The following is a 111,706-nucleotide window of genomic DNA, read 5'->3' as shown; positions in this document are numbered from 1 at the left end:
TTGGCTCCTCGATGTGGTAATTACCGCTGTGAATCATCAAGATTCACGGCGGAGGTCATAAAGGACTTTAGCCATGACCCTGGGTGGAGACTCTCTGGAGAGAATGTGATTCATTCAGCTGATTGGTTGCACAGCTGCAGAGGCCACAACATGATCCTTCGGGGCAACTGGAGGTGCAAGTTAATAAACATTCGCTTGGAGTGTCGCTTGTTTTCCTTTTCGATTTAAAAAAAGGGTGTTTTTAAAAAAAATTTTTTTTTACAAGAATGCAGAATTTTTCAAAGAAGATGCTAAAACGAGGCTGAGACAGCTATCAGCCATAATATTCCACCTCAAATTAATAAAGGAAAATCCAGTTTCCCTTTTGGGTGGGATTTAGGACGCTTTATCGCAGTCCACCACCAGGGGGCAACAGCGAAAATCTTTCAAGCATTTTTCTTTTTAGAGGTAAAAAAAATGACTTTCTTTCTCATTTACATAGTATTCAATATATATGTTCACATTTGTGGGCCTCCGTCTGCTCTATATTACATTATTTAGGCTTCTGTCTAAGTTTTTAAGTTGGGGGGGAAATTTCCCCCACACAAAAAACGAATATGGAATAAATTTAGTGTAGGGAAACTAAAATTCATCTTTTTATATCAGCCTAGATTAGAGCTGGGAATTAAATTTCTTTTTTAGCTATGCTATTGCCTCAACTCTCGCAGCAGGAGGGCAGCTGTGAGACCGGTAAAAACACATGTGGCCATAAAAGATGTCCTTGGGTGACTGAGGGATAGTAAAAAAAAAAAGAAAAAGCCGCAGACAGCACAAATCACCACGGCCTTGCCTTTTTGCCGCCCACGTGCCCCTTTGGGTCAATGTGAGTGGCAGTTCGCGAACATGTTGGAGGCCGTACATGAAGCCGAAGGTCTCCGAAGCCTCGGCTTCACACAACAGACTGACCACAACAGCGGTAGACAAAGTCCTGGTGTTTACGGAATTCATGGGCGAGGCTGCGGCGGCAAAGGGGAGGAGGAGAGAGAGGACAAGGAGGGGGAAAATGTGGTTCTCAGATTCCACTGCAGATGGGAAAACATGACCAGAGAAAATGGAACCATATCGGAGCCCACAGGAATTCAAGACTCGGGGGTTAAAACGCACCACTATCATCCTGGTGAGAGCATTTAGTTGTAGCTTATGTAAGAAAGGAGAAATAGCACAAGGTGGAAAATTCACACAATGCGTCATCTGATGTACTGGAGTGTCCGCAGCCAAGAGAAGAGAAAATGTGTTTAGGTGTAAAGAACCAGGCAGAAGCTAGGAAAGTGTGCCAACCTGTCACACTTGGACCTGCAGTGACAAGGAGACTACAAGCAAGCGCTGGGCAAGTTGCCACTGAAGCTCTCAGTGTCATAACGAATAAATCACGACGCCGAGCGTCGCCGTGGCGCCGGTCCGATGCACTCGGCGGCGCTCGGCGAACGCAAAATGTCGCTTTTTGAAAAGTCGCCGCTTCTGTTTCTGCCCTCAAAGACGCATCAGAGCCGGCGTGTTTGGCGCTCACGTGGCGCCGCACGCTGATGGGGCAAAAGGGCAAAAGGGCAAAAGGGTGCCCCGGCCGTCAGCAGGCGGAGGTGATAATGAATCAGCACCGGTGTTTCTGCTGCTTGTCTCAGCTAATAAACTATTAACGGGGAGTGTCAAATTCTATTTTGGAGTGCTGAAAACAAGTCATCATCTTAATGTGACTGGGTTTCACAGGGCTGTCTGGGCTGTGCTTTTGGTGCTGTAACACTTCACTGTGTGGCTCATTGATAAATGCCCCACACTCGCCGCTGCGTCCAAGGATTAGCAGCACAATGCATTCGTCAACAGTGTAAAATGAGCAGCAGCGCCCTGCAGCAGACACAAAACACAATCACAGAGTGATGATTTAATTAAAAACTAGATGTTCCCTCCTCAAAAGAGATCTGTCTTGATGCCGATATAGGAAGGTGCTCGCAGCGGCACGTGTGAAAACAACGTCCGAGACATGGAGGCGGAATGGAAAATGCAGACGGATTCATCATTGCTTTGTCAAAACATGACAGCGTGTGACGTTCCCTGCAGATACGACGGAGGAAGCTGCCGCTTCATTTATGGTCTCGAGCTCGTTCCCGTCGTGGTTCCCTCAAATGGAAACACCGATGAACGCAGCTACCCTGCTGCTCGCAAAACTCTTTTCATTACACACTCCCGAGGCTTTTAACTTTCAGTTTGGTTTTGTGAGCCTCCTTAATTCAAAGAACGTTCTGCTGAGCTGTGATCCTTAAGTGTCAGGTGGAATTTTGCCGCTGCTGCACTTGCAGACATATGGAACATTAGCATCGCGGTGTCCTTCCACTGGGAATATTTAAACCAGTCTCCTGCTGCTCTGCGCCGCACAAATGGGTGTTCAACCTACACAGTTCTGGAAATGCTCTGACAGTGCTGCGTACTGCAGAAGCATCCTCAGTTTTTGGCTAATGACAGTGTTGCTAATCACAGCCCAACATTAGACCTAGTCTCTCAGACACCTTTACTGAGTTCGCTGGATAAAACATGCCTGGGTTGAAATCACTGACCTTTGTGCAACTGCAATTCCATGAGGTGATTGGCTCTACTTTGCTGTGCTTTCATACCACACATCCATCTCCCTAAAAAGTGTCGACAGTGCAATAAGCCGGCCTCTCACCACACTCCCTACAATGCCCATTTGCTTACCGGTGAAAGGCCAAAACAACACACCCTTGACATTTTCGAGCGCCACCTCATAAAATCCACAAATTCTAAGTATTTATGATTGGAATCCTGGAAAAAAGTAATTCCTGGCAACAGTCTGACCTGCTGACCAAGGAAAAACAAGCAATACGCCCAACCATTCGAGGAGTGATGTCACACGGAGGTAGTTCCTCACACTGGTTCTTTCCATCTGTGTTGGCTGTGTATAAATCTCAATGAAAATGTCACTTTTGATACATTAAAACCTGACAGTATAACGGCAGACCTGTGCATGCTTGTTGTTAATGTTCTTAAAGTCAACATATCCTGTGTTGATGGTGGTAGGAGAGAAACAACCCCAGAAGAATGGCAGCCATTGTTTTAGGCGCCAGGAATCAATAGTTTTTGTATTAACAACTAAATGGTCCGTTTGTGTGGAGTCCAACTAAGCAGATTTATGGAGTCTGGTAGCTTGATGGGTCTGAGTCAGCAAAATCACGGGAGACAGTCTGCATAACCTAACGATACAAGGCTCTTTTAAACAAGACAACCGCTGCTCTGTGCACAGATTTTCACAAATGACTTGAATCTAATGAGAATCGCTAAACTCTGGAGAGGAAAATGTTGCTTAAAGTAATAGCTTTCGGTGCTGCTGAGACCGATGCTAATTTTAGCAATGCCTCCTCCAACAATGTGGAGTTAGTCATGACTGCAGTGATTACATGTTGCTAAGGCCTGCCGACCACCAGCCAACCATCAGAATGGATTAAATATAAAATGTTGTTGCTCTTTCTCCTGCTGTTTTTTTTTTTTTTTTTTCAAAAATCAACTTAGCGTCCAGTATTTCTCATGGATAACTGACCATATCGAACGTCAATGTGGTCTGCTGTCAACTCTAGTGTACCGGTAGTCCCTGACTGGGCAAAGTGGACCAGAGAAAGATACACATTACAGGAAGCCACACAATCGGAATGGTTTTTAACCAGGTTGCTGGTAAAGATTAATCCACGAGAGAGGAAGTTTCCATCCACGTCTGTTCAGACTGGTGATAAGTGACGACTGATACAGACCTTTGCAACCATAACCTTCACCTGAAGTGCAACACCTCCATTCTCAATATGTGTGCTATCCCTGTATTAGTCGATCTGACACTAATTCTTTTACTTTAATTTAATTTGGAAACCTTAAAGCTGACAGTCCAAATGCAGCTTTCGCTCCTTAAGTCACCCAAGTGTCAAAATGTAACATTAGATGTTGGCCAGTGCTCTCTTTACACCGCGCCTCTACCTTTTGTACACAACGCAGTGCTTCGTAATCAAGCCTATGCATCCGTGTGACGCGGGCAGCTGGACTGAGGTGATATTAGTATGCCCCTGGTGTGGTTCGGTGACTGAAGCTGAAGCTCTTAGGCTCTCGCTTCCCCTCACTGCGCAGGGAGGAATTTTATGTGACAGAGGGTGGAATGAAATGTCCGGAGCCTCTCCAACAAACATAGATTGGCTTTGTGGCTTTGGCTGTTTAGGAAGAGGGCACAGGGAAAGTGCACGTCCTTGCAAGTCAGTGGAACGGAGGCTTGTTTTTGGGATGCAAATGCAATCTGATTCATGCCAGGCCAAATCTGCCCACAGGTGGACTATAAAATCAGGGTCGATCTGAAATGAAATCACCACGATTCTGCATCTAATCCCCGACAGTGAGGATGAACATGCACAGCTGGTGCTGTTATCTGACAGGCAGCGAGACAATCAGGTTTGGCATTGGGATTGTTGTACCTGAACCCTTCACCGTGACAGATGCTGCAATTAGCGATAGCGCCGGCTGCCAAGTGCTGACGCGGCTTTGTGTCAAACATCCATCTGCACCCCAGTTTTAGCTTGTTTGCGGTTGAAAGGATTAGTTCATGTTGATATCTCATTTCCAACAGAAACAAATCAGACACTGATCAGTTCAGCCTGACACCGGTACTCCGCAGTATTAGAAAATCTGCTTCGTAGCGGCTAATCAAAGATGAAAGAAGTCTTCGAACATAAAGAAGAGCAAACTGAGCTGTATCTTTAAGCTGCTACCAGTTTGGGACTGCTTGTTATTTCCCCTTTACACCTGCCTGCACACATTAGCAATCATTATACATAGCTGGGCAAACGACGGCAGAAATAACAGCTAAGTGATCGACATTGCAAACAGGAGCATGTGGGAAACCACATTAATTGATGAGTGAGCAGCACATCCGGTGTCACATCATGGAGCCAAACTTGGTCTCAAGTGACTCAGTAAAGATATTAACTCAGTGTTCAAAAACATAAACCATTATCAGCTATTATCAACTATTAATCATTTAATTTCTAGCAAATTTCATCTATCATGTTGGATATTTGCAACAAATCACAATGCTTACTGCATTTATTCCCTTATTTCTACAAGAAGACTGGATTCATGGAAGAAATCCCATTGAATCTGTTCTGTTAAAGGCTGCACACTCCTTTCGGTGCAGACTTATTTAGCCCTCTAAGAAGGTACCGAATACATCCTGATTTAAGAAGTGATCGGATGAATGAAATCAAAATATTTTCTTCGCAGGAGTGTAATTTTACTTGAATTTCAGGGTCAGTGCGCAGGAAAACGCCATGGAACAATCCGGCCATTGTGTCCCACACAGCTCGCTTTTCAGCCTGGTATCTGGATTCTGAATACATTCCCAAAGCGGTGGGAAAAAACCTCAGCACCAATTCACCACACAGTGGCAGATCTTTCTTTCCACCTGTGTTCTTCTCGATCCTTTTAATAGGGAATTTACTGGCTGCCAAGCCTAGATCGGAACCCCGGCAAGATAACAGGTAATGTAATCCACCTTGACATTTTCTCTGTGAAATGTAATCTGTGGAGTTTAAGCCACATTTCTTCAGACACACACTCTCCGCCAATCGTGTTTTTCACCTCTATGTAGCGATTTAACTCTGAGACTGACAAGTGGGGTAAACGCTGGGGCAAAGGACAAGCAGGCATTATAGAAGTGCAGCTTTGGAAACCACAGCTACACCACGTCAGGCCCAGATTTCTCAGGCTTTTCACCTCATTTATACCTGATAGGTTCTGATATTCTGGTGGAAAGATGAGATGCCGCAGATGCTAACCCAGTCGACCTTTTTGTTTTCACCCAGACGCATTTTCAAGATTAGAAAGTACTGTTGGATTGGGCTTTAGAGAGCCTGTTGAGAATTTACTGCAAGACAAGAAAGCTGCCAAGCTTTTTTGTGGGGGTTGGGGGCACTGGAGCAGCATCCATCCCTTGAAGAGTCCATACAGGACCCGAGACCTTTGTTTCCATTTAAAAGATGGGCTGCAAGCAGTAGCCATGCCATCACTGGTCTTCATAAACCCATGCCTGTCATTTGTTTTAATGTCTTTTCCCCCCTTCACTTTATTTTACTTTGCCTCTCCCATTTTGTCTCATTTCATTCCCCATTTCTTTAAAAATCCCCTTTCAGGATGATGATTTCTCGTGGATCGACCCAAACTGATACCATTCAGCGATCCATCAGGGACATCTGCAAACAACCAATCATTCTGCAGTAATTGCCTTTTATTTAACATTTACGTCTCCACAAAGCTCAGCACACGCTCAAATATTGACACCCCAACTCAAGTCAAACTTCAGTCAGAAACTATCTTACACATCACTGAGGTGTGATTGGGGACGTGGCGGGCTTGAGCAGCCAGGTTTTAACTCAAACTTGGACTAGTTAATTTTCCTTTGATGTGCTTTGACATGCAGCACAAGGTGCTTTGAAGTTCATCCTCATTCACAATTAACCATTTTGCAATTGCAATTGCAAATGGGCGATTGTGAATCCCGCACATATCCCATCAATGGAGGAAAATTCGACCAACAGTCACAATGCTCCATTTGCTCCCAGCACCAACAGCCCTTTTTCCAGTGAAATGATACGCCCGCTTGTCCAAGCTTACCTGGACGAGTTGAAAAGCGTTAAGTTAGAAACAATAGAATTGTGGTCAGTTGAGAAGGCGGTACAGGCCATTGTCTCGCAATCTAGTATGGAAATAAGGAATTTATCCACCAAAATGTTAATTGAAAAATGTACTCAAAACACTGATGGCAGGCGTGAAGATGGTCCCTTGGCTCCTATGGACAAGGTTGATGATTACTTGGCGAGTATCACAGAAATTGGCATCAAAAACATAACTCGGATCTTGGAAGACCTGGTAAATGAATTTAGTCCCATCAACGAGAATGAGGACATTTCCGATGACGAGTATAGGCAGATCTTACGTACCGTCATCCAAGACACAATGGAATCTGCTTCTGACATAGTAAGGATCATAATGGGATGCGTTCCGACAAGGCGGAGGAAGCTTGACAAAAAGTCTTGGATAAAAGTGAGAAGAAGGTCCACAGTGTTCTTCTTCTGCAGATTTGCCAAGGAGTTTGTCATTTGCTTGGTGGCAAAGCTGAAAAAGCAACATTTGTTCTGTTCGCCAGATGATTCAGATGCATCTATTATGGTGCTACTTGACAAGGTGGACTGGCTGATGGAAAAGCTGCTTCCGAAAATGGAGGACAAGCAGACTGAAGGCACGGTTGAGTGCCATTTCACACAAATTGCTAAGGAGATTGAACAGGAGCAGCTCAATGTGTTTAACAAGCAGCTGGCTTATTCCCTGGTCCTCTATCTAAAGCCTAGCCCAAATTTAGGCATGAGGTTCAGGCGGCAGGTTCAGGATGAGGCCGACGCCCTTATAGACGAGTTGTTTACATGGTTGCATCAGCAGGCAGCACAACACGAGATGAAGACGGACCTCACCAGCGCAGCCATGAAAAAGATTGAGAAAGTCACTGAAAATCTTTTGGCACTCGCTGATGGCCTAGAAGAAAAAGACAGTTCGAGCGTTGCTTCCACGCCGTCCCTTGACGAGGATTTTGAGGAATCCCAATCCATGCCAGATTACTGGAAATATACTTTCCAAGTTTGTCGATTTATGGTAGTGAAGCTGGTCAATGCATTTGTGAACCCTTGTGCAATTCACATATATTGGTACAATGTCAATTCCATTGTGGGGACATTGACCGAACGGCTGTTCTCAGAGATCAGAGACTGTGAAATTGTTGGCGAGGTAAATGATAGCAATGCTGAGGCCCTGTTTAAGGAGATGAAAAAGGATTTATCGGGGGAGGGGAAGTGCTCGTGTTGGGTTCAAATGGCTCTTTTATGTAATGATCCATATTTTTTCGAGTATGCAGTTGACATGCTGAAAAAGCATCTGGTGTCACCTCAAAAAAGCCTCTGTATTTTCACATTCTTAAAAAGACTTTACAGGCGGCCGCTGGATACATCTCTTTTAGGGCCGGGTCAGGAAAGAGCTTTGTTGTGGCGAAAATTGGATATCCCTGATCTTTGAAATTTTGACTTCAACCCAGAAGGTTCAAACTCAAAACTTTAATAGCAAAAAGATTAGAAAGCTGCTGAGCCTTATGCAGCGCCTCGTGCATGTGGAGTGCCTCAAGGCCCTATAATTGGCCCTCTTGTCTTCTCACTGTGCTTAGTTGATCTACAAACAGTCCTCTGAGTACATTGCTTTCCTAATGTGGTACTAAATAGGGAAAAGCATACAATGTGGACCTTCTGTCTGTATAGCGGTAATCAAGAAAGGGATCATTTCTCTGCACTCCAAAAATAAAAACACTGAGATTGTTCTGTTTGGGCCTCATGATATCTCCGAAGACTGTGCTGATTTGGGTCCTTCGAGTCAAGATACTGCTTTTTAATGAGTGCCAAAAGAAAATAGAAGATGACCCCAGTTTCTGAGTCATTTCGCTGGCTGCCAGTTTGTTCTTGGACTGATTCGAAAATTCCTCCCTTGGTTGTTGTCTTCACATCATGGCTTTGCTCCCTTCGCTCTCAGGTTAATTCCATTAGTCATTATTTCCTTTTATTCTTTAAGTCTTTATTTTCTTTTTTCTATTTTTTTTAAAATATGTTTTAATTATCTCTGCCAAGGAGGTCATGTGACAGCCAGTGTTTGTCTGCCTGACCTAAATAACTCAACATGTTATGAATGGAGATTTTCAGGAAATGATAAGTGGCCGAGGAAAAGCTTAAATTTTAGTGGTTTTCTGGATTCTGAAGGGACTTGCAAGGTCAAAGCCCCCAATGCACGAAATTGAATGAAAACATTTTTTCCACTGTTTAAATAGCAGTTTACAGGGTGTATCAATTTATTACTTGTCTCCTTCCTCACTGTCCACAGTGGAGGTTTGACTGCGCATCCGTCCACCCATCCATCCCTGTCCATCAATGCATCAGCCATTCAACCAATAGGGGAAATGAGGTAATAATTTGATTGTCATATTACTTGATGCATTTGATTTGCTATATAAAGATGTAGTGGCAGCCAGCTGCGGGAGAATTTTTAAATGAATTTTAATAATGAATTTTATAATGAAGCAATTTTTATGTTTATCTTTTTTTTTAAAGCTCAGTTGACCACTGGAGCCAACATACGGCAATATTGTTCCTGTTTTTAAAGCCCAATCCGCACGTCTTATATTCAGAATGGTATAAAATATGAAAAGCACTCCAAATCTGTAGCGTGGGAGGCAAAATGAGGAGAGGTTGAAGAAGGCACCGCTGTAAAATGCGTGTACAACAGTGAATAGATTTGAACACAGTGGGACTGATGAATTGTGCAGCTCTCCTGCATTCTAAGAAATCTAAGTTAATAAAATAAATGCCATTGAAATATGCAGAATATTGTTTTCATCTTTCTGTATTCAGAGTGAGCGGATTATATGTTTTTTTGTAGACATGAATGGGGAAAGACCTTGTGAATATGATTATTTAAAGCTAAGCGCCGTTTGAATACCACTGCAGCTCGTTCTGATGAAGTCTTTTACATCCGAAGCAGCTGGGTCGCACAAGATATTCGCACAGTTTTTGCTCCTATTTTTTTGGTTTATTTTTGATTTTTCATGTTATATGAATCCAAGTTTCCTTCTACTCGCCTCGGCATGCACATATTTCATTCATTTCAACCCCAAAAACACTGACATTATCTATTTATGAAGGCAAACACCATCAGAAATGAAGTGAGACCTATCTGCCTGCACCAAGCCGATGACCTCCAACAGTGTTTAAACCTGAAACTAAAGTAAATAAACGACAGATTTGGTGTACATAATTGCACCCCCTGATGTGCTTAATGATCCATAATATGTACATTTTCTCATCATTTCCTGCTGCGTTATAACATCTCGTTTCCGCTTGGTTTCGCGCCCCCGAGAGCTACGGCGAGGCTCTCACCGCCTCAAAGGCTGCCTTCATTTTGTGGTTGATGAAGCTGTCAAAGATTTAGCATCTGGTCGAAACGATGAGACGAGACAAGAGTGGCGATGACTCGCTTCATTCACTCTCAAGTGGAGAATTTAGGATGAAGATGAACGTGTGACAACAAAGGTGGTCGACCTATTCTCCTGGGATTAAATAATACATTTTTGGTCACATCCATGGATAAAGTGGCTTTAAATTGGAAGCAATGTCCATTTTTAGTTTTGAACTGGGATATATATAACCGGTTGGATTAAACTGGAATAATGCTTGGTGGCATATTGCCAAGTTTGTGTGTTCCAGATATTTGTGTTCCAGATTAGCAACAAACATCAATGCTGATTCAAATGCTGTCAACAATTTTGTGGAAAGCCAATCGTCTTTCTGTCTGAAGAGTCGACTTTTACCTCTCAATACACCTTAACATTTGGCAAATGTATGTCGAAATCGACACTTTGGGCCCTATAAAAGGATTATCCCCACGAAACTCTTATCATGAACTCCACGTAGGCTGCAGAACAAACTCAAAGCAGCAGAAAGTGGAGACGGCCTGTGCTGTATGTGTAAAGTAGGTCAGCAGATATGAAAACTTGAAGCTGAGAAGGATGGTTGGTGTAAAGTGATGAATAGGAGGGAGTTCAGCACACTATGAGTCATCATGGGTGGTGGGATGGTTGGCAAACAGCTTTCCAATGTCAATAATGAAGGAGGGAGACGTCACCAGGCAATCTGTGAAGTCGAAGCGGCTCCCAAATACAAAATAGCAAAAATTCCGCATGCTCTCAACTTCAGAGAAGTAGGAGGTATGCAAGGAGCTAATGAGAGAACTGCTGCTTAATTTCTGCTTATTTCTGCTCCACCCTCTGAAAGCAACAGAGGCAAGGAGAAGGAAAGCATCTGGCTCAAAACTCCCCCGTCTTGTGGTTAGGGTGCAACACTTGCTTTCCCTGTAAATAGCCCACCAGGGTTGTGCCGAGCGTCTTCCTTAATGAGCATCTGCACACGTCTGATGGCAACATTGTAATGCATTATTCTGTTCGACTGAGAAACAACAAACAATGTGAGGTGGTGGGGGTGTCCAGGACATGCAATCAGGCTCTGCAAATGCAGAAAATGAATAAAACATAAGCAGGCGTGGAGGAATTTGCATTGTCAAATCGCTTTATGGACTTATTTACAGAAAAACTGGCATCTGACATGGCACGTTTGTTGATTTAAAGCACCAGTAGTTGATTTTTGCTCTCCTTCTGTTCTCCTGCAGGCCTTCAAATGCATGGATTTGGAAATATCAAATGTTGTGATTTTCTTTGGTAATAACAGAAATATGTCGCTACCAAATGTCATTTGAAGGCTAGATTAAAAGGAATGTTGCAATCTAACTATGGAAGTAAAGCTCCAGCTGCATATAGGAAGCAGAGTAGCGACAGGAAAAAAACAACTTCCCTGAATAATTAGAGTAAGTCATGGAAATGAAGTTTAAAATTTATGGCCATAAATTGATTTTTAATGGTTTCATCAATGGCCGTAGGTGAATTTATACCTTTTATGAGTTTTATCATCCTTCATGAAGTTTTATATATAAAGAATAAAGTTTTATCAGTCATTTGTCAGTTGTGTGTGCAATATAGGCAGTGATCAGATTTGCAGTTTAATATCCTCTGTCCTGATAAATATTAAAGGGAAACACTAAGAACCGTGATGACACAAACTCATTAGCATAGCCCAAGGGTGCGTTCCTCCCTGTCCAGTTCTATAAAAGCTCAATGAGTCTATCTGTAATTTTCCTCCAGGTCCGTAAAACCTTTAAGAGGTTTGCTTTTCCACTCAGCGAGCTTGCACCTTGGTGACAGGCCTGCCCAGAATTTACATCCACGTGGGCCTCCTTGGTTTTCATATTACAACATCAGGAATTCCTGCAGCCTTGTCACACACTGCTCTGACTGTTTCCAGCGGGCATTCAGACTCACAGACAAGCCTATATTTAGCCACGTTTACGTGCTGTTGGAAAACACTGAAAATAGTTTGGAAGGAGACGTTAGTGTAATGTTGCCCTGCGGGGGTCCATCGGGCTGGAGAATATTAAAAACTGTGAAAACACAGCACTTCATCAAATTGAAGCAATCTTGGCAGGTCATTGTGGATCTCAATGCGTACTTGCGTGTCTGCTAAGGTCCATATATATTTGGTTGTTTTCATTTGAATTTTCACCCAAAGGTTTGTCCTTGTACTTTGCTAGGTGGATCATAACAGCCTGCATTGCAAATCAAACAGAAAGCCCCCTTACTAATACTGTAGCCAATGAAGTGTCTGTCCAACCGGACCAGCTCTAAAGACCCTTGCCTGTGTGGATGCCCTTAAGATATAATATCGGGTATGAGGTGGGCGTCAGTAGTACATACAGTATAGGAAACAAAGACTGTCAGTCACGAACAAAAGTTTGGATCTGCGAATCAGTGTGAAACAGGCAGACGAACCCCAGTCTGGTCTACATCCTCACAAATACACACACAAACACATCCTTGTACTTCTATCTTTGTGAGGACTTTAAAAAACATTTCATTCAGTTTCTAACCCTAATCACCCCAACTAACCCTCTAACCTTGATCTTAAGCCTAACCTAAACCTAAACCCATGTCCTCATGACCCAAAAATGTTCTGACTTTGCTGGTAGAATGCAAATATTGGTACTCAATATGTAATGAGTACAAGAACACACACACACACACACACACACAAACGTGGGTTTGTACGTATTTTTCCATTTCCTGTCAACAACCCTGTCATGCACATGGTGCAAGTGTTTCCTGGCAGCTAATTATCAGTTGTTTACTTGACATTCTGGTCACTTTTGTTAAACTCCATGTTCAGCCTTCTGTAATTTGCAAGTACTATGTATAATTATATGTTCCTTCCTGTTTGTGAAGGTTTCATTTGATTATATTATATATTTTTTATAGCGCGTGCGCACACACACACACACACACACACACACACACACACACACACACACACACACACACACACACACGCGCACACACACACACACACACAGTGCACAGCAATGACGCATGAGTCACTCCTTCAAACATTTGTGAATCGACAAAACAACCCTGAAAACCCAATTCACAGTTGCTCTGAAAACTTCTCCTGGAGGACTTAAATAAATAAACAAAACCAGCCATACCAAAAGCATCAGGTTAACTATTATATAGATTTATTTTATGTGTGGATGCAGCTTTTTGGGGGGTTCCGTTCAAACATTGTGCAATACCGTTGCACAAACAAAGAGGAGACATGCAATAAAATCAAAATCACACTGCAGAGGCACTTGCCATTTATGTCTGGGGGGAGTTCAGAAGATTACTGGGAGCTGAGGTAATAATGTGGCATCGGCCAAAAAGAGAAAACGCCTCTTTTGTGATCACATCAACACTATATTTAGACTGCGTTCCATGTTGTCACTCTGGAAGTTCCCATTTCACCCCCTGGAACATAGATAGAGAATATGAAGGCCATATTTTCCAAGAGTGGACAGAGAAATATAATCAGCCCATCCATGTGGGCAATTTTATTTCCATTTTAGTCTACTGACCCACGTCCGACTAGAGAACCTCTTCCAGTCTAATCAAAGAGCAGGACTGCAATCAAGACCAAGACCTGAACAGCAACCTTTAGTCATCAAGACTAAATACCAATTCTGCCTAAGAACTGTTTTTTCCTTGTGTGGAGAGTTGGGCCAAGGTGGAAATGATGCTGTGCAAGGATATTAAAGTTGAAACGTTCATTAGGGCACCGGCTGCAGAGTGGCACAGCGGTCTGAGCTCCAGCATGTGACCCTTGTGTGGAAGGGTGTTGGAGGACAACTGCTAATATCTGGCCAGCTGGAACAAGCTCCCAGAGCATTCTTGGCTCGTTCGCCGCACCGCTGAGAACGAAGGCAGCGCTGTGATTGCCTCCCTCCCCCTCGACCGCCCCTTTCTCTTTGTCCTTGTACCTCCATCTGAAATCACTGATCCCGCCGAGTGCCGAGATGCTGATTATTAAAGCCCCAATTACCCTGATGTGCCTTTTCGTGTTTGTACATTGTTGAGTGGCAGTGGCGCCCAGGGAGGACACACCGGCCCACAGCGGAGGTGACTTTCACTGCAGATGACAAGGACGGGTCAGGACTGGCGCTGGAAATATCACGCGTATGAATATAAATAAAATATTTACTCTGCCACTGCTGGCAAACCTGCACAAGTCATTCTTGTTGCCCCTTTGCATTAAAGTGAACATGGATTCTTGTAACAGGTGACAAAACCTCTTCAACGGACATTGAGAATAAACTCTAAAACATAGAGGAATAAAAGAATTCAAAGTTGAATCCAAATTGTTTTAATTTGTAGGACTGTCTTATTTACATTAACAAATGTTTTTTCAATTTTTTTAACCATCTTTTGCTGCGCAACAAAGTAAAAGACTTCCCCCCCTTATTGATTCCTCTTTATATATTAGTTAAAGCCCATCTGGGCACTAATATCGTCTTTACTCATTATTCACCTCTCAGTTTGAAACTCGGCATTCAAACGATGTTTTTGATTTAATGTGAGCCACTGCGGAAAGATTCACCCCGTGTCACCGCTCAGCGTGACCTTTCAGAATTTTCCTGCCAGTAATAGCCCCACAGGCACTCGGCTGGTGCAGCGTCTCGCATTCCCCTGTGGCAGAAAATGAAACACACACATGCAAAATATATATTTATTTATGGCTGAACTCTCAGTATTCAAGCAGCAGAGTTTGAAGATTTCTGTTTAAAGGAGAAGTATGTAAGAAATATAGCAGAAGTTATTATAAATATTCTCTGGGTCATGAAATCAGTAGTGTTTCTGCATCCTGGTTGTCAGTTACTGCTGAGCTTCTGCTGGGAAGGTTTCTAATCCCACATGTCTGACGTTACAAAACCTAAATAGTGTGAGAAGAATTATTGTTGTTATTACTATTATCGTTTCAATGCTATAGTAAGTATAGTAAGTAGATTTAGAATGTTTAATCAAAAAGAATGTATGAGTGTTTGACTCAAGTATTGTAGCTGTTATGTTCCCAGCACTGGGAGGTATCATGTTCAAGGACACGAGGAAGTCGTAGAGATAGGAGGAGAAGGAATCATGAAGTTGTTTTGATACCAATGTTGTGTGAACCAAATAAAACAGGAGAGCGAGCAGCAGACTGACGGAGTTGAGAGAGGAAGCTTGAACTGCTCGTCGGCTCTCCCTTGCAAGGCCTCCGGTTGTCTGTGTGGTTGATCTGAGCCTAGTAAACGAACAGCGCGGGTGACCAAACATCACCCTCACAATAGCCTCATTATAATTCTCAACATCCTCCTGACAAAGTCAAAAACTAAAGGATCAGAGCAGGAGATGCCTTAGAAAGATAGAGGTGGAAAAGAATTCGAAGACTGGAAGTTGCTCCTTTTCTCCAGAACAGGTAAGATTCTGCTAAGTTTGGCTAACTTAATTGTAATTAATGTAGGCACAGACGTTTCAAAAATTCTCTACAGCTGGATAACATAGAACAGTATATAGTACACTAGTGGGTGCTGGTGGGTCACCGAATTGACTAGATTAGAAATTGAGGAATAAAAATGGCGACTCATCATTGCTAACATTAGCAATGTATTAGCAGAACCTCTTTCTCTGGCATAAAGCTGAGATGCTATGGAGTTCCAATATTAGCGCGGCTATTATAGCAACATGAAACATGATTGAGGCAGCACATTCCTCAAATGTAGTCGTTCTTGCGGGATCCGGTGACCTTTCTGGCAACATTGGCAGCACACTGCAGCATTTGAATTGCAATTGCAGCATTTGGCCACAGGCATATATGCTGCTCCATTAACACCACCTGTGCATCAACTCAAATGTTATAAACTCAAAGTATTTTTGGGCAGTAAAGTGCATGTATTTCGATTTGTTAAAAGTCCACATATATGGTGCACCCTCTTTAAACTGTCCATTGATTTTCTGTTCCAAGTTCACCCCGATGATGTCATCTCTGAAACCATCTCAGCAGGCAATCTATAAAATTGATTTGGAATTTCCACCACAGGTCACAATTTCAATCAAGTAGTTCATGTGCTCCTGAGGTGAAGCGGTTTTACTCTGGGTTCTAAAGCCAATGATTTGCTTCTAGGGTTGTTAAAAAAGACTGACAATTCATTTTTTTTGGTAGCTGGAGGTGCTGTCCAGCATACAGCTACGCGGTGCCTCCCAGAGGGATGCAACCTGTAATGCTTCTATCCAACCTTACGGGCCGAAAAACAATCATCTGCGAATTGAAGGTCCCCGCTTCTAATAATAGCACCTGTCTCTGTGTGGTTGGGCCATTGGAGTGGTGGCCATGTTGGAGAGGTTTTTACGGGAATTCTTTCTCATCCCGGCAGAGAAAAGGTACCGTTCGGCTGCTCCAAGATCAGCCGAAGTCTGAAGTTACAGAGAAGAAAAACAAGCTGTGCTATTAACAACAATCACAGGGAGATCGAATATTCAACAGCGACGGGAGGAAGAAGCGAAGACAAAACACTGACGCATCCAAAGTTCTGACCTTATTTTCTTAAGCTCGTGTTGTTGGAAATGGAGAATCCCCACTGTGGAGTCATCCAAGAGCCTGGAAGCCTGAAGTCTTCATTGTGGGGTGGGGGGTGGGGGGTGTCTGCTGAGGCCTTAAGTTTATGAATACAAGGAAAATTTGACCTATTACCTCTAAACTTCCTCTACATTTGAAAAATGTGGCTAGGCCAAAGTGATCTGCAAAGCTGCCTGGCTATGTGGAGAATAGAGCATCAAGTGATTGAAGAACATGTTTTTCCTGGTCAAAAGAAGTGGGGGTTAAAATATAGCAGCCCTCAGCAGAACGGTGCCATCCGTGAAGGCCCAGCAGAACCCTTTAATTTAAATTCCACAGATTTGGTCCCTCCAGCAGAGCCTCCCCAGACATAGCGGCTTCCTCCTCTGCTCATTCCTCTCCTTCCCAGCGTGGCTTTAGTAGGACACTTCGAAGAGCACCACCACAAATGAATGCCTGGTGGAAAAACTTTGAGGTGACGGGCCTACGAGACAGGACCCATAATCTCCTGTATTTATAGCATCACTCTCTATAGACTCTATAGATTCCCAAGATCATGTCTTTGATTTATTAGTGAATTTCATACGTCACAGCAGATCTGAAGGGTCGGAAATTGAGGAGTAGCCTTTGTTTGCATCGATCTGAACTAATAAAAGTAACCGTTGCGACTTTTGTCTCCTCCATCAGGGCTTGGCAGCGACGTGATGAAAAACAAGCAGCGGGGGAGATCGCATCATGAGCTCACGCCAGAAAAATAAGCACGCCCACCTTTCTGCTTCAGCCGAGAGAATAACACTTCCTTCTCTCACTTTATTAAAGGTGTGTGTTGAATATTGTGAAGTGAAATACTCTTTCAGTCTTTCCCCACCAGCACAATGAAGGAGAAATCCTCACCAGCTAAGTCCTCATTTACCTACAGGGAGCAAATGAAATCTTCATCCTGGTTCCGGCGCCGCCGCTCCGAGAATGCAATAAAACGCGTCTCAGAGGGAGATTTGAGGCTGAACCATTCAAATGAAAATATGGGGAGTCTTTCTGGCGCTGTGGCACTTTGCCCCTTGTGGTGGCTACGACAGGCAGAGAACGAGGAGACTGAACCTCTGGGCAGCTGAAAGGGGAGAGGAAAAAACACCACTCTAATGTAATTAAAGCTGCGTTGTTAATTAAAGAATTGAGTCCAATCAAAGTTAGTTTGACTGATGATAGCGCTCAGAGATCAGCACGCTTATGTGAGACGTTTAGCTATAAATGGATAGGGCAAACAAAGGGGATTATCCCCACTTAGGGATGTAACATGGTGAATATTCATAAGGTTGCAAGTGTAACAGAATGTAGCACTTTATCAGCTACATGCAGATACTTACCTGGGGCTTTACGGCTTATTTTGAGCCCTTTTTTCCTGCAGAATTTTTTATATAAATTACAAGGGTTCTCCTTGATGGCGAATAAACTGCGATCTGCCTCCGACCTGCCCTGACGTCGTTCCTGTGAGGGTTGTACCAAAATGGAACCACATTTTCTTTTAAAACTTTGATATAAACAAGCGTTCTGGTCCACATTGTGTTCTTTCCTCAAACCACTTCCAGAATCCGATCCAGCAGCTTTGGTTTCACAAATGTGCTGTTTCCTCCACGACGAGATCGTTCAAACGGAAAAAAAATCTACTAAAAAGTGGCAAACATAGAGGAAATTGTTGACGATCAGTCATGCACCGCAGAAGCCACTGATCCTACGCGATGATGGCATTCATACAGGGAGAAGCTATGAAGCTCAAGGGCAGATGCTCCCCTTTTTAATCAGAAAAACACTTTTTTGGCCACTTAAATTAGCTAGCCTCATATTTCTGAATTTTCCATCTGAAACATCAGACTGTTTATGATCCATCTTCCTTCCTTTGATGTATTTTAACTATTGTTTTCTGTGCAACCAGTGAAGAAAAGTTCCAATTCCCCCTTTTATTTTATTTTAACTGTTTGCAACTCTGAATGGAATGATGCATTGAACTTATGGGGCTCATGGTGTCAATATTAAGGCCCATCACAGTTATGGGCTTGAATTAAATGATAGTTTGTGTTGCGAATTCTGGCAGTTACGTTGCCTGAGGCTCTACATTCAATTCCTCTAATAACTCTCCTCTAAAAGTTATGTTTTTACAAGGATCCTCATTCCACTTCCCTTTGAATATAAACCACTGTCTGGCAGCCATGTTCTTAACTACAAGCTGGTGCTATCAAAGATTTAATTTGGTTGCACTAAAGTTGTGTGGATGAATGAGATTTCAGATAAAAACACCAACCTTCTATGAAAATTACCGACGGTAAATTTAAGCTTTCAATTAACGGTTAGAGGAAGCTAATTGCATTAGCAACAGGCAGACATCACGAGGGAAATGACGCTTCATGCCTGATCTTTCCTGAATGAGGCTTCTCTCTTCCACTGACTGAAATATACAGCCTATCGATTAAACGCAAAGTCAGATGAGCACGATCTTATCTGGTGTTGAAATCTTGCGCGCTGCCAGTTTCTCTGTGTACCCTTGCTCCTCTGGTGGATTAGCACTGTCTCATTTCTACTAATTCCTGGTATCTACATTACTGAAGCAACCTCTGATAGCTCCTGAATACAGCTTCAGCCCAAACAGAGGTGGTTGCGAAAGCACAGTTCATCACAGTTCATTTGAATAATAGCTATCCGAGTAATAACCTCACAGCGTCAGACGCGCCGACAAACGGATTTAATGTGCATGCAACCCAATTACCCTCACGTGGAAAACACAGAGGTAACCCACCCCGTCTGTGTTTGCTGCACACAGAGCTGAGAACGCTCTGAACTTTATGGGTCGGTGTCTCAAACAGCAGGCATCATCCCACTGGTTCCCCGATGAAAGCAGCTCGGACCGGCCATTATCCCCCAGTAAAGCCTTTGGCTATGCTAAATGGTGGCCGAAGCCCAGGGGGCTGTGATAAGACCTGAGGGTGGATTTGGCTCACAAAGCTGTAAATCTTTTTTACATGCCCCGCTCTGGCTCCGGCTGGAGACGGCCGCTGTCACAGCTAATTGGTGGAAAGGACTCTCAGCTCAAAGCTATGAAAAGAAAATGAGTGTTGAAATCTGATTGCTGCACCTACACTTAGAGGAAAATTACAAAGTGCGAAACTAGGACTGAGAGATGAAGAAAGGGTAATAACCAATGAAGAATTACACAGAATGCTGCAACATCAGACAGGAGATAAGGACTGAATTAGGTGCGCAGGTGCTATCTTAGCTTAGATGATTAGAAATTAGTTCTCTGTTCCAAGAAAGAAAAGATAAGGGATAAAAGAATATATATTGTTTTCAGATTGAGAAGGCAGACCAATACTTAAAAGTAATGGAAGGGAATTCCCCCATCTAAAGACAGCCCCTCCAGTCTCTTCTAAACTAACACATAAAGGCTAATGACGCACAATTTAGTCTCAATATAACAATTTGATTGTTCCATCATCCTATAGCAGGATATCGCTGCCAGCTTTTAAGCTAGGCTAATTAACTGGGTAACTTTGCCCTTCTATTATACCTCTATACAATTGAAAGAAGGCAATTTCAACTATGTGTCAGTCAGCTGTGAGGGCTGCTGCTGCTGCTGCCATGAGGGCTGCCATAACACTGTCCAAATGAGTGTGAAACACATCATTCTCAAGGGGGAGAGTGTGTGTAAAGCATCATTCTGAAGTTAGCCGCCTGCCTTGGAGATTCAGAAACTCCAATTTCAGCCCAGACAGGACTGAAATAAGCCATTTTGTGCTGGAAAAAGGTCATTTGTGGAGATGTGAAAGCCAAGTAAGTTTCTGCTTCTCTTGTTATGCATTAGTGCTAAAGGGTAGAAGTATTTCTCTTCTCTTATCGCCATCTTGGGGATGAATGTGTGTCTCTTACCTCTTGAGTTCTGTCTGAATTTGGCAGTATGATGTGGTCTCCACATTGTAAATGAATGGGATAATGGAGGACGGGCTGCCCTGATGGCAGCGCGGCATTGGCTGGCACCTGGATGGAGCAGCTGTCTCAATGTCTATGACTGACAGATTGCAGCTTGGGGACCCAGACAAACGTTCCCGGAGCCGGAGCAGACAGCGACCTGGATGTCAGCCATTCAATTCATCTCCAGCAGAATCAGCCACACAGCCGATCCGAGGCAGCCTCTACTCTGTTTACTCACCCTCCTATCTTCTCCAGAGCAGAAGCGCAGAACCCAGTTTGACAATATCCCCTATTTTCATTTCTAGCATATGGAAAAAATTCTTATTTAACTCAAGTACTGAATTATGCACAAACCTGAATGTAACCCTTAATTAATAAATCAACCTGCGAGAGGCCCCTTCTGTCAAATCCAGTAGATGTGTTTTGGTCACATGATCTGCTTGTCTTTTACACAAACAGCAGGTTGATTTTGGCTCATGTGCTGTGATGAATGGCTCCATTTATATACTTCTAATAATAAGAGATACTGTATATTGTACAGTGTTGAGAAATAGAGGATTTTAGGGGGGGATTTGATGGTTTTCTGCATTCATTTGTTATAAAATGTGATAGGTTCTCACCTTTGACCTGAATTCATAGATGAATTGACTTCCTGTTTCAAAAACCAGTTTACGAGTGAGATCAGGGAAAAAGTGACAAAGATGAAGAGCCGATGAGAGAGCTAAAAGAACCACGAGAGGAAAACATGAAGCTGTGGAGATCAGCCAACATCTACGAAGAGGAGAGCACACCAGCTTTAAAAAAAGAGGTCTGACAAAGACAAATGGCTCAGTGTGGCCCTCGGGAGGCAGCAGATGAGGACTGTTGCTCATGCCGACGCTCCGAACCTGGCGAGCAGCACAAAGGCTGAACTGGAGGAGACAAGCAGGAAAAAAGATGATCTTGAAGAAGATCATGTCAAAGAGCCGGAAGGGAATGTTTGGGGGAGGAAGCTGCTGGAGCAGCAGAAAAGATTCAGTCAAAGGGTGAGATGGAGAGAAGAGCAGATGAAGCTCCAGCTCTCAGTGAACAAAGAGACTTTCTGAAGAGTTGGCAAAGATCAACCAAGAGCTTGCCAACCGAGAGGAGGTCAGGAGGATGTGGCTGGAGAGACCGGAGCCTGGAGAAGACAATGATGAGATACGTCCGTCAACAGTGGGAAGAGCGAACACAGCAGTGGAACCAGCTGGAGGAGATGCTGGAGGAGAAGATGAAGAGCAAGCAGAGCGGGCCAACAAACAGGAGATCCAGCATCTCAAAGAAGAGACCCTTAAACTTCAGGATCACAATAATGACAAGGAAATGAAAAAGCAGTTGTTCTCCATATTTAAGAAGTGAAAACCCTCCAAGCATCCACCTCCTCAACCCTGTCCTCAATCCAGGCACTTGATTAAATTAATATTAATGTTCTGTGGTTTGAAAACTCTCTCTACCAATTACCTTTTATGTTTAGTTTCTTGTAATGAAATTACCTTATTTCCCCCACCTTATTTTGATTAATACAAAGGTGATTTATCTATACTGGACATCCTGCATTTAGACCTAACACAACAGTAATTAATGTAATTGCTTCAAAGTCAGTGCGAGTTTCAAATTGGCAGGTAAAAGATGAAACACACGGAAGCATCTACTTCCAGCACAAATCCCTGAGTTCAGGGTGAACAGAGGTGCGATAGGAAGCAAACATCCTAATAATCAGGGAGGAGCATCCCTTCAAAATAATAGCAGTCAAGTTGAAGTAAAAGGTAAGCAAATCAAAAATCACTTCTTCGCAAATCGAGTCAAGTACAGTGCAACAAAACTACACTACTTCCTGCTTTCACACTTCATTAAACTGAATTTAAAATGTCCGATTCTGGTGCTAAAATTGTTTCAAATAGAAAGTCTTGGCATGGAGTGATGGACCGGCTGTTTAAAGTTAAGTTAGAAGCTAAGCTAACTAGCTAAGCTAAGCTAGTGGTGCTCTGCTTTTTAATTGTAGTTTTCATTCATTCATTTACTTACTTCATGTGCTTTAAGTACATGTACCAAAAAGCATAATTATATTTAAGATACATCACTATAGATTATATGACAGCTCGACAAGTGTCTAGATGCATGAATATTTAAAAAAAAATCAATTTTGTTCAGATTTAAAACGGCAACAACAGATTTAAAACTGATTTCCCTCAGTTTAAGGGAGAGAAAAAAATGCTTTTCTGTCTTAGAACCCAAACTCAACCAATTTTCTGCTCAGCTGTGCAGGATCGTCTCGGCACCTTTTCTCTCTTAACTCCTCATTTGGATATAATAACTCGCTGTGCTTCATGAGTACAGACACCATAATGGAAACTACGCCTCATTCTCAATCTGGATATTATATTTTCTTTGAGAAATTCATGGTCTTTATGACCTCATATTCTTTGAACATCTCTTGTGGTCGCAGCAGCAAAGAAATCCAATTTCGGTCCCTCACACAGACTGAGGGAGGGTGATGGGGGATTGGGGGGGGGGGGGGTGTTAATGAAATGGCTGCTGTTAGCGACCAAGCTAAGGTGTCTCTGCCTGCTTTAGCTCATGGACTCATCCTGTTAAAACCTTCACGATGGACTTTATGTAATTTAAGGTGCAAATGTTTTTTTTTATATATACTAAACCAATTTTCTCATTCTGATGCACGTCTGGAACAATAAAGAGTCTTGCAGCTGTGAAATCAATCAGTTAATCACGCCTATTTGTATGGAAATAGGTATTGATCGGCCGATGCGCCGTAGCGGCATCGATTTACACCACTGGAAACATTCCTCATCGACTCTAATTCTGAGGAAAACAAGAATCATCTGAAAAAAAGAGGCGAATGTGCCATCAAACCTATTCATGTGGCGCAGCGGAAATGTGAAATTAAGTAGAAAAGAAACACAACATGGGTGAGGCCTGGAATGAGCTGAATGAAATAATTCTGCTCCTGAACACAGCAGCAGGAGAACTCTTCTCTACAGACTCTTCCACGTGACCTTCCTCACTGAAAGCGTTTCAGAAAACTCCTCCTCAAAAGCCTGAGATTTGACTGACAGGCTCCTTCATAATGACTTATTTATTTGGACGACTGTGCCATTGGGATTTCTAATTAAGGCCACACTGATTGCAAATGGGAGCAGCTGAAACGTACCTGCCTCGCGCCTCGCTTTATTAAATCCCTTAATTCTCACAGACTGGCGAGCTCTGTGCCCTGGCTGAAAATGCCCGAAGAAAAGCTGCCTCCTTTATGAGAATGCACGGATTTCCTCATTGTGCACCTCGGCAATATCGCACAAATGGACAGTTAGTGGCTATAAAACCTGCAATATTGCCCAAAAAGGATACGCGGCATCATTAAATAGTGCACACGCAGTCAGTTTTCTTCATCTCTCAAGCTTCCACATGAGACTAAATCAAGATTTCATACAAGAATGTTGCCAATTAAGCTGTTTGTGCTTGTAAAAGCCACACTTGGATGGATAAATAAAGAAACAAGCCTACGATGTTTTTGGTCTCCAAGCTTTTCTTCAACACAAATCCTCACTTTCATACAGACCTGCACAATAAGGGTGCAAATCTTCCCATTTTAGGGCGCCAACGTGGAAACGCCGAATGCCTGTGTCCGTTGTCCCATGCTGTGTTCCTCCACATTGTGCTGCGCAGCTGCGGGGGTGGGGGGGTGGGGGGGGCACAAGCCTTTCTGGGAAATAAGTGTGCTCTTATGGAAAATGGGTGATGACAACGAAGTGCAAGTTGATGTACGACGCTCTTTCCAGCGGGATTCGGCTCATTTGGCCTTCTCCCGAGACGAGACCTTTTGGCAAAGAGAAAGAAAAACACACAAAAAAAAGCAGACGATCACAACTCCCCCCTCCCCGCAACCCTCATACCCACAAATCAAATGTGTATTTCAAGGCAGAAACAATTCTGGTTCTTCTCCAACGACTCTTTGCGCTCAGCTTAGTCAACGCATAACATGGTTTATTTATTCCCTTGAGTGCTGTAACAGAATGATTGAATTATTATTTTTTATTTTTTTTCATTCGCAGCGTTTGATGTTTATGGAGCGGCCTCTGGAGCGGGCAGAGGTATGACGAGCACGATGGAGGGTGGCAGCTTCGATCCAAGTCCCCAGTTTGTGAAAAGTGCCGATGCAGCACTTTTCTCAACGGAGACGCGTACTGTTTTTTTTTTTTTTTAATGTTAGGCAAGAACAGGCAAGAACATCCTCCCCCTTTGGAACAGATAAAGTCATCTGTAGTCAAAGAAACTTTATTAACCACTTATGGTCAAGATAGACAAAACAATCCATCAAACCAGAACAGAGAAAATGGTCAAATGAGTTCTGCGAAGGGATGTTTTTTCCTTCCAGGGGGACTTTTTCCCACTCAAATTGGCCTCCTGGCTTGAGGAAAAAATGTTACCAATTGTCACAATGTGTTTCAAGGAGGGGTTAATATGAAATAGTTGTCAGCTCAACAACACGGAAACTGTTGTATCGGAGAGTTTATGCAGGTTAAATTAGAGCAATAAACTAAATTGCCAGGAAAAAGCTTGTCTGGGGTGTCGTGGGGTCGTGCTGTGTCATGGCTCCGCTCTTGGGGTGGGGATAGATGAGTTGCCTCATGGGAGTTGAATCACGATCTCGCTGCATTTTCCCTCCCAGTTCAAAATGAGCTCCGTTATTGCAAACGTGCCCCGTTAAATGGAAACCGTGAATGACTCAAGCATGAGGTCAGTTTCACCCTTTACTTTGAAATTCACCCATATGATTTTATCATAACCCCCCCCCCCACGCACCCACACCACCACCGCCACCACCGCCGCCACGCAGACTAAACAGGCACGTCTAAAAGCTATTATATCTAATCTCATATGACTTTCCTTCTGGGGGCTTTGGAGTGTTTCATACTCTCCCCATTATGCAGAACCTGCTAAGCCCTTTCGCAACAGGAGGACTTTGAAGGTTCTCCCCAGAAGAGTTCTGCTCCTGTGACATAAATCAGACCGGGCAGTTCGCGCCTCTCGGCCCCGGTGAGAGGTTACGTCTGGGCGTGGATGTTCTGAACATGGGTCAGTCTAATTTAGGGACTATTTCTACAATTCCAAGTCATTCTTATTCTATTTTATCATTAAACTAATATGGATCTTAAGGGGCTTTGGAGATTGTGATTTGCACTTAAATATTTGCACATTAATGCCATTTCTTGTGATGAAAACAACATTTGAGCGCCAACAGATCACATTATTCCCTCCTAAAGCACGTGACGGAATGCCGGAAGGCATTTTCCGGAGCTCCGGAGCATCCACAGAGGAATAACAAAGAGCAGCAGCCAGTTTTCCTTTTTTATCTGAGGGGTATTTTTCCCACTTATTTCCTCTGGGTTTTGTTGTGGGTCACCTCTGACAGCAGGAAGTGACAAACACACGCTCCGAATGACCTATGACACTGGCAGCCAGCCGCACCTCACCGCCGCCGGCGTCACCCAGAAGACCCAGAAGAGCGCCACGATCCATTTCGATCGAGATATCCTCAGGCGAGACACAAAGACCTGACATTGTGAGATGATGGGCTAGCTGTTTATACCGTTAGGCTGATGGAGCTCCAGCGGCAGTAATGAATATTGGACGCGTGTGGAGAACAGCAACATTATGGGGCCCGCTATGGTTCTGGTGTCGCTCAAACGCGATAGCAGACTGTGTCTTTCCCAGATGAGCGCGCTCCGGCTAACTGAAATGAGCCGCCAGGTTCCTCTTCCTGCAGCTGCTAAATCATCCAAACACATCACGATGAATCAGCTCAACGTCTCATGGGGGGGAAGGGGTTGGTGTTCCTTCGCTACAGACACGCCGACAGATAAACGCACTCCGTGCTCTGTTCCAGGCTTTGGTCTGGTCTCATTTCAATCGTTGCTATTTAGCTTTGACCCAAACTGATTAAAATGGAGCAAAAGCAACCTTAAAAACACAGACATAACCATAAATCTTCCTCTGTGTAATGGAACCAGTCAGTCTGCAGCTCCCTCAACAGCTTCTGCCCCCTCCCCCAAATGCTCCTCACCCTTTGAGCAGCCCCTACACACACCCGGAGAAATGAGCATTGCTGCAATTCAATATGATCTCAGGCATTAATGAGTTTAGGTATTCTGTATTTGTTTTAGTAGCTACTTGAGAGTGAGTTGGTGTGGAGTTTAAAGGTTTTGCTGGAAAACAAAAAGGTCTATTTTCATATTTAAAAATGCAGCCACGTATTGTTTTGTTTGAGCATTTATGAGTGTTATTGCCTTTTTTTATGAGTCCACGACGGCTTGTTTTTTTCTCTAACAGCTCCACAACTTTCTGTTTTGTCCTCTGTTTTAGTTTGAAGCAGCATTTGCACTCGGAGAAAAGCAACAGCTCATCTGGGAAAACCAAATTAAAAGAAACTTCAGGACTTCCTCTCTTTCTTCATAAGAACAAAGAGCAAATGCATTTCATGCATTTTGAGGTATTAAAACATGAATGCGAAGCGTGAAATAAGTGCAAATGCTCTCCGATTTTACGAAAAGGAGCTCTAATGATGGAGTTCAGGGACTATAGAAACAGGTGGAAAAAAGGCTTAATGGTCATTGCCTTCAGCATTGGTGATGATGATGATGATGATGACAAAGGAGCTTTTTCTGGGTTATTAGCCGATGATAAATACAGCACATAGTTCATAGGATTTACCAAAAACTTACAACTTATTTATCTGGTAGTTCTGACAAATGTCTTAAACAAAGATAGAATTGTCTCCATCTTTGAGGCCTTGTGATTTTATTCACAATTTGAGACCTGCTGTTTTAGAGATGGACAAAAAAGGTTTTCTTTGTAAAATCCAGCGATTTCAGGCTGCAGGCCGCAGACGGAGGAGCATTTTCAAGGGAAGCTTCACATTGAGCTTGAAAGCTTGTGGACAATGCTTTCAAAAAAGAGAAGCAACAGAAGCTGAGTCATTTTCCACAGTTGAGGTCTGTCACTATAAAGGCACTTTTAGAAAAAAAACATTTGCATGTTAGACTATAGCAGCTTCATGTACTTTATGCAATATATGAGATGGTGGAAGAAAAACAGGGGAAACGGACATCATAAAGTTCACTCTCATAGCCCCAAAATAGAAAAAAATAAAAATAAAAGAGAGACATTTTATGGTATAAATATCCATGTTAAATACGTGTTTTTCATTCATTTATTTGTTTAGCTTACAGAGAGGTATTTCTTTCTGTTTGCACAGAGATGAGGGAAACACTGCTACCTCGCTTCCGCCCCTTTATGTTCCCTTTTAACCCCGAGAGAGAGAGGAAGAGAGGGAGAGAGAGAGGGGGAGAGAGAGGGAGGGAGAGAGACTGCCTCACACCGGCGATGAGAGAAAGAAGCTGTCAGCGCAGTCTCCACAACTCCTTCACATGTCTCCAGCAGTGGAATAAAACATTCGGATTTAAGCCTGTGATCATCTCGGAATGGAAATACGGACTCGGACATTGACAAGTTGTCTGGTCCAAAGGTTCGAGTGAGCAGCTGCGCGCCTCGGGGCGAGAACTCATGGTAGGTTTGGGATTTTATTCACGCTAAAAATAATATATATACGTATATAATATATATATATTTGCACGTCTTGCAATTTCCGTGTCTGCATTTATTGCCGCCGCCGTCGTTGAAGTTCCAGGTCCTCCTGCTTCAGAAACCCAAAAGTTTGTTTGCGCCCTGAAACGAAAGCGGAGACGTCGCCGATATAACGAGCTCCATTCAGCGGCTCGGCGCCCGCTGTCCGCCCGGAGAATGAATCGGCTCACTATCTCAACTCATGAGTTGCCTCAGTTTTTATAAAAGAGCTGCTGTTTTGTGGAGGCTTGGAAAAATAACCGTGTGATCAATCGGCTTCTGTTGGATAACGTCACACCTCTGAGCGGCCGTGGGTGAGACGCGTTGTTCGGCCGTAAGAACCAAAACAAAGAGGCTCGCTGCTGACCAATGAGAGCGGAGGGAACCCCCCGGGGGAGGCTGAGCGGTCATCTCTTCCCTTTGTCCTACCTGAGGCACCGAACGGACCCTCGGGAATGTTGGACTGCCGTGCGTAACGGAGAGAAGAGAGGCGGACTGCGCTTTGGTGACCGTTCCCCAAGTGTTCGCGTATCCCCCATCTAATGTTCCCTTTAACGCACCCGAAGACACACTGTCGTGTCACAGCGATCCAGATTCACACGTGGGCTGATGCCTGTGCTTTAATGGGTAAGACACACACCCCAGGGCGCATCGCTCTAACCACCCACCACTTCCGCGCACTACTTCATGTTGAGCGCGTTTGCGCGGAGTTGGACGTCTTTTAATCAGCCGAGCTCTTAAAGAAAAACAACGCGAGGACGTCAGTGGAGAGAGAAAGGGGGAATAATGAAATACACAGATGCTGATCATCATTGGACAAACTTTGTTAAGGCTCGTGTGTGACTCTACATTTTACTGTTATTCCAGTGCGTCTGCATAAACCGCAACACGGGTCTATTTTCAAGCAGCTAACAAAGACAACAGCATATTCTGTGTGTTTTCTGCACAGCTGAAAATGAAATAAAGGCATGGAGGCTCCTCCATGTTGGCATTCTATATAAACTAACATCAAATGGAGTATTTTATATGCAGTCAAACATCTTTTTTTCTGACTAACTGACTACTTTAACTGAAAGGTCAGTTTTTTTTCCTACGTCCAACTGTCCAAGAGAAAAGGTTAAAATAGCTCCTCAATGAAACCTTTCCAAAGAGCTAATATCAAGGTGTGCATCCTGTCGGCAGAGTGCTTTTACAAGGTGACGCAGCGTGGCAGGGAGGTGGCCAACGCAAGCGTGGGGGAAATTCTGTGCCTGGCTGGAACATACGATTATAGCGTGAGTAGGATGGATGGTTAGAATGATTTAAAAAGCCTCAACAGGGTGCCCGTGGCCCCTAGCAGGCACTCTGTTTCGTTGGCGCTCGTTTCATCTCCTAGTTTGGCGTTGCGACTAACACGGTTTGATGAATTGCTGTTCCCGATGAGCTGGGGTGTAATATTTCTGGCTGATTGTTGTTGATCCCACTGTAGCATTAGCCACTCTCTCTGTTGCGGGTTGTTTAAGTATTCATCTGAAAGGACTTAAAGTGCATAAACAATAAATCATGCTGCCACAAGCTATCTAATCTGCATGTGAAAGAGGGCCTCTGCGCACAGAAGTAACAATGAATGAACTTATTTGCATCGCTTATGACAACAAAGATGTTGGGGAGTTTCTTCAATGGCGTGTTAGCGTATGCAGCTCGAGGATCTTCAGCCCTTTCATCAGATATTCGGCAACAGTGCGTCCCTGTCGGCTGGACTGCAATAAACGGGAGAGGGAACCTCTGTTGTGGAGCTCTTTGGTGATTTCTCAAGGGAAACCAATTGAAATGGCTGAGAGGATCTCATTGGAGCTCGATTTGAGCGTCCTTTTTAAAGGCACTTCATCATGCAAACTGCAGTGTTTGGCAGAGAAAATGCACCAGAGTCTTGCCCTTTTCAGTCTCATAGATTTAAGGTCATCAGATGCCGGCAGTGATAAACACACCCTGTTTAGTGAAGAGTGCAACCCTGAAGATTAAATTGAGGCTTCCTCCAAACAGTTTGTCTCTACAAGCATCTTTTTTCTTTCTTTGCACTCTGAATCATGCGTGGCAGAGCAGCGTTTACTAGCTCAGGCGCTCGGTAAATTTACGTGCGTGGTTTTATCGAGCCGTGCTTAAAATTAGAGTTTTGGCATCCCGCCGGAATTCATTTCTCGTCCCAGTTAACTGAAAAAAAACTGAAAACGTGGTCCTCATCAGCACTGGGTGGCGACATGCGTCTTGAGTCCAAATGAAATATTCCCTGTGAATTCTCGGCGCTGTCCCGCATCTCGCTGGCCAAAATGGAGACTGGCGTGCCTGTGAATCAAACATCCAAAAAGAGATAGTTGTTGGTAAATTCTGCGGAAAGTAGGAGGTCGTAAACCATCAGTGCTCAATTCATCCGACTGAACTAGCTCAGACGATGATTGTTCGGAATGGGCCGACCTGCTGCCAACTTCTTTTTACTCCAGTTTGTCTTTTGTTCAAACGCACGCTTGTCTGGGTCATTTTGCCCCGGAGAGGGGAAGACGGACGGCCCCTTTGCGCCAGCGCCTGGTCTGAAAAACTTCTGACCGCTCCTTTAGATACCGCCGTTCCTCCATTTTTCCAGCGGCTCGCAGATTTCTGGCGCCGCTCTGATAACTGTGACACCTTTTCTCCCCCTCGCTGGGACACATCAGATTTTTGCCAGCTCAGAGCCTGAAGCAGCTCTCTGTGTTTCCCAAACGGAGCGTTTGACCTTTATTTTAAGGGTTTTTTGATTTGCTGCAGGAAGCTCGTGTCGAGTGGGCATCAGGGGCTGCTGTGCACAGCTCGATGGGCTTCCTAAGGGGCACCAACTGCCTAAGAGTAAGAAGCTGGTAGGAGAAACTGAGAATTAACATGTCATCTAAAATGTTGCACTTTGAATGAATGAATAATTTTAAGAAACAACTATTTGTTATTAATGTTTTTTTTTAGATAATTACCATATTCAATGCTGCACAGTGAGAGGCTTGATTAATGGACAAATCCAGCTCATTAGCATGCAGTCCCAGTTCAACGTCAACAAAAACAAACTGTCAGATGTCGTTTTGCTCGGTGCGCGTGGAAAAGTTAGCAGTCCTCGGCTATTCAGCAGTCTATCAAAAGGCGTCGGCTCTTTAAGATGCCATCTTTAGCTGCACGGCTGTCACCACCTGCTCTTTGATGCATTAATGTTTCATCGGCTGTTTTTCTGAGCTTGCAGGTTCAGCTTCTTTTTTTTTCTTCACTCTATCCCGCTACTTTCCAGCTGCGCGTAAATGCGAGCGGAGGTCTTTAAAAACGCTGCACGCAGGGGCCAAGTGATGGATGGATCCTCCAATGAAGTCCGGTGTTCTTGTCTTCTTGGGACCGAATTTATGGGTTTGCGGGAGAGCAACAACACCAGAAGGAAGGTGTTGTTACCCATTTGTTACCCAGATTGACGGGTTTCCTCTGATTTGGCTAACAAGCTGTCAAACATTAATCTATATTAGCTCTTAAATGGTTTCTGCAGACATGTTTTTTTCTCCCCGTCTTATGAGCTTTATAAAAAGGAGCTGGGGAGCAGCTTGCCTGCTTTCTTGTTTTATAGTTACGCTCATTGCTGCCGAGTTTAACTCCAGTTAACTCGTTATCCTGAAGTACTAGGGGCGTTCACAAGTCAGACGCCTCTCTTTTAAAAGTGTCCCCAAGACAAATATGCTGCAGCAGCTCCCACCTGGAACCCAGCATGCCGGAACGGATGATGCAGGATGGTCATTTACATATGTGTCACCAGCATAAGGTTGCATACTAATGTGGACATGATGCTGGAACATCGTTTTACACCGGGTTGGGGGGTTTGGAGGCCGCCTCTAATATTAATGATGCGTATGAAACTGCTGGCTTTTGTTTTCCTCAACATCTGTCTGCGGTCGTGCTCTGGAAATGGATGAAATGAAAATTCCCCCACATCTATGAATGATATCACTTGTGCATGAAACACTGTGTGGTCACAATTGAAATCTTTGTTTCTTCCCTTATCACCATCAAATATGCTGCCACTGATCTCACTCAGGCCTTGTCTGTGACCTGTTGCTATTGTGATGCCAGTAGATTATCACTAAGTGTTACTGGGCACGTCTCATCAGCGCGTGTGTACAGGGAGCGGAATGATGTACAGCAAAAAGTTCTTTATTTACTCAGGACTGTTAACGGCAACAACTTTTGAAATCATTCCTGTTTACTCAATTTTTCCGTGTGAAGCAGCTGGATTTATGTCTTAGTGCTGATTGGAAATTCAGCAGTGGACCTTGGTTGACCAAAGTCAGCTTCTCCTCCATTTCAGACCAGTAAACTCCAAAGCTTCCTGCCGTTTCCCTGCACGTCAGGTCCAGTTCAAAAGGTTAACATTGAGCTCCATTTACCAGACAGCCTCGAAATGTCCTGCAGGGGTGCCAGACGCACCGGAGGGGCTGCCGGAAGACGCGCCCTCCGACCCGGCTCGGTTATTTTCCTCGCTGCGGCCATCAGTTTGTGGGATTATCCCTGCCAGGTTAATTTGGAGCTGGAGTTTCGTATCTGTGCCGGCAGCTGCTGCCAGGATGAATCAGAGGAGCTTTTACACTCGGTCAGAAGCGTTGCTGTAGCTGTTGCAACTCTCTCCCTGTTTCCATTTATCAGGACATGGCCAGGCAGGTCGAGGTGTGATTAAACCCCGTTTTTTTTGCCCTCCTCACCCTCCTCTTCCAGAGCGCACCAAAGAGGACCCATGCATTATCCTGATTTATGCTAAACCTCACACACGCTGCAGCTTCGGCGAACACGTTGCCTCCCTCGGAATATAAGATGCCATCCAATTAAAGCTCCATATTTAACGGAGGCCTCTTTCTGCTCACCCTTAATTTGGAGCGTTAACCTGCTGGGCTATCTGTTAAGCCGGAAGAGTTTGTCCAAGCCTTCATTATCTATGGCTTGCATGCATAATGCAGCAACGTGCACCGTCTTATAAGTGTCAAACCGTCAGGTCAAGTTAATATTATGGATCCAGTGGGATACCCTCACGGAGCCTCCCTAAAACTCCCAATCCGTGCCCACTCCTAAACGGCAGCTCATTTAGGCTGCAAACTGAGCTATATCCTCGGTTTTTGTTAATTCACACATTTTTCTTGGCAGCCAGAGGCTAACGCTCAATCCGTGCACATATCTGGCAGAATCCTTGATTCACTGGGAGATAAAACTCAGACTGATAACGAGGTGTGAAACGCTGCAGTACAGGATTAGTCCATGTCTCCCCGAGAACCTAAAGAAAACAAGGAATTATATGATGAAACTGGAAGCTGCTTGGAAAATAGCGCCAGTGGGATTCTCCGCAAGAAGAGCTAATTTGAAGTGACAGACTTTCCCGAGTGAGTATTCTCAGGATGAAGATGGTACCTTCCTGGGCACCTTAAATGATATAAAAAAGCAGATTTATCTTCTTTTTTAACCCAAAATACTGTATCCTCCAGACAGTTTTCCCTCTAGATTTCCATGCTGATCCTAAAAGATCATTCAGATCGTACCCTTGACGTCGGTAAGGTTCTGTGCTTTTATAAACCTGTGTAAAACATCAAAAGACTAAGGTGTTCAGGAGAATTGGATGATTTGATAGTAAGATTTTGAATCTTTGCACGTTCCTCCGCTCACTTTTCTCTCTGTTCTCCACCGTTTCAGTCGTTTTCGGGCTTGTTTTTGTCTCTGTGTAACACGTTTAACCAGCGGCCGTTGTGTCCACGCATAAAGGGATCAATAAAAGCAATCAGAATGACTCAACAGAGAGGAACATGTGCCCATTTCTACCTCTTTGATCACTCCCTGGTGGAGGACTATTTAGAGTTTGCAAACTGTGGTTGGTTTCTTCTTTGATAGCTGCCTGTCGTTTATGAAGAAACGTCTGTGTCCATCTTGAATCATTATCGGCTTTCTGGACCACCGCAGGGAAGATGTCATATATGGATCGCAGCTTTGTAGTGACAGAAATCGTCTGCCAAATAGCCTGGATAAAAGTTGCTGTTCTCGACCTTCACCGTCTCCAGTGTCCGAGTTGCTTCGCATGACGTTTTGTAAAGGAGCTGCGGCGGCTTCTTGCTAGTTTTTCCTTGATCTTTCTTTGGTACAGTTCATCTGTGACTATTTAAAATATGGAGGGCATCAGTTTTGGGTTGTTATTGACGGTTTTTTTTGTTGCTCTGATCGAATACCTCAACTTCTACTAATTAGCTTAGCTCATGTGGCCATAATAAATGATTACCGTTAGGATGCTTTCATCTGAAGTCTTTCCATAAACTTTCCAACAAATTCTAGTTTTAAAATTAAACATCTACTGCAGGGTGCGCCGCCAAAACCACATTCATTTTCTTCTCTGGGAATATTTGAAGCGTGAAAGTAAAACGTTAGATTTACCACGAGCCATCTGTGTGTAGCTCAGGAGAAGGTACCTGTTGGTATGGCAACAGGAAAACAAGACAAAAAGACCTACGCTACCAACAATCCTAACGTGTTCAAAGCTAAATGGAGGCGATCCAGCACCAGTAAGACTTCCAATTTGTCGGGTAAGAAAAGGACGGCCATTTAAAAAAATAATCTGCAGGTAATAGAATTAAAGAGAGTTTCTTGGCAGCTGTTCAACAACCTGACATGATGCCAGACTGTCAAATGTATAATTTACATTTGTCCTTCAAATACGAACGTGTAGAAAACCAGAACCAGAACATTGCTGGAAGGAGTCCAGTAAAATCTGATTTCAGAGCCTTTTATGCTCCGCTGTGGGTTCACTGGCATTCCACTGGAAACTGTAAACACTCCCATTGGATTAATTACCAACCGTTTCCCCCCAGGTCTGTCCGGCTTCTGCAAAAAAAGGAAGATTAACAGTTCTGAACTTTGGTCCGCATGTAGGGAACCCGCCTGTCAGCTCGTGTAAAAAGAATGAGAGGGTGAGCGGGAGCGGGAGCAGGTGCCGGGGGAGCGGTGAACACATGAAAAGGTGACCTTCGGAAGAGCGAGGTCAGGGGAAGTAAATGGAAGTGGCATCGCACTCGCCTTTTAGCTGCGGTCGTTCCTGCTTGGAAAGCAATTCTGTTACTGGCGAGGGTGAAAAATGGTGTCGATCGTCATCGCTGCTGACATCATTGTCCTTTTAAAAATGCCAAAAGGCTAAATGTGGAAAATTAATCTGCAATGAGGAGATTATTGTCAGAAGGGGGAAACGAATATCTGACAGTAGCTGGACAAAAAAACAGAGACACTCAGAATTAATGGCATTTACCAGGATCTAAAGTTTGACGCCGGAGCAGCTCAGAGCTGAAGCAAGTTCTCGCTTTCGAATAATTCGCTGGAGTTTAGAGGGCGAACCTGCTGAAATCTGTCTCCTTCAGAAGTTTCAAATCTGCCCACGACTCAGTCCCTCATCAGGGATGGTTCCCCATTATTGGTTTTTGTCCTAACGCGCGCTCTTTTGTGAGCAGAATCAATCATTTAAACGGTCGGCGTTGTGTTTTTTTTCCCTTTCCCCCGCAGTTTTTCTAGTTTTTAATAATCATCAGCGGCAGCGGAGGGACGCTCCCGCTGAAATTAAAAAGATGAATAAAAGATAAGTGCGAGGAAAGTGCTGAACCGGGACTCTGCGGGGACTCCTGAATGAGCACGAGTTATGAATCCGGGGCAGGGGCCACGCTTTTTTCTTCTCCAAAGCCCGTTTGGCCCTTTCACCCAGAGGTTCCTCAGTTGGGGTCATGGTCAGGTCCCTCCTGGGGGGGAGGGGGAGACTGTGGAGATTAGATTCTGATCAACTGTGTGTGATCTGTGGGAATGTGACGGCTGACTTCTCCCCTGGGTAATCGGGGCTAATACGATGAGAGAGTCTTTGAGCCGCTGTGAATACTGACCTTCTCTTCCTCGCTCGCGCTACATGGCCATGATGTAAATAATTAGATTGGGCCCCAAAGGAAGGAAGCGACATATTTCACAGGTCACGGGGCTCTCTCTCCCCGGCTCTGTTATCTATGGGCTTTTTGGCATATTGTAGGCGTGCAGCCAAGTGCAATCCTAGTTCCAGATTCTTTTCTGGTACTCCCTAGATATTGTAAGGATTAATTTCATGCATCGCCGGCGTGCTTTGGCTCTCACTTCATTTGCGACCACAAATGATGCTTTACCCCTAAATTAATCTTGACGATTTAAATGGCTAAACCACATTTACGGGTTGATGCTTTTAGTTTCTAAGATGTTGGCTACTGTGCTGTGACTGTTTCGCAGCTGTTTTTTTTTCAGATGTCCCTACACAGAGGCCATTTCTTGATTAAACAGTCGGACAGCGGACGTTCTGCTTGATTCTATTTTCATCTCCACTATTCGCCGTAACTCCCAAATTGAATCACAAAGCATCTCCGACTGCGGATAAATGCCGACTCATCTTAAATGAAGGAATCGTTTTTCACAGGCCGATAAAACAAGCAGCAACTGCTACCGACTCGCATCCGACTCCTCCGCGCCTACGAGCCCAGTGACAAGTTTGTGCTGGATATCATATCGCAGCGCCTGATTTATAGCGACGGGATGAGGATGGACTGTCAGTAGATACTCGAGCTGAATACAAGCAGCGCCAATGAAGTGGCTGAAAGTGACCTTAAGAATATTCACCCACAAACACACAGAAGCAAAAGGCAACATCAAATTTGAGTTGTGCAAAGAATGAATACTGCTTATACACAAAACTTATAATGGCAAATCTGTAAAAATCTGGTAAAAAAAATGTGGAATTGCTGCCTGGATTGTGGACAGTCATTTTTTCCCTTTTCCAAACACATTTAAAAACCTCTTTTGTGGCATTTAATGGCGAGAAATCACACGATAGGATTGAATATCAAAGCCCGCGGTCGCTGCCAGGAGACAAAATTCATTTCTAGCCCACTCTTGCACAGATATAGTTAATAAGTAGATGTAAAAATTTTAATTTAAGTTTTTAGGATAACACAAATACTGAAACTTGCACCAGGTTTGTCCATTCTGGGCTACTGTAAAAAGCACGTTAGCCTTATGTGGCTCGTGTCAGTAATTTGATAAATAAAACTACCATTTGATTTAATCACCTAAGACTTCATTTAAACTTTATTAAGACATGGTCTTAATAATTTTTGTCTGCTTTGCTGAAATGTAAATACTTGTAATTATATGTAAGTAGGACACTCATTTGCAGCGTACGGGGAAAATCCCTCAGTCTTGATATAAAGGAGCCACTGTCATCATCTGAGGCTCCACCACACTTGTTGTGACCGTAAACTGAACTTTAACTTTTTTTTTGTGCAGCCTGGTGGAAAATAAGGCTCTGCCACAGCTCTGGCGCATCCTCTGACCACCGCTGTCACGCTCTTGTACAGCTACAGCGTTTCCTGTGTTTTTGATGGACGTGGACCAAAATCCACTTCCCATTCCTTGGAAATTTGAAAAAGAAGCAGATGGTTTCCTTACATGCGAGTGCGTCTATTCTTCTCCCATTTTGCCGTTAGCTCCTTGGTGGTTTCGGTAGAAAAAGCTATAAAAAGAAACTACTGGAGTCTGCAGACAGGACTGGCATCCTGCTGAAGCCATTAGCAGTTTATGCACTTCTCTGGAGTCTAGTTTGTTTGCGTTGGACGTTCTGTAACTGAAATGGAAATAATTTGATCGTCCCGTTGGACGAGCTTGTCCAGGAGTCCTTTATCCTGACAGATGGACAGTTAAACCAGACTGTGAGTTGGACCCCGTTTAATTATTCTGTCTGTGGTGCTTTAGTTTATCCTGCTCACCTTCCTTCTACGAAAGGTAAATATTGTCGTTCTTCATCACGTGGTGGGAAATGCGCGACTTACCCTCAGATTGTTCTTGCAGGGGAGCAGAAACCAGCGGAGAATTCTACTTTTGACTGTGGAGTGACAGTAAAAAGGCTTTCCACGGCCACTCCGTCAGTTATTGATGAGCATCTGTTTGGGGTCTTTTATCATTGTCTTTTTGATATAATAAACCTCTCTGGCTGATCTATTTTTCAGTGATACTGCACACTCGGTCATTTTAGCCCGCTCTGTTTGATTCCCCTCCATCGTTCATATCTGGCGTGTGCCGATTTAAACCTTTTAGAGTGTTTTTCATCTCCGCTTTACTAATGGATCCAACATATTTGGGATTATCATCCTGTTGTGCGCGCTACCAGAAGTTTGACCAGTCGCTCCATTAATCATGAAAAGATGCCGTGATAAGTGCGTCGACCTCTGTTGTCCTCCGAGAACAGACAAATACGCCCAGGCAAATTGCGAACTGCAGTTTCCTGCTTCGGTTTTCAAAGAAAGAATAAAAGAGAAACATTTATAACTCACATTACTGTTCTGCAGAGACTATGGGGACTTTGAATCCTCTTCAGATGATGGTGATAGCATCACACCGTGGCTCTGAGGAGGTCTGCTGGGGCTTCTTTGGCAATTTCCTTTAATATGCAGCAGTGAGTTATCTGTCCTTTGAAAGACTGGCAGCTTTGAATCAAAAGAATATAAAAAGGGCATTTCATGGGTCTATTAAGAGGTCATGCAATTAATTTTCCACCAAAAAAGCAGAGAACAACGAAGAAGTAGGACAGCGTTCTCTGTGCACCGCAGAGCCCGCTTCCTCTGCCAGGTACAGTGATCGTTTATCACTCTGGTATGAGAACGCATGATTACTGGGGCTGCAACATGGCGTGTTTTTGTCATTTCTTTTGTCTGAGACCACAAGATATGCCCGTAATTAAGGGCCAGTGCCCTAAATACAATCATTTATGCCCTGGAAAGCTGCAGTCGCATTTGGTCGCATCAGAAAGGCGACAAGAACATTACAAAAATGCGCAGTCCTGCTACGTGAAACATTTAATGCCTTATTATCATTGTCTTCCCAAGCGCCCATCACCAGAAAATGCACATCATTAACAATACTTGAACAACACTGGTGCATTTGGAACGTCAGTGGGCGAAGTATGGCACTGTCACCTCTCAGGTGGGCAGAGAAAGACATGGAGAACTGTAGAATTGCACCTGATTTGTCTGTTTGAGAGAGGCCTCTCTGCCACTACCTCATTTAAGACGACTGCATCAGCATACAGATCATCAGCGTCTTTGCAGCTAATTATGGTTTTCAATGTGAGTTGTCTGTGCAGTTAATGAGTTTGAACTTATCACACAGGTGACGCATTTGGGCTCAGACAAGTTAATGCTGCCCTATTAAATACTTTAGTGTGAAACTGCTTCTAACAACTGATGGTAAATAATGTAGTTAGGGATAATAGATCAGTGCAACCTGTTCTGACCCCCCCACTCGACAGATTTTGAAGCGTTCTGTAAAAGGGATCGTTTCGGATTAAAATGCGAGAGATGCACCGAAAGCGTTGTTTTGTGACTTTTGTGGCAGGTTGTGCTGTGAGGACTCATGACTCCATGATGGGGGGGTGGTCAGGGAGCGATTTTTCTGGGGGAAAAAGCTGAGATCGAGAAGTTTTGCGGTGACGAAAAGTAGTCACTCACAAAAAGGAGAAATGTAAACACCAGGAACGTCTTGGAGATGGTGGTGGTTCATTCACTTTGTCCCAGTGTCCATAGCTCCAAGACATTTGTCACACAACAAAAGTTGCTCATCTCATGGGTCATCAGAGTGCAGCTCTGCTTTGGACACGCCGCCTAGTGGCCAAAGAGGGAACTTCACACAAACCCCACATTTGGGAAGTGTTGGCTGAAATTGACGGCGGTGTGATCTAGTTGGCAACATTCTTGATTTTAGCAACAGTCTGTTGGCAACTGTGCTGAGAAGCAGAGGGTTCTCGGTTCAAGCCCCGGTGCGGACAAAAACATGGAAGGTTCTGGTTGTACGGGACGGTGCCAAACCCGCAAATGCTCATATAGGGCCATGTAATGAACTGGCAACTCATCCAGGGGTGGACCTGCCTTCGCCCATTGTGACCCCAAAAGGGAAAAAGCAGTTAAGAAGACAAAACGTTTACATTTTTTTTTAGTCCTACATATTTGATGCTGTGATTGTGCACGGTGTCGTTCGTGTGACCTTTAGCAGGGGCCAGATCGTATCACTAGTAGAGAGAACCTCAGCAGGCTTTATCATCATGCCTGATGGCTTCTTGATTCTACCAAACAGGAATGCAAGTTTACCTGCAATCCTAATGGGTAAGGGCCTTAAACAAGTGAGCTGTGATGTTCCCACTGAAAAATAAATAATGAACGCTCACTTTTATTGCACATTTATCAGCCGAAAAAGGTAACCGATGCAACCTCGCGTCCTTTTTGTCCTCCCTCGACACATAAATCTCTTTTGTGTTAAACGGTCTCATAATGTTTGATGGACAGGAGCAACGTGTTTGCCTTATGAATCCAGCACATTTGTCAAGCTGCTGGAGCGAGCTGACGTATTAGTGGAGACGCAGGTTCCCCCGGAGTGGAAATGTTGTCGGTTTCTTTTCATTTCGCCCTTTCAATCTTTCAAACTCTCCCCATTTTTGCCTTCTTCACACATCTTCGTTTGCACAAGAGCGATGTTGATTCAAGCCTCGATGAGGGATCTTTTAGGCACAACTAACACCTTGGCTCATCAATATTAAAATAGCTGCTGGTACAATCGTGGAAATACCAAAGGACCGTTCCATTAATTACACGACCCTAATTTGTACTACAAACAGTCCTTTCGGGAGTGAAGTAGCCAACAATTACCAGCTAATTTGGGCACTTTTTGCAGGTCTTTACTAATTTTCCATCATTTTCCACCCGTCCAGTACCTTTAGATCTAGTATTGTTGTAAAGTAAAGCATCCCAGCTCATCAAATTTATATTCATTTGACATCAGATGAAACCGTTAAACTAACACCTATAAAGAGTCTCCAGAGCTCCCTCACAATATTTAATCAGCTTGTTGGTGGCTGGTATTATACAGCCAGCAGCTTACAAAGGGCCTTTGCAGCGACTCCTACATGCTCCTGACTGTGTATTTCCAACCCAAAGGAGTTGTATTTGATTAGACACGCATTTGCACTACAATTCTGGTAAATGTGGGTCAGAATACACCCTTTACCATCTTCAGAGGGGGTGGAGCAGAATCATAATTCACCCTTGATGCCCTTGGAAAGTCCGCAAGGCAAAAATAAAACACTTTGTCATCACGAAACAGCCCAGATACCTGCATAACGGTGGATCTTGGCGGTTAGCGTGTTGCTAAGGGATATGTTTACGGGTTCAATTTCTGTACACAACACATCTGCCTGTGCTTTAAACCTCTTGTTCGGAGTCTTTCATCTAGCAGTGCCCCGATTTTCCTTCCATGGCTGCAAAAGTGGCATTTTAAAAGTGGAACTTGTTATTCCTCCACCTGCCCTCTGGAGAGCCTGTAGCTTTGGAGGAAGGCCCAGCCGGGGTAAATGACGATTGCTTAAGCAGGTAGGAAGACGTTATCTGGCTGTCTTCTTATCAGCTCTGCTGCAGTTTCTACAGACATAGAGGGTGTGAGGTAGGGAGCAGACACTATTAGTTGCTGGGAGTAGCGCCAATGACTCACTTCCACCAGACTCCTTATCTCCTGCTGTATGCGGGCTGCTGCGTGCTGCAGGTGGAACACGAGCACCATGGTGGTGTTCATGCATTTTCAATGGCGATGTGTTGAAACATTACCAGGGAGCATCACCTACATTCCCACCTATTACCTGAAGAGCGTCCGAGACCCAAATAGCCGTTAACTTCCTGTCTTTTCGTTGCATTTTAGTTACCCTAATCTTGTTGTCTGCTGCAGGAGCATTATCATCGAAGGTCCCCAGGGTCCCTCACCCCCTCACACATCGGTCCTCCTTTTATCCGTAGGGCACCGTTGATGCGAGGAATACCATTTTCTAATAAGATAATCCCTTCGCTGGACCAGGCTGAGTATCTCTTATATTCTTGTCTCCCTCGGGAGAGTCTGACACACAGCCTAACAGCGTCTGGATTTAACTCGTGCTTATCGTTCCCTCCATACGGTGACTCCAATATGATGCATAGGAAGGGCTGGACTATGACATCAGTGTGTCTGTCAGACAGACAGTTTCAACATGAAGTGGAAAATTAGTTTATCCCTTTAATTCAATATTAGTCAGGCAAAGTTTGACCTTCAAGAAATTGTGACACTAAAGTTAGTGGCTATTTGAAGGACACAGTTTCGCTTCCTGATGTGACTCATTACTCAAGTGGATTCGTGTCACCGTTTATGAATCTTCATTCCATTTTTCGGGGAATTAATCAATCGGCTTTGATTCCAGGGACCTTCTTTCATCGCTGCCGTGCAATGATTTCGTCACAGATTTCTGGTGAATACTGGCAATTTGAGTCATTTCCCAGCTTTAAGCGTGCACAGTGACGCATGTATGAATGCAAGTCAGCTCTTACGAAATATGCGAGAAGCAGGAAAATGCATGTGGCAACAACAGCTGAACGTATTTACCGTCTTTCTAATTTGACCAGGCAGCTGCCGGTGGACGACGGGATGTCAGCCGCTCCCTACCGCTCAGGATGGATGTATTCTTCAGGCCGTTCCTCTGTCCCCAACATTCCCATCTGACTGGCTACCACTCAGGAGTCCTCCCTGTTCCCGAGCTGTGACACCTAGGACCTGAGGCGGTTGACACCATGACGCAAATGGACTACAAGTACAGCCTGCTGGGCTCCATGGCGGATGACTACCGCAAAAGGCCCCTGCTTCTGCAGGTGGATGACACCCCCATGAACCTGTTTGCGGTCCTGGAAGTGAAACGGGAGCCTCCGCAGCGCTGGGGCGCCCTGTCAGGCTTCCGCAGGATCCGGATCTACAGCTTCCTGTTCGGGCTGGCCGTCATGTTTTTTATCACGGCTTCTTACATTCTGACAGGAGACAAGAAGGGCCTCCTCCTCACCCCGTCGCCGTACCACTTCAGCGTCCTGGTCAGCCCGGGACCTTTGACCTTCAACCTGTCCGTGGTAAAGGACGACGCTCATATCAGAGAGGTGGTCAGGTCCATCGCATCAAAGGTGGAGCTTGGCAGCAGCCGACACCTTCCGGACCTCAAAGCGCTGGTGAACAGCGAGCCACATGTGAGTAGCAAAACACAGCATCCTGCCCGCTTCTCTTTGATCTTCAGCCCGGGCGGTAGGTTTTCAGACGGTTCTGTGTTCGGGAAATATTCAAAAAAATGTTCAAATTTAGTGAAAGGCTCAGCGTTTTTAGAAAATCACTCAGTTGGTAGCATTTAAATGAAAGTGTACATTGTGATGATATCATAAAAGAAGCATTGACACAGGTGTTGTGTTTGTGTCTAAACCGGTGCAAACCAGACCTGATCTCATTTACTGACAATCACAGACCTGTTTTGTGTGGGAATTCCAATTAAAATGGGAATGTGCGCCTTTTTGATGTCTCCATGTGGAGGAGTTCAGTGTCACTGCCTGATTTAATTTTTAATGATAAAACCGCCCTGAAAACCTTGTATTACACGCTAGATAAATGCATGCATTGCTCATTTACCCCCCTCCCATGAGGGCTTTAAGTCTCAAAGTCATCCAACACGTGGGCCCGCTGCCTTCCTCCTGGTGTCCATCTCACCTCAACACCTCTGCGCTTCAATTAATGGCTAATCCTAATGATAAAGGCTTGTGTCGGGGCTATTTGCAACATAACTAAATTCTTATTGAACCAGCTAATGAATTGGAGAACGTGGCCGCGGGACGATCGATGCAACGTCTGCGGATGGATCCGGCATTAATTATCCTTAGATTAGCTCTTTTTACAGGCAGCCGGTTAAAGGCTGCACTTCTCAACGCTCCATTTTGACTCTTTTTTTCCGCTTCAACGTGTCCCGGTCAGTCTGAACTCTCAATTTTATATTCAAACGTGTGAATATGGAATTTATCGGTTGTGTTTCCAGGTTCAGGTTAAAGATTTGGAAATCTTGTGATCAGAATCAAACTCGCCAGGCTCTATCTGCTCAGTGGTCAACCCCCCACCCCCCGTGTCTGCATAAATACATACTAAATATTAATACCTCAGGCATGTTTGGGTTTATTTGAGCTGGATTCTGACAGGAATGTTATTTATGCTCCCTGCAGCCTGTTTGCATTACTTCTCTGCATATTTTTGGGCTCACACACATTTGTTTTCTTTGTCTTTTAGTTGTTTTCCGTCATCCCACGCAAATTCCTGACCGGCATCAAGAACCCCTGCTGGTACGAGGAATACTCTGGGAACGTCTCTTCAGATCCCTACAGGACAAACTTGTACGCACATTACTCGAAGCGCTTCCGCACGGTGTTCCAGCATCTGAGGAGCACTTTTCGAGAACACTTGATCCACCGAGATGGAAAAGCATACCGCATGCGGTGCCTTCCGTATTTTTATATCATCGGTCAACCAAAGTGTGGCACGACGGACCTGTACGACAGACTGAGGCTGCACCCTGATGTTAAATTCACCACTTTCAAAGAGCCACACTGGTGGACACGCAAGAGGTTTGGTGAGTAAAGAAAACAGTCATTTGCAGTTTTGGAAGCCTAAAGAGGAACATTTGTCATTTAAAACATGAGTCACAATCTAGTTTTGCTGTCCTCACACCTCCGTCTTTAAACACCGACGCTGGAGCTAGCATAGCGACGGGGCTCATTAGCAGTTTGGCGGAGTGATGTCAGCCGAGCTTCGCTCCGCTGTGATCCGTGACACAGATTCATCACGTGGCAGCAGCCACTTGAAAAGAGCGCGCGCCATCTGAAGCTTCCCCATGCGCTTTGAACCCACAGGCGTGGGTGTTTCCTGTACTCGAGTAGGAAATGTTAATGTTGCATTCGTCCCTCGTGACAAGTCCCCCCCCCCCGTGCACTCCTGCTTCCCTTTTTTTGCTCCGCTTTACAGCTCCGTTCCTCAAATCAACACAATGTTAAATTGTTAGAAAACAAACTACAAACTGATTTTTAGGAGCATGTTTATGGTTTTTCTGATGAAGTGTACAGAATAGTTGGGCATTTTTGTTTAAACTGGGTCAGATTTGATCACTGTCTCAGTTCATCCTGGAGAAAAACCTGGATAATTGCAGACATCTGCGGTGTTCCACCATCAACTCCCAACACTCTGCAGATGGACTAAAATCCTGCACGAGATGTGCGACAAACTGGTGTTTTCGCAGCACTTACCTAATTTATAATCCTTTATGACATTAAAAACATCAACTCTCAAAAATAGCCCACATGTAGACTGTAAACTAAATATTCAAGAAGCTGTTTTTCCAAATTTGTCCTTTGGTTTTGCTCCCAAATGAAGGCACATCAACATTCGTAGCACCTTCTTCTTTTGTTTTCCTTCTGAGCGAAGCAACCATTAAGACTCATGAATAATGGAAACTCTTCGGCAGCTCAAGTGGGAGCGCGAGTCTGCGTGTGTGTCTCATTAATGCACATCTGCGTTTGTGGAGACGACAGCGGGGGAAAGATCCGCCGTGATTCGGCCGCCATTGCCAAACCAGAGATAGATTAGACTGCGATTTTACGCCAGTAATCTCATAACTCTTCACCAGCAGATGCGCGGTTATCTCATTGGAGCAGCGAACCGTTGAGAAATGTCCATTTTTGACTCTGGATGGGTTCTGTTCTTCTCACTGATGATGGAGACATCCTGTTTTGCTCCAGGCAATGTGTCTAAAAATTACTAAATGAGCTTAATGACTTTACATGGAGTTTTGGCGGAACACTTGTCGAGGGAAGCGAATCCAAGGTTGCAGGGTGTTTTTTTTTTTGAGCGAGCTAATTTGTTTCACCTTTCCTGCTTCCTTTATTTTTTCATTTGGCCTCTTGCTCTGCCCTTTCTGGTCCACTTTAGTTTCCCCACAAAAAAATGGTTAAAAAGAGGCATTTTTGTGTTTTTGTCTCCGTTTATTCTTTATTCAGGGACGCAGGTAGCTTGTAAATAAGAGAAAAAGGTTATTCTGTGTTCAACAACCCATCAGAAGGATCTGACCAGTGCCAATGTCCTCATACGTAGCTGGATTTGGGTCATGAACTGAGGGCCGGGGTCAGGAACTGAGTGGAAATATTCCAACAAATATCGGCAGATCCATAGTGGCTCCTTCCATTAAATCAACATGCTGGAGGGGTATAACCGTCTCCTCCCTCTGCACCAGGTATTATCCGTCTGAGCGAGGGCTTTCACGATCGATACCCGGTGGAAGACTACCTGGATTTGTTCGATCAGGCCGCCTACCAGATCCAGGGCAACCTTAGCGCCAACGTCAGCGCCAGCCCGAGCCAGCCTAACGTCATCATAGGTAAGTGAACTCAGCACCGCCTGATGGGGTCATTTCCGGTCATGCCTCCCACCGTGCCGCATCGCTTCAAATTCAAAGAAATTGTTTGGACGGATCTTGTGGTTTTGTTTCCTGCTTTACGTAATCTCCGCTGGCTTTAGGCCTCTTCCTGCTGCAGGCATCTGCGCTACGATCTCTCAAACGTCACCACCGGTAGTAGGTGGCCGCTTTTAGCTGAAGAGCAGCGCCTCCGACTCCCATGAATGATTGATTTTGCATAAAGGGCATTGACTTGGCGATAAAAAGAGATTGCGGCAGCTTAATAACTGCAGACAGTCACATAGGCACTTCACTGGAGTGCTATCCAAACAAACAACCCCCCCCCAAAACAACTGTTGTTCTTTTCATGCCAAGAGAGCAACACTCTGCCCGGCAGGGTGGGGACGTCTCACCGGCTGTCCTTGATGTGCATATCCTGCTCCCAGCATCTTTATTTCCTTTTGGTTTTTTATCTTCTGTGGCTTCCCAAATGCAAGCTGAGAGAATAGACTGCAAAGAAAACCCGATTCAGGCGTTCAACAAAAGGCTTTTCATGCCGGACCGAGTTGTTGCATTGAGTGCAGCTTAGCGTGCCGCCCTGTTTTGTTTCCCCTCTTTAAATAAATGCACTAATCCTTGTAAGAGCTGGCGAGCGTGCCAAGAAGCTGCTCAGTATTCAGACCTTGCCCCGAGAGAACCCAGCAAGGTGCAGGTCTCTGGCCAGGATGTCGCCTTTTCTGCCTCTCCTCAGCCCTCGGGCCAACGCCGGAGGCCCGCCGGCCTGGCTCGCCCATTTGTTTGCCTTAATTCAGCCTCTCCACACGGAACACAACAAACACGGACCGATGGAAACAGAGACCCTTCAGGAAAGTCAAGCACCGTGAGTTCTGTTGCCATCACAGCACAGGTCCTGGTTATCATCCATGTCTCAGCGGAACGGAGGAGGATAAGACTGACTGTCTGTTCCCCTCAATTCACTCCCCAGATAAGATAATGAAGGCACACGCAGCCTAGAATATCATCCCTGACCACACTCCCAATCATTTTCTGCTCGCAGAAATGTCATCCTCCCACTTCTTGCGTGCGCCACACTAACAATTGTGCTCACAGCTGGAGACATAATTAATCTTGTTTTTGTAGACTTTGCAATGCGGCAGTCACCATGTATGCACTAGTTGAGACAAACGGGATACACGTTGGGAAACATATGTTTACGATGTTTGAAAAGGGAAGGAAATTAAAATAAATCCCAGCCTGCATTTGCATTTTTCCCATGTAGAAATATATTTTCCAGCCCCTAGTAGATGACACCTATGGTATGGAATATCACAGATTTCTCGTTATGTCTATAAATAATTGAATTCATCAATAATTTAAATATGCATGTTTTCCATTGCAGAATGATAAATATAATATAATTGATATTTACTCTGAAAAAAATTTGTTTTATATAATAGAAAATACTCTATAATAAAACTAACTGAATGCTTTCAGACTTCTTACTTATAGACTCTGAAGCGACCTCTAGTGGTGGAAAATTCAAACGAGTTAAATTCAGTAATCAAAACTGTATTTTTACGACTACATGATCATATTTTAAAAAAAGTAAAAATAGAAATAGTTTTATGTGTTATTTCTAATTATCATTAATGATGGATTTTGACAACAAATAATTGACAAATTCTTAATAAATCCAGTGAAAAATGTCATATTTCTGACTTTGTAGTAATTCTATTTACAAGCACAAAAAAAGCACAAAAAACAGTTGTAGGTATTGGCTTTGTAAATTTTCCACTACACAACTTTGGTAAAATCTCTTTGTGTCTTGTTTTGGATGATTTCAAATGGTGTCGGCTTGTTGATGTCAGATGTGCTGACTGTGGGAACATACAGGTTCTCCAACGAGCCCTTAATATATATATATATATATATTTTTTTTTCTGAGGCGTCTTCGCTAATTCAGAAATCCAAGTCCACCACGTGTCTTTTAGATCCCATCCCAACACACCTGTTGAAGGATGTTTTACCATTGATAGGCAGTTCTATCCTGGACCAGATCAATGGTTCTTTAGTGACAGGTTATGTACCCCGGTCCTACAAGGTGGCACTGATTAAGCCGTTGCTTAAAAAACCATCACTGGATCCTGATGTGTTAGCAAACTAAAGGCCAATATCCAACCTTCCTTTTATCACTAAAGTTCTTGAGAAGGTGGTGGTGACTCAGTTACTGGAGCACCTGCAGAGGAACAGCCTGTTTGAGATGTTTCAGTCAGGCTTTAGAGCTCATCACAGCACAGAAACAGCACTTCTTAAAGTTACTAATGATCTTCTCATAGCTTCAGATCATGGACTGGTCTCTATGCTGGTTCTGCTGGACCTCAGTGCTGCTTTTGATCCAGTTGATCACAGCATCCTGTTACATAGATTGGAACATGTGATTGGCATTAAAGGGACAGCACTAGACTGGTTTAGATCATATTTATCTGATAGATACCAGTTTGCTCATGTCCATGGTGTTCCCTCCTCATATAGTAGGGTTAGCCATGGAGTCCCTCAAGGTTCTGTACTTGGACCAATCCTCTTCACCTTGTACATGCTTCCCTTAGGGAACATTATTCGGCAGCATGGGATAAATTTTCATTGGTATGCTGATGACACTCAGCTTTATTTATCCATGAAACCAGAGGAGACAGAGAAGTTAGTGAAGCTCCAGACCTGTCTTAAAGACATAAAGTCCTGGATGTCTTCAAATTTCCTCCTCCTTAACCCAGGAAAAACTGAGGTCATGGTGTTTGGTCCTGAACCTCTCAGGGATAGATTAGATCACATGATCACTCTAGATGGTATCTCATTAACATCTAGTCTCTCTATGAAGAATCTAGGAGTAGCTTTTGATCAAAATCTCTCCTTCAACTCACACATTACATTAGTCTCTAGAAGTGCCTTTTTTCACCTGAGGAACATCCCAAAGCTCAGGAAACTACTGACGCGGCATGATGCTGAAAAGTTAGTCCATGCATTTGTTACTTCCAGGCTGGACTATTGTAATTCTTTATTATCAGGGTGTCCAAACAACTCTTTAAGAAGCCTCCAGCTGATCCAAAATGCTGCAGCCAGAGTTCTGACAGGTATTAAAGAGATCACATAACTCCTGTATTGGCGTCTCTTCATTGGCTGCCCGTTAAATTTAGAATAATTTTTTAAACCCTTCTTTTGACCTACAAGGTCCTCAGAGGCCTAGCTCCATCCTACCTGGAGGAGCTAGTGACACCTTACCAGCCCAATAGACAGCTCCGCTCTCAGAATGCTGGTCTACTTGTGGTTCCCAGAGTCTCTAGAGGTAGAATGGGGGGCCGAGCATTTCCCTCCCCCCTTCTGTATTCATTTACAGGTATCGCCGCCTTCAGAGCTGTATACTGACCTCCGACCCCGCTGACCCACTCAACCAGCAGCTTATTCAATTCATTTTAATTCAATATAATGCATTTTTGTATGTATTTCTATGCTCTATGCTCTATGCTCTATACTCCTCTCCTCTCCTCTCCTCTCCTCTCCTCTCCTCTCCTCTCCTCTCTCTCTACCCAGTCGGCCATCAGCAGGAGGGTCCCTCTAAACGAGCCCGGCCCTGCTCAAGGTTTCTTCCTGTTAAAGGGGAGTTTTTCCTTCCCACTGTTGCTTGTCTGGGGTCAGGCCCTGGGATTCTGGAAAGCGCCTTGAAACAGTTTTGATTGTAAAAGACGCTGTATAAATAAAGATTGATTGATTGATTGTTGCAGGGGAAGCCAGTGCCTCCACCATGTGGGACAACAATGCCTGGGTGTACTTTTATGACAACACCACAGAGGGAGAGCCTCCATTCCTCATCCAGGACTTTGTGCACGCCCTGCAGCCCCATGCCCGCTTCATCGTCATGCTCAGGGACCCTGTGGAAAGGTGGGGGGATCCATCGCTGTGATGCGATTGACTTTAACTTTATTCTTCAGATGAGGTTCCTGGGATTACTTTATCGGAGAATCTCTCTTTTCTTAAGAGACAGTGTCGACCTTTGAAAGGGTTTCCCATATTGGCATATGGGTAATTCACTTCCATGAAAATGGATCCATTGGACCCTGGAAGTGTCTCCGGCCTTACCGGTGGTACATTAGATCAGCATAATTCCCCACTTCCATCTGGGAAGGACAACTAATTCGGTGTGACTTGTCTCCGTTTTAATTAACATAGTGTTTGATAAACTTTTGAAAAGGTGCAAGTTCACAGACTCCTTCCATTTCATTGAATAAACATGAATTTTATTGGCTCCTGTCCTGTTTTCTGCTTTATAAAACCCATCTAGTGATGGTTTCAAGTTTGTCCGGTGATTTCTTGCAGGCTCTACTCCGACTACCTTTACTTTGGAATCTCAAATAAGTCCGCGGAGGATTTCCACGAGAAGGTGTCCGAGTCGCTGCAGCTGTTCGAGGGGTGCCTTACGGAGTACACGATGCGCTCCTGTGTGTACAACACCACTGTCAACAACGCCATGCCGGTGAGCGAACCCTCTTCTGCACTGGGTTACAAGCTGCTGGATCTGCTCTAAACCAGCGGTATCGAACCAGCAAACGCACCAGGATCCGATTCCTCTTATTACGCCGCTCTGCACATTTGCTACGATCTGACTTCCTGTTAGCACATTCACGCTCTGCCTCAGGTTTTATCCTGACAGCATCCCTTTCTTTGTTTCTTTCTTTCTTCTGTGTCCTCCAGGTCAGGTTGCAGGTGGGCTTGTACATCGTGTACCTGATGGACTGGCTGAGCGTGGTCAGCAGGGAGCAGCTTCTGGTCCTGAGGCTGGAAGACCATGCCACGAACAGGAAATACACCATGCACAGGGTCTTCGATTTCCTCGACCTCGGTGAGAAGCGACACATCTCGAAGCTCGGCCCAGCTCAGAATTATTCCCCCGGGTGGGTTCTGATCAATACACAGCAGATGACCAAAGACAACTGCGGCATTGTAATAAGGAACATCACACGCCGTAAATGATCCAGCTGTTATCACACAGTGAGAGGATTAAAATCAGCACCCTGATATAGAATTTAAGAATAAATGGGCACTTCCTGTTGCTCTGGTTTAATTTCTACAGCTGTCGATAGCTAAAAATGTGGACTAGAAAAGATAATTGAACCTTCAGCAAATGTGAAAAGGCTCTTTTTCAGTCAAGGTTCCAAGAAATTGTTGCATCACAACCGTCTGCTGAGAAACCCTCATTAACTTCTACTGTAGCGTTCCACCCTGTGGTTTAATGACTCCAAACCTGAGACTCCCTGGAAGAGCTGCCAGCCTCAGTTTAGGTGCAATTGCCTCCCACCGTGTCGCAGCTTCTGCCCAAAGCATTTTCAGCATCTTTTCTGCTGTTTACAGTATATATATATAAATATAGCTAAACAGCAGAAAAGATGCTGAAAATCAAGCATGCTATATATATATATATTTATTTTTCCAAAACTAACAATGCGTCCTCGTCTTCCAGAGCCTCCGACAAAAGAAATTGAGGCAGAAATCACAGAAAGTCCAGCGTCAAACACCAGGAGGCCGGCAGACAAAAACCTGGGTCCCATGCTTCCCATCACTAAGGAGATCCTTGGAGATTTCTACAGGCCTTTCAATATAAAGCTGGCAAAAGTGCTGCGAAATGACTCTTTCATCTGGGACAATAACTCCAAACTCCAAAAGCCGCCGCCTCCTCCTTTTTTATCCAGTACAGAAAACCACTGATGTCTCAGCCAGTGAGTTTCATCTCTTACAAGTGCCCATGAAAATCAATGATTCTTTATTTATTTTTTAATTTATAAATGCAGATATGAATCAACAGTACAGAATAGCACAACAGAGCGTGTGTGTTTGTGTGTGTGTGTGTGTGAGTAAATGAGAGCGTGAAATGTTGGAAGTATGTATTTTTTTAATCACCGGATGATGTACAAAATTAAATAGTGAAATCTACGACATACAAGCAAAATTGTGTGTTGGTTTTTTTATTTAATAGATTGAAAATATTTGATGGATGACAATGTTTTGCACAAGGCACAATTAGAATACATCCATGTCCAGTTTATTTTAACGCAACTCAACTAGCAACACTCCCATCTGCTGGGCATATTATGTAACTGCAGACTGAAATTAGCCTTAATTGTGTTTGAGACAAAAAACGAATAAAGTCGCATTAATTCTGTCTTGACTTGCATCGACAGAACTGATATATGATTATAATGAAGGAGGATGGAAATATCAAGGACAGTGCACCATTCTTGGCTACAAATGTAATAAATCTACAATCTATTTTATAGTGTCCTACGCCAAAAAACATGGTCACGAACCTGTAGACAATCACAACTTTGTGATATTGTTAATTAAAACTCGAGCTTTAAGGCTTGTAATAAATCTTTCGCGTTTTTAAAGTAATTCAAGACTCAAAGTCAAACCAAGAGTCAACTGCTGCCTTGAATACACGTGCAAGTGCACTATGCCAACGCCAGAGGGCGCACTTAAATTAGACATGCAGTTTGATTTAACGGTGTGTCATGCAGACAGGGAAAAATGTAACGCAAAGTCAAATCAGATTTAAAAAAATAGCCTTACCTTTTGAGCATTGATAAGCACAGAGCAAATAAAAGCGTTAGCATTTCTTTCCAGCCTCCACATAAATGGAAACTGACCCAAATACCAGTGAAAAACCTCCTCTCCTGGTTATGAGAAGAAATTCAGATCTCACACTCAATCTGTCAGTGGAAAGAAACGTTTTGCACCAGCGAAAACTTCCAACAAACTATCCAAACTTTTTAAAAATATTGACAAAGTTTACATTACTGTAAAACCACATTTATTCAAGCAGTTTCTGCACAAACCAGGGTAAAGATAGTACTAAATGTGCAATCAGTAGACAGATGTTTGTTTTCCCCGATGTAATCAAGTGTAGCAGCTGCTTGCACAAGAAAATCTGATAATTACTTTTTTAATTCATCCAGTTTCTAATGTTAGGAGAGTAATGAGAAGAAGAAAAACCAAAAACAACCCAGCACACAGCACTGTAGCTAAAGCGAATTAGCACAATAATAAACACGGTTCAGAATCACCCACAATCAGCCAAATAACAGCCAATTAAAGCAGAGCACCGGATGACCTCTGACATCACAGAAATGTGGTCGCAACAAAAAGTAAAAACAATTCCTGTGGTTGGTAGATCAGAATAAACTCATTAATTAGCAGGAAGGAACTCATGAAAGGGGTTTTGCAGCAAATTTAAAACGAATTCTTCCTGGTTTGGTGATCGTGCGTATCTGTGCATCATATACACAAATCCAATATTACCCGTCAACATAAATCAAGTTTTAAAAAAAAGTGGTCTGAAATCTTTCAGAGAATGAATTATATAACATAGAATAAATACAGAACAACCATTTTCTGTTTGTTTGAGGTTCCTCTGCACAAAACGTGGCGAAAAGCTGAACGTACCAAATAAGCTGCGCAGATGCTGCGAACGAGACTAAAAGAGAAACGCCGACAAACTTGTAAATATTTGCGTTTGGCTCGTTCTCGCCACAGATGCAGACCTTGTGTGAAGGTGCCAGAGCAGCTCCGAATGTCTCTGCAGGTGCATCCATGCCGTCATCCGCGGCCTGGTCACCGTTTTTTAATGCCTTTAATTATGAAATGTCTCTCTTAAAACCGGTTCTGCTGATGCAGATATTAGCACGGTCGCCACAGCACGGTTTCATTACTGGATCATCCTCTTAAATTGTGCTTTGGTGGATGTGTTATCGACGCCACGGCAGATTCCCAACTCCCTTATTTGACCCTGAGAGGCGGAAGCACCGCTGTGGCCGCCATATCTGGGCCGTATATTCCCCTAAACAATGAATAAAAGAGCCTCTCTGTTGTCCTCATTGCTAGTGGGTCCTTGTTCCTTGAAGGTCTGACGGATGAGCCTCTGCATAGAAAGCAGGGCGCCGTTTCTGGGCTCCACAGCAGGATGTTGGACGTGGCTGTGAAAAACTTTATCCCCAGGTCCATTTCTCCCCTGTCAACACAGATGAGCATTTCAGCTGAGCCGCAGCAGAGGAGCCTCCCTCAGCAGCGTCTCCGCCGCCGCTTTTCGCTCCTCATCAAGTCTCTCCCTACATTTCTGTCCCCCTCCTGCCCTCCTCACCCATCGGGGCGCCAGGCGCTTCGCGGGAAGGGGAGTTGTTAATTAAGTCGCTAACTTTCCAGCCTCCGAGCGCCACAGTCGACGTTTAAAAGGAAGCGCCGTCAAGGGCCTCCAGCAAAGTGATGATTGCTGTTTGTTCTCCTCCGACGCAGCCGCTGGTCTCAATGACGGCGGGTGATTCATGGAAGGTTTCTCCAGATAAGAATGATAGACGCCAAAAGAAGTTTATGCAACAAACATTTGTTATCCATCATGGTGACTGAGCGCGCCGATACGCTGCCAGTCGCATTTTAAGCGGCCGCCTTGCCCAGAGAGGAACGCGGGGAAGCAGAGCTTTAGGAAGCCCCTTATCTCCACGACGGGAATCCATTATAGACAATGACCACCGGAGTGATTATTGTCTTTGGTCTCGCTGTCATCGATCAGGGAGCAGAGGATATTAAAGTGAAGAGCGCGCCAAGTGGGCGCTCCTCTGCCAACATTTGTAGGATATTAAGGCTGCAGAACCACACATATGTTTGTGATATACGCAGTTATGCCGTTTTATCTCTTTGAACACGTATTGTTAAAGGAAAAATACTCCCTGGCTGAGCGAGAGATTACCAATCGCACAGCTGTTTTATTCACTTTGGCAGCTCAGGACTATTTTAATGATGGAGACCAGAGACATGTGGCCACTTTTAATTAAATGTTGCCATTAAAAAGCCTGCAGACGCTCGTTGGCAGCGAACGTCTCACGACCTCCGCTGGAGTTGACCTCCTGGGAATGAGGTCGGACCTAGCTCCGTTGTCCTCCGCAGAATTTGGGACACAGCCGGGCTGAAATTACAAACGTTAGCTGTGTTTTGACGGCTAAGAGTGGGAAAATCAGTTTGGGGTGGAAGGATTCGCACCGGATTAGAGCGGAGACGGCAACAGCGGCGCTGAGCTGGGATGAAGCCGTGGCGCCATTGTGATTGTTTTGAAAAGCGTTTCTTTTTATTAAGACACAATTCCAAAGCCAATACTTAACGAGCCATGACAAACACGGACTCAAAGGCTAATTATTTGGCTGGAACGCCCGACGACAGCGTCCGCTCGATGAAAGTTAGGAAGCAGATGTTTTTCCCTCCCGTCCCCTGTTGCCCGTGTGGTCGTGCCTCTGTCCAACATGGTCCGGTGGATCCAGAGCTGCATCAGCTCTTCTCTTCGGGCTCCAGCCAAGCTTTCTTTTTCTCTCCTCTTTTCTAGGTTTTACCAGCAGGGACGACGCAGAATCCTAATGAGGGCGCATCAGCGTCTGGGTGGACGCTCGTCTTGATCGCCATGACAGTCCTTGTCCAGCTGTGTTGTCAATATTGCGAATTTAACACAAAATGATGATGTCATTAAAGGAATTCGTTGGCGCCAAAACCTCCCGACTTCAACCAGCGTGTCAGAGAGAGGTTAGAATTCAAACCCTTTGAGTAGTTGCAGTCAGGCTCCTCTCGCCCTAAATTCAAACATCTGGCCTGTCTCGGAGAAATCCAGCTGGATTCCATCCCAGCTGCAGTGGATGTAGACAAGGAATCTGAAATACAGGCGTTCAGGAAGGGAGCGCTTTCTTGCAGGAAGCTGAGGGCGGCTGTTGAAACGCATCGGGATGCGGGCCACCGAGCAATAAAACTGCCATCGTTACCACTGATGAAGAGATAAAGAGATTTTCCTCGCCCGGATGAGGCGATTGCATCCAAGCGGGAGCAGCAAATGTATATGATGACAAATTTAAACATTTCCCATTTGAAAAACTGGCAGCAGGATGTGATGCAGAGGGGCAGCAGGAGGCAAACATCTGATTTTACGAAGCAAATCTGGAAAATGGTGCAAAATAATTGTTCCCGCGGCATCCATACATCCACATGTCCCTCGTCCTACCAATCCTGCCTGTGTCTGAGATGGCTCCAGATGTTTAATTGCACACACCCTCAGGTCTAAAGCTTGGATTCTGCTGTCCGAAAATGTGAAAATCGCACCTCTGTGTGGGTTTATAAGGCAACATATAGCCAAACCTGTCATGAAACCTTATCACTCCCAAACCGGCTCCATATAGACACCATCTGAATTCACTGGCACAACTGATCCTCCCCTCTGGGTTTGTTTTTCTTCTCTTCCGACCGAACCGCGCGCAAGTACACAACACGTCGCCTCTCGGGAAGTCTAAGATATTGGAGATAAAGAGATGAGACGTGGCTGTCAAGCCATGAAATAAAAAATCTATTTTCAGCAGACAGGCGGTGTACATTGCTGACGTCAGTCGGCGGCGACCCCGATATCACCCTCCTCCGTAACACACACACCGTAAACACGCTGTACGCAGGCTGCACGAGATGAGCGCAAAGTATGCCTGCGTGCTTCCCATTTCTTCCCATCCACGACGAGAATGAGGAATTTTCTTAACTACAGCTCTAGAAATAGTGTCATGATGTTCCAAACATCTCTAACTAAAGGGCCCTCTCAGTGACCTCCACGCATCAAAGTGCGGGGGCTCGTTCTGTCTCCTGAACGCCCACATTTGGAGCATCTTTGTAATTATGCATGACGGTGACGCCTGTGCGGATGCTAACAGGGACATTACAGGCCGGATCCCAGTAGCCCGAAGGCTGTTATGCACCTCTGCGGTCCAAATGAGACCAACCTCCACTGGGGCTATTATTTTAAGCTAGTGATCTGTTAGCATCCCAGGTCAAACTACCAGCAGAGGGCCTCATGGCAGGAATGAAAAGCTAAAGCTACCGATTATTCCTCTTTCCGTGGATAAGTGATGGTGTGTGTCAGCTGGTTTGCGTTGAAATTTTGGATTTCCTGCCTGGATGAGGGTTGGGTGGCTTCGCCGTGAAACCCAGAAACCAGATGCTGAAATAACAGTACAGGTAAGCGGCACGAACGGTGACATAACCGACTTCAAATGTCATAATCATTCAGACGCTGCACCTCTGTGATGTAGATCTGAGAGGCTGTGCTGTCGGTCCTGTTATTCAGAGAAACCTTGCAGACAACACCACCTTTAAATTAAGATGATTTGTGCCTCACAAGCTTTGAGGTGAAATGGGACTAGCCTCTTGGCTGCTCCCTCTCTTTCCTCCCAGACAGATCAGGGATTCATTACCGGGTGTATCCTGGATGAGCCGTGTGGAAACTGGCGAAAGACTGTGGCAGCCAAACACGGAACCTTCCAGCCTCTTCAGGAAACCAACGAACTCCAGATCCTGTAATTAGCCGGCAGCGTCCACCTTCGTCCGCCACCATTCACAAGCTCTGTATTAAAAGCCTTCCATTAAAGAAAGACAAAAGCCAAAGAAGCGGGATGTTCAGTGACACAGACCTCATGTTTATGAAATATTGGAAGTCGTAATTAGCATCCAGGCGGACAGGAATTCCTGTTTTTAAACTGTTTATAGTCAAAGCAGTTTTGTTATGACTATAACTTGGCCAGAGATTAGAGAAAAGAGTAGAAATTAGATGTTGCAAATTGTCTTTTTTTTTCTTTTCCTTCACATGTCTGGAATCTCCAACACAGCTGCATTTAAATTCATGAAAACAATGGCTTAAAAAGAGTGAACAGGCTGCACTCCATCTTGTCTTGAATGGTAAAATATGGATTTGATCCGGACTGCGTCAGCGTCTGTAACAAAGACAGGAGAGGAGGAAGAGCTGCAGCGGCGGCAGTCAGCCGTGACGTGATGAAGAGCGACGCGCGAGGCATCGATCCATCACTGTGTTGGAACATGCCCGTAAGTTTTTCCGGGCAGATCTGAGACTGTGAATTATGGGGTCCCAACAGGTCTGGGCTGCGTGAGGCGGGACGCTGCAACAACTTACTTATTAAAGTCATTAAAGGATGCAAACAAAAGGTCCAACACTTACTTTGGCTGTTTTTATCAATAAGATTCACACATGATGTGTAAAAACCCTGAAATGCTGTTATAAAATGTTTGTATGGGGGAAAATTATCAGTATTTTCTCAAAATATTTGACTTGATGTTGTCTTAAATTCCTCAAATCCAGACCCCAAATGCTTCATTTCATACTGTTTTTCCTCATTGGAATCCCATTTTCCCACAGATCCAATAGAAAAGCTTTGATGCGGCGTGTCAAATCTCATTAATTAACAATTAAAATAATAAAATCAATTAACAAGGAGAACATTGGGAATGTAGAAGTCAGCATGTTGTTAACCATGACTCGTTTTCCCCTGTTTGTGTTTGACTAGCGACGGTTAAATCAGTCTGTGTCAAGCGCGGTGGGAGGAGATGTTGATGAAAGAAGATCCTGAATGAGTCCATTTCCCAGAGAGCTTTCAGTCCATCTGCCCACAATAGTAAAATCCTCCGGTCTGTTGTGTCAGCGCCCTGGACGGGTCCAGCTCTAAACAAAACAGAGCATCTGAAATAGATGACTGTCCCGTCTGCCTGCCTGCTTTCCTTCCTTCCTTGCTTCCTTCTTTCTCCCTCGCTCTTTATTTTCACTCTGCCTCGCTGCATTTTTCCCGGGCTGAGGCGCCCATGGACCCTCTGGCTCCTCTGCCTCTGCTTTCGTCAGTGTCTTGGAGCACTCTGAGGACTTTGTGAACTCTCTGTGTGGGAAGGCGAGAGGAAGGGGAGTAGTTGATGGGACGCAGCCCCGCAGCAGCAGCAGGCTCCTCTGGAGACGCCGTCGGGACTCTCAGCTGGAGATAACCCCCCCCTTCCCCGGGGTCATGACAACACAGCAGCGCAGCTTCCTAATCCGCCTGGCACTGCTGGGACTCCTCGTGGGGCTTGCAGAGCTGAATGCCGGTGAGGATGAGGATTATTACATGCAGGAGCTGTTGACAAGAGATCTGTATAACCAGGTGCAAATCCAGGAGACGCCTGTGGCCTCGATTCCCGCCAAGAAAGCACCCAAGGAAAAAAACCAAGGTACAAAAAGACTTTTTAAAAAGTTCTATTCTGTCATCTATCAATGCATCTTGAGCCAGCAATATTAAGAAATATGCTGATGGAATGTGCCACCACTTAATCCGGGATTATTTGTTGGCTTTTTTGAGTTCTACAGTTTGGGTTTTTTTGGTGAATGTGTGTGAATTAAGAAAGAAAGAAAGAAAAACAGCCCTAATTTGAAATGATTTGGAAATATTGCTTAAAGAATTCAGTGTCCGTACGGCATGTGGGTGTTTACTGGGCTGAGTTTAAGTTGTGAATCCTTTGCACAAACGAGAACCACACATCTGTAAAAGCCCGCAGGCGCGTTTGGGTTTGAGGGACGCTAACGTGCTGAGGGGGCTGGTTTTGGTTTGTAATGTAGAGCAGCTGAGTTGACAGTGATGTCATCTTTCTGGCATCCGGAGTCGTGCCCCTCTGCAGAGATACCTGTTGCAGGTGGGAGAGCAGGCAGGCGAGGCGGTGTGTGCAGCAAACTGGGTGCAGAATGGACTCTGACCTCTGTCCCGGTTCACCGAAAAAGAGCTTTTTTGATATTTCGTGCATTGCTGGGCAGCAATGCTGCGCAGGAAACGGCAAAAAGGAGGATGAAATATCAAATATTTGAGCCTCACACGTTGGAGTAAACAATTTCTGGCTGTAAAGTTTGTCTCAACTTTCAAAAGTGTTTCAAAGCGACGTTTTTTGCATTTCCTTCTTTTGCTCTGAACGAGAAATCAATCACTCCAAAGTAAAACCACAACAAGACGTCTGCGTCTCCGTGTGAAAAGTGATGCACTCTCTGTCCAAACACAGATATTCTGACCGCGAACGCAACTAAAGACCTTTGGCACGCGATGTTTACGGCACAATTACTATTTAAAACACCCTGATGGGACCAATATACTGCAAATCTGGGAGGCTTCTCTCACAAGCTGGACCACATATGCAGTTCAGAGCACCGTGGTGGATTTAACGCGATCAGGATAAAGAGTTTCAGATGTGAGAAGGATTGTTGTGATGTGGGGGCCTGACCGGACACTCCAGAATCAAATGAAATCTTCACTGTCATGTGACTCCCCCGCCCACCACATCGGCGCCCTTGCTGAGCACCTAGGTCAACGATGCCAAACCATAAACGCATCAAAGGTACCGAAGAAATAAAAGTGGAAAGTGACAAAACAGGAGTTGTGGAAGAAAGATTTCATACAGTTGCAGGAGGAATTCCAGCGAATCCAGCCAAGGTTTTATTCTTGTGTCAACAGTGTCGTTTTTTCCTCCTCCCAGCGTTTCAGGCCTCGTCGGGCCTGCTCCTGTCTTAACATCACTCTCGTCCTCAGTGAAAACGTCCGGCAAAAAGGCCGAGAAGAACAAGAAGACCGCCGGGACGACCCCGAACAGCATCTCAGACGGAGAAGGCCAGTACAGGCCTGTGGCAGAAGGTGAGCGTGCAGCAAAGTTTACTGAACTGTCTGCTGATGAATTATGTGATATAGATTTATCCCCCCCTCCCGACGGAACATCTGGCCTCACAAGTGGAGCGCCGCCATTGTAGCAACGATAGCCTCCGTTCCTGCGCAGCCATTGTGTTTGGTTTCCATGGATCGCGGCGTATTTGCGGAACGGGAGCCGCGGCGCCGTGGCGGCCTTCCTGTCATGTTGATGACAGATTAAACTTAAGAGGCTTTAAACACGCAGATGTTGCCTTTAATAGACTTATTCACGCTGTCGGGCCGCTGCAACAGTGTTGAAAGACGCGACGGATCCGTTGTGTTTGGTTGAGGCGGCTGAGAGGATCAGAGCAGGAGGCTGCCGTTTCTTTTTCATATGGTGCTTGGGAATGGGAGCAGAAAGTTGGACTTTTCCTGTGTGATGGAAAGTGGGAGCTCCAAGCAGAGGCACCTGGCAGCCACACAGTCCAAATCTGGAAGGCTCCAGCTCCCCAAATCATCTTTTAACAGTTTAAATCATGAATCACGCCAGTCTGTTTTCCAAATGTAACCCAGGGATGCTGGTAGCAGCTGATTTTTCATGCCTGCCTCGACTGGTTTTACAGTAAAAGAGGGAATTTTTTTCATATCAAGAGCAACTTTCTCCCATATTTTTTACTAATCTATCGCCTGGAACAGAGGTGAAACGCGAGTGTTTGCCACATTCACATACCTGAACAACTGGGAATCCATTGAAACAATCAGAGTTTGATTCGACAGATGTTTTAACAGCCCATTCATTGTTCCGCCGTCCCTGCTCGGTTATTGCTGTTTCTGACCCGCACGCTCGAGCCACGGCTCGGTTTGGCGTGGATGAGATGAAAGAAAGCAGTGATTGTATCCCAACGTGCATCAGGATAGAGTGATCTAGGTCAACAGCAAAAGCAACTTTACGCAGCATCAATTACTCACAATCTATCCGTTTACACGTGCACAGTCACCGTGGGGACAGAAATCTCTGAGGAATAAACGTACATTTCCAGCCTAAACATAATGTGCCATTACAAGAGACATGACCGTATTCCTGGAGCGGGCGCACGTCCTAGTTTGGGTTATTGTAATGGTGAACATGGGCTTTTTCACCCATTCCATTGTGCATCGCTGCCATTTAATAAAGGGACTAATAAAGGGAATATTTTTGTGATAGCAGAGTAAGTTTGGAGCTCTGGCAAGATGGTGACCAGGACAGCATGAAATGAGGTCTTGACTGTCTCTTTTATCATCATATCACAGAACCAGATGCTGTCTTCCTGTGTGGCTCCTCTTTCAAAGGGCTGCATGCAGATGGGGAAAGCGGTTCAGGGCTTTGCAGCATGGCAGGCACCCATCTATTTTCCCTCTCTTCCAACCTTGAACTTTTGGGCCACCTCTAGGGCGAGGTTGTCCCTAATATGTTGTTATTGTGTCAGTCAGCAGGCCTGCGGACTTATCATACGCGTCGGATTCCGTGCTTTTAAATGCAGGGTCACGAGTGGGAACTCTTGGAGTTATTGTGAAAGCTGAGTTGCCTCCAGCTTTCTTTTATGCTTCAGTTTTATAGCAGAAACTTGGGCTCAAGTTAATTAGCTTTGCACAAAATGTACCTCTTTCCATGGATCCGCGTCTTTGTTTCCAACATCTATGAAAGCTTGAGATTGATAGCCTGAGAGTGTCCATGACAACATTTAAGATAGAAAAACAGATCGGCACAAACATAACTGTGTATCCAGGCTTCCAAAATCATCAAATCCTTTTGACAGTGCCACCCGTGGGTGTTTCGATCATATTTTCAAAGCAGTTTGGATCATTGCCGTGTCCAACGCGTGCCTAATCCAGACATTCCACAGCTGACGATGTCTCCAACCACCCGGATCCGACCGCAGTAACTCTCAGCACAGGTGATGTTGTGCATATCGGCTTTATGTGGATGGAGAGCGTCCACTAACGTTTTTAACATCTCCCAGCCTGAAGAGCAGCCAGAGGGCCTTGAACATGGCTGCCAGAGCTTTGCTGTGCCAGCAAGTGGGTGTTCCTGGATGGAACGCTGAAACATTTCATGTTCCTGTTGATGACGGCTGATTTCTATCATTATCCCGCTGCTTTGGCAGAGCTAGAAGACCTTAACACCTGAGATTTTTCTCCTACTTTTTGGAGACGCCAGTCAAGGAAGCCCTGAAAATACAAGGAGAGCCGGCTCACATCCTCCGTTGTTGACTCTTCTTCGGCTCCTCTTCACCTCATATCTTCCCGCGACCACAGGGGAGACACCTTTGATGTTTGGTTAACTAATATCTTCTTATTTATAATATAAGTTTTGCAAAACTTTTTTTCCCATCATCCTGAAGTGATCTGATTTCCCAGCGGCAGCCGCACGTGCTGAGTAACGCAGTGATCAGAAAGCACAACGTGCCTGCAGGAGGACATCGAGGTCAGGTGTTGCGTAACAGCAGAGGGCTAAAGAAGCTCCTTATATGATGGGGAAACTCTCTTCAGTGTGTGGCTAAAACAAAGAAAAACATGGGACAAAATGTAACTACAAATGTTCACATTCGCCTGTTATTGCAATCATCCACTATTTAGTCATGTAGAGGAGAATTTGATGGCTATTTTCAGTGTTTTACTAAAAAATTTACAGCATAAAGGTCATTAATAGAACACTTGCAGCACATTAAACATATTTTGGCTTAAGATGTCAGATTTTCCTCATTATGATACAAAGAAGCACTAAAAGAAAAGCTAACATTAGCTCCAATCCTTGCTCATTGCTCTTCTTGGATGGACCAAATTAGCAGCGAGATCCTAATAATAGGTCTTACCAGGCACAGACAAGTACAGATGATGTGTTATTTTCTTCACACTTTCCCTTTCTGTGCAAATCTGCCTGTTATTGTTAAATCTGGCTCTTAAGGAATGTGGGCGTTAAAAAAAACCTGCAGCGCGTCTAGTGCCATGCACTACACTCTCATCACAGGCCAATTTATCATTCTCGTCACCTAGAATGTCCTCCCATGGGATTGGAAACGATGAAGATTGATGATTTTCAGCTTCACGCTTCAACTACGAAGCGCTACGGCCTTGGAGCACACAGGGGTCGCCTAAACATCCAGGTAAGAGAGGAGCACGAAGCTTGCCGGATTTTCGTCTTGTTGAATAAATGCAGCATGTAATAACAATCCATCGTGGCAGGGGGCGCTATTTCTACCGTAATAATTTCACCGTTTATCCTACTCTTTAAATAAATAATGTTATTTTGTCCCTTAATCTAATAATTAAAGCCTTAATTAGCTCCTTTTTTGCTGCTACCTTCCCAGAACAGATGTTTTGGATGGCATTAAAGGTCATTTATCAGCAGCTTTTCCAGTTAAGCTGCTTTAAAACTGGAAAAATCCTTATTTCCTTCTTTAGTCGTGATGGATCTTGGTTATTATTGCACAAAATAGATTACAGAAGGTTGGAGGATATTCTAGTAAGAATGTCTTTAATACAATATAGGCCGTGTGTAAGATCTGGCAACGGTTTGTTTTCAAGAGTGTCAACAAAATACTGCAAAAATGATCGATCGTAGCCGAGCAGTAATGCTAACAAAGACTTAAGTACGTTCCTTCAGCATTCCTGCACCTGTAGAGGGGAACTGTGTCAACGTTTATAGACTCATCTTAAGCCTTAGTGAACAATAACTGTTTCTGTTTCAGCGTAGTTTAATAACCGCGCAGTAACGTTTCTGCCGCTCCACCAAACCCAACAAAGAGACTGAAGGAAAGTGACTCCCTGTTAGGTCAAATTGGGGATCGGAATCTGACAGTGACCTTTATTGTCTTTTTTTTTAGGTTCTGTGATTGTTCAAGTAGCCAGGAATGCTGCATGTGGCTCTTGAATGGCACACTATTTATTGTCATTAATAAAAGCACCCACAGTATCTTGTCTTCCAATGAGCAGCCTGATTAAATCTCAAACAGATGGATTTTTTTTGCAGCAGCAACAGTCGACGTCAAAAAAATTTCCAGGAAAAGGCTGAACGGCTGCTTTTCATAAGTCGAACTGGTAATGTTGCTGTAGCTATGTTGCCAGTGTGCAAACAGCCCATTTCACCACTGTGTCCTATTTTGCCAATCCTTCCCACTGTAAAAAGTCCATTTTTTTTTACTGTGTCCCACTGTAAGAAGTAGCTAATTAATTTTGATCTCTCTAAATGTGTAAAAAAGGCTACCATAAATGTACGGTAGATTTTAAGCGATAACATGTCAGATGTGTGGGCTGTTCCACATGGACTTCTGGAATAGGAATCTGATCTTGGCCCACAGGCTGGCCTCTATGAAGATGACCTCTATGATGGGGCCTGGTGTGCCGGGAGAGATGACCCACTGCAGTGGTTTGAGGTGGATGCCAGGAGGCTGACAAAGTTTACTGGGGTCATCACACAAGGCAGGAGCTCCCTCTGGTCGTGAGTAGAGCCTCTGCAGACACGCACGCAGAGATTGTGGCGGCTGGGGATTTTCTTCTGCGTGCTGATGTGAACCGATAAAGACGAAGGATTTGGGCTCCAGCGTCCAGAGTGACCTCCCGCTGAGCTCTTTGCAATGCTAGAAATAATCAAAAGAAGAGGCAACTAATTCAATATCTGCTGTTGGTTAAAAAAAATTAGCAAAGAATAGGGAGAATATGAAAAATATATTGAATAATCCCCATAATGTCACAATGGACAGGCCAGAAAATGACCTATAAATCCAATTAGGACTAATAAATATCAAATCTTTGCCTTTATCTAATCTTTATTCCATGTTTCAATCAGATATTCAATTAAATTAACATTGGATACTTGTGTCCAAGATAATGGGGCAGAAAACATTTAATTTGAAACGTGTTTGAGAGGTGTAGAAAAGTCAAATGTTTATTTTTGTGCGTGCAATAACTTTAGAATAAGAGCTGCTGTGTTTTTGTTCACTCGGGAGTTAAGTAAGACGTTTCTTACTTTAATAAGTCTTTTTCCCATCTCTTATTTGCTGGATTAAGGGTTTATGAATCCGACTGATCGGACGGTGGCCTCATTCTTTCATCTCTCCTCAAAGGTCACTAGATTTTAAAAATAACCGCGGAGAGCTAAGCCTGGCTTTGCCGTTAACTCTTCAGGCTCCTTTTAATCAGTTCACAATGTAAAAATCCAATTTTAAGCCTGTTTTGATCAATATACCACACTTTATAGCCCCTATCCAGCCCAGAAGAGCATGGAGGTGATTACTGAGTTGAAAAAAAGTCTAAATATTCCACTGACAACGATGCCCAGTCGGAGCATTATGATATTAACAATTCTCTACGCAGCAAAAAAGCATTTTCTCCCCTAAAGTGTGACCTTTATACTTCCTAACTGTCGAGGGTAAATACTTCCTGCTTTTTATTACTATATCAGACTTTGTTTAGATTTTTTTTCTAGACATCCAGAACACTCCGAGAACACCAAAGCAGCCGGTTGCCTGGGAAAGAATATCTGCACAATTAGCTTAGCGGGGCGTGTAACTGTCTGCAGAGCCTGATCGCTGGCTTCTGTCTGTAACAGCATTTTAATTAACAGAACTGGGAATTCTCTCCACGCCGGACCAGCACGGCGCTGCACTGATGTCTTCATCCAGACACATGGAAATCACTGCTACCCTACATACTGCACGTACTGGTGCAACGGGACACGCAGCCATCGCTTGGTTCCCAAAATATTACCAGCGGGAGCATAGAATAGAATCGGGAGCCCCGATTTTGGGTTTTCTGTTGTCAGACATTTTAGTTTATCAGTAGCTGCTTCAAAAGACGACCCTGTGGCAAGAATCTTTCATCAACTAGAGCTTAAATCTCCGACTTCATCCCAAATGCCAACTAAAATGTCAGGAAGGGGAGGGGCGTATTGACTTACTTGGCACCAGGGTTTGGTCGTACGGTGATTGAATTTAACTTTTATTGTTGCACAGAAGTGCTGCAAGATGCATTTACTTGTCAAAATTGGACGGTTATTCAGACTTTCTGCTGAGCTAGGCTAACTGCTAAAGCTAGTTGTATTTAAAAAGGCATAAATCCTGATTAAAAAGCACCAAAGTACAGGAAAGAAATCAGAGAATCGGGATGTTTAGCAAGCAAGCTTCAGGTGACGCATGAAATGCTCCTTTTTTCTCTCACATAAGCTGATCAGCCGCTTTGCCACAATCTAGTCAGAGCCTCATTTGCATTCAATTAGGCCTGAGTGAGGATTTCCTTTCATCCCCCATTTGCCTCCGTCTCTGATGTGGTTTGCAGGAGCGACTGGGTGACCTCGTACAAGGTCATGGTGAGCAACGACAGTCACACCTGGGTGACCATAAGGAACGGCTCAGAGGACGTGGTGAGGAAACAGTCTGCATTCAAGCCACAATCTCCTGACGCACGGCTGTTAATAAATCAATCACCAGCTCACGCTTTGCTCAGTTGTCTGTAATCTTTCTTTTCACGGAATGACTGCAACCAGATGGAAACACAAATTCCTTCTCGGGACTTATTACTGGAGACGATTCGCACATCTGTTTTTTACCTTCTTCTTGAGCGTAATGAGCCGAGCGGCAACAGTAAATACTGATGATCCGCGGGAGGCCCCATTCTCATAGTTGCGCCTCTTTTGTGCTGGAGCACCTAAAGTAATTGAGCAGACAGAAGCCTCCTAACAAAGAGGTGCAGCAGCAGCAGATCAGGGATGCAGTCAGCAAGAGAACATCATTGTTAATGATCCTTCTATCGATGCACGTGCGGATCATTTCAATACCTCCCTTCTTTCATGAATATCATGTTCTGGTTGCTGCCTTCGGGGGTTTTACATCCCCTCTAATGAAGTTTTGGTGTAACTGTACTCTCGGCTGGAGGGTGATGTCATCCATCTGGGATCTAACACCCCTCCAGTAATTTAGTCAACACGGCTTTCCCTCTCACCCCCACGCCCACCTTTTATCCGCCAAGCTGCACAGTTATTTGTTTAGCTATAATCCACTGGCACAGATGGGCACCGAAGTCCACCAACAGGTGTGTGAATTCAAAACTGCAGCCCTGAGCTTTAGATTGACATTTATAGCGTTAGTTGCTGCGATATTCCCAGAATCTCCTGTCACCATCTTGGTTGAATGTGCTCGCCTCAGTAGATCTTCAGGGGCAACCAGGAGAAGGAAATTCCGGTGCGGAACATCCTCCCGACGCCGATGGTTGCCCGGTACATTCGCGTCAGCCCTCAGTCTTGGTTTAGCAGTGGCAACATCTGCATGAGGGTGGAGATCCTGGGCTGCCCTTTACCAGGTGAGGGATCTGCTGGGACAAATTCTGTCTGGCCAGGCTTGAACAGTTTTTATCTTCTAGGTTCACGCTTCTAGATCATCCGTCTGTCTGAAAAGCGAGACTGTTTTGCCTAATTAATGTAATTGTCCAGCACTGTGAATACAATGTGGTGAAAGGGTCGGATCAAAGGCAGTTCTGGACGTGGAGACAAAGAATCTGTTTGATTTTAAATGCAGGTGTCTAATGTAGCTGTGTCTCATTACAGAAGACGAACCTTTCCTTCACTTTGGTCACCATGACATCACCATTATATCACAATGACCCTGATTTCCTTTGTTTTGTGCCCAATAGATCCAAATAATTATTATCGCAGACGCAATGAAGTTATAACAACCGACAAGTTGGACTTCAAACACCACAGCTACAAAGACATGAGGCAGGTGAGTTACAGTCCGTCCTGACCCGGTACGACCGGAGTGGCGGCGTGCTAATGCAGAATAAACGCCAAAGACGAAGCCATGTCCTTTGCAAGAGCAAAGTCTGCGAGTGTAAAGAGCACCGAGCAGCGCCAGCCGCATGAAAATGCGTAAAGCATCTCCTGGGTCGTGCCATTACTTATTCATATAGTTGTCATGAACAAAAGTCTTGGTGTTCTGAGAAGGAAGGCATCTGTATTTGTCACCGCTGTGACTGAGCAGACATGAAGGCACTGGCGCCGTGAATCTGAATTTCTACGGCCTGCTTCTCTTGGCCATAGTATTAAATACAGGTGTCTATAGCAACTGTACAGTTATACGTTTGTAGCCAGACAGCCCGAGATGCTATCGACCCAAATTAAACTTCTTCTTTTCCTTGAAGCTAACGTGCCCCAGGTATGGTTTCCAGTATAGGTTGGTTTTTTTTTAAGCTCAGGGAGCCCTGTTTTCACCTTTGACCGGTTTAAAGAGCACCGCGATTGATCCGTAGAGTGGAAATGGCTGAGGATGGAAATAGATAAAAACCTTGCTCTCAGGATTCTCCGTAAAGTTTATATCCTATCTAGACAAGTCAAGATGATTCTTTCAGCAAAGCCAAATTTAATCTTAAACGTTTTGCTGGTGTTTAAGAGCTCCTAAGTCGATCTTTTGGCTAAACTTTTATTGTTCAATCTGCATACTGACTGAAGCATCTTAAGCTAGCTTCTTATCTGATGCTAAAATGATGAAGTGAGGATGAGTAATCATATTGTGTCTCAGAATAAAATCAGGCGCTTGTTTAATGATTTTTCTTTTTAAACGCAGCCATGATCTTGTTGTAGACTAAAGTTAATTAAAACCCCATCTCTCCTCTTCCTTTAGGACATCAATTTACCTCATTTTTTGAACAGCTCATTGGCTGTATTCCTGCCTCTTTGTGGTGGCTGCGTTGGACAAGCTGTGGTTGTTTCTAATTTTATCAGCTCGTTTACAAGCCTGTCCTCATAATTACCTTGATTGGTTTTCACACGTCCACCTCCACAGCCGCCACACTGGCCCAAGTGTTAATAAGTCTACTAAACAGCACCAGCGCTTTCTCACAATAGCATGCGGTTCACACTGCTTGTGCTTCGATAGCCAGAGCTTATGTAATACTCAATATTACAATATAGACATATAAAGGTCTTCTAGAAGCGCACATATTCATCCACAAGCACCTATCAAGTGACAATTGAAATTTACATTTTCAACATCAGCATTTCCCAATTTAAACAAACCCTGGGCCAAATAAAGTCCCGCAGTCTACCCGCATCAAAGTGGACGACCTCGGCACAAGGCAAGGGCGCTAGCTAGCTCTTGCACTACCACATCGTTACCACACTGTGGGTTAGATGCTAATGATCCTTTTCTGATGATCCAAGGAGCAAACAGTTGTGGGATTTGATGACCTCAAATGAGAGTCATCAACTTTTAATTTAAAAACCTCTTTTAGGGGGTGTAAAAGGACCTATTTGCCCCAGCAGGATACTTCCAGGTATACAATGTTATGCCTACCCATATTATCAGGTAATGATGCTTTATTTTATATTCCACAGCTTATGAAAGTGGTTAATGAAATGTGCCCCAACATCACTCGGATTTATAATATTGGAAAGAGTTACAATGGCCTCAAATTGTATGCAATAGAGATTTCTGATAATCCAGGAGAGCATGAAGCTGGTGAGTAAAGTAACAGAAAGTGATTGTTCAGTTTAATGCGCAAGGAGCAGCAGCAATTATCTGCTTTTCCTTTTCCTCCTTCACCTGTCAACCAGGTGAACCCGAGTTTCGCTACACAGCGGGTTCCCACGGCAACGAAGTGCTGGGGCGAGAGCTGCTCCTCCTCCTGATGCAGTTCATGTGCATGGAGTATCTATCCGGCAACCCGCGGATACGTCACCTGGTGGAGGAGACCAGAATCCATCTTCTGCCATCTGTCAACCCCGACGGGTACGAGAAAGCCTTTGAAGCGGTAAGTCTGCGTGGTAGCCATAAGTGGCCCATGCTATATCACACGCTGTGTCCAGATCCATTGGGGTGATTTGGAGTAGCGTGCGGTGCAGGTGCACGCCAGAGAAATCTTTTATGGAGTGTGCTTGGAAGTATAAAAGGAACAATGCACGTGTTGTCTGGGTGAAAAATGGTTTTGGCTCATTTTGAAAGCTTGGCAGATGGAATATACAATACAACAAAACCTAATGAGCTTTGTCAGCCTTTGTACTCTGCATAGGGGTGATTACGTTTCAGTTACTCAATGTGGGGGTGCATTCCTCGTCTTAGTGATCTAATGTTTTGTTCAAGCTCATACGGCACCTTGAAATGATTTTTTATGCTAATATCTGGGCTGACAGGAAGAACTGGTCAACTTTGTTAAAGTTATCATGACTTATGCAATAATTTTAGCCTAATTCTCCAGAACAATGCTAAAGCTAAATGATGATCCCCGGATATCAGTTTCCAACCATCCTTTACTGTTCACCTGACCCCATCCCATCATTTTGTTTATCAGGGTTCGGAGCTCAGCGGCTGGTCTCTGGGTCGATGGAGCAGCAATGGAATAGATATCCATCATAACTTCCCCGACCTCAACACTATATTGTGGGAAGCTGAAGCCAAAAAATGGACCCCCCGCAAAACGTCCAACCACCACATCCCAATCCCAGAGTGGTATCTGTCTAATAATGCCTCCGTGAGTCCGACCAATTCAACACATGTACAGTTCATTTCATCTGTTCATGACGTTCCACATTCCACTTTTTGAGATTTGAGCAGTTTAAAACTCAGGATTGTCTCTCCTTATTCCCTTTAAACACCACATGACTCCTAATTCCCAATGCTAGCTTGGAAAGAACAAACTACTCAATATAGAATATCAGGTTAAAAACAGCCACAGGGTCTAAATCGAGCGATGCGTAAGCATTTGCTATACGCTGCAGTGACGCTGTGGGCCAAAATAAACCCGCCGCTCTATTTAAAGCTCACGCTCAGGAGTGTTCTGATGCGGCTGAGAACCCAGAGTGAGTCACACATCCCCCAGAATAGCTGCTGGAGCCACAGAACTGGGAACCCCATCTGTGCTCAGGAAGCTGTCAAAACCTGCCTCTTACAGATATGAAGACTTAATTACTCTACAGGAGTCTCAAGGATGATTTTAGCATTGTACATTTGTTCACCTTTCACCATACATAAGTGGGACTAAGCTCCAACACTGGTGAACATGGACAGGCTTATTGACAGCTGTGTTATTGCTGTGAATACATGGTCAGCGTGTGGGGTTTGATGGAGCAACCACAGATGCATACATGTCATTATCATCGCCTCCCTTGTGTCTTCGCATTAGGTTGCTGTGGAGACGCGGGCTCTGATAACGTGGATGGAAAAGATACCTTTTGTGCTGGGTGGTAACCTCCAGGGAGGCGAACTGGTGGTGACCTTCCCGTATGACAAAACTCGCACCCAAGGGGTGACCAGAGAGTTGACCCCCACCCCGGATGACCACGTCTTCCGTTGGTTGGCCTTCTCCTACTCATCCACCCACCGCAGGATGACGGACGCCAGCCAAAGGGTCTGCCACACTGAGAACTTTGCCAAGGAAGACGGCACCATCAACGGAGCATCCTGGCACACTGCAGCTGGCAGTTAGTGTCCATGGCCGCCTGGGGGTTCATGCAGGTTTTCGCTGCTCAGCTCCAAGCCTTTGAGCCGCAGCTTTGTTTAGCAGCCGCGCACACATCTGCATATCCAGGTCCCAAAGTCCTCTGGCTGTTCCAAAGCCTAGTTTAGCTCGAAGGCTTTGACGTCAGAATTCAGACGCAAACAGGCAAAAAAGACAGAAGTCATTCCAAATCGTTTCCCTCTTCATTTTGCGCCAATTTCTCTGGCCGATCGCCGGACCTCAGTTTACGCTGGCCTCAATACGCGTTTTTCTCTATTTTTGGTAGGTATGAATGACTTCAGCTATTTGCACACCAACTGCTTTGAGTTGTCGATGTACGTGGGCTGTGACAAATTCCCCCATGAAAGCGAACTGCCTGAGGAGTGGGAGAACAATCGCGAGTCTCTTCTTGTCTTCATGGAGCAGGTATGTAGGCGGCTCAGCCCCCGTAGCTCACACATACAAAAAAGGAGAAGCTTGCACGCACAATGAGCCACAAAAGACACATTAATTATGATCCTTTGTTATTTTTGGACTATGCTAATCGACTGCTAATTTGTCCCTGTTGTTCTTCGCACTGAAGAACTGTCTCAAATTTATTAGTCACGAGAGAAGCCGCCGTTCTGAAAATAAGCGGAGCAATCAAATATATTTTTGTGGTGACAAAAGGACAACGGCGATGCCACCAATATAATCGACCCAATTTTCTTACCCGTGCTTATTGCTCGCAGGTGCATCGCGGAATCAAAGGGGTCGTGAGGGACGCCCAAGGTCGCGGAATACCCAATGCCACCATCTCTGTGGAGGGCATCAACCACGACATCCGCACAGGCATGTGTGTTCAAAGACGCAATAAATGTGGAATCACTTTTACAAATGATTTGGTTTTAAGAGCACAAACAACAGCTACCGGTGGACTGGAGCCCCTCCACAGGTGGCGACACGGCTCGGCCGATGGTCAGAGCCAGTATCATCATCTGAATCCGACCGCTGATTAGAACTCCTGAAGGCAGCTCCTGCTGATGCCTAAAAATGCAGCAGTCAAAGCCAAAGTAGTTCAGCACTTAGAGCGTGAAATCGAATGTTCCATAGGGCATTAAGCATTACTATTCCTGGCACCGCGTACAGGCCGCAGCGTCCTCTCAGAAACCTCCCTTTTCTTCAACATTTGAAGAACATCTGAAGGAATTCTGCTGTCAAAATTGCATCTTCTGCAGCTCCTTTGAATTTGCCACAAAAGTGCCTTAAAACAGAGATATTTGCACATCAACACCCCCCCGAGAGGTCAGTCACTGAGAAATAAAGACCAGACCGCCTCAACTTGACTTCATTCTCCAATTAGCATTGGATATCGAAGCGTTTCGCGGAGCCGCTTCGAGAGCAACACAAGCCCAAATGTCCACGTGTAACTGCTCAGACTGGCTGTAGTGGAGCAGCAGAGTCAAAAACCTCCGCATTTCATTTGGCCCGGTGGTCACACAGATGTGCCAGGTGGGCGTCTGTGTTGGAAGGAGGGCCGTTGTTTTTGTGAGTGAGTCGTGCAAATCTCTGTTGTGAGTTGAAACAATCAGCATTCGGACCAAGAAATGTAAAAGACGAGTCTTAGTCTTGGAGTTAAGAACAGATTTTCTTTTTTTATTTTAAGTTGAGGTGATGCTGGTTCAGTTCTGTCAGCTAAAATCCTTCTACTGCTTGATTATTTACACAAATAATGCCTGTTAGCTGTTCACTATCTTTAAAAAATGCAATATAAACCCATATCAACCCATAAGTCACTACAGCAATCAACAAATGGTAGAATTTGGTGGTCAGTAAGATTTGGCAGCATCTAGTGGTGACAATATGCATTTCAGCATTAAACTGACATTTCTTTGATTACCATAAAATTCATGCTGCAAGAAGTGATCAAATACATTTAAAAAAAATCCAAGAATTTGCATTAAAGTGTTTCTTCTTCAGGTTTCTGTAGGAGCAGTGAAACAATCAACATCCTTCTTAAAGTAAATTTTTAGTCATCCACATTGAATCGGCAGCCACTCCAGAGTTGTTTTCTGCTTGCAAAGAAAACTTCTGCAAGTGGGAAAAAAAGATGTGTGTAGGAACTATGGCTCTTGCCATTCTACCCACTAAATTTGATCAATCGATCACACACTGTAGGTAGAGTTAAATGCACATTTCACACTGTTTAAGTGTTTCAAAGTTCAAACCGGTGAGCATTAAATTGAACATGTAACACTTCGAGTGTGAAATGAAATGCATGGATGTGTGTGTGTTTATTTTTCAGCGGCGGACGGTGATTACTGGCGCTTACTGAACCCTGGAGAGTACAGAGTAACAGCCAGAGCTCAGGGCTACGGCCTCACCAGTAAGAAATGCGAGGTGGGCTACGAGATGGCCACCAGCACATGCGACTTCACCATCGGTCGCACCAACCTGTCCCGGATCAAGGAGATCATGGAGAGATTCAACAAGCAGCCCATCAGATTGCCCCACAGCAACAAACAGCTCCAAGCTCCTCGGTCCAGGGAGAGACGTCAGGGAACATCGTGATGGTGGAGGAAGAATCACAAACAAGCATCGGGCTGCGGTGAACTCCAACCCTCTGTCAAATTCCTCCAGACAGCCCAGAATTAGCATTTGAAGGCTGAAAATGTGGTTTTATTTAAAGGGGATGCTTTATTTGGTTTTTACTTTGTTGGGTTTTGTTTCGTCTCCACACATAAACCCTCTCCATGTTCACTGCGGTCACCTGACCTCTTGAATACATACAGACAGAACACAGCTAAGATAAAGCTCTTTATTTTTTATTAGCATCGAATTTAGCACCTGATCTTGCAAGCATTGAGCATGACGCCCATCATTATGTGTCTGCCGTAGTTGTTAACTTATATAACACCAGTATATCGAGAAGTACAACTGCTTTCTTTCTTGCACTTGCAACTTTAGTTTCTTTAAAAAAAACAACAACTACAACTTGTGGACTCAGTGGCCTCTTATAGTGTCATTGTTTTTATACACCATATTTTTGTCAAGTTGATAAATAAAGTATGTTTGCACAAATGGGAATTATTCAATTGCTCAATTATTCAATAACTACTAGTAGTACTACCACTAGAAGCAATACTACTATTAGCAATATAAATACTAAAAGGCAAAAATAACAGCAGACTTTACAAATACGATAAATTTGACAAAAGGCGATTTGACAAATAATGCCAAACAATGAGATATAATTGCCTTTAGTATTCTAATATTGATTGATTAAACATTAAAGTACTAATTCTGCAGCAAGAAAACATTTTTTTTGTTCAGTTTTTGCTGGAGTGAGACTGAAATTGTATCCGGGCGTACCGAGGAGAAAAAGCTCTAATTGTCAGAGTTCTACTGGAGCTTTCACACATCACCGACTTCCTCTGACAACCTCATTAGCCTTCCATGCAACAAGAGGGAGCCCTAAACTTTCTGACTTTCTTCTTTTAGGGGCAGTTTTTAATATTTATTCTTTATTTTTCATTGACCCGGTCATGCAAGCAAATGACAATTGTCACTGGTATCACTAGGAGATATCTTGTGTTTCTTTAACCTTTTATTTGAGACTTTTTATTAAAGGTGGATAAACTTTGGATGATGTGAAACTGAAGAAATGGTTTACAAGAATTATGGTTGACCTGAGACCTCTCCCAAAAATTTGATAATTTTATCTTATTACATACTGCTTCATACCACACCTTAAAAAAGAGGAATGCACAGGAGGCCACAGTCACATTGACCTTTGACCTCCAAAATGTCATCAATTTGTCTTTGGCTCAGGGGAAAATTAAGGGCAGAAAGAAGAATTAATGCTACCATGCTAATCACATCTTTCCATTCATATAGTGTTGTGTTTTTGGAACGCTGTACTTCCCACTATCAATGTTTTGGCGCAGAAAAAGAGAGAATTTTGACCGATACGTTTCACATACGTGTCAAAAAGTCCAAACTTTAACTCTTATTTATGCTCGCTGATTATATGAACCTTTAAATCCTTCCACATAGGAAGCAAAGAGTTGCTGTGGGCCCCAGTGGTGTGGCACGGTCAAGGGAGGGAGGTATACGGTGCGCAGGGTGCTCAGGGTGTGCAGGGTGCGCAGCGTGTACGCTGTGGCCCGCGGCTGTGATACCATCCAGATGTGCAGAAAGTCGCAGGCAGCGGTTGACCTTGCCTGCAGTTGAAAGGCCCAGGGCTTCTTCAGAAGTCAGTCCAGCCTCTGAAGTGTTGGAGTGCTGCGTGGGTATCACGGGGGATGAGCTCGGCGTGCGGCGCGGGGAAAATCAGCTCTTAATCTTTCCCTTTGACACACACCAACTGCCACTGACAGACACTGCGCGATTGACGGACTTCAAAGATGGCCAGAGCACCAAAGACAAGCCTGGTGGATGAAAGGTTTGGATGAAAAGAAACGAGGGAATCTATTTGGACATCTTACGCAATTTTCTGCTTCAGATGCAGAAACAATTTTACAATATTTCTTTTCCATATAAAGAAAACTCCAGCGCCTTGCAACCCCGGTCTTTGGCTGGAAATAGAACCATGCTGCACTTGTTACTGGGGGGGTCTGGAAATGTGGCAACGCTGTCGGAGCATGAGAAGAGTGAACTGGACAGGATTTCAGATGGAAACATTGGAAACACGTCCACATTTATTTTGGTTCCCTACAAACCAGATTTTGACTGATCCATGACCAGGGACCATGTCATCCTTAACAAGGATACTGTCGAAGGCTTGCTTATCTCATCGGCCCTCATCGTGCTCCTAACCCATGCGAGCCCGTCACAATGTTAAACAGCTACTGGTAACTATTTTGATAAGACAACAGCTAACGAACACAGTCAGAACAAAACAAAAGAGAAGCTAGGAAGAAGCCAGGAATGAAAGCAACAAACCCATGCGACCTTGGCCTCTAGAGGCGATCTGTTTCCCTTTGTGACAGCAGCGCCAATAATATTGCGATCTAGAAACTCTTGGAGGGAAACATTGCCTGTTTCCACTTTAAACAAACCTCCGAGTTTGTACAATTCTGTGGAGAAAATGAAGGGAAGCAGTTTGTATTTTAGCCAAACTTTTCCACAGCTTTTCACAAATTCCATGCGAAGCAGGAATTCCTTAATGTTGCAACCATGAACCAAGATAATTAAGATTTTAACAAATGCCAAATCAAACCTAACCTGAGATTACCGTACCTGAGAATCCCCAAACTTGGCTTCTGCATTACGAGATTAAGGTATTAAACTGACCACCAACGTCCGTAGAACGTAGAAGACACAACTGTGGGTGAAGTTCTCGGAGCCGATCCGACCTCAAATTGGACTGATGAAGGAGGAATGTTGAAAATCATGCTGAAAAACGGCTTGGCATTCAGACCACTGGAGAGTTCAAATTGCTATGGCAACATGAACCCAAAAGGATTTGCTTGTTTTCCTGGCTCTCCACATGGAAATTTTAATCAGAGACAAGGAAGACAAGATGCGGCAGACTCAATTACAATTTAAGAATAACGGGAATCATTTCTCGGCCAATTTAGCTAAGCTAATCCTGCTGTTAGCATGTAGACATCATTGCTGATTACCTGGATGGTTTTTAATTGAAGTGTAATAAAACTGGTTATTGAGAAGATTGAGGAATATCCAAGTCTTCACTCGGTATTCAAACTGCAGATACCTAATTTATTTTGCCCATTATTCCACAGTAATATTACATATTACCCATAAGGTGTGGTTGCCATATCAACATCAACAGGGGTGCTAGTTTAGTCGACCGATGGCAATTGGGAAACCGGTCTTCCTGAGACTGGAAGTGGTGGTTTCTAAGACTTTGTTGCATCTTCCAGATGGCAGGAGCAATAGCAGATGGTGGAAAATGTTAAGTATTGTCTTTGTTTATGATCTTCGGGAGTGTTGCACAGTCAGACCAGTTTCCATAGCACATTGTTAGACAAGGCAAGAACAGACCCACAACTGAGAAAAGGTAGAAAAGGTACAACAGCTGGGTCTCTTTGTGCTTGTAGCATACATAAAAGCCTCACTATTCCATCACCGGATGCAGCTCTGCAAGACAAAGCTGTGTAATACTTTATTATTTACACTTTACCACTAAAGAAACCCTGATACAATTTGCTGGAGGTGCAGTGAGGGCATAGACAGCATGCCAACACGTGTGTATCAGTGCAGAGAGCACAGACAAGTTGAAGGAAATGCACCACCTGGATTTAGTTTGTAGATTGATCAGGGAACTTCAGGGCACTCCATCACGCGTTCAGACCAAAAATAAGTTAATATTTACTGTCTCGGAGTGGCATTCCCCCCTGGTTTTCATGTATTCATAAAAACATCCTGACCTCATTTTATTTTGTTTTGATGAAAGCCAGCCGCTAGATTTGGAGTTTTGAGACTTTAAAGGTTACTCCTGTGATTCTCGGATAAAAAAAAAACCCTTTAATAAAAACAAAAGAAGGCTTTTGATGGCAAACACAACACAAGGTGTCCAATTTTCACGCTGAGATATAGTTTATTTCCCGCTCAGTGGGGTGAGCTGACCCAGAGGACCGAGGCCAACCGTAATTAAGCCGCGTATTATGGTCATCGCCATCCGCCTGACGGCAATCAACGGCTCCTGGAGAGTGCACCGGGGTGCACGATCTCAGCGGGTGGCCGAGGTTGTTTCGTTACCGCCTGTGCTGTGGTGTGAACAGGAACATCGCTTTGCCCCGCGCCTCCGTCTGATTGAGGGTGAAATCATGTGGAATCGCTGTTGGTCCTGAGGTCATGTCCCTCTGATCAAACTGTGACCATTTCGCCGTCTCAATCACGCACATTCGAAAAGATGATTCATCAATCAACTTCTGGGTGGAGGAAGTAATTCCAAACGCTTACAACATTTTATTGGGGTCGTTTGAACATGTCATTAATAAACTGAATTAAGTTGTTCCAATTCCTGTTTCCCAGACTGAAACTTTGATATAAATTTAAGTTAAAACAAGGGATTCCACAAGGTTTCGTACTTGGACTACTGCTATTCACACTGTACAACCTTCCCTTTATATATAATATAAGAAAATGCTCAAGATGTCTGTTGCTGTAACCACTGATGAACTCCTGACATGTTTCACATCATAAAAAAATCACAATAAATAATTAATGCTGTTTAAAACTTGAGAGTTGAAGAACAATCCCAACCAGAGATTATTAAAAAACAAAAAAACAAAAAAAACACAGGCATCTACAAATTCTAAATCTTATTTTAATCATCATGATCAAACTTGGATACAGTCATCCTCGTGTTTTCTTCTTCGCCACCCTATGTGCTAATCATGATATCTTAGCCATATTTAGCAGCATTGATACATGAGATTAATAAATTAGGAGGTACATAGAACAAATCAGGCAGTCAGGTCCATCACTATAACAAAATGAGGTATATTACACTCAGATCATCATCTAGAGAAGAGGATCAGGGCCACGTGTGGAGAATGTATATGAGTTTCTCTTTTTGCTCAGATTATTGATCTGCTTTTAGAGTTGTTTTTTTTTCTTTTTAGTAAAGTTCAACATGTTTCTGAGAATTAAACGAAAAAGGTCAGAAAATTAGAATAAGATATGAAAGTTGAAAGTTCTGCGTGGCCTCAATCCTCTCCCGAAACACTGCCGACAACATTTAAAATTAGCATTTAAAGCAGCACATTCTTTAACACTCGAACATATAGTGTCATCTTAAATCACACTGATGCATTATATATATATCAAAAAGACACAAAAATACCTTTCACGGCCATCGTCTAAATTTGCCAACATAATTTTTTAGAGTTTTCTGCCAACAATGACTACTCTACATCAGTGCCGTGTTAACTACATCAGCAAGACGCTACCGTGAGAAGCAGGTACAGACACACAGAGGCCGTTTCTAAATCATGAAGTGTTCATTAACAGAGGCGAATAAGGCATTTATTGATTATATCTATAGATCTATATTGATAAACAACTATTTCACAGAATTTAAGGCATTGGCTGTCTTGGCGTGTCACACAGCACTATGCAATGTGTCATATATCCAAGACAACCGTCTCTCCTCTGTATTAGCAGAAAATTTTCATCTGAGTGATGAGAAATAGCAGAAACAAGAAATAAAGTCGCTGTTAAACCGCAGCTTCTAATTTTTGGCCCAAAGGTTGATTACTGCTAAATTCTATTGGCACTAACTAAACACGCAGACAGCATCTGACAGATGGCCCACTGTTATATAGAGTCTATCCACGTTGCGTTAAAATCTCAGTTTAAAAGGATTAAATTGATTTTATAGAGCCAAATGTAGTCGAATGTAGGCACCTCTCATTACTGAGCTGCTTCCTATATGTGCTGTATATGAAAACATACATTATAAAAGCATTTTATCAGCGTGACTGTCTTCAAAATCTGCCTGGATAGTCGGCAAATATGGAGAAAAAAAAACATTTTCCATGTCTTTGTGGAAGTATAGAAAAAAAAGGAAATAGTTCCTTTAAATTCCCACTGATGGTGTGATTTATAGTACCGTAATCACATCACACAATTTATTGAGAATATTCTAACAGAAACTGACTTTTTGGTTATCCCACAATACTCTAATTGGACTTTATTGGTACATCTATTGCTTCTGTGGGAGGCTAACTGTCTTAATGGAGTTAACACTAACGGAGAATGTTAAAAATCTAAATTTGTTGGTTAGCACAGCGAGCTAGCGTCCTGTGTAAAGCATTAAATTCTGATTATGAGCATGTTGGTTCATCACATGGTTCACTGGGTGTGTTAAATGTGTTGTCCGCCTCAAAGTTTAGCGACAGAACATTGAGACATTTATAAACTCACACCGATTAAAAAATGAACTATAAACTATTTTTTTAACAGAATAAAGATATTAAAATTGTCAAACCCATTTTTGCCAAATGAATTGTTTTATTCCCGAAGGTCGGCATCCAGGCAGCTTTAAATTTCAAATTTTGAACAGCTCAATGGAGCTTCTGTTGAATTATGACCTCAATTTAAGGCAAAGTTGACCTCTTTCTTCAGTGAGAACAAGTAGCTTGTTTTTACAGCGGTCTTTTCTGCTTTCCTCCCCAGCTGTGATGGACACATTCACTGCCCGTTGCATGCACAAACCCAGGTCAGCACAGTCAAGCATGGTTCACTTGACTGAACAACCTGAGGGGCTCATGTCAGTCACGGGACCAGATGCAGTTGGAAGGCCCATTTTTTTTCATTTACAACTCCGCTTCGCTGAGCCTCTAAGTCCTTCAAAATAGCTGCTCAGGGCATAAACGATGCAAATGTATTTATGCACGTGAAGTAAGCAAAAGTAACACATCTCTCCTTTTTTTCGCGACACTACAAGGCAAGATACTACAAAAATAAAACGTGTTTAGGTTCCGCGTGCGTTGTACCCCAGTATACTTGAAATATCCTGAGCTGAACTGTCGTCTCTGCAGTACGGTTTCATCTGTTATACAATTACAGGACTTGGTTTTATATGAGGTTTTGACAAGGCTAGTTTTGAATGCTACATACGGTTTGGACATTTAACCTTTGCACAGACAAAAACAACGCACACACACCAATTCCTTGTCCTTTTTTTGTGTCAAAACAAATAAATACTCTACAAATAGATACTCTTTATCTCCAACTGGAAGCTAACCTAGTGAAGCTTACGGAGGGCCCATTCTTCTTTGCATGACTGTGTCTGTCTCTCCAGGTGGATGTGAAATCTTCCATTACTTATTGCACTCGCAACAAGTTCACTGCACTGATCGCCTCCTCTGGGCACTCGGTATGCAAGCACAGTGCTGCTGCTGCGCAGAGATTTGCCCTTGTTTGTTGTAGCTTTCCCGTTTATGAAGGGCATGTCAGGCTAGATTCAAGCAGACGTGGAGAGGAACCACCAGTTCTGTCCTCTTCTTCACTGACAATAAATCTTCTTTATGGTTCAGTGAGAGCTGCCAGGTCAACTCTCACACCGTGTCCCTTCATTCTGCAGCACACACACACACACATACACACAGGCACCCCTCCAACCCAACACATTGGCCATCACTCCGTCGTTGGTATGCTGTTGACTCGGTTGTCCTGGCTGTCCCCGGACGCGTTCAGCGAGCTGCGCTTCAGCAGCCTATTGACGATATCAGTGCACGTCTTCTTGTACTGGTGTCGGAGCAGGGAGTACACGAAAGGGTCGCAGGCGGCCTTGCTGTAAGTTAAGCACTTGGAGACGATTCCCCAGTGGGGGTTGATAGGCACCGCTGGGAATAACTCCACAATGCTGCAGGCAAGCATAAAGAGAGGGTGTTAGGGGTGAGAGCGAGCTGGAGCGTGTACCAATGCTCCAGGGTCTTATGCAGCAAAAATAAATAAATAAATCATCAGATTTTCTTTATCGACAGCCAATGTTGTCACATCAGTGGTGTGGCAGCCATAGTAACCAGCCCCAAAATCTAGGATTTTACCAAACACAAGCTCCAGACGGCGTTGCCACAGCTGCAGAGCCTCAAACACAACAGCGACAATCGAAGGCGTCTGTAGCTCATTAGGCAGCCAGCGTCTTTTGACACCAGGCCCGGCCACCCTGCTACTACGACTCCAACAATGATTTGTCAGTAACAAATCTTTTAGTCAGGCTCCACCGCCTTCATGTCAGCGCCACAGCACAACGCCAACCTGAGGGTGGAGCTTCCCTTTTTTGCACGTGAGTACATACTGGATCACACGCCCTTGCAGCCATTAACCACTTTGACCAGAGCGGCCTCGAATGCTATTATCATATCTGCAGTCAACCACAAGATTAAACGTAGGCATTCATTATGTAAAACAGTGGCAACACTTGCCTTGAAGCTATTATGTCTAATTTCTTATTTGAAAACAGGCAATTTGGCATGACAGTAAAGGCAGAAGTATGAAGCAACCTTGTCTAAGCAGTGATGAGAGTCTAGAAACAAGCCAATTAACCTTGATTGGTAGCTGGTATTGAAGGCCCAGCAAGCGATCATGAAGGACAGAAGACGACGCGTGCTTCCAGCACAAGAAACAAATTCTCCTGTTTGAACTTATTTGATTTAGACGCTCACTCAGAGATCTCTCTCCTGCTCGTAGAGCCCCATTACTTATTTTACGCGTTCTCTCATTTTAGGGTTTGTTAAATATCTATCAGCTACGATAAATACTCGGGGGATCACTCCGCGCACGATTCAGCACTTTGGCGGCAGCTAGAAAAGGGCCGACCAGCAGCCATCTCTGGCATTTGCCCACTCGTACCACAGAGCTGGAATGAACAGAAGGTTTCGTCAGCTGCCCCACAGCCCAGCAGGGCATTTTCTGTGCACACAATGACCCCTGCATCAAACGAGCATCAGAGGATGCACTGGGGGGGAGCTTTCAGCATAATATACTCCGATTATAATTAGTTACCAGCCCTCTGGAATGGAGAGAATGTACAGTGGCGTGTGGTCATCTATTATTGATGCTGTATGAATAAGAAAATGGGAGTGCTGTTGGTCCAAGTATGTGGAAACGTCACCCTCGGAGGTGGTGAGGGGGTTTTTGCTTTGATATCCATTCTACACTCGTCACATTTTAATGACAGACGTTTACAGGAAGCCATTGTTTCTTATCAGGCCAGACAAGTTAAATGCGATACAGACATATTTTTTTTAAAAATGGTTAAAAAAAACAAAAAACAAAACCACGGCACACTACAGACTATGCAAATCCTCTATACTAACTTTTTGACAACACATTGACAGATAGTATTCGCTATTAATTCAGCGCACATTGGAAATGGAGAAGATAACAGCTGGAAAATAATTAAAATGAATCGCTGGCGCTTGAAACAAAAATTGTATCAGAACAATGTTGGCAAGGAAGAATAAGCAATCAGTCTTATAAAAGACATTCTGCTCTGTCTGTATGATAGATGGCTGACACCGAATGTATGTGTGTGATAAATGTTGAGTTATTCTTTTGCTGAAATAGTATGACAATTAGTATGCAGTACATGCTATGTGGAAGTTGAATTTAATATGAAGTCTGCATAATATTTTCTGCTGGCATGAAGGCGCGCTGGTGACGATAATATTAAAATATCTAAAAGGAAATTTGAAACCAACTAAGGGGGAAGTCCACTAAAACCACAGAGCTGAAGGCAGAGTCAATGTCCTTCTGTCAGTGGGGTTGTTATAGAGGCAACTAGATTGCTTTCCATTTTCCATTAGCAACTACCAGTAATACTAGACCAAAAGCAGGACTTTATTTATTCATTTAGTCTTTAATGGAGACATGAGGGCAGATAGGAACGGTGCCAGGCTGCCAGGCTGACTGGATCGCCTGTCAATCTTCGTTTCCCCAGGATATTACGCGCTAGTGGAAGCGACTCTTGCAGGAAACCATCTAGGGTAAATTCTGATGGGTTAGTCATTACTGCCATCAGTGGAAGCAAAGATTTGTACTAATTTGTCCAGTCAAACTTCTTTCCTTCTCCTGGGAGCTTCCTTCCTTAAACATGAGTCGCTTTTCCAAACCTTTGCTTTTGCTAAATTGGTTTAAGGCACAGGAGTGATGTCCTCACTGACTTACTGGATGAACCCAAACAAGAACGCTTAAAAGAGAACTGTAATCAATATCTATTGCCCCGACGTATCCCACAATGCATCACAAAAAGTCAGTCCTGCTTTGTGGTTGTCTGCCGTGTTCCAATATTGATTTCAGGCTGATCGGGGCACGAAGGTGACGTGGTTGTCAGTGGCTGAGTACCACAGGGAGCACCTTCAGTGATGTCTAAAAGACACGAGACTCAGGTGTAAGCATATTCCAACTAATAACACGGCACAGAGATTTATGTGACGGTGTAATTACACTTAGTTTAACAGTCCATGTCCTGAGGGGCCCCCATCATTTTCACACTGTCCCCCTTTGACGTATCAGGAAAACTATGACTCAGATCAAGACATCAAATGTCTAAAAGAGCTCTGTAGGATTCCAAATGTGACAGGAAAACATCATTATGTAACAATAACAGCTATTTGATGATGACTGTTGGGGAGAGGCCATTATTATGAGATGTCAAAAGCATTTAAGCAAATCCGGATGATGAAGAAGGCAGCACAGTGACCGCATTCCCGACAAGATATCTGAAATATTCCACTGTGCTTCAGACTCACTAGCTCGTTTTGTTAGAACGCAATATTTCTTATGTCTTAACCTCCACCAGTGAAAAATATAATTAAGTATTTAACAAATTAAAATGTCTTGTGCATATATGGGGTTGAAAATATAACAATATAAGAAGATGGATATTTTCATTCAAATATTTAAATAAAGAAATGATAAAAGTTACAATAAAATTTAAAAAGATGTTTGTAAATGATGAATAGAATAGAATACAATACAATACAATACAATACAATACAATACAATACAATACAATAGACATGCTATAATTAAGGACAATTAAACTTGCAGCCAGCAGCTGTTGACATTCACAGTTTTCAATAAATTAAATTGAACACACACACCCACACACACAAACATGCACACACACACACACACACTCTTTCTCCCTCTCTCTCTCTCTCTCGCCCTCACCCAATCAGCAAATTTGTCATTATTGGCTTCTGATGCTTCCCCACACTGTGTCAACACTACAATCGGTACCATCACCTGCGTGTGTTGTTCCTACTCACAGCCTCAGTTATGTCCGGCCTTCTATTTCACATACCGAGCCCAGGGTGGATAATGCCCACTTACAAATGCATATTTCCTCCACTTGTCAAGTCGCATGTCATCTTTGGGACCTGTGATGGATGAAGTGGGTTTTACCTGAATAAATGATGCGTTCGTGGTACCTGAGCTTTAGAGGCGCTTATGTGGCGGCATCGGCGCAGCAGTGGAGGCATATTACCTATCACAAGGTCAGCGTGGAGAGGTGGCAAAGAGGAAGTGGGAGTGGTCAGCAGAAAGATAAAAGGCTGTGTGTGCTGCATTGTGCCAGGATGGATTCCCCACACACACACACATACCGTCTGACTCCCACCCACCCCACCAGGATCTCCCTCCAGCACTCACCGCGTGATGACATAGGGAGCAAAGCAGAGCATAAAGGTGCCGATGAAGGTGCTGATCTTCCTGGTGGCTCTCTGTCGTCGCCTCTTCTGCTCCTCCAGGCAACGCTGACGGACACTGGGGACACGAGAGCTCATGATCAGTGTTAGAGACTAAAGAGAGACCAAAGCTGTACAGTTATCTAATATTCATATAGTTGATTTGCAGGTGGGTTCTAATCCCATGTGGAGCTGTTACAATTTGAACTTTTTGCACTCACACGTGTGAACCTGATGACATAATAATCAGGTGGTATTTAATCTGGGGAAATGGGTGTGAGCTAGTCATCCTCAGCTATACAGAGGCCCAGATTCAGACACATTCTTTTAATGCAATTACAATTAAATTAAAGAGGAACATATTTTGCATCTCCTCTGAGTAATGTAGATAAATACAACTTCAAGTTTCAGATTTATTATCAAGCGAAGCAGAGGTTTTTTTTTCTGCTTTTCTGCTGGGCAGACTGTACAGCTTGTTCTTTTTAAAAAATAAAAATAAAAAGTCGTTTTTGCACAGTGCACTGTAGATTACAGTAAAAGGACAAAGAGTCACGATCTTAGTCGACTCACCTGGGGTGTATATCCACCAGCAGCACCAAAGTTTGCATTGTAATAACGTCTATCCGTTTGCAATGAAATCGTGCCACTTTAAATACTTTGAGGTATGTGACACACAGCACTATAAAAGAAAGGAGGAATGTGAAGGAGTGGAAAAACACGGTGAAGATAACAAAAGGCGTCCGACTGCTCGCCCTCGGGTTGGACAGTGTGCAGGACGCGTAAAGCCGGTGGTATCCCACCCAGGAGAGGCTAGTGGCCACCGTGGAGAAGGATATGGAGTGCGCCCACGTGTAGCCCAGCACGAACGCTGCGTCCTTGTGGCGCATTTTGGAGTGGTACCTCAGGGGGAACACTACCGCGATCCACCTGTCAATGCTGAGCGCTGCCATGCTCAACATCGAGTTGGTGGACAGGAAGGTCTCCATGAAGCCCACGGTCTGACAGAAGCCGTCCCCTCCCGGCTGAGCCTTGCTGACAAGTCCAACCAAAGTGAGCGGCATGTTCGACACGGTCAGCAACAAGTTGCAGAAGGTGAGGTTGAGGTTGAAGAGACCCGGGACTTGCTTGCGGATCTCCGGGTTGTACAGAAAGCAGATCAGCACCAGAACGTTGGACAGCAACGACACGATTATAATCACAACCACCAACACGGAGAGAATTACCTCCACAGTGTCCATCCTGTGCGCCCCGAAACTCATTTATCCCCACTTTTTGTGTGCCTCCCCATGTCCTGTTCCTGCCACTGCGAAAAGCCACTGATCACCCATAACCGTGCCCATGCATCCCGAGATCGCTCCTCTGGTGGAGATCCTGCACTTCTCTCCACTACATCGTTCCTCGCCGCTGGAAAGATGGTCAGTGAGGTTTCACAAGACAAAAATATGGGTTTGGCGTGGATACCCAATCCCGATATTCCTGTTATCCGTGTAAACTTAAGTAAAGCAGCTCCCGTGCCAAAGCTGCTCTATTCTGGCACTGCGTCTTGCGCTGGCTTTTTTTTTTGTCGTCCGGTGATGCGCTCTTGAGGCATCACCCATCCGCGCACGCTGCACAGCATGTGGGCTCCTAGGTGTCGGGGGGGAGGGAGGGAGGTAAACGAGCAGGAATCTTCCCCAAAATAAACCGAAGCTTAAATTCTTCCTTAAATTCACATAATCCGACTTAAAATGAATTTAAGCGATTTCTTACATGATTGGTGACTGTATATTGGTTGCCTGTATATTGCTGTCATTGTGTGACTACAGTAGGGTTTATATATAGATAGATATAGATATATATTTATTTATATAAAACGTTTGTTAAAATCTGGTTAGCATTAATAATTAACCAGCAATCACCACAAGGGATTTTAAATCAGTGAATCCTTGTCAAAAAATAACTACAAATGTGCTTCTCATACTTGCCCAAGCACCAGTAAACTGTATTTAAATATACATGTCTGTCTGTCTGTCTGTCTGTCTGTCTGTCTGTCTGTCTGTCTGTCTGTCTGTTTTCCCCACAGGTGGCTTGTTTAATTCAGAAAGACAAATAGATTAATGTCAAGTATGGTTGCGTCTCCTCCATCAAAATTCCGTCTCAGCTGCATTTACGCTTCACGTAGACTCCATCAGATGCTGAGCGGCGTCTCCCACTACCCTGGAAGCCCCCCCCCCCCCAGATGCGTCACTGTGGAGAATTTCTTCCTCAGATGTGTGGGAATGGACAGAGCCATGGCACGTGAGCTGCTGGAGCAGAGTGGTTAGGGTAAAAGGGGGGGGGGGGGGTAGAAGGTGTGGGTGGGAGGAAAGAACTCAAGCAACATACATGCAGAGAGGATCTAAGAGGTCGACCCTCTTCCCATCAACAGACATCTTCTGGACTTTTTTTTTAAACTGAAAAGCAGCTTGTCCCCGAGTAAGACCATGATGGATGCATTCCCCCCTCACATGTGATTGGCTTTTGCAGGAACGCCATCCGCTCCTGCTGTCGCGCACCGCTCGTGTTGTTCTCGCCTGTCAGTTCAGAGGCCTTATCAGCAGCGAGCCACCGGTTGATCTCAGGCACCGGCGCTTCTCCTTAATTATTCTTATAATTAAATTCCAGCTCTGCAGACAATAATAAAGTCATTCTAAAAATACAGCTTCAAGGGGATGTGGAAGGATGTAGGAGTAGTTCTTAAACAGACACCACTGTTCAGGGCCTGCACACATGTATTTAAGCTGAAAGAGGAGAGAAGTACCGAACCCCGATGATCCGCGTGAATGAAGCCTTGCAGCAGCTTCGGAGGACCCTTAGTTCTGAGCCAAATAATCGGGACCATTTGAGGCAGCTACTTTAATTTCTTTTGTTTGTACAACTCAATATTGAATCATCGTCTATACTGACCCATTAATCACACAGTGTTAGCATCACTGGCACATTTTTAGGATGCGACAGTCAACGCAGGTTATAGCTGCTGCCTCAGCCCTTTAATCCATCATGTGCCAAAGTCGATTTGAAACCGAGGAGGTTTTTGTCTGCGCGATCACTTAGAAATGACGATAAGTCGACTGTCTGCTTCGTTTGACAGTTTTTACCCAGAAAGACAGAGACGTTGATTTTTTTTACCCTAAAACCAGATATTTTTTTTCTCTCCATTCTTCATCTTCACTGGTAGAGAGACAAGTCAAGACACCTCAAGTCTGCATGTCTGCACTTTGACTATAACACCTTCTGTCAGAGGACCAAACGAGTGCAGGGCCCGACTGCAGGAGACGGTGGGATGAGAGACGCCCTGCAGCCCTCCATCTTTTTTTTTTCTTCTGCTGTGACGGTGTGGATTTGAATTTACTGCCAGCTCAATTTCCACACTTGACTCACCTCAGATTGGTGGAGTGAAGGCAGATTTAAACCCCGATGCTTTGCATTGATGTTTCCACTTTTCCCTACAAGAGATGGATGAACTGTCAGGACATCAGAGGGGGGAAAAGATGACAAAAGTGCAAAAGTTGTTCTTTTTTGAGTCCATTATTTAAGCAGAGGTGACGTTCTCAGTCAGAAACAACTGGGGAAAAGACAGGCTTTCAGGGGCAAATTGCTCACAAGCAAGATGTGGGGTGAAAATGATGGAAATGACAGTCGACTCGACTGCGAACGTGCAAAATTCTTCATGCTCCAGCAGCTGCAGTTAATTTAAGCCCCTTTGAGGCTCGCAGAGGAGTCATTTTCGAGACAAATCTAGTCCTGGCATAGCGCGAACCATCTACCTAAACAATTTAATGAATGTAAGTCACAAATAAATCTTAATACGCATTATTATGTGGGTTCAATTTAGCATTGCAGGCTTAAAGCCTGTAGCTGAACATTTCGATTTACAGGATGGCTCGACTGAAAGGATATCTGGACTCCATGTGGTATCAGGCACTCTGGCAACAAGAGGACAGGACACAAGCTTTCATCCTGCAGTGATGTGAGGAGGAGGAGGGGGGGTGATTGGACTCTGGTGGTGGGCAGAAACTCTAGACTGTCCTGCTCAGCTCAGGACGCACAAGCAGGAGTGCACCAGAAGAGAGGAAGACAAGGGTAGGGCCATGGGATTTAAAGGATGACGCTCCTAAATGTGTGTGGGTGGGTGTGTGGGTGTGTGTGTGCTGGCATTAATTGGCTTGGCCAACATCTAAAATGAACAGAGACTTAATGGCAGGCTAAGAAAGTGCTGAGGTGTTATTATCAAACTGCACTTGAGGCAAAGGTCCTTTTGTACCAAAAAAGTTCCTTTAATTGTTAATTTGGGAAATTACCATTTCTATAGAGATCAGATGTGATGTCACTATGGCTTAAAAGGTCCCGTAATAAAGAAAAAAGGGCTCTCAGTGGTTGACAGCTTAATCCAACATTACAGTAAATTCATCACATGAGAAATTGCCTCAATAGGGGTTTGTTCATTGACTGCTCGGTTGATAATAATGTCTGCTTTGGGGGGGTGGGGGGGGGGATCTTCCTCCACTATTTTTTACCTTACGTGCCACAAACAATGGTTTAATATTCTAATAAGAGTGAATAAGTGAGTGACGCACTGATGTTTGTGGGGTCGGCCCCGTCATCTCTCTCCAAAATGCCGCGTGGCCTTTTTAATTGAGCTGCAGCTATGTCGAGGAAACCGTCCAGGATTTACACGCAGAACTGTTGATGCAGCCACTCGAGTATCGAGCCCAGGTCAGTTTAAACCGGGGATTCAGAAGAGCTTTGGCTGAGTGACAGTAACAAGCTGCAAGCTGCTGCTGTGCAACTGTAGCCAACACAACATACAGATCTTAATGTGGGTTCCAGCACTGGCTGCATGTTTGGGCCATAAAACAAAAGGTTGTTTTCTGTAGAATTTCTTGTTTCTTGTTGAATTATTTAAATCTGATACCTGAAAAGGGGAGGCAATACATTGAAAAAAGGAAAATTGGCAGCGTGTATTTTCAGAAGTAATTTTTTGGGCTCCGACTTACAAAGTCTTTGTACATTTAGCTGTAATTAATAGAGTTAATTAGGGTGGCAGTAGCTCAGTTTTATGAGGACTGGGCTGAGAAGCGGTTCAAGACCCGTGGAAGGTGTTCTGGTAGTAGGGACTGGTGCCGGAACACTTCCAGAGCAATGCTGCGGTACCTTTGAGCAAGGTGCCGAACATCCAATTGCTGACAGGGCCCTGTGATGAACTGGCAACTCCAAGGGTGTACCCTGCCTTTGCCCGTATTTGCACCCTCCCCGTGACCCAGGAAGGGATAAAGCGGTCAAGAAAACAGAACAAAATGAAGCGTAATGGAGTTAATCCGCTCACAGTAACTAAAATAGTGGACAAGTTGACGGTGTCATCATCTGACCTCCAGTAAACAGCACAAGCAAACAATTTCTAATAAATCGATCTGCGTGTTGGCAATTCTGCATGAATGTGGGATTCTGATGCCTGAACACGTCCCACCGCAACCCCAGGGGGCCCAATCTCTGAAACCAGGCCACGTTCCAACTGCTGCTGCTGCTGTCAAAGTCCATAAAACAATAAACTTCCAATTACATCAACCCCTGCATCCCCAGAAATATCAGCTTTTTTCCCATCTAAAACATAATTATAGAACAGGAAAGTAAAAGAATAACAGACTATAGAAATACAGAAGAATTACCAAATTTCAGCAAATTATGTCCAGAGAACAATCGTGAATTATAAGAACACCGTGTTAAAAAATGAAAAGGTACTTGTAATTATGGAGGGTCACGTTTAACATTTGCCAGGAAAAGTGTAGCACAAACATGCAACAGCATCTCCAAACCCAAAACACTCACAACCACTATTTTCCCTCATTGCCTGGGGCAACAAACAGAGTGTGCTCCTTACTATTAAGACATAAAGAACTGGCCCCATATAGTGGGGAAAATACCATAAAAGGCAACAGAAAACCTTCAGAGGGCAGCATCAGTGCGGCTGCACTTAGCAAGTTCACTCTCATGACAATAACATTAACAGGGAGGAGAATACATTAGTATAAGTTATGGTGTGATTGGTCTAATTGGCTGCACAGATATCTTGGGACTTCGCGTGATGGCTCTCTTTGCACTTCATCGTCTGCAGCTGGTGAAAACACAGAAAATGAGCCTAAATCCTGCCTTTTCTGCCAGATTAAAAGGTGACTCCTGCTACTGTTTTAAACCGTGATAATAAGACATTCAAAGGATTATTCTGAGGCTATCTTTGAAGGCTGCACTCATGGTTGTGTGTTTTCTACCCCTGTTGGTTCAGTGACATCACCCTTCCTTAAGATAACACTGGCATGTTCTCCTCTACAAATACATCTATGATCAGTTTCCTACAAATCAGCTGTAATTTAAAAATTTAAAAAGTATTCTAATAAAGGCGTCATAGCGCTCACTGGGCTGTAAAATATCTGCTTGGAAATCTGAATATTCTTAAGAAAAATTGTCCCAAAACCCCGACAGGCTTCGTTTGAAAAGATCCCAAGCCTGTACTCCAACAAAACTCTCCTCTGAAACACCATTGTTCCTTAAATGTTATTCTATATGGACGTTTTAAAATAAAATACGTAGTAAGAACCAGCCAACCCCCGATTAGGTCCCTTCCTGTGCAACGCATTGCCTGTTTAAGGCAGGTGAAATTGCTGCCAAAAGACGACCAAAAGACGTTGACAAAGCCTCAGTTTGGCACCGGCTGACTTCCATTAGTCAACACGCAGTCATTCGCGCTTGGAGCTGGCCTTCTTGTCGCCGGACAGATGCATAAACATTCCCTGGCTTACAGAGTGATAAAACTCTGCGTAGGCGTCCAAAGAGTTTCAACTAGTTGCATTTTACCTTCTTATTGCACATTTTTCCCCCCACCGCACTATAACGTCTCAAGGCAGGTTGCTAGCAGTGGCTGTTACTTGGTAACGCTAAAGTAATGTGTTTTTAAATGTGTCTTATTTTTCCGAGGAATAAAACCACTCTGGTAGTAGCGTCTCTGGCACTCAAACCTGCTCAGTGCACCCGCATCCAAATGCAGCTCATCAATCAATGAGAGCGCACCTTAATGGGAGGGGAGCAGCAGAAATGGAGGCAGAGGTTTGAGTGCTGTTATTAAACATAAGAGCCTTCTAGCTCACAGAGAGATAAACTCTATTAAGCACTAAAAGATCAATGTTGCAGCACATCCAAAGCAACACGCATATTATATATGTACCTCGGATATAGAAGAGACAATTGTCCACTGTTTAAAGCCATCCCACACGTTTGTGCTTGTCCATCAATCAATAAAGAAATTCTGAGTCGGTGCAATAAAGTGCGAGACACTGGGTGCCAGGAGCAATGACAACATGGTGACCTATTGATCAGAGATGGGGCATCCTAATCAAAGCTTGTGTGCGGAGCATTTTGAGAGGGGCATTTACGAATGAGACAATCTACTAGGAAATCAGATGTGTCTAACAGGATAGTGCAACCGGTTAACATTGAATTACTACACAATTAGGGATTTCGTGTAGACAGATAATGTTTAATATTTTAGATGTGTTTTAGTGTTAAACAGTGCCATCTAGCGGCAATAACAATAACGTAAATACGCCACAGTTGATTGAAATGAACAGTACTAATAAAGTTAATGGAATATTGATTTATCAATAATTGATTATTGCCACATTCCTTCATCCATCCATCTCTGTTAATCATCTGACCTTACCAGCCTGCTGTTTTATACCCCTGCTTTGAACTGGAAAGTCTATTTTCCCAGTCACTCATCTAATTCTCCATGAAGATTAATTTGCTCCCATAATTTAGTTCCAGAGTAACTGAATAAATCCTCAAAGAAAAAAAACCCATCAGTGCCCCATTCACCTTTGAGAGGAGCCTTAATTGGAAATGCTAATGTGCCTTTATTCATTTATTTCTGTCTTAACCGGGGTGATGTGAACAAAATGCAACAAGGGGATGATAGCAGATTTCCAGCATCCCATTAATTTCGTATCAACTTGATTACATTAATATAAAAGGGTGCGCGTGTGTTTGTGTGTGCGTGTGTGTGCGTGCTCGTGTGCCTTACTCCAGTGTACAATTAACCACTTGTGTTCTTACACTGATCTAACTGTTGAGTTGAGACATCTGTTGTGTGTGAGGGTCTGCAGACAAAAATTCTTCCGGATTATGGTGCACACATATTAATCCATTTATATTCAAGAATTAGTTTTATGAGCTTTGAATTCGTTAACTGGAAAGGGTGTAAATCTGCTATCTGCCAAATGGCTGATTTACAAAAGAGATGATCTGAAAAATCATCACCATGGTGACAAGCGCAAGCTCATTTACGCGTGCTCGCCCGCCATCTAGCGAACAATAGTGGTATTGCAACTGGCGCTGAAGGCTGCAAAAGGCAACGAAACGTGGAAATAAAATTTAATCAGCGGTTCCTCCTTGTGGAAATGGAAGGTTATTGCTGTTTTTATCGGGTTTATTTTCGCCTCAGCTGTTTGTCACTGATATCGAAGAATTAATGGACAAAACTTGAGCCACTGCGTTCGGACTGACGTCTCAGCTAAATTTGTAGTTCTAAATTCATTCATTCATTCAGAAAAAAAGTCCAATAATTACCATTCTGCTCAAGTGGGGCAAATATTAAAATTGAAGGTGAAGTGAAGGTGCTTTGAGAACCTGTTTGAATGTCACAAGTCAGATTCGAGGGCCAGAGACAAAGCTCAATTTGAGGTTTTGTCCTGCTCTGCAGATGGGATGAAGCTACCTCTCTGCTTGTTTAGATTAATAGCAGGCCCACACTAGGGCCATTAAATGTTGAAAGACCACTGTGCTACCTCTTCTCCAGCATTATCCTGGGAGCTGCATCCTCCATAATAGCAGTATGCTCTTCAAATTATTAGTCTTCTCCGGCCATTTGAAAAAGCTGAATTTTTATTATAGGCCTGGAGGAGAGGTATAAGATAATCATTTTTTAAAAAGTGTTTAAAGGAAACCTTTTTTGCATTTAGTGGCTGGACAACAGAGTTTAGTCAATGTTTTTTGCTTGCTTTGTGATTTCATTATATGTGCACTTAAATAAGGTTTATTACATCTCTAATGCATAAAATTATACATTATTTATAATTATGGCTTCAATTACAATAGAATAGAAATAAATAATTAAGATGTGACTGAAAATACTTTCTTGGCAAGTAAAGCCATTTTATGTTCAGCTTTACCTTCTAATCTGCATGAAATATACTGTATATTAACCAAAGGGTTTCCTCCTTGCGGAGGGTTGTGAATAACTGGGGGTTATGGTGATTTCCTCTGCATATAAGAAGCAGCTTGTTGCTAGATGCCAGGTTATTGATCACAGAGGGAAAGGAATCATAGACTCATAAGAAGAGAACAAACCTGGTCCGTTTGTGTGGTGATGAATACAAACACCAAGTGTGATGGCTCATACATCTGTATATAATTAAATTCTTATGATTCATCATCATGATAAATAGAAAGGTTCCCACAGTGAAGTAAAAAAGTGCCTTTTGCACCCTGCAGAGGGCACAGAAAACCCAAGAGGAACCTTTAAAAGACCAGAAAGCCCCCATTTAATTGCAACACACAGGAAATTACCGAGTGAATGGGTCAGGTGCTGATAAGAGGCTAAAGCCCCGGGAAGGTTGCCCCTCCCCGAAACCAGAAGAGACTCAATCCCACCACCGATTCATCACAAAGGCCCAGTCTGAAAGCCTGGCAATCTGATTGCACTGTCATCCAGATTCATAATTAATATATTTATCAAATTAATCGCTGAAAAAGGACCTGGGCTCCTTGAACAGTAGGCAGATTCATTTGCCAGAGGCTCATCTTACCACTAATGAGGGCGTTGTCAGTGAAATAGGCCAGGAGAGGGCCGATGCCTCAGACCTCATGACAGACAAATTGCTGCTCTATGTGAGGCTGATATGGGGAATTAAGAGAGTGAAAGACAGGAGAAAATGTGGTTATTTGGTGACAGCCACAATTGGACCTTTGTTTTAGCCCGTGAGTACCAACCTGGAGCGACATGAAAGGGGGCCTCTTTCGGTTTAATGTTCGGGAAGAGCTAAAAATACCTGTTATTGCACCTCTGCCTCTCCAAATCATTGATCAAACAGCCTCAGTTGGTTGCTGCTGTGTAGAAATAGTTATAGCTGGCTATTTAGAACCAGAGATCATCACCTGATGCATGTTGGGCTTTTTTTCTACTGAAGCATAAAGAAAATGTCAAAAATGCTGACTCTAAATCTAATCATCATAACTTCGATATCGGATTATCGGACGTTTGTTCAGATGTGTGTGTGTGTGAGAAGAGCCAGCCTCTGGTCAGACCCGGTTCACTGGTAATTACAAATGTGCCTCGATTTTGGGCACAAATGCTGTCATGTGACTCTTGAAGGGATCCCTATTTGTCTCCAGGGTTCCCTTCTGGGCCCCTGAAAAGCATACAATGGACCATAATAACTAGCCCTCAACCCCGCTCATCACCCTTGAACTGTAATTACAGGATAAATTAGCTGCAAGTGGATACCAGGCGCCATTATTATGATCAAGTGATGGTATTCATTTTTGAAAAATTTCTTTTAATGTATGTTGTTTGATTACAATGAAATCCTTTATTTTTTAAACTGCATTTCAAACTGCGTAAATTTACTCCAATTCTATGGATCACAATGATACTGTTGTGATGTTTCATTAATCATCTTTATTTACGATTATAGCACCATTACGAGTCATTCCTGAAATGAAATGGGCAATTTCTGTTTTCACATTGTGGATTTTCTTTCCCCAAAATCAAAACAAGAGTGTAAACATTATATTGTTATATTCTGCATGTGCTCCTGCTAAAACAGGTGATTTTTCTGGTTTACGCGGGTGAAAAAACAGCTTGTTTACACTGGAATAATGTTGTTTTGACATGTTGTCCTCCTCAGGGATCGGGCCTGTGGCGTTGGTGTTTACACTGGCTGCCAGCAGCTGGTCCAGGCCGTTTTCCGGCACCTCTGGATGAATGGAGCCGCTCCTCAGAGCCAGCGACTGTGCAGGACAGGTAGCAGAGGCGTTTCAGAGGGTCAGTCTACGCCAATCCAATTAGTCTGAGGGCTCTCTTTGTAATTGCAGACTATTAGAGATATGTAGCACGAGGGGTTCAGAACCATTTTCGCACACACTGAAATGGCACCAAGGCCTCCTCTCGCATCCAGTGATAATTGAACAATTAAACTTTAGCATACACATTACCTCTTCATATGACATAACTAATCACACAGGCAGAGCTGTGGCCTGTGCCAAAACTGTTTTTCACACCTTTGTTTCCGAGCTCACTATTGAACTGTGTTTCCTTTCTGTCTTTTCAGTTTCATATTCATCTCGTTCAGTTTGAAACGCTTGACTTCGAACCTTTTTCTTGGGTGAACCAGGGACATTTTAAGACTATAAGGATATCCAGGATATCCTCTCCAGTAGCTCTAGTTAACCGTCTCCATGAGATGTGACTCAGACGGGGGACGGTTAAGCTCATTTTACTCCTCGCTGTAAAAATCAAGTCCTCTCTGAATAAAAGATAATTAGAGCATATGAAGAATCTCTCTCATTATTAATTTAAAGGAAATGAGCAAAAAACTAGCGAGGGATGTCAGTCGGTCATTACTTCTGCAAATGAGGCATTTAATTTAAAAGACTGAATATAGAAATATAATCATTGTGGAGGAATTATGTGTTTTTTCCCTCTTCCCCACGTGTCACCTGAGTCTGGCAACTATAGGTGAAAGTTGTGCAGTTACCGATTTCACCATTACCTTTGTATCTTTGTGCTGACGTCACTTAGTGACTGCAGCTAAGATTGCTGAAATGATGAACTCTGATTTGAGTGAGTTACATGCTGGAGCCCTTCAGATAATTTAGATGATGCTGACGTTAATGGCAAAAAAAAAAAAGGCTTCTGACAGCCACTGAAGTCGACATGAATGGGGTCTGTATTTCAGTCCTGGCACTTATGCTGTTGTAAGCAGATGTTAATGGCTTTGTTAATGTCCTCTTAGTCTTCTGTGAGCCTCGTGCATCCAAGAACATGAAATACAGAGCCAGAAACCTGAGTGAAAGATGTTTCCATGACGATGTTTGACACTGTCAGAGATGGGAAAGATTATAAATATGATATTGACACCAGATGAAATAGGCCAAACTGTGTGCCTGAAGCAAATTTAATATCCAAACATGGCTGCTCACGCATGGATCATTTGCAAGTTCCAATACAAGATGATTTTATGTGTTGATATGTGGAGGCAAGAGAGAAAAAGGATATAAACCCACCACATAGAAGCGTTTCTGCACAAATTCTTGCTACAGTTCAGCCCCTATTGCCTCTGCTTTAATTTAATATCTAGTTATTTTACTCCATTGTATGGGTTTTATTGAGGTTGTGCTGGCTTTATCACCCCGATCTCACCCAGAAGTGAAGGTCAGGCGAAGGCAGAATGCTTCTGTTTATTGGTTTCCATTGAACCAGACTGATTTGGATATCTGCTCTTGATATTAAGTTCTTTCATAGTATTTTGTCCAATCCGGATATTGTTTAACACCACATTGAGATACTCGCGGTGTATTTACTGTTGAATTAAATATTCTTCATCACTTTTGCAATATCCTCTCTGTAGGCTCATATGGGATGTGAGAATCCGTTCGAATGCACCAGTGAATTTTCACCAGACTATCTTAAAGTACATAACATAGATTTAATCAGTGATCTTCCATACAAATCTAATTTCAGATAATTTTATGTTTCATCTCCAGTCAAACAGAAATCCCAAAACCATGAGAAACTTCAGGTTAACCAAGGAATAAAAGAATAGAATGATAGAAAACGATTTACTTTGGGATTAATATAGGATGACAATGCTGTAACTTTTTACTTATTTTGATGTTTTAATTATTTAACCATTTTTAGGTGTTTTGAGAGATGTGTGAGCTCATAAGTTACACTGAAATTGCAACTAAATTGTAACTAAAACCAGCTTTATTTTAAACAACAGGACTGATAACAGTGAGCAGCATTAGCTCAGTCTGTAGCAGACTGGGCACAGAGTCCAAGGGTTTATGATTCAAGCTGTGGTTGCAGACCAAATATAGGGAAAATAGCTAGTAGCCTGCCCTGCTCTTGAGCAAGGCACCAAATGCTGTCCAAATACTGTCAGAGGTTGCTGACCTTTACTGGAATGACTGTGTAAAGAAAACAGAGTAAAAACTGTTATTTCCTGTCATTCTTCTCCAATACACTGTTGTTGTTGTTATAGCTATAGAATAGTCACTGTAGTTATAATTCTTCTAAAGATAAGGAATATATGTTGTTTAAACCACAGAACAACAATTAAACACAAAATAACATTTACCAATGCCCATATTCACCATTAAAATGTACATGTAACATGTGCTTACTAACATGTACAGTAGAAGTATGTTATTACATTATTAACTAAGCTATAACTAGCTGTAACCCAGCAATTACTGCTATCTTTGGGAAGTTATTAGACAAGAATTATCATCTTAATATGCTTTGCAGGTAACACTTTAGAGTAGAGTGCTCAGAATTAACCAATTAAGAGAATAATGAAGCTTTATTAATCATGAAAAAGCACTTATAGTGCCCAAATTATAGTAGCTTATTGTAAATATATATTTTCCGTCTACTTCGTTACATTTGCCACGCGGATATCGCCAGTTTGAGGGACGTACTCTGACGTCACACGTCGGCCGACGAAATATGATGCTGCGAGTCCACGTGGTGCGTTTGTTTACTTCTTCCAGGAAGGTTGGAAGTACATCTGGAAAGCTGAGGGGGGTGAGGGGGGTTCGTAAAATTGCTGCCAGTGACATTACTCAGCGTTTAAAAGGGACGCGGAGCGCCGGGGGGAAATGATAATGTCGGGCTGATCTTCCCCCTCCTCAGCGTTTTGTTCCCTCGTGAAAGGCTCCTTTAACAGCGCGAGACCTGAACAGTACGTATGTTTTTGTGTCGGCTCGTGCTGCCGCGCTCGTGCTACTTCGCTCTTTGTTCTCTGCTCGGTTCAAACTCGGGAACAGTTGGCGTGTGTGGGGCGCATTCAAAACACGCACGTTGAAGAATGACCCTTGTGTCCACCGCTGTTAAAATCAAACACATTTCACCTCCAAACACTGTTTTGCGTCAAGTCTTTCGACTTGTTGAGTGTTTCTGTTGGTAGTAACATTATTATTAGATAGTAATAAAAAAATAGTGCCCTGCATGACGTCAAACAGTCCAGAAATAGTCGTCTATTCAAGTCCAGCCGCATGATGTTATTGTATTTGTTTCTCTTTTTTGCGGAAGGATTCCCAGTGAAATATTCCAGATACTGAAATGCCTCAGATGGGAAGCCTCTTTTTTCCTCGCAGCCCAGGCTCTTCAGAAAGTGCTCAATGCCAGAGCTCGCACAGGATGCAAACACTTTCTGATTTTATAAATCGTGTCAGGTAAATATCCAAACATACAGAAAGCACGTTGCTCTTTTCAAGAATGTTTGAAGCTTTAAATTCTAATAAACCTGCAGAATGCTGAGTGGGTGTTTTCCCTATAGCTCAAGGATATATCTAAAATATAAATATTGAACTGAATGCAGTTCAAATAAATTCAAATATTGATCTGGTAGTAACCTAGAAACATATGTTGCAACTTAGTGGTCCATTTATCTTTTATCTCATATTTATAGGGCACATTTTTGTGTTTTTATTTGTAGGAGACTTGCTGGGCTAAGAAAGGAAGATATTTATCATAACTTGCGAATCCCTGACCAGTTTCAAACCGCCAAAGATGACATCAACATTGTCATCCTCACAGGTTGGTGTGTGCAACAACAACTATTTGGTTTAAGATGATAACAATGATGGATGCTGAAATTGTATTAAGTGATACAAATGTATCAGTACCATTTAGTCCCTTGCAGTGAAGTGGTTTGTTTCTTTAAGGTCATGGGGTATTCTGCATAGATGTTAAACACTGGAGAGGCACAGTTTCTGCTCACAATCAAAACTGGCATGTTCAGGTGAAGGAAGAGGACCAACATTTTACCAACACCTGCATTGAACAGATTGAAGATCCCATCAAAGCTCTCATGGTAATTAAAATGCACACAGTGATATCGTTACGATCTGCAATGTTGAGATGCGATTGTGATAAACCCAAATGTCAAATGCTCCCGCACACTTTTGTTCAAGGTCTGTTTGGGTGTCCGGCGCAAACTCCCCCGGGGTTAAGAGATTCTGAGTCATTGTTACAATTTATATGGAAATTTCAAACACTACAGCCGGCCTTTCTAAACTTCGTAAGTGCCCGCTCTTCATTCGAAAGGCTTTAATTATGTTCATGGAAGGTTGGAGGGGGTTAAAACAGGCAGGTGCCTAAACACAGCTGTCACCTTATGCGCCCGAGTCTGCAAGTACAAATTAATTTCCATCTCTATTAAATGGGCTTGTTTGGGCTAGGAGCACAACCAGAAGCTCTAATGGCATAGACTCACTCATGATCCAACACAATATCACTAATTCTTCTCCTCCAGACCAAGACGGCCAACCTATCTGGGCATCTGAAGAGAAACGGAGTGTCTTTGCGTGAAAGCCTCTTCTTCACCAGGGTTGTCTTCCTCTCTCCGGAGTGTGAGCTGAATGAGGAGCTGAGAAAAAGAAAGGAGCTGGTCACCTTTGAGCAGATAGATGACTTCCTCAGATCTTTCAGGGAGGGCTACGTAGCCTGGATATCAGATGCACTGACACCCTCGTGGATCTCTGGTCAGCATTTCCTTCAAATATATGATCCACATCAGTACCGGGAAATCATTTGATGCTCTTAATGCATGTGGAAACATAATAGGGATTTTAATTTAAGTTTTGTGGATCCTTCCTTAATGTTGTTGTCGTTTGCCCCCCGCAGGTCATTTTTCGTACAGGCAGATGGAGTCCGTGCGGGAGGTCCTGGGAAAGGTGGGGACGTGGGATCTGGTGCGGCTGCACTGTGGCGAACAGCTGAAAGGCGATTATCGAGGCTGTCAGTACATCGCTCTCAACAGACAGGAGACAGACACGCTAGAGTTTTCCCGGGCTAAGATGCTGTCCTCTAATTCATTGTGGGCCTTGCTGGGACACCCTCCTCAGGTCAGTCCGCATCGCTGGCTCTGACATTTGGTACCAGAAATACACTCTCCTAAACATATCGTTTAGGACCAGCAGGGGGCAGCAGTACTATGCAGCTCATCACATGATCTTGGAACTAAAAAAAAACCAAACAAGCCAAGATGCAGGAAAAAATGGATTTTGTTGAAAACTGAAATGAGAGTAATCTGACTGCTATTTCAGTTATTTGAAAGCAGTTAAAGGAACATATGGATGGTTCATTTCTGTATAGGACACCAGGGAAGTCCAACTTTTTAAATATTTAATATTTTAAATTACCCACTAGCTGCCGCTGCTTTCTTCATCATCTTAAGTTAGTAAATCATCATTACTGCCTACACACAGAGCTTATCGGCATATTTTAATGCAATTGTCTAGTCAAAAAAGCACTCATTCTCAGATCAGTCTTTAAAATATTTATTCATTTAGAATTTAGACCCTTCCCTCAAGAATCCATTAACAATTTCACACCGAGCCACGGCACCCAAACATTCTGGGTTTTCCTTACAGTCTGCACTCACGCTTCCCCCAACACCAGAACCCAGACTGTATATGTTCTCCTCTCTCGCCTGCAGCTGCTGTGCATTTGATACATGACCCAGCAATCATTAGACAGTCTCCAGTGGGCCCTTTCCTTGCCCGAGGGGACAGAGGCAAGGCAACTAAATATATTATTTTTCAGGGAAATATTTGTAAATGGAGGCGGGGGGGCATTTCCCCGTATTTGACAGAGGATTGTGACATGTGGTAAATAGAGTAAATATTCTCCTGAGGTTTAAACACAATAGACAGGCCTCTTCATTTGTCTTCTATTATCAAATCCTTAAAAAAAAGATGTATCTCCAGATTCTACCAGGAAGCTTTGTTTCTGCCATTTCACTTGCACCCCATTATTAATAAGAATATATGTAAAGGTTGCTTCTTGGGAGTCCAGGATTGTGAATAAACGGGGTCTTTGCTAGTGTGCAGCAGCTGCTAGCTTTAGGGGTGGCACAGAAACTTGAGATCTCCCCCAGGCACATTTCAGAGCTCAGGAGTAATTCATCCTTTTAATTTGTGACTTGTAAACACTCCAAGCAGAAGATCTTAGATATGAACTGCACTTTCTGTTGTTTTTGTGTACAAAGGGGCACCAGATGTAGTAACAAAGCCACCAAAGCTTTAGGTGTGTTTTCTGGGGGCTCAGTCAATTACTCTGCAGAGAATGGGACGTCTTCATGTCCCCAAAGTGGAGAATGATTGAGTGGAGTGGCTGTAATTTATTAATTATGGACTATATTCTTAGACCGCTGCTCTGGCTTCATTCAATTTCTATGGATTGAGGGGTAATTACTGTGTGTGTGTCTGCATGCGAGTGTGTGTGTGTGTGTGTGTGTGTGTGTGTGTGAGAGAGAGAGAGAGGGAGAGACAGAGAGAGAAATAGACAGAGACTGAAAGAGTCAAAGACCTATTCCTGTCATAATTTCAAGTGTGGGTTATTTATTTAGCTCACCATCATGTCGTCTCCTGATGTTTTGCTGTTTTCTTCAGGCTTTTATCACAGTTTTAATAATGAGCTTTATGAGGGAGCAGCAATGAAATGTAGCCCTAGTGTTCTTAGTCCCATTTACCATGTGGAGTATCTGCTAATTGCATAGTTGAGACATAACACTGGAGTTCCTTCGGGTGTAACTTGACTACACCTACCTGTCAGCTGATTAACACAAACAGCAGAGTGCACCCAGCAAAAAGGCTGCAAATTCACAGACAACATCCCAGATAGGGAATAATCCAGCACTGGTTACCAGAGCTACATCTTCCCCTCCTCACTCGCTAGAGCTTGTTAATTTACCCTTGCTCTGGCATTCCTCTCCATTTGGCCATCTCCCGGGCGTCACAGAGCAGTAATGCAGATGCTGGTGCAACAGCGAGGGGAGACATCAAGCGCTTTGTGGCGATAATAAATGGAGGCACACAAAAGGGCCAGGAGCCGCCCATTGACAAAGGCTGCAAAATCTAAATAGGTGATATTAGCAGTCGCTGTGGCTGCGCCGTCTCTTTTTGCTCTTGAAACCTCAAAGAAAAGCATATATAAAGAACTTCATGTGCTCACTTTAAAATCAGACGACACTAAAGGACCCGACGTCTGAATCCTCTGAACACACGAGTCGATTCGCTGCAGTGAGACATGTAAGACATTTAGGTTTGGGTGTGATTGAAGTATCAACTGGAGACAGCAATTTTTTTGCAGCAATTATGTATTTGAATTAGATATTAATTGGTGATTTAATGTAAACTAGTACGCGTCACCACAAACAGGCGGAGTTGGTTTGTTATTCCGTTAAAAACTTGATCTAACATTGCAGAAGACATCAAAGTGATCGTAAAAACACTTTTTGCAGGTGCCAACGTACTTATTTGCGCGGGCTTTAAATAAAATAATGGCAATCGAAATGTAATTCTAAATAGCCGCCGTGTTTTTTGTAGTGTTCAGTGTTCTTTGGGTTACACAATTTGAGGACGAGCTCAAATTTCCTGCAAAAGTTTTCTGTGGTTTATTCCAGGGAGGAGCCCGTATGAGTTGTGACCCACCCCCCCCACCCCAGTAAAAAATGAAAACAGCAGCAAAATTACCAGGATCTTTAGCTTTCTGTAATTGCAGCCTTGCTCTCGAAAAAGGAAACTGGAATTGGAAATAATTTGCAGCAGAGTGCGTGTAGGAAGCGGCAGAGGAAAGCTAACCATGCAATTACGCACGAGAAGAGTGCTGCAGGACCACAAGTGTGTGTAATGAACTAGCGAAGACGCCAACACTCACATGGTGGAAGGCAGTGATAAAAGCTGCCTTCCGAGAGCCCGTGATTAAACCTGGTAAAAATCTATTTTTCCCTTTCGTCCACTCAGTCCCCGTGAAGAGTCCTGTGGAGAGATTGCGCATGTCAATTTAAAGATGACTCCACGCGTTTCCTCAAAATTCCTCATCCGGCATGCAACACCAGTCATTTTAGAGGGTTCTTCAAGTGCTCTTTTGTTAATTTAGTTAAACACCAACCAGCGTAGATCATGTTTTACTCATTCCTACTTGAAACAGGTCGAGACTGAGCTTCAGCACATTTGAATACACGCTGAAAACTAAAGCTCCCCGCCATTAATATTCATTTCCAAATGATGTCTCTGGATGTAGGGACAGTGGTGCTTGGAAAAGACAGGAAATTATCCACAATAAAGGCAAATAATCCAACAGAAAGTAGCACGCGCTTCCCAACAAAGGGTTTTTCCAGTTATTTGTTCTTAAATTTCAAGAAAAGCTTCTCACAGATTAACAAAATATCCCACTTTAAATCAAATTTGGGGTTTTTGTAACCCCCTTAAGGTATTGTTCATTATTCAAAACCATAGAGGCCACAGTAGCTATTGCCAGGTTTTTCCACCGTATTACAGTAAAATCTCATGTAGTCCTGCTAAATAATGATATTCCTGGGTTTCTTTTCTTGTCATTTTAATAATCCACTGATTGAAATGCTGAAAACTGGCCAGAATGTTGATTCCATCTCATTCCCTATTTGTTTTTAGGGTTCAGGATATTACTGCGATCCCCTACTAAGATACGATCAACAGGGATTTGAGAATAATGAAGAGCCGGAGTGGAGCAGAGACACTTAATTACAGTTTCAAAAGCCATTCTCATTAATTGAGGACCACAAAGGTAGTGAAGTTGACTGAATGGCAGCATTTTTTTTTGCTCCCTTCCCCTCGAGGTTCAGATGATTGGCAAGTTTTCTGTAATTGATGCAGGTCTCGGACATTTAATAGAGCTTATTTTGTCTGAGCTGACTGATCTCAGCCCATTTCCTCTGACCACCTGTGAGCAGACTATTGTTCTTTTAATGTGAAGACTAATACGCCGCGCATCCAGACAGCGTTTGGCCGCTACGGGCAGCAGATACAGGACATAATTGACAGACCTGCCATCTGTTACAGTTATGTGAAATTATGGATAAACTAGTTAACAGACACTTTGGCCCATTGTCTGTTGTTTTGATAATCACCCTTAATAACGGACGGCATCAATATGGTCTTTAAACCTAATTTGGGAGTTAATGGAGTCAGATGGGGGCGGTCAGTGTATGCTCTGTGGGTAATGCTGTTAGAGATGTTTGTAAAGAGCAAATTAAATCAATCATAGATCGTGCCCTCTAAAGTCCGCCAGACAGCCAGACCCATTGAAGAGAAACGGGGATTCATATTTGAACCTCTTGCAGAAAATGCACTTATGTGGCTGGAAATAAAGTCAGAGCCGGGTGAATGGATGTAAATGGTTATTGCCGAGAGTCTAATGGCTTCCTGTTAGCTGAAGCAGGTTGGTTGGAAGCAGGGACGTAGCTTATCAGAACCCGAGCAGCTGTCTTTTGCAATCGAGACAAATGCGGTTATTGGCATAGACGGTAATGTCACCAGTTTAGGCATGCTAACGGACGGCCCTCGGCAGGACCATGTCCCCCTCCTGATGTTTAATTAGGGTCCAATTTTGACCGGTGCTGTGCAGGGAGCCCCTTTTATGCTGAAATGATTCACCAATTAATGAGAGAAGAGTTTAATCCAAGCAAAAAATTCTTCAGTGCTCACTGACTCTTGATGACAATTAGCGGTTGAGCTCATCGCAAGTCAGGCTAATAAATCTAATAAAGGACGTTCAAAACAGTTTGGACCTTCCAATAAACAGGTTGGCTTTTAACTAATGCAACAGCAGCATTTTTTTTCTGTTATCAATGTGATACATCCTCTCGAATAATAAGCAATAAATGACTATGACGACTTTATCTGCTTGTCTGTTAGCTTAGCACCTCTGCTACCCTGATAAAGGTGTTTGTGGTATCGGAGGTGAGCTGCTGATGGATTTTACAAAGGCCCTAGAATCAGCAGCAACCCTCACAGGAGGTGAGACGTCTCCACCTAATTAGGCAGCCCGCTGCAACATTCCTCACTTTTAAAGGCAAATAATCATGTTATGCTCAAATCCTTTGTATGTATTCCCCAGCAGCCAGTCAGAAAAACGTTCCTTTAAAAAGGGAGTTTTGGAGTCGTTCGCTGGACGTTAAAAAAAGGGTAAAAGGTGAGCATTGAAGCAGGGCCAGGATTTATGACTGTTAGAAAACCATAAATAAGAGGATGTCGTTTGTCTGCCACAACTGTGAAAGTGAGAGGAGGATAAGGTCTCAGTCCTTTGTTTGACACGCAACCTTAGCCCCAAGACCCTTTAATCATCCTCCCCCAGACAGACAAAGCCCCAGTACGTTCTAGTCCTGGCCCGTTGAGCAGCCGTATTGCTGTGGCACCCGTGCACGCGGCGCCGGTTGTGCCGTGATTGACAGACGACGCTCCAGCTTTGGAGATCAACAGTTGGCTGACAGGTTGTCTAGACAACACTGAGATGTTCCCTTCAAGGCGTCGGCGGCGACCCTTCATTGTCCCGTCAGCGAAGCCCTCGAGTTTTTGCCCTGGCACTTGTGGCGCTCCAGAATGAAGCTAATTAAATATTTTTTAGACTAAACGCCGCATAAAGTTGTTTTTCCCGCTACCGTTTTGCTGGATTTTGGTGTTATTTCCAAAAATAGGGCAAAAGGAGCTTCATGTACATATTTCTGCTCTTGATTCTGTTATTTTTAAGCACGTTAAGCAATTTTTGAATCCTCAAAACATTTAGCGGGAATTATAAATTGATGCTAAGCCATACGTTTAGCCAATCGCTCGCCAGGCAAACTGTATATGCTTCTCTGCAGCCCCACAAAAAACACTAATTAACTTAGAATAATTCCTTTCTGAGGTCTTTGTGAGTTGCCCCTCTCTGCCACCAGCTGCCATGAAGCCACCTTTACATGTATTTTTAAAATTAATAGACACTCACTGCCTCTGAAGTGTCTGATGCTATTGTTGGACAGGGCTGCAATACAAGACACAATTGTTCCACCCTCCCCTTCTGCCTGTTTTAATGCAGAGTAATAAGTAAGTAAATGGTGCAAAGATGTGTGTCTGAAATCGCAGTCGCCTTTGTTGGAGATAATTAGGTGAGCAGCAAGAGCGTGCAGGTGTTGAGGGTGTTCTGTGCACCCGCGTTTTGTTATCGTGGCGCTCATATTTGTAGGCTGTCAGGGGTGTCGCTCTTCCCATCAGCCCCAAAGCTCAGCAACCTCTTCACTATTAAAATGATCACTTTCAATAGCAGACAAAGGAAAGAGGGAACATATCTAGTGCAGGGTATTTTCCCCACCTCTAATGCTTATCTGCCTTTTGATGTCAGCGTAATAAAAGGCCTATTGGGCTTCCACAATGACCTGCAAAATGGACAAGAGCTGATATACTGGGCTCTGACTGTCGCTACCATTAACTAAAAGGCCCAGACATTATGGAGAGCCGCGGATGAAAGAACATGGAAAAAATAATAATTGAAAAATTGCCTAATGCTAAAGTGAAAGAAAATGGAACTGTGAAAAGGCACTGTAATATTCTGTTATCCCCTGTAAATGCAGCCCAACAAGAGATGTGGCGAGGCATTCTTTTTGAAATGGATGTGGTTCAATTACCCGCGCGTCTAAATCTAGTTAAGGCCTCCATTGTCAGGCTCAAACATTACAGGCAGTTTTGATGTAGTGTTAAAGCGTATTATGCCCTGCAACTTACATAAAATCAGGGGAGAGATGACTCCATTTTACATGTGGAGGAGATTCTTAACAAAGTTCACAGTTAAAACAGGGTTAATTTAATATTTGTTCTCGCTCGCGCTGCTGTTTGGACGACTCTCACCGAAGACTTGAACAATATCTTTCAGGGTAAATATTTTCATAGGGGATTGTCATCACTATTGCTTCATTCACTGTCTTATATGATGCAAGAACTTTTATCAAATCCCAAATAAGCATAGTTGAATAAGACAATATGATTTTTTTTAAAGTAGGAAGACATCCATAAGTCCTGGGTCCAGTCAGAGCTAAAGCTTCGTTCTCGCCGGTCAGCCTCATCTTCGTTTTCCTTCCTTTACAGGTAACGGTGAAACTCTACAGGCGTGGCTCTCGGGGCTGGCTGGGGAAATCCATCAACGCCACCGCCACCATTCCTTCCAACACCTTTGTGATCTTCCGGATCAGTGGGGAGGAGGCCGATACCAAAATCCCAGCTGATACCATCCACAGCGTCACGCTCAGCATGTGAAGACGACAGCACTAAAAAATGTCCTGCATATGCAACAACACCCTCGGTTATTAGTGCCTTATTAACCAGAGATGATATGTAATAGGGGGAAAATCCAGTTGTCTAATTCTCTGGCAATATTATGCTAATGAAGATGCTCTGACAGTTAGCCTGAGCAACTTTCTCCTGTTTCTAGGGCTGGCCCACACTTTGCTCCAGCCATTAATTACTTATCATCCCAGCTGATTGTTTCATGACACTTCAGGTGTTTAACATGTTAATTGTGGTGGCTAAAAACCTCCAGCGCAACGAGGGTCCGTGGCTTTAATTGGCGCCGATTAATGCTCTGTTTAGTTGGTGTGACTGCAAAGGTGCTTTATTAAAACGCTCTGCTGCACAGAAGAGATGTTAACGCATTCGAGAGCCCTGCCACCGGCCCCGTTTCATAATAGTGTCTCGGTCACTTTGCATCAGTGGCAGGCTCACACAGCTGCGCTAACAGCTAGCAATTGTATTTACTGTGCCTGGTCGCGGCCGAAATGAAGTTATTTCCATCAAGATATCAGTGCCTTTTGCTAATGCAATAGAAGGAGCTCTCTGTGTTGATGCTATCTGGACGCATTGCATCTTTTTACCTGAAACGTCATTATGCTGTACCCGAGCTCCTCACTTTCTTCAACCGCCTGTTTTACCTGATTTACCTGAAGCTCACGTCAGTGGCGCAGAGTGCTGTGCGGTTAGCTTTTGTAGGTTGTTTTTTTTTCCTTATTATAATCTTTGCATGTAGTCCTTTGTGTTTATGTAACTGCTGATTCTGCAAGGGATGATGGGATGCTCTTTCAGTTTTTTTCCCCAGAGGAGGAGGATGCAAGGTTCACCATCTCGGGAAACACACCTTTGCATCAAAGATTTTGATGTGAGAGCTTTAAATCAGCATGTGTCCTTTTTTAATGGCTGGGTTTCTTTCACATTTGTTCTAATTTTCTCAAGAAGGACTTCCTCCACATCAATTAATAAACGATATTGAAACTGATGCACAACGTGGATGGTTAGATGAGTTATGGGTGGCAGGCATTTGTTTACTGTCATACTTTAAGTGGCTTTGGTTTTATATTATTTTGAGCATATACAATGCGAAAGGAGTGATTTTTCTCACCCAAACTAAGTGTTTGTGTTTACATCTATTGGTATCTTTTGGCGCTGTAATAAAAGGAATTCATCCTGGCAATAGAGAGCACCTTTCACTGTGTCACATCAAACTGGGCAAAAGACTGGACATTAGAAATGGGTGACTGGACACGGGGACAATGCAGTCAGTGTTGGTTGGGGTGGTGGTCACAGGGAGGGGAGCCTCAACGGAAACAGACAAGGAGATCAGAACATAGTGTGACAAGGTAACAAGGTAAACTGACCCAGGCTGCGACTCCTCTGGAAACGGAATCAATGAGGCTTCTGTTAAAATGGAAATCCTCCCGGATATCGAGTTATGGACAATCTATGGCACAATGCAATCAGCTGTAAATGTGTTGTTTTCTTGTCCTATGCTCTAGA

At 43.8% G+C, this 111,706-nt stretch overlaps 4 protein-coding genes and 1 long non-coding RNA gene across 10 annotated transcripts; 4 read left to right on the top strand and 1 right to left on the bottom strand.

Annotated features, from left to right (window-relative positions):
* Positions 1 to 15,016: 15,016 nt before the first annotated feature.
* LOC130528193 (uncharacterized) lies at positions 15,017 to 18,620 on the top strand. Of its 2 annotated transcripts, XR_008951233.1 has the most exons (5): positions 15,017 to 15,527; positions 16,074 to 16,185; positions 16,272 to 16,380; positions 16,483 to 17,483; positions 17,584 to 18,620. It is a non-coding gene; the product is annotated as an uncharacterized LOC130528193 (long non-coding RNA). The 2 variants fall into 2 exon arrangements; XR_008951234.1 differs by lacking the exon at positions 16,074 to 16,185.
* Positions 18,621 to 28,017: 9,397 nt separating this feature from the next.
* Positions 28,018 to 52,627, top strand: LOC130528098 (carbohydrate sulfotransferase 15-like). 3 transcript variants are annotated; one of them, XM_057037091.1, is made up of 8 exons: positions 28,018 to 28,220; positions 42,801 to 43,402; positions 44,478 to 44,817; positions 46,471 to 46,614; positions 50,409 to 50,565; positions 51,001 to 51,157; positions 51,376 to 51,523; positions 52,142 to 52,627. In XM_057037091.1, exons 2-8 carry the CDS (start codon positions 42,962 to 42,964, stop codon positions 52,384 to 52,386), a joined length of 1,632 nt encoding a protein of 543 aa, XP_056893071.1. In that variant the 5' UTR covers positions 28,018 to 28,220; positions 42,801 to 42,961; the 3' UTR covers positions 52,387 to 52,627. The 3 variants fall into 3 exon arrangements, with proteins under 3 accessions (XP_056893071.1, XP_056893062.1, XP_056893063.1); XM_057037082.1 differs by having other exon boundaries at positions 42,797 to 43,402; XM_057037083.1 differs by lacking the exon at positions 28,018 to 28,220 and adding an exon at positions 28,559 to 28,904 and having other exon boundaries at positions 42,797 to 43,402.
* A 6,470-nt stretch (positions 52,628 to 59,097) lies between these two features.
* Positions 59,098 to 75,689, top strand: cpxm2 (carboxypeptidase X (M14 family), member 2). 2 transcript variants are annotated; one of them, XM_057037040.1, is made up of 14 exons: positions 59,098 to 59,730; positions 61,071 to 61,172; positions 64,197 to 64,306; positions 65,501 to 65,640; positions 67,476 to 67,560; positions 68,345 to 68,495; positions 68,826 to 68,914; positions 70,525 to 70,648; positions 70,744 to 70,940; positions 71,478 to 71,657; positions 72,309 to 72,606; positions 72,910 to 73,049; positions 73,355 to 73,458; positions 74,908 to 75,061. In XM_057037040.1, the coding sequence occupies exons 1-14, from the start codon at positions 59,529 to 59,531 to the stop codon at positions 74,918 to 74,920; spliced, it is 1,935 nt and encodes a 644-aa protein (XP_056893020.1). In that variant the 5' UTR covers positions 59,098 to 59,528; the 3' UTR covers positions 74,921 to 75,061. The 2 variants fall into 2 exon arrangements, with proteins under 2 accessions (XP_056893020.1, XP_056893011.1); XM_057037031.1 differs by having other exon boundaries at positions 59,101 to 59,730; positions 73,355 to 73,454; positions 74,908 to 75,689.
* Positions 75,690 to 79,499: 3,810 nt separating this feature from the next.
* Positions 79,500 to 88,385, bottom strand: LOC130528150 (G-protein coupled receptor 26-like). 2 transcript variants are annotated; one of them, XM_057037184.1, is made up of 4 exons: positions 87,997 to 88,385; positions 87,344 to 87,906; positions 86,739 to 86,852; positions 79,500 to 82,944 (listed from the first exon to the last, which is right to left on the bottom strand). In XM_057037184.1, the coding sequence occupies exons 1-4, from the start codon at positions 88,030 to 88,032 to the stop codon at positions 82,716 to 82,718; spliced, it is 942 nt and encodes a 313-aa protein (XP_056893164.1). In that variant the 5' UTR covers positions 88,033 to 88,385; the 3' UTR covers positions 79,500 to 82,715. The 2 variants fall into 2 exon arrangements, with proteins under 2 accessions (XP_056893164.1, XP_056893158.1); XM_057037178.1 differs by having other exon boundaries at positions 87,344 to 88,385.
* A 12,227-nt stretch (positions 88,386 to 100,612) lies between these two features.
* Positions 100,613 to 111,383, top strand: si:zfos-911d5.4 (uncharacterized). The gene is made up of 7 exons (XM_057037207.1): positions 100,613 to 100,806; positions 101,157 to 101,299; positions 101,563 to 101,663; positions 101,792 to 101,940; positions 102,382 to 102,610; positions 102,753 to 102,973; positions 110,009 to 111,383. Exons 2-7 carry the CDS (start codon positions 101,187 to 101,189, stop codon positions 110,174 to 110,176), a joined length of 981 nt encoding a protein of 326 aa, XP_056893187.1. The 5' UTR covers positions 100,613 to 100,806; positions 101,157 to 101,186; the 3' UTR covers positions 110,177 to 111,383.
* Positions 111,384 to 111,706: the final 323 nt, after the last annotated feature.

This window comes from Takifugu flavidus, chromosome 1 (assembly GCF_003711565.1).
Source record: "Takifugu flavidus isolate HTHZ2018 chromosome 1, ASM371156v2, whole genome shotgun sequence".
NCBI classification, from domain to species: domain Eukaryota; kingdom Metazoa; phylum Chordata; class Actinopteri; order Tetraodontiformes; family Tetraodontidae; genus Takifugu; species Takifugu flavidus.
Note: the sequence above shows the minus strand (reverse complement) of the source record. Positions and strands in the feature narration are given on the sequence as shown.

What these genes read in the sequence shown, in the direction of transcription:
- LOC130528098 (XM_057037091.1), top strand. Translation starts at nt 42,962, where the DNA reads ATGACGCAAATGGACTACAAGTACAGCCTGCTGGGCTCCATGGCGGAT. An exon ending in CTGTCAACAACGCCATGCCG is followed by an intron (nt 51,158 to 51,375) that starts GTGAGCGAACCC and finishes TGTGTCCTCCAG; the next exon opens with GTCAGGTTGCAGGTGGGCTT. An exon ending in CTTCGATTTCCTCGACCTCG is followed by an intron (nt 51,524 to 52,141) that starts GTGAGAAGCGAC and finishes CTCGTCTTCCAG; the next exon opens with AGCCTCCGACAAAAGAAATT.
- si:zfos-911d5.4 (XM_057037207.1), top strand. Translation starts at nt 101,187, where the DNA reads ATGCCTCAGATGGGAAGCCTCTTTTTTCCTCGCAGCCCAGGCTCTTCA. An exon ending in GACACCCTCGTGGATCTCTG is followed by an intron (nt 102,611 to 102,752) that starts GTCAGCATTTCC and finishes TGCCCCCCGCAG; the next exon opens with GTCATTTTTCGTACAGGCAG. An exon ending in TGCTGGGACACCCTCCTCAG is followed by an intron (nt 102,974 to 110,008) that starts GTCAGTCCGCAT and finishes CTTCCTTTACAG; the next exon opens with GTAACGGTGAAACTCTACAG.
- LOC130528150 (XM_057037178.1), bottom strand. Translation starts at nt 88,032, where the DNA reads ATGAGTTTCGGGGCGCACAGGATGGACACTGTGGAGGTAATTCTCTCC. An exon ending in CTGGTGGATATACACCCCAG is followed by an intron (nt 86,853 to 87,343) that starts GTGAGTCGACTA and finishes TCGTGTCCCCAG; the next exon opens with TGTCCGTCAGCGTTGCCTGG. An exon ending in GCTCCCTATGTCATCACGCG is followed by an intron (nt 82,945 to 86,738) that starts GTGAGTGCTGGA and finishes GCTTGCCTGCAG; the next exon opens with CATTGTGGAGTTATTCCCAG.
- cpxm2 (XM_057037031.1), top strand. Translation starts at nt 59,529, where the DNA reads ATGACAACACAGCAGCGCAGCTTCCTAATCCGCCTGGCACTGCTGGGA. An exon ending in CCTGGGCTGCCCTTTACCAG is followed by an intron (nt 68,496 to 68,825) that starts GTGAGGGATCTG and finishes TGTGCCCAATAG; the next exon opens with ATCCAAATAATTATTATCGC. An exon ending in CAACCACGACATCCGCACAG is followed by an intron (nt 73,455 to 74,907) that starts GCATGTGTGTTC and finishes TTTATTTTTCAG; the next exon opens with CGGCGGACGGTGATTACTGG.